The 102,465-nt window shown below is 39.6% G+C and overlaps 1 protein-coding gene across 1 annotated transcript; it reads right to left on the bottom strand.

The window, feature by feature from the left end:
* Positions 1–10,190: 10,190 nt before the first annotated feature.
* LOC103593814 (lethal(3)malignant brain tumor-like protein 4) lies at positions 10,191–89,705 on the bottom strand. The gene is made up of 12 exons (XM_008576893.1): positions 89,618–89,705; positions 88,931–89,226; positions 71,183–71,255; positions 65,430–65,521; positions 47,464–47,568; positions 46,117–46,252; positions 44,280–44,371; positions 42,607–42,761; positions 41,420–41,496; positions 19,033–19,118; positions 16,673–16,783; positions 10,191–10,460 (listed from the first exon to the last, which is right to left on the bottom strand). Exons 1-12 carry the CDS (start codon positions 89,703–89,705, stop codon positions 10,191–10,193), a joined length of 1,581 nt encoding a protein of 526 aa, XP_008575115.1.
* Positions 89,706–102,465: the final 12,760 nt, after the last annotated feature.

Genomic DNA, 102,465 nt, shown 5'->3' with positions numbered 1-102,465 from the left:
AAGAGGACTTGGGTGATCAAGAAAGAAAAAATGCTCCTTCCAGTGGCAGTTCTAGTGGCAAAACAGACTCTAGAGAAATAAAACGAAAATTTACTCTAATGTCACATAACCTTAAGTCCTATTATGAAAATTAAACTCTTGTAAACAGCTTTAGATAAGAGCAGGAATAATTCTCCCCACTGCAACAGGTGGAACATTTGAGTGCATGTGTTCAGACGTGGAGAGAAGCGTAGACTTGGCTGTGCGGGTATCAGCAATTTTACTGTGAGTTTCTTCTCCTTTCCCGGTGAATGCGAAGCGAGGTCATGAGAGGAGGAAGAGGAGATGCTGTGAGGAGAGAGGATGTGTACAACGGTCTCCCTGCAGAATGAGAACGTGGATTGACTAGGGAAATGGGGTAGATTCACAAGAATGGACGTAGGCTTCCCTGGACATTTGTGGAGATAAATTCAGTTAGCCCTCTCACAGTGGCTCCTTTCTTTTCTCCAGCCACAGAATTAAATTTGGGATCACTAGGAAATTTGTAAACAGGCAATTACATGAGAATGGGCAAGATTACATTCACAGGGACGTGACAGACTGAAGAGCTCAAAGCAGAATGAAAGACCAGCCACTTGGAAAGAGGACGCAAATGCCAATCTCTCTGCACTGTGCTGAACACAACACCATCTGCTTTACTGGAGATTCTTTGTGCGATATCTCTGAAGTGCGCCTCCAAACCTAGTGATTTTGAATGCCCTAAAAGTTCTACATGTATCTCATATGTACAAATACTGTACATATTTGCTTTAGACTTCACTGTCCATTTACAAATCTACATTCAAGCCCACTTCCACATACTGTATTAGTAAAAACATACATGTGACGTCACAAAGCAAGGTTTTGTTGAAAGAACATGAAAAGCAAATTCTTCTAGTTCTCTATTCCATCAGTCACATCCCTTATCCCACCCCTATACCATAGTCCAGCAACACTGAAATCAAGATTTACCTTACAGTCAAAGTTTCGAAGAACATTGCCAGCTGCCAATTACAGAAGTCAGTCGTGAAACAGTTGTCATTGCCCACATGGGTGTTGAATGTAGCCAATTCTCCAAGAAGAGATCCTGACATTTTCCAAAGCGGAAGAGAGAGTGTGACCCATTCACGTAAAGTTGAGAGTGAAGTATCACCGTCAACTTAGAAGATCATGTGCCATTTACACTCCTCATTCCAAGTGGGTTAATTCTACTTTTCCATAAATTTTTCTTCTCTTAGAAGATAAATTGTTAAAATCAAGTCAAAAATCACTGGCTAAACCCTGGCATTTTTTAAATTTTTCTTCAAATTTTACACCAGTCTCCAAGTATGATAAAGTGTGGAATAAAACAGGTTGGAGGAGTAAATCAGGACTAGAGTATGCAGGATCTAGTAGGGCACACTAAAGAGTTGATTCCTTTTTACTAAATGCAATGCAAAGACATTGGAAGGTATAGGTACAGGAGTCATGTGATCCAATCTCTATGTTTAAAATCACTTTGGCACTTTTGTGTAGCACGGATTGAGTGGGTGCAGAGAGACCAGATAAGAGGTAACTGTGGTGGTCCAGGTGAGAGACACTGTTGGCTTTCATTAGGGTGGCAGTCACGGAGTTGGAGAGAGGTAAGGGGACAGGGATATGTCATTTGGACTTAGAATTAGTAGAATATGGTGGTTGACTGTATGTGATAGCTCTGAGATAGGCAGGCTTTACGAATGACTCCCAGGTTTCTGGTTTGAGCAACTTGGTAGATACAGCTGCCATTTATTATGCTGAGGATGTCTAGGAAAAAAAACAGGTTTGGATAGGTGTATTGAGGAGTTCAGTCCAGGACACATTAACATGAAACATACAAAAAGTGTCAAACAACAGTTAAATACATGACTCTAGAGCTCCATAGAGAGGTCATGGTAATAAACAGAAATTTTAAAGTTATTTGCAAATATAAAGTGTATATATACTGAAAACCAAGGGAATGGATGAGCTCACTTAGGGAAAGAGAGCTGAGCAGAGATTCTCGGCCAGGGCATATATTAAAATCACCTGGGAGAGCTTTACAAACTACAAGGGTCTTCAAAAACTTCACAGAAAAAATGGAATTATCTTTTAATTCACAAACTTTTGAAAGTACTCCTGTACTGGTGCCTGTTGGGCAACTTAAATACGCAGTCAGACTTGAGATTTACCAGTACACAGCGGAAAAGGCAAAGGTCCAACACTGAGGCCATGGGCAATGCCAGTATTTAGAGGCTAAGAAGGAGAAAAGCAACAAGAAGACTCAAAGGAGCAAAGAGGTAGAAGAAAACAGGTGAAACAGAATTGCATAGAACCTAGGATAATAATTACCACCCCTCCCAAAAGACAGAGAAACGTTGACTGCGGCAGGACAGCCGACTCCTCCCACATATACAGTTACTTGAAGACGCCAGGGACCACATGCTGGCCTCCCAGCCCTCTGACATAAAGCCTCATGTATTAGTCCGTTTTGTGTTGCTATAACAGAGTTACCTGAGACAGGGTAATTTATAAAGAAGAGAGGTTTATTTGGCTTACGATCCTGGGACAGCTGCATCTGGCCCAGGCCTCAGGCTGCTTCTACTCATGTCGGAAAGTGGCAGACAGCCGGCAGGTACAAGCAGATCACATGGCGACAGGAAGCAAGAGAGAGAGAGGAAGTGCCAGGGTCTTTTAAGCAACAAGATCTCACAGGAACTAACAGAGCAAGAACTCACTCATTTAGCCTCCCTCCCCCAGGGAGAGCATTAATCCATTCATGAGGGATCCGCCCCCATGACTCAATCAGTTTCCAACACTGCCACATTGGGGATCAAAATTCCACATGAGTTTTGGAGGAAACAACACATCCAAACTCCATCATCTCACTTCAGAAACCAAACTAGGGAGTGTACATTTCAAGTTCATTAGTAAACTTTATTTTCTTACCCCAGAGAACCACCCAGATCTTGATGTCTGCTGAATTCAGAGCCAAAAGCAGCCAGTCATAGCTGACTCACTGTGGAGGGCAGTGAACACCTGCCACCCTCCTTAGCCCGTGTACAGAGAGATGTTAAAAACCAGGACAGAGAACAGTCAGACCTCCCTGCCCTAGTAGCAAACATTGCCTCCTTATTCAGATTCAGGAGGTCTGGGGTGAGGCCCCAGATTCTACATATCCAACAAGCTCCTGGGGATGCAGACACTGCACTGTATTGATCTTGGCTAGAAAGACTGGAAAATCCTCACCTGTACTGAGCCATTGAAAGGCCACATCCAGCTCTGGAATGAACACATAGCTGCCATGCACTTACCCCGAAGCCCAGATGTGGAAACCTGCCTCAACACTCTCAGCTGCACCTATGTCAGGCTTGTGCTTGCTTGGCCAGCCTTTCAGGTCACCATCTGTTCACTGGGACTGTCCTCCCACCCAGCCTGCACCTCTGGACCCTGTCATTGGTTCAACTTTGATTTGTATCTTCGGTTTGGTTCAACACCCTTGAAACACAAATCCATCTATTGACAGGCCCCTCAGGGCTGGAGAAAGATAGTCCCCATGAATGTGACTTGTTCCTGTTGTTTCCACATCCCAGTGGTGGTTCTGCCAAGGAAGCAAGGTGCACAGACTCCCGATGGAGTGCTAGGTTGGAGGTCCTGGGCTTTAGCCACGAAAAAGAAAAAGTTCTGTAGCAACTGCTTAGCTGGGGACCCTGTTCCCTCTCTCCCATAGCTGAGCCCTGCTGGTTCCTACAGCCACACAGCTCTCCATGATCTGTCTGCTCACAGGTCCAAATAAACATTATGTGTGGACACCTGCCCAAGGCACTTTCAATTTTAAAAAAAGAAGAAAAAAAATATATGTATGCACAGATGTATGTACCAATACATACATGAATGCATACACACACACATTAAAACAAATTAAATCTGAAGGCTCCTTTGTCTCTACATGATAGTAAATAAAGGCATTTGGTGTTTAGAAATGCAAATAAAACAAGGCATGTTATATACTTTTTCTCAGAGGAGAAAACTGTTCTTCTTGAGAAGCCATCTGCCCCTTAGCATCTTTGCTCACAATGCTCCTGCGGTTGCAATGACTTTTACAGCACTTGAGGGTCTGTGCCACTCATGACTATGTGTGATTCTATCCTATCTCCCCAGCTAGACTTAATCTTGTTCCAAGTCTTAATCTTGTCCATGGGGCCCACAGCACGTGCAATGGTCTCTTCTACTTTAGCACCACTCAGTAAATAAAAGCTGTTGATTGCACAGTAGACCTCATCTTTTCCCCCTCTTCTTACTGAACATATTTTTTTTTTTTTTGTCTTTTGTCTTTTTCCGTGTCTGGCAACGGATCGCAACCCTCAGTGTTGCCCCTGTACCGGACCGGGGACTGGCAACGGGATTGCAACCCTCGGTGCTGCTCCCGCGCCTCGCTCAGCCAGTGAGCGGGAACCGGTCTGTACGTGGGATCCGAACCCTCGGGTGGGAGCGCCGCCGCGCTTCCCAAGCGGCGCACTTATCCAGTGCGCCACCGGGCCGGCCCCTTACTGAACATATTAATTTTATCCAAAACTACTGCGGAAGGCACAACAATGGGCTCCGAAAGATGTCCACATCCTAATCCATGAAATCTGTGAAAATGTCATTTTACGTGGGAAGAAGGATTTTGCAGGTGTGATTAAGTTAAGGATCTTGAGATAAGGGAGATTATCCTGGATTATCCAGTGGGCCCAAGAAAATTATAACAGTCCTTATAAGATGGAGGCAGGCATGTCAGAGAGAGGGTGAAGGTGCTGCATTACTGGCTTTCAATATGGACAAACGGGCCATGAGCCAAGGAAAAAAGGTGGCCTCCAGAAGGTAGAAAAGGCAAGGAAATGATTCTTTTCCAGATTTTCCAGAAGGATCCAGCCTTGATGACACCTTGATTTTAGCCTAGTGAGACTTCTGACCTAGAAAAATGTAACATAATAAATTTGTGGTATAAGCCACTAACTGTGTGTTAATCTGTTAAAGTTGCAATAGGAAAAGAATAAAACTGTATTTTGGAAATAAATTAGTCTGATATAAGAACCTACTAGTTCCCTTTTCAAAGAAGAATCTCCTTTCCCTGAGTCTATCACCCTTTCTAATATCATAAGAAATGATACAGATTTTGGAACAATGGGAGAAATATGTGTTCACCATCTTGCCTAATCAGTCTGTCCCAGGATGTCTTTGTTCACTTATTTATTTTTGAAAGATATTCTTCCAGTGGTAAAAACAGACTGCCTATAAAACAGGATGTGAGAAAAAGAGATGATGTTCAGCATAATTAGCTAAGTAACAGTATTAGTAAGGGCATTTGGAACGTCAAAACTGCAGCTGGTCACAAATAGCACACTTCTGTTCAGGAAAACAGCAGAGAATGTGTCAGCCTCCTCCAAAGCTAAGACAAATCCAGTAGACTCTCGTCTTCTCTGAAGGAACGCATGACTGAAGGTCTGGGAAATAAGAGGCTTCATTATCACAGCAGGCCAGGGGTCTCATACTTTTTGAGCAAATATAAAGCTTCAAATAAAGTGACAAGAGTATGGTGAATGGGGAACCGGTTTTATTAATTTAAGAATGGGTAGTCTAAAATGAGGGCCGTACCCAAACGTCCACTAACTCTTGAAACACAAATATAATCCAGTATTTGTGTTCAAATGCATGTCCATTTTGCAGCAGAGCAATCTATAGCATTCCTCAGACACTCAGAAAAAAAAGCATAACCCTAAAAGAAGGGTTAAGAACAAGTAGTGCTACGTTATCATCATCTTTTATTTAACAAGTTTCTACACAGTATTCTGCATAGAAAACTATGAAATGTTCTATTTCTATTCTATGGAGCTCATGACTAAGCTGACGCCTCTAGCTAGACAATCACATGTCAACATCTCATTAGATCTCACAGGCCAGGCTGTAAGATGGGGGGTGAGGACTACCTAAGGAGCTTCATAGTGGGCTTCCTGCTTCATCACCACGGCAACCTTGCACTGCTGTGCTGCATACACTGATTTAATACAAATGTGAAGGGAAGTCCCTACTCATAGTTCCTGGAGAACACGACTCCAGTGAGAGATGATACGTGATTTGGGGGGCTTGGCTACATTCACACTGAAACCAAATGAATGGGTGGTAATCAATCGATCATAGGAACAATATGTTTCTTTTAAATCTAGAAGCTTTTTTTTATTTTTATTTTTTTAATTTTATTTTGCTGACTACATGGTAGCTCTCATCTCTCTACTTCTTTTTACTGAATATCTAAAATTTACCTAAAACTAGATTGAAAATTAAATATAGACGTAGTTTGGCTCAAAGATCAAATATTGAAAACAATAAGGTGAGAATACAGAACTACTTATATTAAAGGTAACAACTTAATAAATTCATCTCATAGTCTGATCAGTATAGTATCTAATGAGGCAAGGGTTGGCAAGTTACAGTCGACATGCCTTACAGGGCTTACCACTTGTTTTTGTGTGTACCGCAAGCTAAAATTCGTTTTTACTTTTTTTAAATGGCTGGGAAAAATCAAAAGAATATGTCATGACACATGAAAATTATGTGAAATTCAAATTTCAGTGCCATTCATTCATTTACATATTGTCTCTGGCTGCTTTTGCGATAAACGGCAGAGTTGAGCAGCTGCAGCTGAGACCCCATGGCCCACACAACCTGAAATACTGACTCTGGCTCTTTATGGAAAAGTTACCTGAGCTCTGTGCCTGGTTCCTCTCCTATATCTACTTTATAAGGGTCTCTGTGAGGACTAGAGAGTGTAAAAAGTTAAAACGTGAACAGAAGCACAGAAGTTCAAGGAAGCCATTGTGACGACTGTTGCTGCTGCTGTCTGCAGTAAACGTGACCACACTGATGTGTCTTTACTAGACTGAGCACTGCACCTGCTTGAACCTCTCTGGAAACCAAGGCTGACACTAATTTACAGTTTCACCAACTCTAAATGTTATCTTTTCATTAGTTGGTCATAATACTTTAAAAAATTGTCCCAGTCTCCTTCCCAAATGAAGACAGTCTTCAATCACTGTGACACTGTAACGGCCATTAATTAGAAGTTTAGCTCAAAGGATAGTCATTTTTAAAGTTAGTATCTTGTTCTACGCTCATTTTTCAAAATCATTTTCAAAAATGCATCCCAGTTAGAAACTCTGGCAAGTGAGATGATATATTCCAGATTTTGCTCCCTTTTTGACAGATAATTAAGCTAGGACTCATAGGGTCAAGCTACTTTTTCGAAGCACAGGCAACGCTTAATTAAAGTGAACATTTGCTGACTTGTATTTGGACTTTGGCTTTGCAGTAATCCACCTGCAGATTTTTCAAACAAAAGCTTTTGAACTTATTGGTCTGACCTAAAATCCAAAAGTTTCTAGTCATGTAAGTAGACAACTTACCATGACAATTTTTCTTGGTCACAATGCTCTTACTTCATTTAGAAATGCCACAAAGACATCCACTTAATGCATTAAATAAGAAAAGACTTGCTGAAGAGACTCAGTTTATTAAAGATTCAGTAGAACTTCCTAAAGCATCTATTTGGAATTCATTTATTATTCATTCTACAGCTTAGCTGCAGTTCCCACAGGGTAAATATTTATCAAAAATTACTCTGTTTTACAGCCTCTCTTTACATTTATTTGTAGAATACTTTTTTCCCGCCAAATAAAGGCTAAACTTCCTAAAAGCATCCATCCATCTATTGTAATTTAAGATAAGGTGGCAATAATGGGCTTTCAGATATAACAGAGCATACTGTGTAACCAAACAAAAGAATAATTATTAAACATAATAGCTAGCTTTAAATTGAACAAGATACACTGAATACATCATAAATATTTATTTGAGAGCAACCATGGTAATTAATAAACCTAGTAATCAACACAGAGAGAAAAGAGCATCTTAAAACCCTGCCACGGCAAGAAAAACTTCACAACTCACCTACCTACCAATGAACCACATGACTAAAAATTAATATTTTCAGTGTGAAAATCTGACAACCTAGCTTGACTAGTACAAGTGAATTTATGAAAGAGAGAGAGTATCGTGAGTCAGGCTGCCCACTGTCCCATTCCCCCACAGTGAACAATTTATGGTCTCCAACTCCAATGGCTTATAACAGCTACAGTGCAGTTTCTAAAATGTATAAAACATGGGCTTTGGAGTTAGAAACATCTAACTCCTTGAAAGCTTGGTCAAATTACTTAAGTTCTCCATGCCAACTGCACAGTAGAAATAACACCTCTCGAAAAGAGTTGTGAAGAAAAAGACGTGATATATGACATACTTAGCTGAGTGCCTGGAACAAAGTACACATTCATACCAGAGTCTTCCTTCTGTACACCATGACTACTCTGATACCCCGTCACATCCACCACTGCTATTACTTCCACTGCTGCAACCCTGAGCAACATTACTTCCCCCCACTTCTCTTGGCCAGGATATTATTAGAAGGCACATATAAACAATAATAATTCAGATTCTTTGGATCTAAAGTATATTAGGTCCACTAGAATAGCTAATAAAACAAAAACAAAACAAAACAAAAAAACAGTCAGTAACAAGTGTTGGTGAAGATATACAGAAATGGGGACCCTCATACACTGCTCCAAGAAAGTAAAATTATACAGTGACTTTGGAAAACATTTTTGGTGGTTCCTCAAAATGTTAAACAGAGTTACCATATGACCCAGCAATTCCACTCCTAGGTACATACCCAAGAGAAATGAAAACATTTGTCCATACAAAAACATATGAGAGTATTTCCAAAAGTTCACGAAAAATGGAATTAAAAGATAATACGAATCTTTCCATGAACTCTCTGAAGAGCCCTCCTACATGAATGTTCATAGCAGCATTTTTCAAAATAGTCAAACGTAAAGTGGCACACAATGTCCATCGCTACTAAGTGGATAAACAAAATGTGGTGGGGCCACATGCTGGAATATCGTAAGCTTAACCAAGTGGTGACTCCAATTGCAGCTGCTGTACCAGTTGTGGTTTCATTGCTTGAACAAATGAACACATCTCCAGGTCCTGGTATGCACTATTGATTTGGCGAGTGCCTTTTTCTCCATCCCTGTCCATAAGGCCCACCAGAAGCAGTTTGCTTTCAGCTGGCAAGGCCAGCAATACACCTTTACTGTATTACTTCAGGTGTATATCAACTCTCCAGCCCTATGTCACAATATAGTTCACAGGGATCTTGATCACCTTTTCCTTCCACAAGACATTATGCTGGTCCATTATATTGATGACATTATGCTGATTGGACCTAGTGAGTGTGAAGTAGCAACTGCTCTGGACTTATTGGTAAGACATTTGCATGTCGGAGGATGGGAAATAAATCCAACTAAAATTCAGGGGCCTTCTACCTCAATTAAATTTCTAGGGGTCCAATGGTGTGGGGCATGTCGAGATATCCCTTCTAAGGTGAAGGATAAGTTATTGCATCTGGCCCCTCCTACAACCAAGAAAGAGGCACAGCACCTAGTGGGCCTATTTGGATTTTGGAGGCAACACATTCCTCACTTAGGTGTGTTACTCCAGCCCATCTACCAAGTGACAAGAAAGGCTGCTAGTTTTGAGGGGGGCACAGAGCAGGAGAAGGCTCTACAACAGGTCCAGGCTGCTGTGCAAGCTGCTCTGCCCCTTGGGACATATGATCCAGCAGACCCAATGGTCCTTGAAGTGTCAGTGGCAGATAGGGATGCAGTACAGAGCCTTTGGCAGGCCCCTATAAGCGAATCACAGCAGAGACCCTTAGGATTTTGGAGCAAGGCCCTGCCATCATCCGCAGATAACTACTCCGCTTTTGAGAAACAGCTCTTGGCCTGCTATTGGGCCTTAGTAGAAACTGAATGCTTGACTGTGGGCCACCAAGTTACCATGCAACCTGAGCTGCCCATCATGAACTGGGTGTTATCTGACCCAGCAAGTCATAAGGTTGGGCGTGCACAGCAGCACTCGATCATCAAATGGAAACGGTATATACATGATCGGGCCCAGGCAGGTCCTGAAGGCACAAGTCAGTTACATGAAGAAGTGGCCCAAATGCCCATGGTTCCTACTCCTGCTACACTGCCTTCTCTCCCCCAGCCTGCACCTGTGGCCTCATGGGGAGTTCCCTGTGATCAGCTGACAGAGGAAGACAAGGCTAGAGCCTGGTTTACAGCTGGTTCTGCACGATATGCAGGCACCACCCGAAAGTGGACAGCCGCGGCACTGCGCCCCTTTTCTGGGACATCCCTGAAGGACGGTGGTGATGGGCAAATCTTCTCAGTGGGCAGAACTTCGGGCAGTGCACTTGGTTGTGCACTTTGCCTGGAAGGAGAAGTGAGCAGATGTCCGATTATAGACTGATTCATGGGCCGTAGCCAGTGGTTTGGGCGGATGGTCAAGGACTTAGAACATGATCAGAAAATTGGTGAGAAAGAAATTTGGGGAAGAGGTATGAGAATGGTCCTCTCAGAGTGGGCAAAGGATGTGAAGATATTTGTTTCCCATGTGAATGCCCATCAAAAGGCGACCTCAGCAGAGGAGGACTTTAATAATCAGGTGGACAGGATGACCCGTTCTGTGGGTACTAGTCAGCCTTTCTCCAGCCACCCCCGTCATTGCTCAGTGGGCTCATGAGCAAAGTGGCCATGGTGGCAGGGATGGAGATTACGCATGGGCTCAGCAACATGGACTTCCACTCACCAAGGCCGATCTGGCTACAGCGACTGCTGAGTGCCAAATCTGCCAGCATCAGAGACCAACACTGAGCCCACGATATGGCACCATTCCCCAGGGTGATCAGCCAGCCACCTGGTAGCAGGTTGATTACACTGGACCGCTTCCATCATGGAAGGGGCAGCGTTTTGTCCTTACTGGAATAGACACTTACTCTGGATATGGATTTGCCTTCCCAGCACAAAATGCTTTTGTCAAAACTACCATCCGTGGACTCACAGAATGCCTTACTCACCGTCATGGCATTCCACACAGCAGTGCTTCTGACCAAGGAACTCACTTCACAGCTAAAGAAGTACAGCAGTGGGCTCATGCTCATGGAATTCACTGGTCTTACTGTGTTCCCCATCGTCCTGAAGCAGCCGGTCTGATAGAACGGTGGGATGGCCTTTTGAAGTCACAGTTACAGCACCAGTTTGGTGTGAATACCCTGCAGGGCTGGGGCAAAGTCCTCCAGCAAGCTGTATAAGCTCTAAATCAGCGCCCAATATATGGTACAGTCTCTCCCATAGCCAGGATTCACAGGTCCAGGAATCAAGGGGTGGAAACGGAAGTGGCACCACTAACCATTACCCCCAGGGACCCATTAGCAAAACTTTATGCTCTACTGGTCTAGAGGTCTTAGGTCCAGAGGGAGGAATGCTTCCATCAGGAGACACAAAACTGATCCCATTGAACTAGAAGTTGAGGCTGCCACCTGGACACTGTGGGCGCCTCATGCCTCTGAATCAACAGGCTAAGAAAGGAGTGACCGTGTTGGCTGGGGTGACTGACCCAGACCACCAAGGGGAAGCTGGACTACTGCTTCACAATGGAGGTGAGGAAGATTTTATCTGGAACACAGGAGATCCCTTAGGATGTCTCTTAGTACTACCACGCCCTGTGACTAAGGTCAATGGAAAATTACAACAACCAAATCCAGACAAGACTACGAACGGCCCAGACTCTTCAGGGATGAAGGTTTAAGTCACTCCACCTGGTAAAGAACCACGACCCGCTGAGGTGCACGCTGAAGGCAAAGGGAACACAGAATGGGCAGGAGAAGAAGGAAGTTATAAATACCAGCTCTGACCATGTGACCGGTTACAGAAACGAGGGTTGTAATTGGTCTCCCTGCTGTGTTAAGAATATGTCTCTATGTGTATATACTGTACACATATTAAGTAATTATCTTTCTTTTTGTTCCTCTTGTTCTCTATCATGTACCATGAGACTTACTGACTTTACACCAGCATTTAAATGTTGTTAACCTTACTTCATAGTATTTGAAATTTTAAGTCATGGGATATTGGGAGAAGGGTAAATATATCATTTAAGGACTTTACCTTTTTCTTCTTGGAAAGGGATTAATGCATTTCCAGTTGTACACCGGATAGTGTATCATGTTAGGCGAAACTATTCTGTTATTGTACCATTTGAAAATTAAGTGTGATTTAAGGAGATAGTATGGACACCAAGTTGACAAGGGGTGGACTTGTGAAGGTTAATTCTAGGTGTCCACTTGGTTAGATGAAGGAATGCTGAGAAGCCTGGTAAAGCTATCTTTTTAGGTGTGTCCGTGAGGGTGTTTCCAGCAGAGAGTCTGATTGGATTGGGTGGGAAAGACTCACCCTCAGTGTGGGTGGGAACCATCCGATCTGCTGGGGGTTCAGAGAGAACAAAAGACAGAGGGAAAAGGTGGAGCTCTCTCTCTCTATCTGCTGGAGCTGGGATACACTCTTCTCTCCTGTCTGTGGACATCAGAGCTCGAGACTCTTCAGCTTTTGGGTTCCAGGACTTACACCAAGGACACCATCAGCTTCCCTGGTTTTGAGGCCTCTGGATTTGGACTGAGCCATGCTACTGGGCATCCAGTTTATCGGCAGCCTATCGTGGAACTTTTCTTCACAGTCACGTGGGCTAATTTCCCTAATAAATCCCTCTCATATAATTATAATGTATCCTATTGATTCTGTCTCTCTAGAGAATCCTGACTAATACACTGAGAAACAGAAAGGAGCTGACACATGCTGTGACAAGGGTGAACCTGAAAATACCAGGCCAGATGAAAGAAGCCAGGCACAGACAATCATGTGTTATAGGACTGTTTATATGAAATGTCCAGAACAGGCAAGTCCACAGACGCAGAAAGTAGATTAGTGATTGCCAAGGCTGGGGGCTGGGGGGACAGAATGAGTAGTGACTGCTAATGGGTACAAGGTTTCTTTTGGGGGGCGTTCTAACTGATTGGTGATCATTGCACAACTTGGTGAATATACTCAAAACCATTGAATTTGATGATATGTAAAAAAGCTGTTACAAAAGTAGGACTAATAAAGCACGTACAGGTGTATCTGGAGAGGGGCAGAGAAGAATCACCTCAGTCTTTTGTGGGTATTCTGAGCTCTGCCTGGGAATGCCAGTGCCACCATGTACTTCCAGGCAGGACAGGCAATGCAGGCTCAGGCACAAATGGCAAAGTGGAGTGGGGTCACGGGTGGTCTCAACTCCCCCACAGGTCTTGCACATCTGTTCTCCCACTATGAAGTGGGTTATTTAAGATAAAAATTAGAATATGAGTAGAAGGGGGTAGGAAGATTATAAAATCTAGAGTTGAAAGTCGGTGTCTGAAAACCGTTGTTAAAACCCTGTTCCGCTATATACTAGCTAGTAACACTGGACCAATATTTAACCTCTCTGACCTTTGGTTTCCTCATCTATAAAATGGATATAATAACAGTACCTTATCTCACATGGCTGCAGTGAGGACACACAGACGCATTAATACATTAAGCCCTTCAAACAGTGTCTGACAAAGACTAAGTGCCATCGTCATCGTTATTGCCTTTATTGATGGAGTTCTTGTTGTCAGACCAGGCTGACTCTCCCCTGACAGTCAAGCACAGCCATGTGGCACCATCACATAAGCTCCTGTTAACATTCCGCAGGGGAATTCCAATCAAACTCCCTGATTTCTTCACCAAGGAGGGTGGGCTTGTTCCTTGCCCAACCACTGATGACAATTTCTTCCATGAGGCCCTTTCATTAACACAGAAAATAAATACACCCAGGGGGAGAAGCACAGGGAATGTGCACCAACTAATGATAGCAGCAACTACCACTGGAGTATGTATAAAAAAGAGCCAGGCACAGTTTTAGGAATTTTACATACATGACCTCACTGAATTTTTGCAACAAGCCTATGAGGTAGGTATTATCAACCCCATCACTTCCCAGATAAGAAAAGTTCAAATAAGTTGAGTAACTTCGCTAAGTAACAGTCAGAGCTGGAATTCAAACTGAGATCAGTTTTATCCTACGGCACTTTCTGATACATGATGTTGAATTAGGTTTCCAATGAAAGAGAAACGAGGAAAGGAATTAAGAATGAGGAAAGAGTGCTTTTTGACCAACGCGATCAGTTTTTACATATTCTAGTAACAGTCAGAATGCGAAAGTACACGCACATTCAGTGTCATTCACTCCTCCACTCTCTCCTTCATTCATTCACACATATATTAAGCATCTATTATATTCCAGTGACAAAAATAGGCTATCGACTTTAAAAGAGAAAGTTACAGAACAATATGATTGACACATTTATAGAGGAACAGAGGAATATGCTGGGTAAAGATTAGAAAAGCTTCAATGCTTTCTCAACTGGCAAAGACCATCCTCTACCTTCAATCTCCTTAAACCAGAATTCAGAGAAAAAGCCAGATGCTCTCATTCAATGTCTTTTTTTTTCCTTAGGAACAATGATGAATGGAATTTTAAGCCATTACTTCTATCTCTTCTCTATATTCAGAAAATTTCTGGCCCACAGACAACCTCCTCCCTCCTACCTCCTGGGGCAAGACAAGTATCTACTCAACTGTGGGAAGAACTGAAGGAGGGTGCAGAGTGGAGAAGGGTCCACGGCAGGACCCCCCGAGATAAGCTGCAAGAGGTCGGAGGCTGTGCGTGAGACCTCAAGCACCCCATGAGCACAAGACGCTACGTCGGTTGCAAGACTGATATATTCTGACAGACTGACTGGTATGTAGAAAAAATTCATTTCACATTTTATGAAGCACCATTTCACAGGGGAGAGAGCACGACTTGCATCTTAATTTAGCCCTAAAATACTAAAGGGATTTCCATTATGCCCACGACCACAGAGGTAACTATTACAGCGCTAATCCTTTCAGAGGTACCAGATACTTTTCCTCCAATAAAGGACAAACCAATTACCATGAAAAAAGAATAACGAGAAGATACGTGAAATATTTCTTTGGAAGGATCAGCTAAATGCTTGGAGATTTAAAAAGATCAATGTTGAGATGGTAAATAAGAAATACAATAAGTTCATTTTAGGAGCCGAAGTTTTTCAAACGATACTTTAAGGCAATAGGCTAATCCAATAACGTTCACACAATAAGGTGGCAACAAATGATCAATTAGCTACTATGGTAGGTATTTTCTGAATAACAAAGAAGTGTCTGTCAATTAAAATTCTAAGTAAGATTTGATGTGCTAGTAAGATTGAGCTTTTCCTAGAACTGCAATAATTTTAAAATAAAATTTAATGACAGTATATGACTGGATTTACAAAGCCATTATGATATCCAAGTAATTTTCATAGTAAATGCTGTCAGAGTAAAAATAAACAGCCACAAATAAATAGGAACTTAAGCAATATGCTTAAAATTAAGTTTAAAACATGACATTAATAACAAGGTATTATGAAAGAAGATACCTATAATATATTACGGCTAAATAGAGTTTAACACAGTTATAGTGTTTATTTGTCAGAAGAATGAAGGACATCGACGATACGTGCTCTTGAAAATCTACGGCCAGGCCAGACACTCCTCTCTCAATTTCAGTAAGATGTATGTACTTATTATTCTCTATAAAATTAGTTAGATACTGTTTTCAAATTAGGGATATAGCAGATATGATTCCTTTTCATTATATTAAACTATAGATAAATAGCTTAATATAATAAAGTTAAATACAAACAGTGCCTATTAAAATTCATTGACTTCAATCCTTTTATTATTATTAAACTGTGCTTGGGTAGAAAATAATTTTTAAACTGTTATATGTTGTAAAAGATTTAATGAATTCCACAGATGCTTTCAGCTGTCTGTATTTAAAAAAAAAAAAAGCAGCTTTCATTTCAGGAAAATTTCATTTTGAAGATGCGTGTATTTTTTTAAAAACATGTTATGAAAAAGAACAGTATAGAAATCTAACTATTAATCAAATCTTTAATTCAAAATAGAACCTTCTGTATTAGCTTTTTGGTTTTTTTAATTCTTTATTTGTTTTTAATTTTTTTATTTGATATTTTTAATGTTTTTACTTGATAAAGTAGAAAACAAAGATTTAATTGTTCTTGGTAGGATGTTTAATAACAAAAATTTCAAGAAGAATCTGATAATGCCAACAAAAAAAAGGCTAAAAAAAAAAAAAGAAATGAAATGAACTGACAGTGAAAGTCTAAACAGCAAATCCAAACAGAAATGCATTAGGATCCCTCTCGAAGTCAGTCGCATCTAATCTGCAGATTTCCCACTTCACATATGCATCAGCTGGAAATCTCTCTGCCCAAAAACATAACTAGAAATTAAGCCAGTAGTTTTATTCTTCTACTGCTCCAAGAAATTGGAGCCTCTGATGCCAGCCTCTTGTGTGTTATGCTGCCACCCTGTCTTAAGGATCCTATTATTTCTAGTCCCAACTTGGCTAAGGTCAGTCTTCAAGGTCAGATCCAGAATGTTCCCTCCTCCTCCCAGAAAACTATGGAGCAGGTGAACAAAAATTGAGGAAGGTAAAGGGAATGGGAGGGTAGGAGAAACAGAAGAAACATCAGATAAAATACCAGTGTGCTAGCATAATTATTTAAAACCTGTACCTTTACTCTTTGGTCATCAACATCTATAATCGTAGCAACACGAATTAACCTGGGATTTCGTTTATCCACAACTTCAAGTTTCATATTTGGCAGAAAACCATGAGGCAACCTCTGTAACATTATAAATGCAACAAATTATGCAATACTCAATAATTCAGATATTCTACTATTTTTTTCTAAAATATTATTACTTTAGTTTTAACATGCAGATCTTTAATATAATTGGAATTTAATTTTAAAAGCACAAAGGACTTTATGCATATTATTTTATCCAGTTTCACAAAAACCTGTGTGAACAGAAAGCACTTTTTCATCATTTTAAAGATAGGTTAAAAGACAAAGACTGATTAAATCCTAAATTAGTTAATGATCACAGGTTCAAAAAAGATCTTATTACAGTTTATATATTAGTTTAGATTTTTTCTTTTTTTCTCAAATTAACCTTATAAATTAAGAAATTATTGACTATTCTCACTGCCCAGTTTAGAAGTATAAGGTCTAGAAGACAAAACTACTTAACAAATAATTAGAGAGGGTAAACATGATCCTTTCAAATCTAAACTTTAAAATATGCTTAGTAAAAGCTGCATAATTTCAACTGATGAACTGTTTTAAAATCATACCATGATGTAATTTAAAGTCATAATCTGTGCTTTTTCACTTCATCTATAACATTAGAGGGTTGAACTGTGTTGTTTTCTTTCAAGTCTTAAAATGCTAGGAATCAAGAGTCTATAATGATAGATACATAGGCAATAATTTTTTAAAAAATGAAATAGGAAAGTAGACACTGGGACTTACCAAATCATTGAAACTAAGGAAATTTCACTATCAAAAATCAAAGTCAAAAGACAACTTTGACAATTTTTATAGGTTGGCAAAAAGTTTCACTTTGAAAGCTATTACACATAAAAGTATTCAACTGACTTTATTGGAAATGAAAGTGTATTGGGCCGGCCTGGTGGTGCACTCGGTAGAGTGCGGCGCTTGGGAGTGCGGCGGCGCTCCCGCCGAGGGTTCAGATCCCATATAGAGACCAGTCCGCTCACTGGTTGAGCACAGTGCGGGTGCAACACTGAGGGTTGCGATCCCGTTACCGGTCACAAAAAAAAGACAAAAAGGAAATGAAAGTGTATTGAATTCTTCAAGTCCAGAAATAGCAATAGGAAAACAAAACCCTGCAAGTACATAAGTAATAAACAGATCTTTCCCTAATATCTAGGATGTTTCTCTCCAGCCTTTGTGGAAGCATATTTTCTTTCTAAAATGCATAATTACATGTACTAAATGGAGTATACTGACTACAAGTAGGTCTCTGGTCCCTGAACATATTTCTGTTCTCCCCAAGTTCACTTTCCTGAACAACAAGATAATTGCTTAATATTAAAATAGCATTTTGTTTCAAACCCCTTTTGATCCCTTGGAAACTTCCAGTAAATACAATCATATGCAGTAGCCTAACATATAAAATTGTGATTAAAGACAAGTCAGGGAGCCTGGAGCACACAATTAGAATCGAAAGGGAACAGAGTTTGAAAACCCCTGGCTTAGAACATAAAAATCTCTAACTGTACTACCTATGTACTTTCTTTTACAAATTAATTTATACTTAGTTCAACCCTGGAAAAAGTACAGAAGTACAAATGTGAACTTTATTTATTTATTTATTTATTTTGTCTTTTTTCGTGACCGGCAACGGATCGCAACCCCCAGTGTCGCGCCCGTACCGGACAGGGACCGGCAACGGGATCGCAACCCTCGGTGTTGCCCCTGCTCCTCGCTCAGCCAGTGAGCGGCCGGTCTGTATGTGGGATCCGAACCCTCGGTGGGAGCGCCGCTGCGCTTCCCAAGCGGCGCACTGTAGCAGTGCGTCACCGGGCCAGCCCCAAATGTGAACTTTAAAAATCAGTATGCTAACAAATGCTAAAAGAAATGTTTGCCCCAAAATGAATAAAACTATACACACAAAGACTACATTCATTTCATCTATTTTATTATGTCAAAGTTGACACTGAAATAGTCCCTAAAACAGTAATACTGTAAAAACTGAATTTCCCATTCAGGGGACTAAAAGAACGGGAAACGCAAGGACTCAATCATCAGCAGTTGATGAGGTGCTTTCAACGGTACTTCTGGTGTGCAGCCACCGTGGTTTTCAAGGAAAGAAACCATCACCACAGGAACAACAGCAAATGAGTCACCTACTTTGTATTTTTAAATAAAAGCAAAGCAAACTGGTTTTGGAAATACCATTTGAATTTAAAAAGAAAAATCTAGAATAATTTAAAACTGTCAAATGAAGGCATGACTCAACATGGACATTGTTTAAAGGTGAGAGTATATACCTACATAGAACTTACCATTTTAAAAACTTTGGCAGGAACTGCATTAGTTTGAGTAGCTTCCAGATATTCTGTCCAGGAAAAATTTTCTGGATCAGGATAACCTGAAAATGTATATGTGTGAATATCAAAAGATTACTCACAGATATTCGGGTTCCCGTATACTACAAAATATTTGATAATGTAACACCTACTGTTACTGAATGTTCATTATTTAGCAGACCCAATGCTAAGAACTTCACATATGTTATCTCATTTAGGACTTATGACAGCCTCAGAAGTCTAAGGCATTCCTGCATGCAAGCACTCATTCACTACTTCATTCAATCACCCCTCAAGGTTAAACAGGTTGGCCAAGGTCAAACAGCAATCAATGTGAGTACTCTGGCAGAGTGAGGTGACACCCGGGTCTCTGACTCCCCAGCTCCATCAGAAGACTCCTTAGAAATGTGAATAAATTCACTATCAACTATCCGATCTCAAACCAGGAGTGGGGAAAAAAAAGACAGTCTTTCCAGTTCTGTGTTTTTACTCTATGGTTTTATTTTCACTATCAAATCTTCGTAATTATAATTTCTCAAAATTGCTATTTATCACTGTAATTTAAAAATACATATTGGTATAAGATGGTGTAACACACTCTATTTATTTAAAATTTTCTTCTAGCTGGGTTTCTTGTTTTTATGTTTGTGTTCTTTACTCCTAATTACATTTGCTAGAGATCTGTCTATATAGTGTTGTTTTCTTTACCCTTTTAGGGAATAACTACTTAGATTATTCATCAGCTCTGTTGTTTTCTTTTCTTTTTCTTTTCTAATTATTTTGTTTGCTGCTTTTACTCTTATTACTTCCCTCCTCCTACTTCCCTTACATTTATTTTATATTTGTCTTGTCAAATTGAATTTTAACCATAATTTATTTCCACTTTTTAAAATTAACAGAAGGACTTAAGACTGTGAACTTGCCACTGCTGCCACTGAATGCAGCTTTAGACAGCCGGACAAACTTCTATAAAGTACATATTTTTCTCACCTTTACTTTCTAAAAAACAATTGTAATTATAGTATGTGCTTGCTGCCTTAATTTCATCATTGTCCAAATACAGTATTTATTTGAGATATTCCAAGTGGTTACTTTTTGTAGTTGTTTAAAATGTTAATAATATCTAGTTTACCACACTGAAGTTTCAGAATGTATACAGTTCCCGCTTTGGGGACTTGAAGATTTCTTCTTGGTGTAATACAAGATCAACAAAAAATTTTTTAAAGTGTATATTATATAGGTTTTAAGGTATAGTATCCATATGCATTACTATAATCTAGCTATATTATTCAAAAATCTACTTTTTAAGCAGTAGGCCTGACGCAGTATGCTAAAGTCTCTAAAATAACTATTTTTTTGTACAATTCTCCACTATGAGTATTTCTGATCATTTTTCATTTTTAAACTTTTTACTAAAATAAAATATATTTAAAGAAAAGTCCAGAAATCAATTGGACAGCCTGACTATTTTTCACAAAACTATCATCCCAGCACAACCAGACCCAGATCAAACCCAGAGCATCCCCAGACGCCTGGCCCCTCCACATCGCACTCCCTTCCAGTCACAGCATCCCTCTCCTCAAAGAGAAATCTGGCCCTGGCTTCTAATTGTGGAGACTAGTTTTGCTGCTTCTGTTCTTTTCCTTCGGATAATGAAATCACGCAGCATGTGCTCACTTGTGGCGGACGCCTTATGCAGCATTCTGACTGTGAAGGTCAGGTAGCTCGTTGCATGCAGAACATTCGTTTTCGTTGTTGTATAATATTCCATTACATGAGAACTTCACAATTCATTTATCTATTCTACTGATGATGGTCATTTGAGTAGCTCCCATTTGGGAGCTATTATGGAAAGTGCTGCTAAGAAATTCTTTTTGGTGACCAGAAGTACACATTTCTGCTGGAGCGCATCCAGGAGTAAAGCTGCTGGTCATAAGGTACTCTGCCTCATATTTTGATGTTACAATATTCAGCATATATCATATGTGTATTCACTATAAATCGCGCCTTTTATTTAATATAAAGGATATTTCCCTTTCGGATACATTTTTTACATTTTGCCTCAAATTCTTCCTTTTACTAAAATTATATCGTCACTCTGTTATTGTCTGTTTGTGTCTGCCTGATAAAATTTTGCCATCATTTTTACTTTCATATTATTTTGTTTCAGGTATATCTATTTTAATCACCTTCTAAATGCAGTTTTAAAATCATTTACATTTGCTTTCATCACTAGTTTGCTTTATCTAATTTCTGTACACATACTTTAAGCTGGATCCTTTTTCAAAGGTCTCTTGCTTTCTGTCCTTTTCTACACGAGCTATATCTCTTATGTTTCAATAAGTATTTCTGAAGTTGCATTTACTTTTATAGCTCATAGTTTTAAAAATTATCCAAACCCATTCCTTGTATATTTTATCTCCACATTTCTGCATGGTTTCTGAACTATGCCCACACCTGGCCCTTTCAGCATTGGGGTTCCCCACCCAGGCACCTGACCAGAAGAGTCAGTGGGATGGAGGCAAAAGAAACCGCACGGGGAGGGCTGAAGAATGGACACAAGGTGAGTGAGAGGCAGCAATCAGTCCTGCCCCAGCCTGGTAAAGAAACCTGGATACTGTTGTAAGAGGCACTCTCCCTTTCCCCCTTTTTGTGACCAGCAAGTGGAAATAAAAGGCTGTGACTGTTTTAAGGGTTCTTAAGCAACAGTTGCCTCTGTGCCACTCTCCATAAATAAGCTAAGCATGTGCAAAAATGGAAAAACATGTATTACCTGTATGTCCCCTGTTCAATGAACCCAAGGAAGAGAAGAATGTCTATGGCCTAGGGAGACTTGCAAAAGCCACTGACTCCCACTTTTCTCCTCCTGACCCCAGCCCTGAGACATGGTAGGCCTTGGAAGACCAGAAGCAGGATTGCAGAGGAAGAGGCAGGGACCAGATCCATTCCCAGACCAGTGTGGAAATACCACAACAGGAGCTTTTCAAAAGCTTAACTTCCTACTTGAAACAAGAAAGAAACATATGAGACACCCATGGAACAACAATAATAGCCTTGAACCTCTTCACTCCTCTCAAAGAAAACCAACCTCTAACTGGCTTCCATTTATGGGTAAGCACTGTACTAAGTACTTCATTCACATTAAGTCATTTGTTCCTCACACAAACCTATAAAGTACACCTTCTTTTATAGGTGGAGCTAGAGGGCTTGAACATCTGCCCAGTGTTCCACAGTTAGGAAGTGGAAGAAATGGGATTAGAACAATTATGTCTGACTCCACTACCCTTACACGTAATCACGGCTTCCCCCCAGCATTGAAAACCCAGAGCACCTGCCCTCCTGTGATGGGGCGCGGGGCGGGGCATCCTCTAGGCCTCAGGACTGAGAGTTTGTGCTCCCCCTATAGGCCAAAGAGTGGTATTGCAAGGGTGGGGGCGGGAGTACGCACAGCTGCACTGGAGACTGGGGTATATATACATCCTGTTTAAATGCATTTATTCCCACCTCATTCCACACTATTTAGACTTTAGAGATTCAGAGATAGGCAATCCCTGAAGAAAAATGAAGTCTCACCTGCAGCTGTGGGTATGAGTGGCAAGGGACCAGCGTCACAGAAGTGGGGATGGAGCTACAGAAATAGGGAATGGCCATGCAGCCTGTGGATTTCTCCATGGTGCCAGAAAATCTGTGGGTGAATACGAAGATCCAGGGGACAAATGTCTTCGATTAATGTTGGGGAATGGTGAAAAGGCGACTAGATAGCGGCAAAAGAAGGGCGAGGTACGGTGGCATAGAATAGAACAGCCCGAGCCCTCAGGGAGGGGACTTTTCTACACAGCTGAGCGTTGCTTTAGAAGAAGCAGGAGGGCTACTTGGGACGTGGCAGGATAAGCCGCCTCCTTCACACGCTGCAGGGAGGTGGTGGCCTCAGGAGGGGCAATGGAGAAGGCTCTGTGTGAAGAACCTGGGATCTATGCTGGTCATTTCCAGAGGCTGGAGTGCAAAGGACTTAGGGTCAAGAAAAAGTCCTTCTGGATGATAACAATAAGGGATAGGAGCAAAAAAGGAAAAACTCAAGGGTCAAACTAAGTTAAAGCATCCCTACATCATGCCATTCCAGTGGCTTCCTACATCACTCAGGAAAAAGTAAGTCCTCACAGCAACCTACAGGCTATTACACAACTTGGCCCATTACTGCTCTGACCTGTCCTCCTTTCACGCCTCTCCTGCTGTAACCAGAACACAGCAGCAGTCCTCCTTCCTCAAGCTCTCGCACTTGCTGGTCCGTTACCTGGAAAGCTCTTCCAGATTTCCTCCAGACTTGCCCCTCCTCCTCTATTAAGTCCTTCCTCAAGTGTCCCATTCTCAATATGTCCTTCCCTGAGCACCCCACATACTGTGGAGCCCCCTTTTCCAGGTATATACACCCTTCCTGACCCCACTACCTGCCTAATTTTTCTCCATTGCATTCATCACCTCCTAACATACTGTATGTTTTATTTACACTTTATTGCCTGTCTTGCTCCATTAGAGCATAAGCTGCCTTATGATAAGACTTCGTTACTTCACTACTATTTCCTCACAGCATGAGGCTGGCACTCAATAGGTACATGGTGAATATTTGGTGAATGAAAGAAATGTACTTGCTGAGAAGTTTGCATTTAATATTTTGGTGACATGATATCTCAGTGTGGTTTTGATTTGCATTTCCCTGATGCTGAGTGATGTTGAGCATTTTTTCATGTGTCTGTTGGCCATTTGCATGTCTTCCTTTGAGAAATGTCTATTCAACTCTTTTACTGAGATATTATCTCACCCCAGTTAGACTGGCTAATATCAAAAAGACAGAGAATAACAAATTCTGGCGAGGATGTGGAAAAAGGGGAACCCTCCTACACTGTTGGTGGAACTGTAAATTAGTGCAGCCATTTGGAAAACAGTATGGTGGTTCCTCAAACAACTACAGATAGAACTGCCATATGATCCAGCAATCCCACTGTTGGGTATATACCCAAAGGAATGGAAATCATCATGTCAAAGGGATACCTGTACTCCCATATTATTGCAGCTCTATTTACAATAGCCAAGAGTTGAAATCAGCCTAAATGTCTATTGACAGATGATTGGATAAGGAAAATGTGGTATATATACTCAATGGAGTACTACTCTGCCATAAAAAAGAATGAAATTCTGCTATTTACAGCAACATGGATGAACTTAGAGAAAATTATGTTTTGTGAAATAAGCAGGCACAGGAAGAGAAATACTGCATGTCCTTGCTCATAAGTGGGAGCTAAAATAAAGAAAGAAAAGAAAGTAAGGGAAAAAAAATGAATCACATTAATACATTAAACTTTCAAAAAAAAAGAGAGAGAACAGAACTGTGGTTATTATAGGTGGGAAAGGGGGAAGGAGAGGGGGTTGGTGCGAAACTAGATAAGGGTCACAAAAACTGATTACATTTTGTAAACATGAGTATACTAATTATCCTGATTTGATCACCACATATTATATACATGTATTGATATTTGATTCTGTACCACACAAATGTATATAAACAATAAACACACACACGCACGCATGCACACACACACACACACAGAAAAAAAAATAATATTGTGGTAGCCAAGAATGACAAAGATGAGCCAAAATAATACCAATCTATCATCAAAATTCTGAGTGGAACTCTGATATAAAGCTGTCTGCCTGCTGGTGCTGGTGATAACAGAGGTACCATTTGAACAAGATGATGTCAGTGTCTCAACACTGGCTAATGCTCCAAACAGCACTGTAGACTGAATGATGCCACGTAAAGGCCATTAGATTTGTGGCATGTGTACAAGGCAAATGTAATACTCCTCAATTTATTGTTCCATATAAGAAAGGCCATCTTAGGTGTGAGATTAGTTAGGCTCCTTTTATAAGGGCATCTTCAGTTGTTTCCTCTTCATGAACAATAACCTAAGCAGAAACATAATTTTGCCACTGGAACATTCTTTCTAAAGTACTGGGATCATGAATAAATAGGACAAGTCCTTATGTCCCTGACAACCTTGTTGGGTGACCTGACCCATGGGACCTACAGAGGCATGACAACAATTATACTGATGGCCAATTCAGGAACCAAAAATCTTAGGCTTATTAGGGAAAACAATTTTTAAGTAACGATCTGATTTAACGACCAGCAATAAAAAAGGATCTGCTAAGAGTCTTATTGAGAAGAAGGATAAACACACATGCTGGATGGACTTAAGAGGACATTTCATGTAACTCTGCATTTTATTGATGAGGAAAGTGAGATGTGGCATTTTAAGTAACTTATCCAAGGCAAGACAACTAATAATGAACTCAAAGCTAGAGCCCATGTCTCCTGAATTGCAATTTTAAATATCAAAACTTCAAAAGAGCTGCTTTGTGGTTGCAGTGATTGCTTATAATTTTATCTTGCCTCAGCAACTATTTCTGAATACGTTTGACTTTTTCACACCAAAATATCGGCTCAGTCACCCTTGACACAATTTCCAGTATTATACCCCGCCCAAGCAGCTCCAGTCTGTGGCCAGAGATAAAGACTGAGAGGCATCTCACCCACCAGGCAGGCTGGGCTCCCCACTTTCAAGCCACTTCCTTTAAAGGGACTAGACATTTGCCAGCAAACTTCATGTGACCAGTCACAGCATGACCTCCTGGAACTAGCGCCTGATTCCTTTAAATCCATCAATTAAAGCTCCCCACAGGAAAGCCGTTTGGATAACACCCTGGACCCCCACCTCCCTGCAATTTGAGCCCCGATGGTGCGTCCGCTCGTTAAAAGACTCACGCAGGTGGATCCCCTACTCATGCTCTTCTGCCAAGGCCACTGGTGGCTGCTGGGGACAGTGGCTACCAACTAAGTTAATAATGAAACTTAAGAAGTTTCATTCAAAACAGAGGTTTACTAGTGCTCTGGATCGGGGCCCTAAGTCCAAGAGAAATTATCAACAGAGGAATGAAGGTTATGTGACTAGTACCACTTAAGCCCTGACTGGCTTTGTCCTTATTTTAAGAGTCTGGATTATCTACGAAAGCCCCTCAGACACCACTTACTTATTTCTGTTTCGGGTGGCCCTCACCCGGCAGAGCTGTAACTCATCCAAGCGTCCAGGCCTCCCAGTGGTAGAGACTGAGAAAAGACGCCACAGACTGAAAGCTGCCACTTCCCCAGTAGGTTCTGCACATACAGAGAGGGGCTCTTTATGGAAGTGATCATAGCATCAAGTGATCACTCATTTTCCTATGTGAGGTAGTGGCAGACTATTTAGTACAAGACTAAAGAAAAACAAGGCATGAAAATAATAAGATATCTCAATCATTTTAAGCCTAACTCAGATTCACCCTATTTCATTTTCAAAAACCATGTTGAATCTGACCTTACATGTATGGTACTTTAGATGCCAGAAGTCTCGACACATATTCAGTTCATCCAATTAAGGTTAAAGTATACTTTCTGGTAGAAGAATACAAGTTAGACTCCCTAATATTTATAACAGGTTATCAGATTTGTTACTTGATCATCAGTCAGATCCTAAAGCATATGGAGAACTCCTTCAGCAACAATATGGAACATCAGTGCCTCAGGCACTTGTCAAAGAACTTATTTTGTAATTGATTGTTTTGCTCAAGGTAGGGCTGAGTTGTAGTATATCCAGAATAGACTATGTAAGGAAATAAACTCTCTCCTGTGTAGTGAATCACCAGAGCACAACTTATCTGTGCTGCACTGGCTGAGCTCCCAGCAGAATTGCCATCAAAGGCCATGGCTCCCGCAGTACCTAATCTAACCCAATGCTTTGTAAGTGGCAGTCATCCAAGATAGGGTCGTTAGCTCACTCTCGATCTTGCTCTTTCTCTCTCACGCTCTCAATAAAAACCACAATTATTTTGCTTCTGTTTTTCTCTGTTTCACTAGCTACATAATATTCTACTGAGTGATGCTGCAAGACTGACTGAACTGTCTCCGTTTGTTATGCCTTTATTGTTCCTTGTTATTTCCACAGCTCCTAGCTGTGCCTCACACTCGGCACTCAATAATATCTGTTTGATTAATTAATTAATTAATTAATTAATTATAGTTTTCTCTGAAATCTTACCTTCTTTATGCCAACAGAATTTATCTACAGTAACTAGCGCAATAACATTTGAAATATAGTAATTCTTTGTGTAGCTAAAAAAAGTTAATGGTTAATGTTGCAACTAAATAAAAGATTTATTTATACTATAAATTTTGCTATTGTAATGTTAGCTTTGTAAGGAAGTTATGAAGTAAAGTAGTTATTGGGTATAAAAACAGATATCTCTATGCACTCATCAAACATGTGGAATATCTACTAAGTAGGTCCAGCCAACTGGTAATTCCAGAGAACCTAGAGAAACCTACTGCTGTTATTTACACAAAGTACATTTCATTACCTCCCAATATATCAGTTATTATAGCTTTATTCTCTGAACATAAGCTTTCATTCGGCATTCATTCACAAGTCTGAATGCTAGACTTCCAGTTTAAAAATGCAGAAATAAACATATATTTTAGCTGTGCTCCCTTCTAAATGCCACTGAATTATCAGTAAAGACACTTTTTAAATGAGTCTTTCAACAGAGAAAATGTTGAATTAATTTTGATATAACACATCATAGAATATTATGCAGTCATTATAAAGAAAGAATTAGAACTATACCAAATGAGTCAGAAGGGATTTGCCATAAAACACAGTTGACCAAGATAAAAAAAAAGATGTTAAAGTATGTACCTAATATAATCCAGTTTTTATAGTCCAAACAATGATGAAAAAGAGAATGGGTTCATGAACATAGAGTGTGTGAGTGGACATGCAACTGGATGGGAGCTAGCAACAGCACGGGACGGCTAATGGTTCAAGCTGTTTTCCTTTTCCTCTTGGGAAGATAGCTGAACTGCATTTCCTGGGCTCCTACACAGTTAGATGTAGTCACATGACCGAGCTCTGGCCAAAACATGTGGGTTAAAATGATATAATTAGCTACTTCCAAGTTTGGCCCCTGAAGCCCTCCCATGTGTAACCATCAGTTCTTTTCCCATACCCAGGCTAATGAAAAGATTACCAAGGACCCAGAGAAGCCTCAGAATAACTGCACGGAGCAGAACTAACCCGTATCAACCATGACTGTACTGTGACAGGGGCAAGAAATAAATTCTTAATGTGTTAAAGGCACTAAAATGTTGGAAAGGCTTGATAAACTAGTTAGCTCATGGTGTCTCATATGAAGGGATTAGCTTCAGCTGCTATTTCCTTGACAGAAGTAACTAACTTGGATAGAAAGAGAAACAGAAAATAACTAAATGGGAAAACGGTGCAGTTAAAAACAGTACAAATATAATGTTACTTATGCAAAAAAATAAAAACAAAATTAATACGAGGACATAAAGCCATAATGAGAATAGGTAGAAAGTGAAAAGCAGATGAAAAAAATCAACAAAAATTCCTGGTAGTGTGAAAAGGAAACAAATGAATGAATACTGACTTAACAATATTGAGAAAGCTAAAACATAAATCAAAAGGAAAATGCCAGTACAAAACAGCTAATTTATGTTACAGGATCCAGGAAAGCTTCGGGAATTGCAGGCATGGATACTTCTGAAGGCAGCTTTGTGGGGCTAAAATCAGATAATAGTCTTAAAGTCCTGATGGAAACTGTCAGATCCACCGAGTCACCATACAACTAGGCAACTACCCCGCTTCCCCCCACATTAAAGCAAAAGTCTGGAGGTTTTCATCTCTGGGTACGTCGAGACAGAGAAGTTATAGCCTTGGGGATCTTAAGAAATCACAAAACAATGACCTTTCTACCCACTCTGTCACCTTCATCTCAGAAAGCTAGAAGCCCCTCCCCACCCATCTGCACCTACCCTCCAACACACACATACCAGTCAGAAGAACAGAACACCCCTTCCTGTGGAAACTGACTCCAGAGTCCTAGTTATACTGGCATTTGGAGGTGCCAAAATAAAACCTCCTGGTTTCCACCTGAACACCCTACAGGGAGGCTCACAAGCTGACAAACTCCATCAGACCACCCAGAGATTTTACCCAGTGCTTCAGGACCTTATTCTTAAAAATGAAAGGATAATTAAGAAGCATTGCAGATTTGAAGACCCCAATAAATAGACACAAAAATAAACAAATAGCAACAAAAAGGAATTTCGAAAAAACAGGGACAATATAGGGAGAAGAAGATTTAAGCCAAAAAGTTGGAAAAAAAAAAAAAAAAAAACATTTAATTGAGAGATAGAGAAGATTTGTAAAATAAAAATGCTATTGGAAAATAAAGGGGTGAGTTCTGTTTCTGTGTAGAATGTAGAAAGTCACAGAAGGCTGCTACCCATTCCCTGCAATAAGAAAAAGCCAAATAATCTGAAAAATCATAAATTTTCTCAAGCCTATCAGAGATCTGAAGTTCAAAGGCAATAAAGTAAACAAAAATCCAAAGAGAGACAAAGTCCTCTAGGAACAGACAAGAAACTCAAAATATTTCACCTGGGTGCAGGTGATGGGAGGGGTTGAGAGGTCACTGCTCCGTGTGTAGGATTCCCAAAGCTGTAACTTCCGTTTCAACCCACCCAGAGTACAGGAGGAAGAGGTGTCCATCCAAGTGGGTAAAAAGAAATTAGCTAACATTTTAACAAATTCTTAAAGGCCAAATGCGGATAGTGTGTCAGTCTGGAAGAGCTGAGGCCCCAGACTTATGGGGAGCTCACACTCACTCACAAGCTACTTTCAATGAGCATCCCCCAAGTGCTCAAGGAAAAGATGAAGAGCAAGATGGGAAATCAGAGGAAGCTCCCCTGCTGTGCACTAAAGATAAAGAGAAAAATTTTAAGGCAGCCAGAGGGAAAATAAAAATTACATTAAGAGGAACATAGGAATCACAGTAGACTTCTACCCAGAAACTATGAAAGTCAGAAGACAATATGGTGACACCTGGAAATGAAGGGGGGGAAAAACTGTCAACCCAGAATTCTATATCCTGAAAAAATATTTTTAAAATGTTAAGGCAAAATAAAAGCTTTTCCAGGCAAACAAAAGCTGAGATAATGTATTTCCACCAAACCTGTGCTATAAGAACTTTCTAAAGAAATTTCTTCAGGGAGAAGGATCATGATACCAGATGGAATTTTAATTCACACAAAGAAATTAAGAGTGGGGAAATGGTGAGCATAAAGGCAAAAATAAGACATCTTTCCTTATTATTAATCACTCCAGAAGATCATTTATTTCATAGACTAAAACAAACACAATAAGAGTATTTAGGGGTGTGAAGCAAAATTGCTTTTACTTCTTATTTTACTTGTTTGTTGTTTTTATAAGAACAAAAGTCATCTGGAAGGGAGACAACAAGGGCAGAAAGGGTAAGAGAAAATGGAAGTAAACTGTTGCAAGGTTCTTGCACCGTAGGAAAAATGATATAATAAATTGTAATAATAGGCATATTGTAAGCACTAGATAAAGTGATAAGTATTTTTAAGAGATATAATTAAAAAGTCAATAGTGCAGATGAAATGGAAGCATTAAGTAATACCCAATGAAATGATTAAAATGTCAGGAAAAGATGCAAAAAGGAACCAAAACACATAGAATATATAGGAAACCACTAATAAGGTGAGGTATTTAGATCCAATCATTAATAAATTTACTAAATATTTTTAAAAGCTCAGTTAAAAGAGAGATGGTCAAAGTGGATTTAAAAACAAGCTAAAACGAACAATACGTTGTTCATAAGAAGCCCACTTTAAATATAAATACATAAATAAATAAAATGTTAAAGTATGGAAAAAGATATGCAATGTAAGCATTAACTGAAAGAAAGCTGAAGTGGCTAAAGAATCATTACCAGGGATAAAAAGGATCATGAGATAATGACAAACAGGTCAATTCTTTAAGAGGACAAAATAATTCTAAAGGTGTGTACATATAATGTCAGAGCTTCAAAATATTCAAAGCAAAAACCTATAGAACCAAAAGGAGAAATACGCAATTATTGCTGGACTGAATCTTCTCTCAGTAATCAACAGAACAAGTAACCAGCAAATCAGTAAGACTGTAGAAGACACGAACAACACTCAGCCAACTCGGACTAATTGATATTTATCGAACACTCCATGTGAAAACAGCAAAATGCACATTCTTTTCAATGACTGTGGAACATTCACGAGAAATAATGTTCTAAGCCACCAAGGGGAAAAACACAACTCAATATTATTTTAAAGAATGGAAATAGGGCCAGCCCGTGGCTCACTCGGTAGAGTGCGGTGCTGATAACACCAAGGCCACGGGTTCGGATCCCATATAGGGATGGCCGGTTCGCTCACTGGCTGAGTGTGGTGCTGACAACACCAAGTCAAGGGTTAAGATCCCCTTACTGGTCATCTTTAAAAAAAAAAAAAAAAAAGAATAGAAATAATATAAAGTACATACTCTGACAACAAAATGAAATTAGCAAAATTGAATTTGTATTTAAAACATTTAAACAAAACTTCAGGCCCAGATGGCTTCATTGGTGAATTCTACTAAATATTTCAAGAATAAATAACACTAATTCTAAGCCTATTCTTCCAGAAAATATATGAGAAACACGTTTCCAATTCAATTATGAGGTCATCAGTACACTCATATGAAAACCATACAAAGAAACTGAAAGAAAGAAAACTATGGACGAATATCCTTCACTAACATGGGTGTTAAAATCAGCAAACTACAGGGAAATCAAATCTAGCAATATGTGAAAAGGAGATTAAGTTAATTCCTAAGTATTCTATTCTTTTTTATTTTATTGTAAATGGAGGTGTTTTCTTCATTTCCTTTACAGATTGTTCACTGTATAGAAATGCAACTGATTTTTGTGTATTGATTCTGTATCCTGCTACTTTGCTGAATCGGTTTATTAGTTCTAACAGGTTTTGGGGGGGAATCTTTAGGATTTTCTACATATACGATCACATCATCTGCTAAAAGAGATCATTTTACTTCTCCCTGTCCAGTTAGAATGCCTTTTACTTCTTTTTCTTGTCTAATTATTCTAGCTAGAACTTTTAGTACTATGTTGAAAAGAATTGGTGTTAAGTGGGCATCTTTGCCTTGTTCTTGATCTTAAAGGAAAAGTTTTCAGTCTTTCTCATTGAGTATGATGTTCCCTGTGGATTTTCACATACAGTAGCCTCCCCTTATCCACAGGAGACACATTCCAAGACCCCCAGTGGATGCCTAAAAACGTGTATAGTACCAAATCCTATATATACCATGCTTTTTCCTATGTGTACATACCTGTGATAAAGTTTAATTTATAAATCGGGCACAGTAAGGGATTAAAAACAATAATAACAACGTAGAACTATAACAATATACTATGATAAAAATTATGTGAATGCGGTCTCTCTCTAAGTATCTGATTGTACTATATTCATCCTTCTTATGAAGATGTGAAATGATAAAATGTCTATGTGATGAGATGAAGTGACATAGCTAGACAGTGCAAGATTTCATCATGCTGCTCAGAATAATGCACAACTTAAAACTCATAAGTTGGTTATTTCTGGAATAACTTAAAACTCATAAGTTGGTTATTTCCATTTAATATTTTAGCACTGTGGTTGACTGCATAACCAAAACTGTGCAGAGCAAAACACAGATAAGGGGGGATTACTGTATGCCTTTTATCATGTTGAGGTAATTTCTTTCTGTTCCTTACTTACTGATTGTTTTTATTGTGAAAGGGTGTTAAATCTTATCAAATGCCTTTCTGCATCAGTTGGGATGACCATGTATTTTTTCCTTCATTTTGTTAATGTGGTATATTACATTAATCAATTTTCCTATGTTGAACTGTCCTTACCTTCCAGGAATAAATCCCATTTGAGAATGATGTATAATCCTTTTAATTTGCTGTTAGATTTAGTTTTCTATTTTGCTGAGGATATTTGCACCAATGTTCATAAGGCATGTTGGTCTGTAGTCTTCTTTTCTTGTTGTGTGTCTGGCATTGGTATCAGAGTAATGCTGGCCTCACAGAATAAGTTAAAAAGTGTTCCTTCCTCTTCAGTTTTTTGGAAAAGTTCAAGAAGTTCTTGAAATGTTTGGTAGAATTCACCTGTGAAGCTGTTAGGCCCAGGGGTTTCCTTTGTCAGGAGATTTTTGATTACTAATTCAATCTGTCTTGAATTATCTTATTTAAAATATTTTAATGAGAAAAATATGATTTACTGAATATTTTTATGTATCAGAAGTTGTAAATAAAATGTGAGTAAAACAAACAATCCTTGCTAACAAAATGCTCACAGAAAATTGTGCCTATATTTTGAAAGATTTGGTTTTGTTCCTTTTTTTTTCCTTTTTCATGTATGAATTTTGTAATATTGTTGTTGGAAGGAAAAAAATCATGGAGAATAATCTGGAAATATTTATTAAATGCTTACAAATTGTTTCCATATTCTGTAATCTAATAATTCTACTTACAAAAACCACAAAGAAATAACAGACATATATAATTTCTTTAAAAAATGTCCCCCATCATTATTTATAAGAACTAGAAAAAGTTAATGTCCAATAAAAGGGAAAAGTCAAATAAACTGTAGTGTACTCATAATATAGGTAATTATGCAGTTATTAATACCCAGGCTCTCAAAGACCTGAGGAAAGAAAATATGTACAAGTTATGTTTTTGAGTAAAAAAAAAAGTTATGAAGTCAGTATAAACAATAATATAAACAATAACATTATAATTTTATTTTAAATAACCAATATATATAGTCAAATAAACAGACAAAATGATTGGAAAAAAATTACAATGATAATGGCAAGTTCTGTCCAATGGTGGGATTAATATTTTTAATTTACTCATTATAATGTTTCATATTTTACAAATTTCCAATAGTTTCATATAATCAAAAATATATTTAACTTTTATTTTAAAGAAGTTCTACTTACAGTGCGTCTACAGCTTCACTTCATTGGTGATTATGTATAAGGATCCAATGGTAAAATAAAGTTTGATTCACGAGTAGAATTTGGCTGTCTGAGCACTCTTTACAGAGAAAGACAACAATATCTTTTCACAATATTTCTATAAGATGTGAAAGGAATTCACTCTCTGTGAAACGCACTGGGGAAATGGTGATATGATTTGCAGTCAATTTAAGGAACAGAGAAAGGATAATGACATCTTGCTACTGCACAGGAATCACCTTCTGGTGGAATCACAGTGAGGTCGCCGTGTGGAACCTCTGGAAGTTGAATGTCTACCCAAGGCACAGACACAATAACATAAAACAATATTGCATGTTGTATCAAATGGTCACAGAAAATTGTCCCACGGTTAGCAAAATACTTTCTTTCCCCTTTTGTGTGGCTTTTTGCTATCATGTTAAAATACACTTACTGTGGAACAAGATGACATTTATAAGAAGAGAGACTTGCAAGATCAGGAAACAAAGTTCCCTGGCCCGTCAATTCACAAAGCCCTCCAGACTACAAGAAACTCTGAATAAAGAGCTCGTATGTGTCTTGCTCAGCTGCTTGCCACTTACGTAAGAAGCAATCCTGAAGTGTCTCACATGGCCCTGGCCCATCCCACAGCTCTACGTAAGGCCCCTCCCTCTCATTTTCACAAATCTGAATCTCCCTCATGGTCTCCCCACTCTTCCTTTCTCATCTGTCTACTAGTGCCCCCCAAATCCCCCTAAACATCGGTAAATCACAGCTTTGACTATAAAACCCACATTATTGCTTTTAAAGATCTATAATAAAATGGGCTTAATTTAACTTCCCTACTAACTACTTATTAATATTCCAAAACTGAAGTAAAACCTATTTTGGACTCCTGACTTCCAGAACTGTAAGGTAATAAATTTGTGATGTTTTAAGCCACTAAGTTTGTGGTAATTTGAGAAAAATACCATCACATAATTTTCTCCATGAAGAATTTCTTACTCTTCCTGGCCAGGTGTTACCTCTTTGATCAATTACCTTGCTATCTCTACAACAGTTACTTACTAGCTTACCAAACAATCCCCAGTTGACTGCCAACTCCCTGAGACCAAGGAACGTGGCTTGCCAACCTTTCTATGCACCCCAACTCCCTGGTCCTACATAATGATAGTAACAGATTAGTACACTGAATAAAATAGGGATCCATGACTCCATAATAATGTAAGTATAAAAATAAGAAAAAAAGAATAAATAAGTAAATTTCAGAAGAGGACAAGCCAATTAATAAACACAGAAGAAATAATGGAATTAGAACATCACCATCTGGCAAACATCATACTAAAAACTAACTCATCTAATAAATACTAATGGATACTAAGACCTAGTAGGTGGAAGTTTGATGAGGAATAGAATATTTACATAATCTCAAAGTAATTCCACAGCAAATATGTATTAATTACAAAAGGAAAAAGAGCAATTTTACAGTGGAGAAACTTGGCACACACACTTTAATCAAATGATCAAATTACCTTTAATAGGAAAGAGACTGAAACTGCACACCACCTGACACGATGCAGTAAGAATACCGCATCGCTTCTGGGATGTCCCTCCACACATGCGTAACCCACAACTAATCGTGAGGAAATATCAGACAAACCTGAAGTGAGGGGCATGTTACAAAACAGCCTGCCCGTTATCTTCAAAAATGTCAAGGGCATAAAAGTCAAGAAAAGACTGAAGAATTGTTGCAGATTAAAAGATTCAAAGAGACATGACTAATAAATACAACATGTGCTCCTGGATTAAATCTGTATGTTTTTCTGCTTTATTGTTTTTTTATAAAGGATAGTACTGGACGACTGGCAAATATTAATTTTGACAACTTAGTCTCATACGGTTTGTAGGGATGAGTTCTGTTTGCTATTCTTGCAACTCTTTTGGATCATTAAAATTATTTGAAATTTTAAATAAAGTAAAAACATTTAAAAGGTCAATCATAAATCAGTCTGAGCCTAATTTGTCACTTCTCATCTCTTATTCCCCTCTCCCCCCACCCATACCCTGCAGCCTAGTTCATTATTCATAATATTTTTTAAAATACTTAAAATATTTAAAAAATACCTTAAGTATGGCAGTAACTTTCTGTCATCTTGTTTCTGTGTATATTGTTCCTTCTACCTGATATTCTCCTCCACCCCATTCCTCAATTTAAAATTTTACAAATTCTTCAAAGACTAATTCAGACACTACTTAACAATGTGAACTTGTTGACATAAGAAGTTGGAATTAACATCCCCCTGCCCTGTGTTCCCAGCACTGCCCAGGAAGCATTCCTTCTGTTACACTCAGAAGCCCATGTGCAGGACTCCACGCAACATGGGAAAAAGGAAAGGGCAAAAGAGTTCCTGAAGTCAGCTACCAGGGCCTGGGACCAGACCTCCTACACATCACGGGAGAAGCCTGGGGCAAGTTATCCACTCTCTCTTTTAAGGACATAAGTTCTTCAGCTATGTAACTGAAATAATTGACAAAACCTTCACAAAGATGCCATGAAAACAGACAAGTGTGTAAAGTCACCTGACTTACTGGGCATTAAAAAAAAAATCCAAAAATGAGATTCCACTTCTCGCCCACTACAATGGCTGCATAAAACAGTGTTGGTAAGGACATGGAGAGACTGATGACCTCATATGCTGCTGATGAGAACGTAAAATGGTGCAGTTGCTGTGGAAGACAGTTCAGCAGTTCCTTAATAAATTAAATGTAGAATTACTATATGTCCCAGCAATTCCACTCCTAGGTGCACACCCAAGAGAACTGAAAACATATGCTCACGTAAAAACTCATGCACAAATGTTCATAGCAGCATTATTCAAAATAGCCCCAAAGTAGAAACAACCTGAATGCCCATCAGCTGATGAACAGAAAACCAAAATGTGGTTTACACATTCGATAAAATACTATTTGGAAATAAAAAAATGATGTACTGATACATGCTACATTGTGGATGAACCTTAAAATAATAACGCTTAATGAAAGAAGCCAGACACAAAGGCCACCTGTTATACTATTCTTACTTACATAAAATGTCTAAAATAGGCAACTCTATAAAAACAGAAAGTAGACTAATAGTTGCCAAAGGCTTGGGAGCATGGAGAATTGAGGAATAACAGCTAAATGGTTCTGGATTTCCTTCTGGGGTGATGGCTATGCAATTCTGTAAATATGATAAAAACCATTGAACTGTACACTTAAATGGATGAACTGTACAGTATGTGAATTACACCTCAATAAAGCTGTTACAAACATAAATGAATAGAACCCTTCTTTCAGGGTAGGCATCATGTTTTATTTTTATTTAGTTCTTCCCATTCAGTCAAAATAGAAGCCACTAAAGAGATGTTTGCTGAACTGAATTTGAGTTTAGCTGCAGTCTGCACTCCAATGTGAACAGCAATCTGCATTTGGAGAGGCACTCTATGCAGTGTAGTCCTTCCTGGGGACACGGTCCCGTTGTCAGCCCACATGCCCCAACAGCCTTCATGGCTCTGCAGGGCTTCCTGTCCACCTGTCTACCTGCCCAGAATGTGTGGGAGGCTGGCTGGGGTGGAGGGCCCTGTCGTCAACTGTAGGACAGATTTTCACACATAGAAGATTGTCTAAAGTCTTCTCAGCACTATTTTAACCGATAAGCAATCCATTCTAAGCAATATAAAGTACTGGAAATCACATTTGTACAAAAAAAATCGAAATTATTTTAAAAATAGCAGTACCTTTCAAAGTAACTGAAAAAAGCAAGAAATGTAACTTTCAGCTGGCAATCTATTTGATATTGTTTAATAAACAAATCTAACTTTTAACCGTGCAGAGTTAGCTACGTGCAGTACCACCTAAAACTATGCTACTAGGTGATTTTACTTCAGCAAAAGGACTAGGTTTACCCCTATTTGCAAGGAGGTGATTCTTAACTGAACATGGCCCAGCCCTCACAGAAGGGAGATCAAAATGTCACTGTGGGGCCCAGCAACACTTGTGGAGAAGAGCTTTTCTTCTTCAAACGTTAAGACTTGTGTTATTAGCGTTCATCTAACATCTTTTTGTCATTTTGTGACTTCAACTAAAATTCCAGCAGATTGTTTCTCCTGAAAAAAATAGATTTTTGCCAAATTTTTTTTTTTCCTTTTCTGTCTTTTTTTTTACTGACCGGCAACGGGATCGCAACCCTCGGTGTCGCGCCCGTACCGCGCTCAGCCAGTGAGCGGGAACCAGTCTCCACATGGGATCCGAACCCTCGGCGGGAGTGCCGCCACGCTTCCAAGCGGCGCATTCTCCAGTGCGCCACCGGGCCGGCCCGATTTTTGCCAAATTTTAAAATATTCTCTAGAAAGATATTGAATAGAATATCTAACAACTTGAATCAAATTTATATGAGGGTACTTTAAAAAGTTCATGAAAAAATAGAATTAAAAGAAAATACAAATATTTCCAAGTTCACAGAAATATTTGTATTATCTCTTAATTCCATTTTTCCATGAACTTTCTGAAGTACGCTTGTAGTAGTGAGAAGCATCTGTACATTTTATAATTTACATGTTTTGAAAACTGCCCCCCACCCCGACCCCAAGAGGCTCTTTTATCTGAGTATACACCAGGGGCAACTATGCAGATCAGCACATGCTGTTCTACTTTCAGGCACTTTAATTGCTCTCAGAAGTGCAATTACACACACACACACACACACACGAGCTATGACAAATATAGCAAACACATTTTTTTCTAGCAATGCAATTGAAACCATAAAATAAAATGTACTACTAAAGTCCATAGGCATAAATAATGTTTAAAATACAAATTCACTTAAGTAAAATAACTACAGCTAACAAATTTTAAAGCCAAATTACTAACAGAAACAAATCATTGAAACAGACAATGTTTAATATCTTTTTATATCTTACTATACTTAAACCCCTTTTTTCTCTTTCTCTCTCTCTCTAATAAACACATATATGTTTACATATAATCAAGCAGTCTAGCTCCAGCCTTGTCTTAGGGGAGAGAATATCTAAAGATCATGTGAGTTGGTTTTCCTTTTAAAGTCTAATGTCTAAACACTTACTTGCAAACCAACTGAGCTCACAGCATTCCATTACCCTGCCTCAGGGACCCTTCTACTATCTGTGGCTTCCAACTTTTCCTCTCTTACACAGCTAGCAAGGGCTTAACATCTTTGGTGCTTTCATGTTTACACACTAACCTATAGGCCACCACATCATTACTGATCACCAGCTTTAAGCAATTTTGTTTACTGCAAAGCTTTAACTGTCTTCACCAAATTTTTGCTCATAGTTTCTTTTTGAATATAAACGGTATTTCAAAAAGTTCCTGGAAAAAGGGAATTAGAAGACAATATGAATCCTTCCATGAACTTTTTGAAATATCCCCATATTTTCATTACACTTCAGTATCTTGTTCATACTTTGATTAAATGGCTGATCTACTTGAATTTTCATTGTAAATATAATCATAGCAAATAGGTAGTTGTCTGGGGCTCAATGAAGTCCACCATGAAAGGTCAACTCCCTGCAATATCACAAGAAGAAACCCTTTCATGACACAGTTGAGTCTGTCTTAAAGACAAGCAATCATAATGTGAATAAACATGTTAAATAACTAAGCTTTTCTATTTATTCTTCCTCCTGTTTTTCCTTAGCCCTCAGAGCAGACTTAGATACTCTGTTAGGAATAAACACCTTTTAAAAGAGTGTATGAGATTATATATATAGACACAAAAACCCCAACAAAATACTAGCAAAACAAATGCAACAACATGTTTACATATATATATATATATATATATATATAGAGAGAGAGAGAGAGAGAGAGAGAGAGAGAGAGAGAGAGAGAGAGAAAGACTAGTGGGATTTATCACAGGGATACAAGATTGATTCAGCATATGAAAAGCAATCAATACTATAACAACATATTAATGAAATAAAGGACCACTTTTTCATGATAAAAATACTTAAAAATTAGGAATAGGAGGAAAATTTCTTCAATCTGATAAAGGCATCTATAAAAATCCCACAGCAAATAAGCACCTAATAGTGAAAGACTGAAAGCTTTTCCTTAAGATTAGAAACAAGAAAAGAACGTCTGATCTTGCCACTTCTACTCAGAAAAATAGGACAAATGACTCTAAATCAGAGTCAAAATCAGAATTTGAGATGTTATATATTTCATATAACCTTTCTAGACCAAATAGATATTTTTGAAGAGTTGCAATTTCTGTTGGTTTTGTTTGATTTGTTTATTGTTTTTAATTCTTGAATTAAAATTTTAATTCTTGAATTCCTTATTCAAGGAATTAATAGGAAATTGTAACTTTTTAAGGGGAAAAAAAGATTAAATAAACAGCAAAACTCCAGAATCATTCAAATTAAAAACTAAATATCTGTTTCATTCTAGAATGACACATGTCTTACTCTTCATTTCTCCTATACATTATTTACTGAAATAAAACAAATTTCTCCTTGAATACTTGTTTTAAAAATGCTAAGATTACACAGCAACTACGTCTAATTCATTTTAAAATTAAAAAACAGAGAGTTGATGTGTCAAATCTCTAAATATTTCCTAATACTTCTGTAATGAGAAAAAAGAAAACTTGGAAGAATCCTTATTTAAATGTTTAGCTAAGCCTTTAAGTTGGTCTGGCAAGTCTGGAGACTCGTTAATTCTCAGTATTTAGATTTCTAAATTTCTACATTTAATTACAAAGTTAAGTATATTTATTTAATATTCTGGTTCAGTTAATGAATTAACTTGTTATAAGATAAATTACATAACTGGAAATAACTAGTTTTAAATGTGGATCCTCAGCAATGGTACTCATTTAGTTGGATAAAAATTTTCGGAAACTTCTTTTTAACGGCTGCCTTATACCTCTTTATAAACACAGTCCATTTTCATTATGGGAAAGGACATGCAGATCTCAGACACTTGGTGATCAACAGAATCTTGCACAGTATTTTTATCATACTCCTTATATTAAAACGTGGTTTGCACAAACAAAATTAAAAATGGGGATTGCCGGGCCGGCCCGGTGGCGCACTGGATAGTGCGCCGTTTGGGAAGCGCAGCGGCGCTCCCGCCCGAGGGTTCGGATCCCACATACAGACCGGTTCCCGCTCACTGGCTGAGCGAGGCGCGGGAGCAACACCGAGGGTTGCGATCCCGTTGCCGGTCCCTGGTCCGGTACGGGGGCAACACTGAGGTTTGCGATCCGTTGCCGGACACGGAAAAAGACAAAAGACAAAAAAAAAAAAAAATGGGGATTGCCACTCACATGCAAACCCAGACATTCCACTCACCTTGCGGTGCTATCAGAGTTCTTCCATTCTCCTGACACCAACCAACTGGCTGGACATAAGGACTATTAACATCACACCTGCAAAAACAGGATTCTATTTTAGATCCCATATTACTAAATGCCAGAGAAAGAATCCAAGTGTCATGACCACTCTGGATATTGAGAGATACCACAAAAAACAGTGCTTCATAGCTAAAGAGAATTAGAAGTAATTTTTACTACTGTATTTGTCAGTTGAGTGACCAAACTTCTCTTTTACATAACCTTCTCGAAATTTAAAAGTACAAAACAAAGGGGTGGCAGTGGGGGGATGATTGACAAGGACCCGAACTGCCAGCGACATACCTGAAGAGTGAAGATTTTAACAAACTTCTACCACTTCTTGCTATCAGCAAGTGAAAATATTAATAGGACAGTCCAAATTTTAAAAGAACAGCCCATTCGGACTCCAGATGACATTTTTCCTCCTTCTCCTTTTCAAAGAACTCAGAATATTCTACTTATGACACATACAACAAGTCCTCTCTGCTCCGCTGCTCAGTTCGAAGGGGAAAACAGGCCCCGCCACACACATGAAGAACCACAGCCTCAGGCAGGGACTTGTAGATTACTCAGGACATACTAGAAAGAAATGCTATAAAAATTCTTTTTGGGGCCGGCCCAGTGGCGCACTGCTACAGTGCGCCGCTTGGGAGCGTGGTGGCGCTCCCACTGAGGGTTCGGATCCCACATACAGACCGGCCACTCACTAGCTGAGCGAGGTGTGGGAGCAACACCGAGGGTTGCGATCCCGTTGCCGGTCCTGGTCCGGTACGGGCGCGACACTGAGGGTTGCAATCCGTTGCCGGGCACGGAAAAAAGACAAAAAAAAAAAAAAAAAAAAAAATTGCAAGTTCCTATCTTCCTCCTCATAGAAACGCTTCGTTACAAACCAAACAAGATATAGTGAAGCACCCTGAACTGGTCCTACCATTTCTGTGAGGCCTCATTACCTAACCTCTCACAGAATGGAGAAAAAGTTTCTTGGGCTCCTTAACGTGGAAGGGAAGGTAGTGCAAGGTCAACCACTAAATTCCTGATGTTCCTTACTGTGAGAACAGCAAGAACAGCGACAGTACTGAAATTAAAATAAATTCTTAACACCAAACATAGGAACACACAAAAATAAAATGCACATAGGTGTCTCACCAGTAATCATAACAATCATCCCAATTGTCAAAATGCACTAGCAAGCGATCTTCGACAATATCTGCTATGGTCGCCACACACACCAAGGAAGGGTTCTTCCTATCGACGGCCTCCAGCTTCATTCCAACCTGAAATTCTTTAGGCATCGGCCCATTCTAACACAGCACCAGAGAGGGAAGAGGCACAAAAAGAAAGAGGACACCAGACAGGACTGAGCCACTATGAAAACTTCTATGATGTTTACATCAGCAACGTGCATAAGGTGTCAACACTTACCCTCTGGAACAAAGTCAGCAAATGCCAGTAAAAATACCCAGCAACTGTCACGTAGTTTACATTCATAACACAGACCCAGGAAACTAGCGTGCCTTCAGGCTTTCCTTCCTTGCTGTGCAGGTAGATTTTCTTTACCTTATCTTCATTTTTCCCTGTTCAGTTCTTATAATAATTTGTATTAATTTTGAAACAGGATGTTTACTGAATACAGTAGCATTAAATAATTTTCTCTGCTCCCCATAGACTTTTGAATAGTTTCTGAATACCAATATTTAAAAAGTTGTAAAGATATACTTTTTTAGCACCAAAATATCAGTTAATTTGATTACTCAATCTGCAAATAATGCCTTTTTTCCTCAGCATTTAAGGAACACATGCATTAATCCATAAACAAAATTTAGTTAAAAAATACAAATGCTTTTTTTGGTATCTATACATTTTTCAGTATAAAAAATGCCATGGACTATGGTTTACAATAACACATCATTTGCAAAAGCCCTCTCTTCATATAGCTATAATCAGCCAGTCCTGGGATTTAAGGAGTACACACACAATAAATGGGGACTAAACCACGCCTTTTTCTCTACTTCTTTACTATCTGTACTGAACCCTAATTTTTATTTTTCCTTTAGCACTTTCTATTTTTAAATGAATTTCACATTTCAATAACTCTCTTTCCTTGATACAATTCTGTGAAACACATGTGACAAGTGTATAACACTGACTTCAACATCACGAAAGTAAAGTCTTGAGACATTCGGTGCGTGGCCTGCACAATGACTCCAAGGGCAGGTGACAGCTCTGAATTCTGTCCCCGGGCTTCTGTAAGTCCACCTGCCCTCTGCCTCACCGCCGAGAGCAGACGATGGCAAGAGGAGTCAGGGCCACTACTTACTCTCAGTCCCTACTGGAGGTTAGTCAGGTTGCTGGGGACACAGATGGCACAAGCAGTGTGCTCTGCCCAAATGATTACCATACCCCTCGAATCTATTTAAAATGTTACTTTCATCTTTTTACACTTAAATATATCTAGACTGAGTAGATTCAAAGTTTACCTGGAGTATTTACTGGTTTTAAAATGCCAAAACTAAGTTTAAAAGATTAACACTGTAAGCTAAAAGGAAAAACATTTTAAAAACACATTTTAACTTTTAGCAGGCTTTAAATATAAAGTTTTTAACTTTCCCCCGTCTAATTGAAGTATTTAATTATGCTTTTAGAAAAAAATAAAATAAAAAGACATGCCCATAGGTTACTGTGACAATTTAAGTAAGAAAAGTCATAAGAAGTTAAGAGTTTCCATGACGTCTTAAGGGATTAAAATAGAATATATAGTGAATTTGAAGAAATTTAAGCTCAGGGGAAAAGCTGATTTACACTGAGTAAAAAATACTTACAGAACTTCTATTTATGAATAATTTCTTGGGAGCATTTTGCAATTTGCAGGCCTTCAAGTAATCCATCCAAACAAATTTATCTTTTCTATAACCTAAAAAAAAAGTATGGGTTACTAAAAATACCTACAAGATGCAACCACATGCATATTAAATGAATTATTATTAAGTCTTCGGCCATAAATTCAATGTCCTTAGCAGACCATAAAAGATTTAAATAAAAATCTCCAAATTGTTTCAATGTTTTTTTAATATATTAAGCGCAAAACTGTCGATAGTGACTTCCCATTATGCACATCATTACCTATACATTTTTAATATTCACTGGTACAGAGTTGGTTCCCTGGTGGCTTGAGGGAGTGTCATCTCCCATTTAGGCTTTCCAGAATGGGCAAAGGCATGAATCTTCCCCCTCTGATGAGGAAGCTGGCTCACGGAGACCACTGGAGGTCCTACTGATGCAGCCATCCAGGACACCTGACACTCAAGGGAAGTTACAGGAACCTCTTTACAATCCAAAGATCAGCTGGCAGCTCCAGCTTTCTGCTCCATGTCTTTGCCAGTTTCCCATTAAAAATGCCTTATCTTCCCATGCATGTGCCCTGAAGTGGCTCACACAGTGCTGGCCCAAATAAAACAGGCTCAACACATATTTTCTGAATATCACACTTAGAACAAAAGTCACACTCCTTGCACAGCCTTCAAGGCCACGGCTACACCTCTGACTTCATCTCTCACCTTTGTTCTCACCTTGCTTCTCTGCTGTCTCTGTGAGAGACTCCTCCCCTCACCAAGCACACTCTGCCCCAGGGCACCTTCTCTTGCTTTCCCTCTAACTGATGCTCTTACCCAGACAGCCACATTGCTAAATTTTCCCTCATTTCATCCAAATCTCTGTGGGATGTCACATCCTTGGAGAGGCCTTTCTTCAGCATGCTACCTGAAAGAGTGTCGCTGTGGCCACTCAGTCCTCCACGACCCTTCTCCCCTCCCCGTCCAGAATGAAAGCCCCATGGAGACAGAGGCTTTGTTTGCTTTATTCGCTGTTCTATCCCCAGTGCCAGCATGTAGTAAGGCCACATGAATACATGGGCCTGTTGCCTGCCTCCAGCTTCCATGAAATCCAGCAATCTTCTGAGTCTCTGCTGTTAGCCTCAGGGGCAGATCTCAGGGGACACCCTGAATTGATTACTAAGAACAAAAGAACTATACACTGACTCCAGAAGTCGCCACAGTCATCGAACTGTCTAAACCCCAGCAGGAGACTGTATACAGAAGTTTGCCTTGCAAAGAAACGGGACCACCAGCAAGTAAAAAAGGTTTCAGTCACATCTGTCTGGCCCAGCTTTCTCTAGCATGTAACAGAAGATGAGATTTTAAATTCCCATCAAAAGAAAACAAATAGTGGGATTTGATTCACATTTCCATGTTTTCCATGATTCCTACATTTGAAACAAATTATTTACAGTGAATCAAGTTTTCTCACCGTGTAGTATCACTAAGAGAGATATTTCATCTCAGCCATGATTTAAATGTGAGCTTTCATTCCTCATGAAGTTTATTACTCTATGTAAAATAAATTGCTCTCATAATATTTTATTTCTGCCCTAGGTACTTTTTCAGAATATTTGACCTAAACTGTCATTGATGCTTTTCTCCTAAAGACATTTATTTCTAAGAATGGTGTTATTGTAGTCTCACTGCTCTTTGTAGATCAAACTTTCATTCTGGAAATCAATTCACACCAGGCTCTCTTGTTAGTATTTCATAATATGTTGTTAAAATAAAACTGAAATAACAATCGCCTCTCTTTCCAGCTGGTAAATGCATCCTGGCTTACCCTTAGGGATGTGCAACTCATGTTTGGTCTTTTCACACCATCCTACTGGATGGATGTCAGGGGAACCAGCATTGGTCCAAAAATCATAGCAGCTTAAATAACCATCAAAATGAAGTCTTAGACGGTAACCACACACCTGCAAAATGAAAAGTTTGCAACCGTTCATTAAGTGTCATATATTTGAAATGGACACAAAATTCACAAAATATTTTTGTCAGTGCCATCAACATATAAGAGCCAATCCTTCCATCCAAATATTTTCATTAGAGAAAAAAATTATAGATGACATCTGATTAAGACAAAATGGTGACAAAATAGATACTGTCTTTCAGATATCTAAAGCCTTCTGCCAAAAAAAAAAAAAAAAGACTTTGAGAAGCTCTGAAGGGGAGATCAAAAATGTGGAATAGAGAAGAAACTGCAAAATTAGACGAGTATTTTAATTGCCAATTCAGGAGTATAAATAAGTGGGAATCTCTTAACCCACAATTTTCATTGCCAAACTAGACAAAATAACCAAATTCATTCAATGTATACAGCCATTTTGTGCTTGTGGTAGAACATTAATTGTCTAGTTTATTTAATAATTCAATACCTATTAAATATTCCTTTCAGAAACCCTATCTCCTGCTGTCTGGCTTGGATTCTTATTCCAAGACAGGGTAAGCCAAAGTACAGAGCAAACCAAAATGGGTATGGCTTTGTTTCAACTCTAACATATGGGTCCAGCATACTCAATAAAGGAAATAATAAAACAGTCTGAGAAGTATATCCTCTAGACATGCTACACAAGTTTAATAGCTATAGTCAATCCATAAAGTAATGAATGTGACTTCTATATTCAATACTATTAGAAATATAGAGTTTTTTTCATCGATTTAATAATATGTTTACTAAATATTACATTTTATAAGCCGTTCACTTTCATAAAGGGCTTTTTACTCTATATAATTTTCATAAAATGCATGTGTTTACATAAACATATAATTCATATGTGTGAATATTTATTCATACACATTTCTCATTAGTTCAGCTAAAATGTGAATAATTATGTCTCTGTTAAGGTAAAAACAACATTGTCAGATTCTTACACTATTATCAACCCCAGGTGAAATCTACCAATTAAATCAAGAGTAAATGCTAGTTGAGGAAGGACTTACTGAAAATTCATCTTCAGAGGAGGAGAAAAATTATTAAGAAACATATTTTTACCCATCTATGACTAATATAAATCCATATAATGCACTGAAATTGTTTATGATAGATAGTACTCAAATTAGTTATTCTCTAGAAAAATCTCTTACTGTCACTATGCAATTAGCACAAGACAACAACACCTTCTCTTACCTCAGCTACAGAAAGCACACAGAATACAGATGGATGTCGGGGATCAATGCCTTCTAATCTCATTCCAATCTGAAAACCATTTTCATGCTCTGGAAAGGACTGATCCTATGAAATTTCATGATGTAACATTAGCCACTGAGATTTCTTCGCAATTTTATACTAAAACATTTGGGGTCAGTTATATGAAGAATCTAAAACAACCTAACTCATAGAAGCAGAGAGCTGAGTGGTGGTTACCAGAGGCCAGGTGGTGCGGGGATGGGGGAGATGTTGGTCACAGGGTTACAAGGCTGCAGTTAGACAGGAGAAATAAATGATAAGTACTTAAGGTGATGGATATGTTAATTAGCTTGATTCAATCCTTCCACATTGTATACATATATCATAACATCACTGTGTGCCCCATAATTATATATGATTATAGTTTGTTTAACTTTGGAATAGTTCATCTGTGAAGCTGTATGTCCTGATAACCTCCCATTTATTCCTTTTGCCCATTTTTCCTTTCTGCCTCTGAACAACAGTGCTTTGTTGATTACATGGACTACTTATTCTCAGGCTTTGACTTAGCTCTTCACTTTGTTTATGGTGATGCTGTTGCAGAGAAACTTTAATTTTAATATAGCAAAAAAATCAATTATTTCCTGTACAGTCAGCACATCCAGCCCGCAAAATCTTTCCTAACCCTAATGCTATACAGATATTCTCCTAGTATTTTAAACTGTTCAAGTTTTATTCTTCACATTTAAATCTATAGTACAACTGGAATTGATTTTTCTATGGTGTGAGTCAGGGGCCTGGTTTTTATCACATGGAAAACAAACTATTCAAGAAATTCTTTTTATAGTCCATTCTTGCATTGATCTGCAAAGTCATTCTGTCATATATGATTTCTACATATTTGTAGGCCTATCCCCGGCCCTTTTATTCTGTTTCATTGACTTATTTGCCTGTATCACAGTCTTATTTGCTTATAATGAGTCTATCTGGAGAGAAATCTTTACCAGACTGAGCTTTCTAATTCAGAAACTTGCTCTCTCTCCATTTAATCTAATCACTTTTGTTTGTCAAAGGTGTTTTTGTTTTCAATTTTCACATAGACTTCCAAAATACTTTGCTATATTTATGTCTAGGTACCTTTTAACATTTATTGCTGTTGTAAATGAAACTTTTCACAACAGACTTTTTCATTTGTTCCTATTCATTATTATTTTCTTTAATATGGTATTATTTCCCACCACCTTGCTGAATTATCATTAGTCTTGAGCAGACAGTTTTGAGCAGATTCGGCATTACTAGTCAATTCAAATAAACATGTACTAATGGAAAGTTATGGCTAGAATCTAGTTCTATTAGATCCAGAGCTGCTTTTTAATCACTAATTGTATTACTATTTAATACTGCTTAACATGTGAATGCCTATTTTTAGGTTGAAATCTATTATTTTAAAAATTTTCATTTAGAGATAACGTCAAGCTCAAAGAAAAGTTGAAAGAACAAAACAGCACAGAAAACACTTGCACAACCTCCTTTGCTTTATCATTTCTACTCACTCCCTCCGTCTCACATATCTTTGTACACATAGGGAAATATAGATATAGACATTATATAAATATAGGTATTGATATAATTTTTGCGAAGCATTTGAGGACCCATTATCCCTAAATACTAATATTTTTCCCTAACAGCAGTGTATTTTCCCTTAGAACATTCTTTCACATAACCACAGCTCAGTTATCAACTCCTTTAAATTTATCATTTATACAATTCTTTTAACTAATCTTCCAATCATATTCCAGTTTTGTCCATTCATCCAACAACATGCTTTATAACACTCCCCGCCCCTACGGGTCAGATATTACATTTAGTTGACAAGTCTCTTTAGTCTCCCTTAATATGGAAAATTTTCCATAGCACGTCTTTGTTTTTTACAGCATTGACTTTTTTTTTTTTAAGAATATGGTCTTTCCCTTCCTCTGATTTTTCAACTAGCACATTCCTCATTTTGGCTTTGTCTGATGCTTCCTCATGATTAGATTCAGGATATATACTTTTTTGCCAGAATCCTACATAGGTGATGTTGCGCCCTACTCAGGATGTCACGGCATGAGGCATATGATGTCCACCTGTCCCTCACTGGTCATGTTAACTGTGACCACTTGATCACAGTGTTGTCCGATCTCTTCACTGTATAGTTCCACACAAAACACACATATATGAGGATCTTCAGAAAGTTCATGGAAAGACTCACATTATCTTCTATTTTTCTATGAACTTTTTGAAGTACTTTTTGAAGTATATACATACAAATATACGTACACACATACATGCATTTGCACATAACTATATTTTATTAATCGTAAGTTCAAATAGATACATCCAATTCTAATCCACTTCTTCCATGCATTTTGTACTTCTCTAACAAAGCCAACACATTTACTCATTTACTGAATCCAATAGTTTATGTCTTATAGTTTCAGAATTGTTTTACTCCCCTACCATAATAAACAAACCTACTAAAAGAGTTCAGAATTTGTTTGCAATTTTCCCTAACCCCTCTGTCACCCATGAATGGAGTATATCTTTTAAAACTGCATTCAGAAACTACTTGAATTCATTATTTTTATTTTTTTCCTTCTCTTCAGTGCAGTTATAGTATTCATTTGAAATACAATTGAGCTCCTTTGTTTCAATTTGCTTTCAGTTCTTAATGATTTATTTTTGTGCTTTTCAATATGTAGAATATTAACATACTTTCAAAAGTTAAAACTATACCAAAAGGTACCCAGAGATGTGTCTCTTCCTCCTGTATCTTATCCACCTCCTTCCCCCAAACCATTTCTTTCAGGTAGCCAACTTCACTTTCCTGGTTCATCCTTCCCAAGTTTCTTTTTGTGAATATGAGTAGTTGTGTTTTCCTTATTTTCTCTTCTTTCTTACACAAAAGTCAGCATACTATACATGCTTTTTTGCACGTAGCTTTCTGCACTAGTTACTAATGTCTCCTGAAAACCACCGTGTGTCAGGTCACACTGATTGTCCACATTCTTTTGTACAGCTGCATTGTACTCTACTGTGGGTAGGTTCCACAGTTTTTTCAACCTGCTTCTATACTTGGACGCATACCTTTTTTATGTGAACATGAAATCGTTTAAAAATCTTTATGAGTTGGCTTGGAAAACGTCGTTAAAAACTTTCTTACATTCACAGATCATTTTAGAAGCCTCCAAGGAAAAACTTAAAACAAAACCCAAAAATGAAATGGCAAGAAAGAATGTTTTCTCGGGAATGTTTTTTCCACAAAAAATAAATGGTCGTGTGTGTGTGTCTAACTCTCCCAGCCTTCTTCTCACATGTACTCTGTTTCCCAGCAAATTGTATTTAACAAGTTTTGTGCGACTACCTCCTATTCACTGCTTTGAAATTTCTTGGTTAACTTCAAAGGCACCACACATACATATACACATACACACAACACTGATTTAAAAAAAAAAAAGCAAAAGAGAACGACAGACCACAGAGGGGAGTATATTAATAATGCTGAAAGAAAATTTAAGAGGCTGTTAAAGCTGAGAACTTTTTTCATGCTTTAACAAAATGAAAGATGCAAAATTGGCAGTGGGGAGAAACAGTAATGATACTGAGCAGACTGCATTTTCCTATCACACATGAAGACACAGGGAATATTCAGACAGTAATTAAGGTGATCAATGTTACTCTTGCCAGCATTTCAGGATGGTTTCTCAATTGAGCATTTGGGAGCTTTCTACAGGTTGCAAGTAAAACTATATGGCTAAAACAGACACAATATTCCTTGGAGGGTTTCAAATAAAAAATAAAACGTTCATTTTAACAATCTGAAAGGCAAAATTGAGTGAGAAATATCACTGCCTTTCATCAGTCTCTTCTGTTCAGTGGTTTATTCATGACATGACAGATTTTTAAAAATTTTCTTTTCTAAAAAATCTCATATTTTGTGAACATAATGGATAGCTGTGCTTATAAAATTATATTTTACGCTGAGAAAAGGGAACTAGGCTCACACACTTAAAGCAAATAATAAGCCCATTCAATTCAGTCATTAAAAAATCATAAAGTCTGTAGGCCTGAAAAAACTTTTACGAATTAAATAAACTCAAGCACAGAGACGTGACAAAACTTTCTCAAGGTCACATAACTAGTCTAGCAGCAGAGTGTAACTCGGGACTCAAGCCTTCTGAAAGCCTGCCAACTATCTGTTCCACCTAAGAGCACAGAGGCGGCACCAAAACAGGCAACACGAAAGCTGGCACTCGGCCACAGCAGGACTCAAGGACATTGCCAAAGAAGTGCCACATACTCCTCGGTGCAGAAGTTGAGTTGTTTTGTTTTTTCAATTTCTTTTCCCAGAACAGCTACAACGTAATCCTTTGTAGTACAAAATTGATTAAATTTGTCACTAATGATGGAGAAGAAGCATTATTCAAAGTCGCATACCCCATAGCAAAAACAGGTACAAATTATATATTCTTACTTATAAAGCTTGAAAAATGAGTCATAGCATTAGGGGAAAAAAACAAAAACAAAAAAACACCACGCCTAGAGAAAAGGCAGACAGGCTATAGGCAGAATTCCTTTATGAAGTACAACGTGTAAGAGCAACTATTATTCCATATGTTGCCAGCAGATCTTTGCTCCATGGATAAACAAAGTCACAAATGTGCAGTGTGAACAGTTCTCGTGGTAGATGCATCTGAGAAAATCTGGACATTTTATTCAATCACTAGAATCCCCCTTACTAGAGCAGAGAGACGATGCTTTGTAATGATTATTCTGTGAGCCACTATACAGCCTGGGGAAGGTGAGTGGCCAGCAGTACTAGCAGAGCATTGCTGGTGGCACAGAGGAGTGCTGAGGGCAACACTCCATCTGAATGTCCACGGGCATTCTATTTCATTAACAGGCGAGAGCTGACGGTCAGCAATATGTTCCTGATCTTAACTCAACATTGAAAGAAACGGGAGAAATTGAGCATTTCATCAAATTTCAATCACAGAGGCAGACATTCTTAGCTCCTATGCAAAGGGCTGGGCAAGGACCACAGGCCTCTAATTTCCAAACCTTCACTCGATGCTGTCAAAGGGAAAGATGTTCGTGGGAGTTTTATATGCAAACGATAAAAACAAAATTTCTTACAACACAGAGACCGTTGCCGTGAGTTCAACAGCCTCATAAATGGTTTATGTCAGCAACATCTTCCACGTCTTAAATTGTCCCAGTGCAATGGTTTATGTCAGCAACATCTTCCACGTCTTAAATTGTCCCAGTGCAATGGTTTATGTCAGCAACATCTTCCACGTCTTAAATTGTCCCAGTGCAATGGTTTATGTCAGCAACATCTTCCACGTCTTAAATTGTCCCAGTGCGTACCTCCAGGGCTGAAATGTCACAATTTTAAATGTGAAGGGTGAAATATAGGCAAACTGTGATATAAACAGCTTGACCACAGAGAATTTAACTCTGTCAACAATTCACTCAATGGGGAAAAAAAAGGCAGCTATTGGTATATGTAAAAAATAATTCAAGTGCTGCAGAAGGGAACATGAAGAAATATTCCGTACCTCCAGGGCTGAAATGTCACAATTTTAAATGTGAAGGGTGAAATATAGGCAAACTGTGATATAAACAGCTTGACCACAGAGGATTTAACTCTGTCAACAATTCACTCAATGGGGAAAAAAAAAGCAGCTATTGGTATATGTAAAAAATAATTCAAGTGCTGCAGAAGGGAACATGAAGAAATATTTTCCTGAGACGAATACAACCAAAGAGAAGGTTACAAATGTGCAGCCCTCTCTAAAGCAGAGAGAATCAACTGCCAGGTTCTGAGCGCGATGTGCTTGTGGAGGGAGCATTTGATGAAGCAGGTAGAATCTGGGTCTATATCTGATGTGAATAACCGGGATGATCTAGAACTACGTGAAGAACCACCAAATGCTGCAATAGCCAAAACCTATAATGGTTAAATACAATGGTCTCATTAACAGAAATGAAGAATAAAGAATGATAAGGAACAGTTACAGAGTCTAAGCTACCCCTTATCAAGCCATATATAGATGCCTTTTATCCCACAAACACTTATGTAGCACTCAACTCTGGGCCAGATATTGTTCTAAGCACTCTATAAATATTAACACATTAAGTCATCATAAAAACTCTATGTCATAGGTGTAATTATGCACATTCTACAGATGTTATGCCTGAGGGCACATTGTAAGTGTGTCTGGCTTTAGCATTTGGGCTGAATCACTATGGTAGAGCACTGTGAGAAGTTATAAGCAACACCATCCCCCTCACTCGTTAAAGACCTCATAATTTTTAATTCTTAATTTTATAATTAACATTATAATGAGCTCTAAAAATATCTAAAATTGGTGGCCGAGTATGTGCTATATTTACATGGCCATTAAATAATCCCCAGATGCCAAAAGTTTGAAAACAGTGCCATGGAGACTATAAAAAGACACTTCTATGAGGGGGGTTAATATACAATAAAGGTGGCATTGCAAATTGTACAGCAAAGATAAATGGCATTAAGACACATAACTATCTTTTTGGGGAGAACGATTAAATTAGATTGCTTACAAAACACTACATACAAAAATAATTTCAGATTGAGATGACAGACACAACATAATGGAATATAATGCAGCTGTTAAAAAGCAAGACATAGATCTGGATCTGCTGAGGTGGCAAGATAGTCATGGTAAATACAAAGCTAATATTAGATGAGCATACAGTGTGTTTTCTTCTTTTTCTTTTGTAAAAGAAGAAAACCAAACAGTTACTTATATGAACATTATTTACATATCCACCTAGCTAAATAGATACAGATCTGGAAGGATTCACATCAAAATATTTTGAGTGGTTCACTGAGAGAGGGGCACCAACTGAGAGAAAGCACTTTCTTTTTATACTTTTCTGTCTTGTTATAATTTTTAAGTGGCATTGGAAGTTTTAAAAGGTCAACACGCACACGGTGCAGTGATGCTGATGCGAGGTGAGGAGGCAGGGCGCAGGCCAGGTGAAGCCCTGCATGTCTTGCTAAGGAACTTTTACTTTATTTCTAGTTGATGAAGCACCAGCAAAAGATTTTAAGCAGTGGGGAGAAAGAACTATTCTTGCATTTTAGAAAGACCTTATTAGTGGCAGTGGAGGGAATTAATTGGAGAGATGGTTAGGCAGGCTTTTAATATCTACCAAATTAAGAAGCTGCCATGTTCTGTGTACAGCGTCTAACTCAGCTTTTTCCTTAAAACCCCCTGTACTGGAACTGTTAACAATCCTCATTTCACTTATGAGGAAACTGAGGCTCAGAGCTCTTCACTAATTTTCCATTTACACAGTAGTCAGTAGAAAACCTGTAATTTAAATTCAAACCCTCTTCTGTGCACTCAGCTACAAAGTTATATTACATTCCAGAATGTTGTAATAGCCTTGACAAGTGATAATGTGGACCTCACCAGTACACAGCAGTAGCTGGGGATGGAGGAAAGGGGCCAGATTCAATACCTACTTAGAAGGTAAAATGGGCAGTGCCCCATGACTGGCTGGAGGCCAAGGATGAGGAAGGCAGGATATTTTAACTGACACCCAGGTTTCAGGCTTGGAGGAAACTCCCAAACGTCCCATAATGTGATCATTTTTTACTTTTATAATGTTAACAACATCTACTGATAACCTGCAAAGACTTTATGGACAGCTCACGAACAACAACACTATTATACCTACTTTTCAGTTCCTACTTTCTGGTGTATTACTACAGATTCAATGTTCTTACAGGTTTCTTGCAATGAATCTTTTCACCATGAAAGTCTACTCACTGCAAGTTACTGAAAGACTGTGAGAGGTTACGAAATGCCTTCCTTGCTTTTTCCTAGGAAGCTTTATAGTCTTCACCTGAGCTAACTGCAGTACTTATCAAGAACGTTAGATTCTCTTCAGGCTTTCCCTTGTTTTAATAACAGAGAAAATAGAGAACTTGAAAATGCATTACACAGTACATGCATACATATATATATGCAAACATATATATGTACCTATGCGCACACACACACATACACTTAGACACACATAAACAATTTTTTTCCCTATTCTTGTTCAAACTATACCTCAATGTAGCTATTTTTAATGGTGGAATGGGGATGGGGTTTATGCTGTCTTCAAGGATGCTAGAAACCTTCTGAATTTTACATAAAATTTTGTATGCAAATAGATATAAGCATTTCTCTAAGGATATTAGCAATAGCTTTCATTAGATACTCAAAGGGGTCTAAGACCCAATAAAAACTTTGAGAGCTCCATGGTTATCCTTCAGAGAAATCTGTCATTAATCAATCCTCTGACTAAATAATGTATTTAGGAGACTTCAATAAGCAAGAACACAGCAATCCACTACAGCTTCCATCACAGATATACAGGCCAGGCAGCAAGGCATGCTTCAAATTCTGCTTTTTCAAAGTGACACCTATTTTTGCCATCTGTTTGTTAGGCTATGGGGGAAAATCATCACCTACATAATTAAACACAACTTGCTGCAAAGCTTCAGTAAAGATGGCAGTGAAGGATGGCTGATTGTGTATTTTTAAACTCTCATTTTGGAGACTACTTCCTTGTTATTCCAAACATTTTTCATAGATTAATTCTGAACTCAGAATCCCAAACTGCTGCCAAGATTATCCAAGAGGCATTCTACAAATAGAGAACACAGAATTTAGGGCTCAACAAAAGTATATTTTAATAAGTTAAGTGAATGCAATTCTTATTGGCTTTTTGGGAATCCATTCTGCCATAATCTCAGATGCAAATATTCTCATTTCCCCAGAACCTACTGATAGTAACAAATTTGGCCACACGATAGACATTTAAATATACATCCTCACCACTGACTGAATTGTCTCAGAAACAAAAAGTGAGCACGTAACCAGAGCAAGGAAAATGCTGCTGGATCTGGGCAACCTTAGACCAACAAAGATCTTGATGAACAAAGAAAAAGAATCACACAGTACATAATAAAGGACTGCACGGAGAGAACTTTTTAAAATAACTTCTAAAGTTGTCTGATAATTCACTAGCTATTACTGAGTGGATTCCACGAATCCTGAGTCTAGTGTCTACAACAATAAACTCACACCTTTTTTTCCAAATGACTAAACTCTCCCAGGGAAAAAAGATGAGGATACTTCTAATATAAATTTCCTTTAACTAATGGAGAAGAGTCGTGGAAACTATCCTTAATTCCAGTGCCTTCACTTCCTTTTTTTAATTTCTGTTCCTTTTGAAGAGCTCTGAAATTGACATCCAGCTTCCAGCTGGGACTACAGATAAGCAGCCCTTACAGGGGCTTCAAGCCCCTACCAGGAACAAAAAAGCAGTCCTGATCTGGCTGTCTGGCTCCAGCTTCAGATCTGCTCAACTAATTCATAGCACCCCTGCTACTTTGAATTGTACTATTTCAGAGAAGCAGAACTTAGTATAGGAAAAGTATCTGAGCCACAAGATCAGAATGTATCTTAAATTTTATCCCAGACCTCAGAGCTTTAGAGAATATGAGAAATGAATACAAATGGGAATTCTTTCTGCTATTCAGAGCCCCAGCAATTAATCAGCTTAAATGACTTCACATCATAAGGCTCTACTCTATTTTTAAAACACACTTCCTTCTTTGGCCTCCATATGTCTAGTGATTTAAACCCCAACCAAACATCTGAGTACAATGGACACAGTATTTTTCCAAAAAATGTTTCTTTTTCCTGAGAGAACTGTCAAACACCAATGAGGTTACCTGAAAACTAGCAGCAGCAAAATACATACAGAAGACAAACAGGTAAACAAACAAGTGAACACTTTAGGCCAATATAAAGAGACTATGCATGGAGGCTATGATTTGCCTCTAAACACATCAGAATGCGGAGGTACTTCATCACAGTTTGTAGAACTACCAGAAAAGCCATGCAGGTTGTAATTTGGCTCATAATCAATATTTAAAGGAGTGTCTAAGAAGGATCTAAAACTATGAGAGTGTTCTCAGTGATTTTCAAGTAATTTGGAAGCATGTTCACAGCACAACAACTTGACATCTGACTGAACTGTTTTGGCTGGACAGGTTCTAGGTGTCTCAAATAGCTTCACAGGGGGTAACAACAAACAGGAATTTTCACAGAAGCATTTTTTCTGCAGCTGCAAAGCTAAATATAAATCCAGACTTTATAAAAAAGAAAACACATACATACACAGGTTTTTTTTCAAATTATATTTAATGTACAGCATATTTAGACAAATCAGATTTTTAAATATGTAATTCAGGCCTGAGTGAAGAAGTTAAATTGAGAGACAGAGAGAGAGTGCGTGATTCATTCTGCTTGTACTTCAAGTAAGGAAGACTGACTGAGAACAGGAACCAGACAAGGCTTCTGTCCGGGACCATCAGGAAGACGTCTTTGTTCCCCAATGACTCTCAGTCCCTCCCCAAATAAATACAGCCCCATCATCCTGGAAGTGGCTGAAATTTTCTTATCAGGAAGACACAAAGTTCTTCTTTCCAAAATCGTAGTAGATAATAATAGATTTTAACAAGGGAAGAGGGACACAGCATGATATAAGAAAATGGAGTGAGGAATGTCCAAGACGACAACGTCACTGAAGGAAGCAGGGAGAGAAGTGGAGACTCTGCAGTCCATGAGACAGCTGTGCTTCGTTTAGGGGAGAGAGGGGTTCACGTGAGGCCCTGTTTCTGCCTTCACCGTGAAGGAGTCGGTAAGCATCTCGTGGAAGGGCAGGAGGAGGGGCGGGTGGGAAGAACAGCACGTGCCGAGCTCGGACGCCAGGTGAGGGCTGGGTGATGGTGGCTTCCCGACCAGGTGCTCCCCCTGAGCACAGATCAGGAGACTGAGGCGATGACACCCTCAGTGGGCAGCCAGGACAGCTAGTGAGGTCAAACCGAGGCAAATCCTGACAAGGACTGTCTGGAAAGACCAGGCCGGGCTAGCGTTCCCAATGAATGGGGAGGTCAAGTGCACAGGGCTATCAAGAAGGGGGGAGGAAAGGTTTTGGGTAGAGCAAGGGACAGTGACCTGAGAGAAAGAGTGATTTAAGAACTTCTCACACTCACTAAAATGAAACTGTCTGTCAGGCACTGTAGTATGCTAGACGCTTTATATACACTAGGTGGAATTCTTCCGAAACTCCCTGGAAGTAGAGGACGTTATCTGTTGTTCTCAGTCATACAAACTAAGAGCCCCTTGTCCATAAAGTGAGGGAAAGGAGCTGGGGGCACTTCACGAGGCAGCCCATGTCGACACACCAAGCACAGAACAGTTGCCTCTCCCAGAGAGCCACAAAGCAGAGAGGACTGAAACAAAGAAGGAAAGAAACCCAGCCAGTCTGCAAGGAAGGGCAAGGCCACTAAGAGACAAAATGCACCTCAATGTAACCACACGAAAGGGCATAAAAAGCAGCCAAAGACATTAAGAACACAAATGACAAGCAGAACTGTATGTCACAGAGGTCACTCAGGCAATGGTGTGCAGGAAACGTTAAAGGAGGGGCCAGCCATTCAAGAAACTTGTCCTAAAATTTATGTGAAAAACAAAATCCAGGGCTTACTCCTAAATGAAGGCAGTACTGGTAGAGACTGAGAGGAACAAGTGAATAGTGAGGAGGCAAGACTTGGGCACACTAGGTGGTCAAACCTACACAGGGCACAGAGGAGAGGAGGACAGCCAGCTGGCTGCCAGGGAGCAGTGCACGGGGGCCATCCACAGGGACACGGGCCAGGAGCCGACTCTGAGGAAGGAGGCTGAGAGGGGAGGTGTGTGGATGCACTGAGGGTGAGGAGCTTGTGTCTTCCAGCTGAGGAGGCAGGAAGACCCAGAGAACGGCCTGGGAGGGAGCTGAGGAACTCCGCGGTGCCTCGGTGGAATGGAAGTGGTGGAGGTAGGTGAGCTGGCCCGGGGAGTCATGCAGAGACGAAGTCACAGGAGAAAGGGGTGTGAGAAGAGCCTGATGAGGAGCGGTCAGGAATCAGCCAGCCGAGAGCAGACGGAGTTCAGGGCTGGAGGGAGCATGAGGTGAGGGTCTGGAATCCTGGAGGAATGTCTGCAGGGGCAGCTGCAGGCGGCGGTGGGAGCAAAGGCCAGGTTGCAGAGGCTGCAGGTGGAAAAGGAGGATGACAAACTCAAGAAAAGAGAAAACACGGTCTAAAATTTCAAGAAGGCCGACTGGAGCAACAAGATGAGTTAGAGAAAAAAATGCAGAATCAAGGGGCAGGATGGAAAAGATTTAAGCATATTTGTACTCTAAAGGGAAACGTTCAGAAGAAAAGTCAACGTACAGGCAGGACATGAGATAACTGATTAAGATCTGTAGAGAGGCAGGAATGGAAAGATCCAGAGCACAGGTCGAGGGTGATAGACAGGAGAAGGGACTCTTCCAGTACAACAGGAAAAAGAGGTAAGAATGGTGTGGTGAGGGGAGGTTTGCAGGAGGAGGGTGAAGGCCTCACCAAATCCATAAGGGGGATGTTCTGGTGGGAGGGGAGGAGAAGACCTATGAACTGAAAACTACCTTCCTAGGGAACAGGGAGGATTCGGACTAACAACACAGAACGGCTGGGCAATGCCTGCTCAGCAGAGGCTGTAGATTTGCGGTGCCGCCAACTTGCAAGGCCTCGTGGTTCATCTGCAGCAGTGCTTAGCCCCAGAGGTACAGAAGTTAAAAGATGAATGAAGACCCATTCAGCACTGGGACTGTAGCAGGAGTGCCTGGGGAGAGATGACTGGGGACAAGGGAGTTGAAGATCCCAGCAAGAGAATGGCTGGAACCAGGGAATGAAGGAACTAGGGGCCCAAGGCTGGCCAGGGGAGAACGTGAAGCCCACGGGAGAAAATGGAGGAACCACAGGTCTCAGAAGAAAAACTGGTGCTGCAAGAATAAGGGATAGAAACATCTGGAAAGACAGTGGATATGATCAGCTGGTGAGATGAAAGATCATCTCGGCAGAGGAGGCTCAACTGTGACTTGTGCAAATGTGGTCATGGCAGCAGGTGGCTGAACTGTGCATGTGGCAGAGGGCCCTGGGATGGGGCACTCATGCACCCGGGAGTGGGATGGACTGGCATGTGGACAAAGGAGCATCCCAGGACGAGAACATGACTGTGCAGGAGAGGGTGAGGCAGGAGAGGGAGCGCAAGGGGTGAGTGGCATGAGCAGACACATGCACATGCTAAGTAGGCAGTAAGAGTGGAAACAGTGGCTGCGAGATGGCACGAGCCGCAAAGGAGGGAGGGCGGGATGTGCAAGGGGACAGGCAAAATGGGAGCGGGGGTTGGGGGTGCCCGAGGAGGCAGGGCCTTCCTGCACCCCTGAAGGACAGGGAGTGGGCTTGATGGAGGCGATGGCGAACACCAAGGAAGCAGGTGTGCACGCTGGCCACACACAGGAGGGAACAACGCGTCGAGCTGTTAAGGAAGTTGCATCATTGGTTTTGCCACAGGCAGGAGTTGCAGAGGTAACAACAGAAGAATTTGGGAGGGAGCTAACCCATGGGAAGTCACTCCAGCCAGGGGCAGAGAGAGGCCAGGAACAGCAGTCAGCACCTGCAGTCAGCAGAACAGTGACCCTCAAAGTTATGTCTACGTCATAATCCTGGCAGCTGTGACTCTGTTATCTCACACAGCAAAGAGGACTTTGCAGATGTGGGTAAGTGGAGGATCCTGAGATGGGGGGAGTATCCTGGATTATTTGGGTGAGCCCAATGTCATCACAAGGGTCCTTATAAGAGGGAGGCAGAGGACCAGAGCCGGAGAGGCGACAATGGCACCAGGTTGGCTTGGCATAAGATTCCAAGCCGAGCAGTGCAGGTGGCACCAAGGGCCAGACAAGGAAAGGAGACAATTCTCCCCAGAGCCTGCAGAAGGGTCCTGCCCCATCGACCCATTCCAGACTTGTGATCTTCTGAACATTAAGACAGCAAATTTGTATTGGTGTAAGCCACTAAATTTGTGGTAATTTGTTACAGCAGCAATAGAAAATTTATACAGCACCTCAGCTATATGAAATTCATATTAAAACTAAATTACTAAACTATAAAAGATATCTTAAGAAGTCCAAGAGTTCTGAGTTTTCTCACTGTGGAAGTGTCCCTGCTTCGCTGGGGCCTAAGCCCGTGTTTAGTCTAGATCTAGGAGGTTCGGAGAGCAAGAAGAGATGGAGAGGCCTTTAAACTTGGCTAGAGACTGAAGAGTCACGCAGGAGCCAGCGATGCAGCAACCTGCCAGGCCCGTCAACTCCAAGCAGACACATCTGGACTTGCTGTGCTGAGCAACGGAGGGACAAGATCACCTTAGGAAGGCCCATGTGATGTTAGATGACTGGCAGGGGGGATGAGAGAGAAAAGCTTCTAATACCCATCTCAAAATGAAAGAAAAAAAGAATATTTTAAATTTTAAATCAAATCAAAACAGGTACATTTCACCGGTAATGAAGAGAAAATATTTTTAAATTTGCTATGTTAACAGGAGGTGTTTTTATCTTTACATATTCATTACCCCAATGGTAAAATAAATTATAAAATTATAAATACATTGCCTCGCACAAAAAGAAATTTAAAACAGACCTGTAGATATGCAAAGAACTTGTGCACAAATAAAATAGGCATACTCTCCTCAGAACAATACACACATATTTTCTTGGTAGAATATGTATCTGACTTGTGTGATGGAATTGATTGTGTGAGGGGGTGTGTGTGGCCTTGGCACATCTTCTAAAACTTTAATATTAAGATGGAAACTATATATTAAAAGTGAAGCAATACTTTAAAGTCTTCGGAATAGTTTTCCATTCAAGATACGCCAACTACTTCCAGTTTTATGTTCAGCACTGCAGCGTCAAAGCCGAGGAGCTGCACCTCAGCTGGCTGCCCTGAACAGCACTGCTCTAATATTTACAAATGGAAACGATCATAAATAATAAGAGCACAAAGTCAACATGAGACTGAGTTCAGTCTGATGCTCCTTCTTAGAAGGCTGACATGAACCATCTGCCTTTTTTATTATACTGAAACCTATCTTCAATTATCAACCATGTTTATTTTATCTTAAAATATACATGTCAAGTTAGAGTAACACTGTATCTTGAACAGAAGCATCTTCGGTCATCAGGACAAATCAGACTTAATAACTGGTGAGCTTCACTCTTCTCGTCTGGGGTCACACGTGGAATGCCCAGTAAATTCCTTACATGTCCATTCCACTGGCAGTTAACATTCTGCCTCATATGGTTATGATGGACATATCTTATTTCTCAACTAGATGGCAAGTCTCAGAAACCATGTGGCAAACGCCTAGTGCTTCAGTCCCATCTTCCAGGTCCCTGTGCACACACAACCTTAGAAACACGAGGAGTCCGACTGTGAGGTGTCGACTGCAGGAAAGGCGTGCCACCCTGTCAGGCCTCCCTGTTTTCTCATACACTGACACTTTGCTGTCATCTTCTGAGTGGACAAATGTCAAAGTTCAAAAGCTCGCATGACTCAGATCTTAAAGTGTTATTAGCCAAGTGATCCACCTCCACTGTACAGACAGTTTCTCTCAACCCTCCAAAGGGAACCTGCTCTTGTCCCCACATGCCACAAGATTGTCCTTCTCTCATTCAGTGCTTTCCAGCACCTCGTTTGCCATATCTCTGTAAAGTCGAGGGGAAAAGCTATATGACCCACAGCCAGTGATTACACAGTTCCCAATGTTGCCATGAGGATTTATTTCAGAAAGAGAAATCCCACATTTGTCCCTTGGTGGTTTTTTCAGTTAACATCAGGTCATGAGGGAAAATCTGGGGGAGGAATTTCCATTTTGCAGGTGTTCTTGCGCTGGATGACGGACCTTAAAGAATCTTAAAGGAGAGACTCCGAGAACAATGTTAACACACTGACTGACTGGGAAAAGGGGGTATCTACCACTTGGCTGCCATCAGCCAAAATTTGCCTTACTGCAAATTAGCCCTCACTTCACCCCTAAGACCCAAATATCTGGTTTCATCCTGGGTGGAGGTAAGAGAGGATCTTTGCTCTAGGACCCTGCGCTGAGACACAGCCCAGGTCTGATTCCTAAGACACAGTGTCACTCATGACCAATTTTGTTACATGTGAGTTCTAACTTCAGTCGTTGACTCTTCCTTCATCTTTGTGGCTCCTGTCCCTGGGTGGTGATCCCATCTAAGCCCAGGCATGGCATCACCAGCCACACCTGTGTCCTGTGGTTGAACCTTGCACCATGGACCCTGACTGGACTGCATCTGCATCAAGTGTCGTGGCAGCTGATGGGCCTTGGCCAACCCGTTCTACGGTCTACCCTCCAGACAGCAGTAACCCTGCAGCAAGGGCACAGGACGGGCACGGGGAGAGGGAAAGCGGCTGTGAGTTACACTGGATTTCCCTGGTCCAAGCCAACCCCCTTTAAAGACTTTCCACAATCACAAGTAAGAATAGGTTTCTCAGAAGTTATTCAACACCAACTAAATCACATGAGCATGCTCAATACAGCAGACACCAAGAGGAGACATGAAAGGAAAGGAGGAGGACAGCCCTTGCTTTAATAGACACTGTTTATGGAACAAACGCCTTCTGTCTCATCAGGAGACAGCTACATGGGGCAGGAGCGACTTGACTCCTAAGCTGGAATTGCTTAGCTCTTAACCCTTCTAGGGTACTGAACCTTGCACCTGGGCAGAGAATGCCCTCAGGAGGTTCTCAAGCCACACGTGTCCAGGCCCCACACACTGTGGATCTGGGTTAGTGGGTCTCAGGAATGCCCATGCATCTGTGCTTTCCAAAGCACCACAAAACATCGGATATGAAGACAGGGTAAGAGCCACTGATCCAGACATCTCCATTTTCAACCAGCCAACCTTCACACTGCTCTGTTAGGGAGACAGGCACCTAGACAACAGAAGGACACTTAATACTTCTTGGGCCTGAGGGGTTCCCTTTCTTTTCCTCTTTGCCACACCTCTTCTCCCCTGTTCTGTTATAAATACTGGCTCTTTCAGGTAATAACAAATACTCAGCAGATCTCATGAAAAGTAAACCAAATAAGAAGTTTTAGCTACTCCCTACAGGTTAAAATGCAAATCAGCTGCAATTTTTCATATAAATTTCCCTTGAAACACTAAAAAATTTCCCCTGAAATACAGAAGATTTGATCCCCAGTAGCCACAAGCTCCTGGTGCTGGTAGTCACTTGGTCATGCAAGTCTACACCAGCTGCTTTATTCATCTTTCTAGTCAAGCACAGCATGATTCAGAGGTTTCACTGTCTCCACTAATATCTTATTTGAGCCACCACCTCCATGTAACACACCAAAGCAGATCCCTCTAACCTGGTTGTTGGGTGGATTTATGCAAGTAACATCAGTTAATAAAAATAAAGACTAACACTCATTGAGTGTTTATTATGTGCATTTTGCCTCCTGTGTCCTTTACATGCATAATTGATTTAGTCCTCCAACAACCCAAGGAGATAGGTAGAGAATTTTCCCTGCTTTACAGATGAGGAAACTGAGGCACTGAGAGGTCAAATGACTTGCCCAAGGTCACAGAGCTGGCAGGGGTCAGCACTGTCCTCCAAACCCACGCAGTCCCACTCCAGTGCACACTTGGTTTCATTGTTGTTGTTGTTTGGCAGCTGGCCAGTATGAGGATCTGAATCCTTGACTTTGGCGTTACAAGGCTGTACTCTAACCAGCTGAGCTAATTGCCAGCCCTTCAGTGCACACTTGGAGACACTAAGGCTCCTGTGAGCATTATTAGCTCATTTCCCAGCAGAGCCTACAAATTCAAATAAGTTGATAGGCTATCTAGGCAAATAATTCCATTTTAATAAAATCTCTTAAATGATGATTCCTTGCAAAAATATAAGATGTTTAGTGTCTAACCTTGGAAAACAGTTCAACAGGTGCTGCTATAGCCTTCTGTTCCTTCAAGTACTGCTCCCAAGACCACGCTTCCTGTGCAGCCACTGAAGAGACTGGAAGAGAAAACACAGTGATGCATCTCAAAACACTCAATGACAGAAAAGTAATAAAATATAATCGAAGACATACGATACAGCAATTCCACTGCTGGGTGTACACCAAAAGGAATGGAAAATCATCATGTCAAAGGAATATCTGCACCCCCATGTTTATTGCAGCTCTATTCATAATAGCCAAGAGTTGGAACAAAGCTAATATCCATCGTCAGATAGCTGGATAAGGAAAAGGTGGTTTATTTATACAATGGACTACTACTCTGCCATAAAAAAGAATGAAATATTGTCATGTGCAACAGCATGGATGGACTTAGAGGAAACTATGTTAAGTGAAATAAGCCAGGCACAGAAAGAGAAATACCTCATGTCCTCACTCATAAGTGGGAACTTAAAAAATAAACAAACAAACAACAACAACAACAACAACAAAAAAAAAAAAAAAAAAAGAAAGAAAGATAAAACAATCACAATAATACATGGAACTTTCAAAAGCAGTAAACAGAACTAAGATTACCAGAGGTGGGAAAGAAGGAGAAGGAGGGAGGTTTAGCAAGAAATTGGTAAAAGGCCACAAAAAATGATTACTTTGTGTAGTGTTGAATATACTAATTATCCTGATTTGAGCATGATATACTACACACAGGTATTGGTATGCTACTCTGTACCCCACAGATATGTACAATCATTTAAGAAATAAATAAATAAATAAATAAAAATGGGGGGTGAAGAAAAAAAATAAACTCAAGGAGCTAACTAATTAAGTTGGTAATCAGAAGACCCAGCAACTAACAAGAACTTTCTCCCTCGCTTTCTATGAACATTTAGTCAAATCACCTAACCATTCCACATTCAGCTTTTCCTGTTTTAGAAAAGGCTTTTAATACATCCCAATCTCAAGAATATGCCTGATGAACACCTAAAACAGGTACCTTCTTGCTCCTCTCAAAGAGGGGGAACAGGTACAGGTTTTCTGGAAGGTGATTTAGTTAATTTTAAGGTGAATAACCTGAAAAGTTTTTATGATTTCCTTTCATTTTTATAACTCTTTGTGGTGTAAATGTCAGTTGGTACAATCTGTTGAAAGGAAATGTGGCAATATTTGTCAAAAGCCTTAAAAATTATTCCTACTATTTGAACCAGAAATTCTCTTTATGGGAATCTGTCTTAATGCAATCACAGTAAATGTGTCCAAGGAGCAAAACATAATGGTTTTTATCCTAGAACTCTGCATAATAATAAAATATTGGAAACAAACTACAGGTCTACTAAAGGGGAATTAATTAAAATACATTGTACAGACATGTCATTTTAACAACAGGCAGTAAAATCACATTGTAGAAGACTGTCTAGTGGCAGAGGACTGACTTTGTTAATGACATAACACTAAGTGGGGAATAAAAGCAGTTTAGGAAACAAAGTGATCCTTTTTGGTAAACCGTAATGGATTAAAAAAAACTTAAAATTATGTAAATCAAAATCTTACATGAAGTCATCTCAGGTGCCAGGATTATAAATAATTTCCTCCCAATTTTCTTTGTGCTTTGTTTTTCTGCTTTCCAAATTTTCTAGGTGAACAGCTACCCTTTGTAATTCAATAAAAATATTATTGTTAAATAATAAAAATCTGGCAGAAAGAATTAATAATTGTTTTAAGTTTACATTCTATGCCCCAGTAATTCCTCCTCTAGGATTACATACTAAGGAAGTAATAAGCACTAATAAAAGTTAATGGTAAAAAAGCACATCACAACACAGCAAAAATACACAATAGCATTAATATGGGAGGAAGATTAAATAAACTATGGTACATGCGTACATATGAGTCAGGTTATCAAAAACCACATTTTTAATTTTTTAATATTTAATAAAATATCTTGAGAATTATCCAGGTTAAGTTAGAAAATTAACTAAGGACATAAAACACTATAAATGATATTTTAGGATCATTTACACTGTTTTGTCTCCTTACTTAAGTTGAGGGAAATAATCCAGGCACAGAAAGACAAACACTTCATGATCATACTTATATGTGGAAAAATGTTGGAACTCATAGAAGCAGAATAGAAAGGTGGTTACCAGAGGCTGGGGGAGCAGGGGATGACGGGAAATGGGGAGATGTTGGTCAAAGGGCACAAAGTTTCAGTTAAACAGGAGGAATAAGTTTTAGAGATCTATTGCACAGCACGGTGACTATAGTTAACAACAATGTACTGCATATTTCAAATTGCTTTTAAAAAAAATAGATTTGAAAAGCTCTCACCACAAAAAGTTGTGAGATGATGAATATGTTAATTAGCTGGATTTAATCATTCTACAATGTAGACATACATCAAAACAACACACGGAACCCCATAAATATATACAATTATTTGTCAATTAAAAATAAAATAAAAACATAAATATATATTTATAAATTATTGCCTATACTAAAACATTCACTTATTCACATATTTATAAAGCCAGGTACTATGCATATGTGTGTCCAAACATACAAACATGCTCATGTAGAAAAGCAATTGGAAAGAAAAAACAAAATACTAAAAGTGGCTATACATGGGTGGTAGGATCAATGTAAATAATCTTTCCTTATTTGTTACTTTCTATATTTTTTAATTCTTTACAAGTATTATTACTTAACCATACACACATACACATATCCTTGGAGAATATTGGTCAAAAAGTGCTACATAAGTATTAATTTTTAACATTTATCTTGCTGTAAGCTGCAAAATGCTCCAGAAGACGGTACAGATGGTAAAAGGTCAGAACTGCATTAGCATTGGTGATGACAGGTGGTAAGATACACCTCTAAATCAAACATTTGAAACCTCTCAAGACAATAAAGCAACCCAAAGGAATAACAAACACAAAAAGTCCATCAAGTTGTACAGGACGAATTCATGTAGACTTTCCAAGCCCCTGTTAATGTGCCAATAAGGGTGTTATCCACTGGAATAAAAATACAATTCTGTTCCTGGTCTAGCAGATGAAAAATAAGTAATATACATTGTTTTTCCTTTGATATCTATATATATCATTGACAACAGAAGGAAGTAATTTAAACTAAGGTAATGAAGGTATCAATTTATAGCTAAAAAGCAGACAACGTTCACTATCAATCACAACACTATACTTTAATTTTAAAAGACATTTTAATCATCAAATAAGACTAACAGTATTGTCATTGATGGATTTTCTTATTTCGTTTGAAAATATTCAGATATCATAATGTGATTTCCATTCTGGAGCTTAGTCTGTCAACCCATTACAGAGCTTAAAGGTTTTCTGCCATTTCTACAACATGAGACGTTTTATTTTGCTAAACAGAAAGCAATTGCACAAACCCTGAAGATGCTCTAGTAAGATTACTCAACTTCCCTATTTTCACACAAGCATTTTACTGCATTGCAATTATGTGCTTTACAAAAATATTACAGTAGTGCCGGCTCTAAAGCAAATATAGGTGTCTAATCTTCTATAACAGCTGTGTTCTGAAAAAAATTCTGTGTATTTTCTCAATTTAATCATATTTCCAATTGTCATATATTATCATTTCACCACAATTAAATCATATCTGAGACCTCTGTTTATGATCATATAAGTATTCAAAGAACATTTTAAAATTTATCAGAAAAAGAATATATAATAGCAAACAATGAAAACTTTCAATGAATTAAATAGCATGTAAAACACGAGCACTACCAGCAATATGGTGCCTGCAAGAGAGGTGAGGAAACACCCGGCTCGGGCTCGCCTGCACCTCAGAGCGCACAGACACCCTCCCCAATCACCGATTCTAAGGCGATTCTATCAGCCCTTCTGTCTCTTGCCATGCTGTTTCACTATTTTTCACAGGAATTACATTAGCTGAAATGAACCAGTTTGCTTATTTTGAATGAGAATGTGAGCTTCTAGAAAGAAGGAAGCTCCTTGGTCTCACTCATCACTGTATCTCAGGCGCTATAATCCCACCTGGCCATACATATTTGTTTAATCAATTAAAGGAAAGTTAGGAAGGCAGAATAGCACTTTGAGCCTTAAAAACGAATTCAAAAATATCTGTGAGGGTACTTCAAAAAGTTCATGAAGATTCATGTTATCTTCTAACTCTACTTTTCCACGAACTTTTTGAAGTACGCTCATATTTTGACCCACTCATTTCTCAGTTTCCTGGAGAGAAGGAACCAATTATGAGACAGCACTGCTTCAGACACCCTACAGTCGTGACACTCATTTTATAGAATACCAGGTACACATCCAGCTTTATAAACCCTAAATTCCATTACTCTTCTCTATACTCAATGGCTACAGCAAAATGTTCCAATTATTACTCTTATGACAAACATTATTATGCAAAATATATTGCATTGTATATTATCTGTCACATAATATACACTTATTATATGTCAGGTACTGACTTAGGTCATTGGGGTGTGTGTATGTGTACATATGTGTATATGTGAGCATATATGTGTGAATGTATACGTTTCTGTTCATTCTTTACAACACTGAATACTAGGCTATATTAGAACCCTATTTTATAGTTCTAAAAACCTGATGCTCACTGAGGTCACACAACTGGAAAAACTCTGGATTTAAACAAAATTTCTAGCCCAGGCACTCCCACTACACAATAGTGCCTCACTTCAGCACACACAGTCAATATTTAGCAGAAATGCCTATTAAATCAGTAATTTTTAGGTTTAAAGGCACCATAAAATTAAGTGTGCAGGGAAATTTATTAGCTTACTCATTGACGGTAGCTTTGTAAATTTGGTTAAAACTTTTAAAAGTCATGCTGACAATACATATTTATAGCCAAAAAATAAGGTGTAATATTCATAGATTTATTCAACCCAACTTATAGTATTTTATTCTAAAAAAAAAAAAAATGCAGCCTTTTACAACTGCAAAAGTTGGGGGAAAAAATCAAAATATCCAACAACAGAAGTCAAATAAATTGCGACTAGGAAGATTGCATATTATTACTTTGTAAATATTAATTAAACAGAGTGCAATTTAAATGTACAATAGCATTAGAACTGTACATGTTTGCATGTAAACAAAAATCATAAGAAAGCAAAAAAACGAAGATCTAAGGTGTTAAGGTGATGAGGTTTACAAGCAAAAGGAAAGGACATTCTTGGGTGGGAGGGGGGAGAGGGAGGAGGGAGGGAGGTTTCGGTGATGGGCCATAATAATGAACTATATTGTATATTGACAAAATAAAAATTTAAAGGAAAAAAAATAATAAAAAAATAAATTACAAAATGTATATTTGGAGGGGAAAAAAAAAGAATAATAGAATTAACCTAGATTGCATGAAAGGAGAAAATGTAATACAGTTTATAAAGCTATTGGATTTTTTTAAAAATTGTTCTTTTCTACTTATAAACTGAACAGATAAACAAATTATAGATACCTTTACTGGCAAAAAAAAAAAAAGGTGATGAGGTTTGTCGAGCGACACAAGACAAAGGCTGACAGATGTGGCCTGTGAAGAACCTAGCCTCTCTCATATTCAGACTGTTTATTAGTCTTATAGACAGTGTCCTTTGCTCAGGGGACCACTGACGCCAAGGGGGCCAGATACTGCAGTGGATGCTCAGAGTCCTGCTGCTGCGGAGCCAATTTCATGCTGTAGCACGGCAGTTTTACCTGCAGCTGTGCCCTGAGAAAGGGTGAAGCGGAAAGCCTCCAACCTCATCAGAACCCGGGAGGTGGTGAGACCCTGGGGAGGCAGGGGGCAATGGAAAATGGCCTTGCAGCAGTTCCTCCCAAGCCTCCCACGTTCCCATGTTCCAGGAGGATCACAGGATTTCCGTCAAGACACAGCCGACTGTGGGTAAGCCTCGTCTACCTGGCCTATCTGGATATGTGCACATTTACTGGAAAACCATGGTGGAGCCCTTCCCCTACAAAAGGATAGATGGATTTGCCTTTTTAAAAATAGAACTACAACACCTTCTCCTGTGTGGAGATAAGCAGGACCATCTCTTTCTCTAGCAGGATTAGGTGGCGTATGTATGTATTTCCTTTCTTCTAGAAGCAAAGATAACTCCCTCAGCTTCAGCTTCAAGCCAGAGGTGTTTGGTCTGTTTGGCCTCAGCCAAATTGGCAGATCAACAAATACTACAGCAAGTTCTTCCACAAAAAGTGGCAACTGTGCCTACAGAGATGACACGCTCATATGTTACCAGCCACTAAATTCTCCTTTGTTGTTCTACATACACCTTGAGGTTTGCTGGTTTATTCATCGGATTGGCAAGAGCTAAGGCAAGAAACTGAAAGCAAAGAACATGGAAAAAAATGTAAGACAGTCTAAGAAAAATGTCAAGAAAGCAAGATGGCAGAAGCTACGCTCATTGACGAAAGCAATATTATGAGATGATGATAAACTGCTCTAAGTGCTTAGCTTTTTGTCATGCTGTTACTACTACCAGGAGTCGCAGTGGCAGTGTGCATGTCACATTTCTGAAGCATGCCTTCATTATTAAAAAAAAAAAAAAACACAAACAAGTGTTGTATCAGTCCGTTTCTGTTGTTGCTTATAACATAATATCTGAAACTGGGTAATTTATATTGCTTACGGTTTCAGAGGCTGGGAAGTCTAAAGTCCATGGAACACATCTGGTGAGGGACTTCTGGGTGGTGACTCTCCACAGCAAAGCAGGATGTCACATGGCGAGAATGGCATGAGCAAGCAAGCTGACCTTCTCACTCGCACTCCTTATAAAACCCTCAGAACAAGGCCCATTACTCTGTGAATGGATTAATCCATTCACAAAGGCAAAGTCCTTACAATCCAATTTCCTCTCAAAAGCCCCACCTTTCAAATACTGTAATTGGATTTCCCACCCTCTTAACACTCTTCCAATGGGGGGCAAGTTGAACGTACATGAACTTTTGAGGGACGCATTTAACCCGCAGCAAGTATCACAGATCATAAGTATCCACAGATCATAATTATCTTTGTTGCCTGCAACCCCAGGTACAGGAGCATAGAAACCATGCAAAGGGGATGGGTGGGAGGAACCACACTGGACCCAACCAGAGCTGCCACCAGACCATTCACAGTGACGGCAACTACAGAAATAATGGTCCAAGGGAGGAGGGAAATACCAGTAGAGAGAATTCAGTCTGGACTGGATAGTGAGGCCGGAGGGTCAACTGCTGAGAAAAGCAAATCTGATAGAGGGGCAAGATAAAGAAGCTAAGCAGAAAGAACACCAGCAAGGAGAGGCAGATGCAATGCTCGCATGAGCCGAAGGCTGGTGCAGAGACTAATTTTCATAATGGTGCATGTGTGTGGTCCTACCTCACAAACAAACAGGCACACCTCCCTGAGCCAGGCCATGTCCTCACAGACAGCAGACGCTGAGACAACCCAGACTTTTAGGTCTCAGAAGTATTCCTTTCACAAAGCACTCACATGTCTCATTGGCTTGGGCAGTGATACCACATGGGTAAAAGGGGTTCACACAGAGTATGATATTTCCCAGACCGCATACACCTTAACTCGGAGGCATATTTTTTTAAATTACATAAACCAAACTTCTGTCTTACTTTATCATTTTAGATCTAGAGTTCTGAAAAACCAAATTAACTTCTTATATTAATAAAAACCTTTACTGTGTATTCTACTTCTTTACATGAATACACTTCCCACATGTGAGCATGAACATCTCTGTTCTCAACTTCTCTTACAAAAATCATAACATAAAAAGTCTGGCACGCTATTTAAATACGGAAGAAGCTCTAGATGTCCCCTAGCCCTGTGACTTTTTTCAGACCTTAAATTTCTCTCTAGCATGACTCCATTTTTACCTACAAAGTTATCCTATCAGAAACCCTACAAGTGAAACTGCTATGGTCGGTCGTTGCACGCTCAGCCTCCTGCTCATCAGCCTCGGAGAGCACAGCAGAAGTTGAAAAATCAGTGAGATGAACCTCTCTTTTTGGCAGTAAGAACTTCTAGTTCTAGGAAATGGCACAATATTTATCAATAATTTCCTGAACTTTTTAATTGTAAATTGACAATTTATAATTATATAAATTTATGGGGTACAAAGTGATGTTATGATTTGTGAATACAATGTATGCTAATTAAATCAAGCAAATCAAAATATCCATCATCTCAAATGCTTAACATTTTTGGTGGGGGAAGAGAACACTTGAAATTTACTCTCTCAGCAATTTTGAAATGTACAATACTCTATCAAAAAAAAAAGTATTCCTCCTGCCTGAGGCTTTGCACTCTTTGACCATCATCTCCCCATCTCTTCCACCCCTCAGCCTCTGTAACCACCGTTCCACTCGCTGCTTCTGTGAATTCAATGTTGTAGATTCCACACGTACATGGAAACATGCAGTATTTGTCTTTCTTCCCCTGACTTAGTTCACTTAGAATAATGTTCTCCAATTCCATCCATGTTGTTGCAAATGACAAAACCATTTTTCTTTATCCATTCATCTGTTGATGGACACTGAGGTTGATTCCATAACTTGGCTATTGTGAATAATGCTGCAGTAAACGTGGGGTGCAGATACCTCTTCATCAAACTTATTTCAAATCTTTTGGGTAAATACCTAGCAGTGAGATTGCTGGATCATATGGTAATTCTATGGCAGGGGGAAGAGGTGTCAAGAAGGATAGAACCATGTAAATTTTAAGACTCATGTCTCAGAACAGTCCCTTTCCAATTCTATTGGCCATAAACACAACCTTTTACACTAATATTTTGACTTCATTTTGAAAGTTACACTGCATACAGCTCCATCAAGTAATGACTTAGAATATATGACAAACAATTGTCAGTAGCAACCAATTTTATAAAACACTTTTATAAATAATGCCTTCTTTTGTGGTACCAACTGGAAATGATACAATTTTGCTAATGTTAATAAAACTTATCACTGCTGGATAATAATCCCCTAAAGCAGCAGTTCCCTGGGTATAACTGCACTTTTCAAACACATTTTAATAACTCTGTCATGTCACTGTAGCAGGACTTTTCCATGCTATGCCTACAACATGCTTCCTTTGCATATTCAAGCAGCTTTCCATTTCAGTACAATGAATTTAAAAATCATTTACTGCTCGGCTCCCTAGGCAAAGCAGGTACTGAGTGCTGTGAGATGCACAGAGAACTTGACTGTGGTGCTCACACAGCATTTACTGGTTAGAGAGACACGCGTGCAGACAGATAAATATCACCTATGACCTGACATACAGCAGGGCTCAATGACTGGACAGGTAAACAAGCAGACACGAGTACTAATATGCACTAGTTAAGAAGCCCACACATTGTGTCTGGGAACAAAATGAAGGAAGATTAATTCTGAACAGAGAAAGCTTCCAGGAGGCTGCTACTTTTTGAGACAAATAGAGATTTAGCAGGCCGTCCATGGAGGGCAGCTTGCAGCACGACCCAAACTAGAGAGGCCACGGTGCGAAGAGCTGCTTTGGCAGTGCCAGAGTCTGGGGAGCGCTATGCACAAAGCTGGTGGGGACCCACAGAACGGCAGGCTGGACTGCTGCATTGGAGGAGGCAAAAGTTAGACCATGAAAGTTCTCAAAAGTCAGCCTAAGGACTGGATCTTCATGCTTGTGGTTTTGTGCCTGATTATCTCATCTAGTGTAATTTCTTAGTTGGTACAGAAGCTGGGGGCTCAGGGGGGAATGAGGAGAGGATGGTCAAAGAGCACAAGCTCTGAATTAGACAGGAGAAGTATGTTTTTTTTATTTTTTATGAGTTTTATTGCACAGCATGGTGAGTATAGTTAATAAAGTATTGTACATTCCAAATTGCTAAGAGAGTAAATTTCAAACGTTCTCTCCACAAAAATATTAAGTATTTGAGCTCGTGGATATGTTAACTAGCTTGATTTAATTATTCCACATTGTATTCAGAAATTATATTCATCACTTTGTACCTGCAAATTCATACAATTATAAATCATCAATTTACAATTTGAGAAAAGAAAGTTGAGAAGGAAGTTGAGGGAAAATGCAGAAACAGAATCGACAGGCTATGGCCAGCAATTGCCAATAGGGGTGGGCTGGTAGAGAGAAAGCAAAGACGACCCCGAGGCTCAGTCCTGCGTGCCCAGGAGGAGACCTGCGAACACAGAATGTTGGAGGAAAAGGAGGATTATTTCCAGAGTTGTTGAATTTTAGGTATCTGGAATAATCTATAATGAAGTTATAAATAATCTATAATAAATATGTACTCAACAAAAAGCAATTCAGCATTTTTCAGAAAGAGGCAATGATGGAGAAAATACTGGGAAGGAAGAACCGAGGTCAGAAGACGGGTCCTCGCTAGAAGTGAGTGAGAAGCAGGGGAGAAACGTGAGCAGCAGCCGTGGGAAGGAGGCTCCCAAGGGCCCACAGAGATCAGCAGCTGGGGGTCAGCACCTTCAGACGTTCCAGAGGGGCAAGCAAGACTAAGATTGGAGAGGCAGCTGCTGGGTTTGGCAGCCAGATGTCACTGTGGCTGCACGGGCAGAGGCTTCGTGGAGGGACTGGGTCAGAGGCTGGCTGCAGGAGGTCAAATGGTGAACAGGAAATGTGGGGAAGGCGGTAGTGTGGGCCACGCCTGCGATGGAGAGGAAGAGGCAGTGACACGCCAGCTTGAGGGGCAGAACAGAGTCAAGAGAAAGGAGTCCTCTTTTCTGTTAAGAACATAGAGAGAAGAGGGCACTTCAGTTCACCAGCTGAGGGACAGGAACCAAGGTGGGGGGGGGGGTGTCCCTGGGGAAGGAGGCAGAACAGAGGATGTTTCACCAGCACAGGGGGACCCTGAGAGAAGAAGGCAGGTGGTGACTGAGATTAAAACCAGGAGCTGGAGGGTGCTGGAGAGGGAGCTGGAAGGCCACCAGGTGCCCTCGAGCTCCTTCCTGACACAGGAGGGAACTGCTCAGGTGCCCTCGGGAGCACGAGCCAAGGGAGCACTAGGGAAACTCAACCAGGACCGAATGTGAGGAACACAAAGCGCCCGAGAGCTCTGCAGAGGAGGAACCGCCCCACGGGGCTCCCCAGCAGCTCCTGGCAGTCTGCAGTGGGAGCAGATGGTTAAGGCTGCGGGCAGCTGGGGCTGATGAGGAGATGGCCGAGTGGACGAGACACTGAGCCAGGAGAACATGAGATAAAATGTTAGAGAGGCCCAGAGCGGCCCAGGAGGCAAATGAAGTCAGAAAACAACTGACAGAACAAGAAAGAATGGAAAAGTAGCTGTGGAAAACACAGATGTGATATCTTTTTTTTTTTTTTTTTAGGATTCCACAGAATTGAAGGAGAAGCAAGAACCATGGTATGAAGGTGTGATCAATAAACGATTTCAGAATTCAAGATCAGGTGAATCACCAGTTTAATTCAACACGTGTAGTTAATCATCAGGGAAATGCAAATCAGATCACACTGAGATATTGTCTCACCCCAGTCAGACGAGCTATTATCAAAAAGACAGAACATAAAAAATGCTGGTGAGGATGTGGAGAAAGGGCAACCCTCATATGCCATTGGTCGGACTGTAAATTAGTACAATCACTATGGAAAACAGCATGGAGATTTCTCAAACAACTACAGATAGAACTGCCATATGATCCAGCAATCCCACTTCTGGGTATATACCCAAAGGAATGGAAATCATCATGTCGAAGGGATACTTGCTCACCCATGTTCATCACAGCAATAGCCAGGATATGGTATCAACCTTAATGTCCATCGATGGATGACTGGACAAGGAAAATGTGCTATATATACACCATGGAATACTACTGAGCCTAAAAAAAAAAAAGAAAGAAAGAAAGAAATTCTACCATTTACAGCAACATGGATGAGCCTGGAGAAAATTATGTTAAGTGAACAAACCCAGGTGCAGAAAGAGAAATACCGCATGTCCTCACTCATAAGTGGGAGCTGAACTAATAAATAAACAAAGAAAGAAACAGAGAGAGAAAAAAAGAAAGAAACAACAATCACAATAATATACTGAACTTTCAGAAAGAGAGAACAGAATTATGGTTACTAGAAGCGAGAAGCACAAGGGAGTGGAGGAGAAGTAGGGGGTTAATGAGAAATTGGATAGCAGACACCAAGAATGATTATGTATTATAATGATGAATAAGCTAACTATCCTGATTTGACCATCACATATTGTACACAACTACTGATAGTCAACTTTGTACCCCACAAATATGTATAATCAATTATGCTTCAATAAAAAATAAATTAGAAATAAAAAGCACATGTGGCGTTCAGAGTGTTGACACAAGCTGACAGAAGAACAACGCAAGGGTTTAATGTTGGAGATCTGTTAGCAGAGAAGAGAGGTGTGTAAGCAAGTTTTCAGAGTGTGGTCACCCTTGGGGGCAGCCTTGATGAATCAGAAACTGTGGGTAGACTAACAATCCCTCTAAGTGATTCTGATGCTACTGAAATTTAGAACCATTGTTCTAATATAACAGTGAAGAAACCTACAAAGCAGAGAATGAACTAATACCGACTGAGATCATCGAAGGTCTCCCAAACGATGTGACATGTGCCTTAAAGGTAAGGTTCTCAAAGTGTGGCACCCAGACCAGCACATCCTCATCACCTGGAAGACTGTTAGAAACACGAATTTGGGAGCATCAATGAAAATTTAGGAATTTATTGAATCAGAAACTCTGGCGGTGGGGCCCAGCAATCTGTTTTTTACAAGTTCTGCAGGTGACTCTGATGCAGCTAACATTTGAAAACCACTGTCCTAGAGGGAGGGCCAGACTCCTGCTGCAGATGGCCCTACAGATAGGGACAGCATTCTCTGATCACAGTCCCTGTTCTTGAATTCCCATGAGCAAACTTGATGGTCTCTCTTCCTTGCAAAGGAAATAGTTTAATTAAAACACTACACTAAGAATTTCAGTCTTTAGCCTATATTTACTGTGAAGCCAGTGAACGTTTTTTAAACAAAGAAATGCCATGATAAGTTTTGGACTTGCTTCTCCTCTGCCCTGATCATTGTTATTTATATGGCTGTTTAGATTTTTTAAGATACCGCTGGTGGCAGTTTTAGAGATGATAGGATATAAGAAGGAAAGAAGACTGGTAATATAAATATCAGGAATAAAATTGTTACAAAATGCAAGTATGAGATGATATCTTGATTTGAGATGGCTGTGGTGAGGAGTGAGAGGAAAGGAAATAATTCAGAGAGTTATCTGAATGAGACTTGACAAAATCAGACAATAAATGAGATGGGAAAGAGAGGACTTTGACATTTCTAGCTCAGGAGCCTGAGTTTTTGATAGTGCCTGCCATGAAGCAGCACAAAACTAAAGAAGCAGGCTAGGAGAGCAAGAAAAATATTTTTTCAGAGATGCTGAATCTTTGAAATCTAAAGGGATAAAAAGGATATCTGGGATAAACCTTTCTAGGAGACATTAAAAACCCAGATCCTTCAGGAGAAAATTCAGGACTGGAAACTTGAATTTAGTGGCCATCAGTGCACAGGGCATTAAAGCAGAGGAGATTCTCAGGGAGTGTATGCAGAAGACACGAGGACCGAACAAAGACCACTGAATTTAGTAACAAGAAAGACATAAATGTCTTTATCTGAGGCTGATTACAGAGCCTGACTGAAGATGTAGGAAGAAGCAGGATCTGAAGCTGCAGAAAGATGAGATCAAGGACAAGTGAGGGATTTAGCCTCAGGATAGTTTCTACCGAGAAAACAAGGAATGGGAGTTGTACAAGCAGGTCTGGAGGTAAATAGGAGAAAGGGTGGAAACACAGTCTGTGATCAAGATGAGGTTCACAGGTATGCATGTGGAAATGTACACTGGAAATGGTATCTTCACAAGTGACAAGCTCAAAGAGCCATGAGATTGTGTTAACGAGGAAGTCACCAATGCTTTAGTCATGTATGACAGAACAAAAGGAAAATCGATCCAGGCCAGGTTAATTGTCATACAACAAGGAAAATCCAATTGCTAAGAGCTGTCAAAAGTCGCAGCTGTGCCCTTCAGATGAAGTTGCATGGAGGTGGCAGGGGAGAAGAGGGACTTGGTGGTCCTCAGGACAACAAGACCACTAACAGGGTTCCTGTGGACCCACATACGAGCGAGGAGGTACAATAACTGAAAAAAAGAAGCCACTCAGAAGCCAGTGAGTCATTGCCAGGAACTGGTGCATGGCCTGTCCTATGAGAAGTGTTTGGAGTACAGGCAGTAGGGGAGACGAGCCCACTGGGGGAACACTGGAGCACAGCAAAGACAGCTGATCTGTCCTCCAGTCAGCACAGGCCCACTCAGTGGAGACTGGTCAGGAATATAGAACTGCACAGGGTGCAGTTTGCTGAAAAGATTCAGGTGCAGACCAGAGTTTCCACACAACCCAGGAGTACCAGACCTCAAAAGACTTGGAAGTACATACAAGGTCAGCAGTGAAACCCTGAGCTGCACAAAAAGCCTTCACCAGGGAATCAGCAGCAAAGCAGCAATTTTGCTCAACCACAGGCTCAAGTGCTGGTCCTCACAGGACGTTCCCTCACTTCAGAAGTAAGCAAAGGACAACAAATTAGTTCTGCTGCAGAGTTAAGTGATGGGAACGGTGAATAATCCAACACAGAACAGAAAGAAAAAGCAAAATGCCCACAGACTAGAGACAAAGTTTGATATTAACTAGTAAAAGTCTCACATCACCAAAGAACACCTATAAAACCTAGAAGGACTGGAACCCCCTGGGTTCCCAAGCCACAGAGAGCGGGAAGGCTTGGGCCTCAGTCATGACCCCCTAACACCCACAACCAGCCCAGCGACGACCACCGAGCTGCTGCAAGAAGCACCCTCGGCTTTTGGGCCAGGGCAGTGGGGGTCTGAGGGCTTCAGCCATGCACCCCCCCAACACCTGCAACCAGCCCAGTGATGACCAAGCCACTGCTGGAAGCCCCCTGGTGTTCCCTGCAGGAATGAGGTGGGTGCCATGGGCCTCAACCACACCCCCCCTCGTTCTTCCTTCTCCCACTGTATTTCCTTCCCCCTTCCCCTCTCCCCCCCCAACTACTCCACAACAACATCTTAGAATGTGCAAAATAATAATATAAACAGACTTAAAAATAAATAAATAAATAAATAAATAAAATACACCCCAAAAGACTGACCAAATAAATAAATAAAGCACCTAAAGCCATAAAACTGTCAAAGAAGAACTATATATCCAATGAAAACATCCTTCAAAAGTGACAGTAAACATTTTCGAATTAAAAAAAAAAATCTGCTTTTTATATGTCTACCATTTCATTTATAGAGTACAGGTTTCAACACTTGAGTCTTCCTCACCCCTAGAGTGCTCATTTAGTCTCCTCAAAATACACTTGCAAAACTTTTTTTTTTCTTTTAAACACGTAAGTCTTAAATCTATCTGGAATTCATTTTTATATAGATAAAGGCCAGTTGGGCAAGTGTAACCTATTAAATAAATACCCTATGTTTTGTCCTCCTCAACTGATTTACCATCTTTCTTATATATTACATTCTCTCACATCTCTTTTTAGTTCATTCTGTTCCACAGATTCTTGGTCTAATTCTATACCACCAGAATGTTGGGGATTTAAGTATAAAATAATTTTATCTGATCTAAATTAAAAACGGTTGTGATTCTAATTTAGAACCGACTGAATTAAACATTAATTTGGTTGAACTTTTAAAGAAAATATAACAGAACTGAGGATGCCGGGGCTGGGAAAAGGGGAGAGGAAGGGGAGAAAGAGAGGAAATGGTAAAGGGCCATGAAAATCAATTACACTGTATAATGATAAATACCCTAATTACCTGATTTGAAAAAAAAAGGAAATTCTCATGCTTAAATAAATAAATCAAAAGAAGTTTAATTTCAAAAAAAAATCTCAAACCATGTAATAAAACAGCAACAAATTTATTATTAAAAAAACTTTAATCTGGGGAGAATTGACATTTTTGCAGTATATCTTTCCATTTGTTTAGATATTAATTTATATCCTTCAATAGGATTTTCTAATTTTCTTCATATGAGGTCCTTCACATTTCTTATTCAATTTATTTTACATATTATATACTTTATTGTTATTGTGAATGGAATATTTTTCCCTTTTCAATTTCTAAGTGCAGATGGTTGAAATATAGAAAGCTAATAAGTTTTTCAATTTATCCTATATCCAACCACCTTAACATTCTTGTATTAATTCTAATAGTTTATAATTAGGTTCTCCTAGACCTTAAACTCACATCATCTGCAAATATGTGTTATACGTATATATATAGTTCTATCTTTTCTTTCCAAAGTTTGTACCAGTCATCGGTCACTTCATTCACCAAAAACTCTAAGACAATATTGAATATTAAGAATGATACTGGACACCACTCTCTATTTCCTGATTTGAATTGAAATGGTTTTAATTTTTTTTCTTTAGTATATTTGTTATTCCATTTTGGCATATAATTTTTATTATATTCAATCCCACTTTACACAGGATTTTTTGCTAGAAATGGCATTTAAATTTTATCAAAAACCTCAGTGTCTACAGATCATTACATGGCTAGTCCCTTTTATTCTGTTGATGTGTAAATTATGTTGGCAGATTTTATATATCGAACCTGTTTCATCACTGAATTTTACATTAATAAACTTTACACCCTCCTTGGTAACAGGATAGCATTCTTCTAATATAATGTTGGATTGTATTTGCCAAAATTCATTTAGGATTTCATGTCTATATTCATATGTGATATGCATCTATCGTCTAGAGTTTTGTGTTTTGTAGTCTCTTCCTCAGGCTTCATTTATTGGCTTCATGAAAGAACTTTCACCTTTTTCTATGATCTGGAAGAGTTTGATCTACCATTGCAAGCATCTGTTCTTTTAAAGATAAAGAGCAGTTCAACTGTGACCCCAGCTAGACCTTGCCTTCCAGTCTCTCCTGCTGGTCTATACAAATGTTCAACCTTTTCTTGCGCATTTTGATAATTTTAGTTTGCTAGGAAATCTCCAGTTCCTCCAGGTTTTCCAATGTGTTTCTATAAAGATGCATGTATTATTCTCTTTCACTTTTACTCTTATTTTAATAACTTCTTCTACATCTTGGTTGTTTTTCCTTTCTCATTTAGTAATTGAGCTTAAGATAATATGGAACATGGTGATTTCCGATATTAGGATAATGGGTAAATGGTCACAGCATTGAAAATGATCAGGAATACAAAGAAAGAGAAGAATTGGTGGAGGGAGAGGTGTGAATTGATATGAGTAAAGGATAATCAGGTGGACTCCACTTCCAGCACGGAGTTGAGACATGACTGCAGCTAGGCAGAAATAACTGGAGTAGCATCAAGATGATAATAGAAGTCACCCTGAGAAAAGGTACAAAATGAAAAGAGAATCATAGCAGGAACACAGGGTAATCCCAACACTTAAATGGAAGATAGAGAGTGAAGAACTGATAAACAGAAAGCATTGAGACATAAAATCCAGGAAGGACTGATGTATCAGAATACAATGAAAGAGCAGGTGAAGAATGAGAAGAAAAGGGAGAGAAGGAGTGGGAAGAGGAGGGGGAGGAGGTGGAGAAGGAGAAGAAACAGCCAACACCTTAACCGAAAGGTCAAGGCGGGCGACTACGGAATGCAGGGATGAAGACAAAAAGAGACTGCCAAGTAGACGAAGGGTGACTTTAACAACGAGGCTGAATGCTGACCAGGATTCCTGAGCGGGCCCACTTCTGTCACTAAAGGACAATAAAGAACTGAGGAATCTCAATGTTCTCACTGGAATAGTCAGGTGATGGTGGCATCTGCAGTAAAGAGCACACTAATGTGCAGATTTCCCACTGTTAACTGATTTTCCCCATGACATGTAGTAGGTGTGGGGCGGGAGGGTCTACGGAAATGATTCTCATCACTGAGACTCCATAAAAAGACTCCCGATAATTAGGAGGTTGCTCTCCCATGAATACCACCTGTAAGTCATCAAATTAATAACCATCTATATGAGATGACAATATTCTCTTCATGAAATGATTAACTACATATTCCACATATCTCCCTTGACCTTTTTCTTCTATGTATCCTAGAGACATCTAATGTAATCCATTAAATATACTACAGCTCTGGTTATTATTGCCACTTTCATTAATTTAATTAATTCTGTCAATCAAAATTTAGACTTTCCTCTACTCAAGATATCACCTGGTGGGCTTCACTTAATGGACATACTTAAAATATTATTCAAGATTACTTTTTCTCTTTACACTAAAAATGTTTTAAAAACTTCTTTTCAAAATCATATCTCAACTTCACAGCTTGCTAACCTTTCAAAACATTAGTCATTCTCAGTGAATGTAAATTTAAAATACATTAGGGAACATTGAATTTCAGTTCCCTAGCAAACCGTCTGGGGCAAAGGAGAGTACTTTTATTAGTTGAGAGACAAATTAGCCCTGTTTAAAGGAAAATTTAATATAAAAACATCTAAAGCAGTTTCATAAAATTAAATTCCTGGAAAATGCATTCAAAGCAGCCAGTGAAGAGTTGTATTAGTCCACACTGGCATTTTCTCCATTGAGTTTTTTATGACCCTCTGGCAGTGAGAGCCCCTTATTCCTGACTTGAATTATAATGCTGTATAAATGTAACAATAAAATTCAATAGCTGTTAGACCTAATGACTGAAAACCTAAACTATGTGTTAAAGGAGCTCATAATGGCACTGTTCCCTTAGCAACAGGTACAAAATAATTCCCATTTCCTGCAAGGAAGCCTAAAGTGATTTTGTAACTTAGAACTTGTAGGCAGAATAATGGCCTCCCAAAGATATCCACAACATTATCCCTAAAATCTATGAATATGTTACCTTATATGGTGGAAGGAATTTAGCAAATGTGGTTAAATCAACGTCCTTGAAATGGGGAGACTATCTTGCATTATCCAAGTGGGTCCAATATAATTACAAGGGTCCTTAAGTGGCGAAGTTTTCCTGGCTGTAGTCAGAGGAAGACGTGACTATGACAGAAGAGTCAGAGAGGTGCAACCTTGCTGGCACTGAGAGGGACCATGAGCCAAAGCATGCAGGTGGCTTCCAGATGCTGGAAAAGGCAAGGAAACAGATCCTCCCTGAGAGCCTTCAAAAGGAATGCAGCCCTGCCCAAACCTTGACTTTAGCCCAGTGAGAAACATGTCAGACTTCTAACCTACCAAGCTACAAAATAATAAATTCCTGCTATTTGAGCCACCAAGTCTGTGGTTATGGCAGCAATAGGAAACTAACACAGAACTGTACATCGGGAATAACTAAATACTGATATTTAGTAAACTGTTCAAACCCAGAACAAAATAAGTTTCTAAATGCTCAATAACTGGGAAAATTGACCAAATATTTATATTTAATTTGTGTTAAAAATAAGAAGGAATCCATAAATAATAAATTAGTTTAGGACAATAACCATCGCATAGTAAGTATCGCATTCTCTGATTTAAAATGAGGTTCACTATAGAAAACACAGAACAACTAAGAGAATGCATCCACAGATGATATTTCCTAGTCTCTCTGAGGTGATGTTCAGGGAAATAATTTATAATAGCACAAGCGGACAGTACCAAAGAACACTTCACTATCCTATCTTTCTGGGGCATAAAGCTTATAACGTTAACTCTCCAAAATAGTTTTAAATATAGTCATATAGTTTCAGAGTTGAAATGTGTCTGACAGTTTTAAAGATGAGAAACATGATTTCCCCCAAAGTTTAGCTGTGGCACAAATGCCTTATTTCATGGGCCAATTACCATGATAAGCCATAAATATGCATTCATTTGAATAACTAGTTTCAATTCCCAAGGATCCTTTCTATGTTTTAAAAATCATCAATAAAATACAGCTTCCTTATAAAATTAAATCCTAAAGTATTGAACTCAGATTTGCTATTATAAAAAGATTATGACAACTAGCTGAGAAAAATAATTTCTCCTGAAATCCTAAGCACTGAAATCCTAAGACAACTATAGATAATTAAAAGTAAAAGAAAATGGTAAACAGTAGGTAGAATACTTATCAACGTACAGCAAAATTAAAATAATAGTGTCAACTTCTAAAACCTGGCTTTATATAACTCAATGCATATTTGGGGAAAAAATGGTTTTACTTCAAAATTCATATCACACAGATTCGTTCTGGGTTCCAACTAAAGGGACAGGGTGCCAGGCTGGGTCCTGGAGCACGTAAAGGACAGCATGGGGTGCCCTGTGCCCCACGCCGGCCCACCCACCTGTGCCTCTTCCACACTCTGAGGCCCCGCCCGGGGACACTGCTGCCCTCACTTCCTCTCCCACCCAGGAGGTCTTTCCTCAGCCTCCTTTTCTTCTGCTCAACGTGCTCCCCCCACAGGTCACCCTGTGTTCATAAGTTCACCTGCCACCTAAACATTTGCTGACCTCCAAATCCAGACCCCTTTAGCTGACTTCTGACCCAGAGCCCTCGAGTGTTCCATAGGCCCTCAGTCTCTACATGAATAGAACCCATGTGGCCCATAAATCTGATCCCATGTTCTCTAAGTCAGTGAACGGCATCTACACTAGGTCCAATGACCCCTCCTTCTCCAGCCCCTGTGGTCAGTCATTTACCAAATCCTGTGGACTCCACCTCCTAAATCTCTTTGCAATCTAACTCCTCCTCTTCTTTGCCACAGACTCTGTAAAGGCTGAGAAAGCCCGTCTTGTCAACTCTTGGCAATACACAGACCTCTCAGTTCCTCTTCTACCCACACCCTTTCCCCCACCCCAATACAGAATTATTTCTCCACAAGAAAGGCTATCACTCTCCTGCCCGAAAGTTTCAAGTCCCTTCATTAACTGTGGGACAATGTCCAACCAGTTGAGTACAGCGAACAAGGAGCTTTTTCATAGTGCCCAAACCACCTTTCAGCCTCATGAACTGCTCTCTCTAGTCACTAATCCAACAAATACTTATGGAGGACCTACTATGTGCTAGGCTCTATGGGTACAACAGTGGACAAAACGGACATGATGCCTCCCTCACGAGCTTTAAATCCAGTAGGGAGAAATCAAATAATACAGAATATAATGACAAACTATACTAATATAGGTCCATAAAGGCTCAGGACAGAGGGCCCCGCCTAGTGTGGAAGGTCAGGGAAAGCCTCCCTAACAAATGGCACAAAAGAAAAAAATCTGAGGATCCGTAGGCAGTAGAAACACATATGCACTTATAATTAAGTAAAAAAGGACCTGGAAAGAGAGAAAGGAGGGACATTCCAGGCAGAAAGAATGGCAGGACCTCAAATGAGGCCAGCACTGTCAGAGCACCAGGGAAGAGTGGGCACACCACGGGGGGCGAGGCTGAGGAGACAGGAGGGGGCCAGATTCAAGAAATCTGCCCACACCGTAGCCTATAGGCAATGGGAAGCATCTGAAAGGTTGTAAGCAAAGAAGAGGTAGAGATGTGGACAGGATCAGGCTCCTGTTCTGAAAAGAGCCACCTAAGAGCAAGTCTGGGGAGAGCAGCTGGGAAGCCCAGGCAAGGATGGCAGCTTGGACTCAAGTGGTGCAGGAAAGACGAGGAGAAGTGGACAGACTCCAGAAATATTCCCGAAGCAGAAGCAATGGCCCTTGATGACAGACTGTCCAAGGGAAGTAAAAAAATAAGGCGTTCAGACATCCACAAGGCCCCACACGCGCGACTAATGGGGAGTGCGTTGGCTGGGCTCCGAAGCGCCTCTGCCTCTCTACTATCGGCGGGTGTAGGCTTTCCGAAGATGAGAGTGACTTTAAATCCAGCACACACGATCCCTTTATCATAAAATAACTAACACATTTCTTGGGATTTCTGAAAGTTTGTACATTTTTGTAATCCTGTATACCATTTAACTCTGTTCAACTTACTAAAGACTAAATCCATGCCTCTGTCACCTTCCCATGCTCTTCATTTTCACCAGAACAGTTAAAAACTACTGGCAATAATCTTCTATTTTCACTTCAAGTGCTTTTCTAAAAAGTTGTTTTCTATACACAGCACTGTCCCCTTCCCATGCTCTTCATTTTCACCAGAACAGTTAAAAACTATTGGCAATAATCTTCTATTTTCACTTCAAGTGCTTTTCTAAAAAGTTGTTTTCTATACACAGCTACATCCCAAAGAGGCTTTTCAGGAAAGGCTTGTGAGAAACGCACTGTGCTCCTTTGCATCACATAAAGAAAGAAAAACCAGATGAGTCTTTAAAGGTTTAACTTCATATCTGTCTATTCCCCAAAGTAAAATAAGTTCTTTCTTAAGTAGTATAAAAATACTAATGAAAATGCTTTGCATAATGTTAAATTCTCTACTATAAATAGTTTTTTTAAAAGTCCTCTAGGAATCTTCTAAGCAAAATGAGTGCCTATACAAAAAAGAGCCTAAAAGTCACTAAAAACTAATACATACATTCCCTATTTAAGTAGTTCAAGAAAATACCACTTATTGAGCATCTACCAATAGTCTAATGTGTTATAAACATTTTCTCATTTAATCTTAACAATTTTATGGGTTAAGAAATATTATCTATTACTCCCATTTCAAAAGCAGGAAACTTGAGGTTTAGAGAAGCTAAATATCTTGGAAGTAATAAAGCCAATTAAGTGGCAAACAAAATTCAAATGAGGTTTGTTTATTTCCAAGCATACACTCTACACTTTCTTTCAAATATCAAAAGTAGTCATCCTCTAGAAAGAATAACTAAATATTTGGACTTTTAAAAGATAACATTTACTGCGGGCTAAAGACAGAAGCCTGGCTAAATACTTAAGACCCGGGCTGTCTATCCATCTATATATATATCTGCCTGTCTGCCATGCATTGGCCTGAACATTAGGGAAGTTTCTATTTATTGCACTATAACATTTTAATTACAAATTAGATGCTATCTTAGAGGAAAGCTTTTTTTGTTTTTTTTAGCAGCATTCAATTACTCATGGAAATCAGGACAAAAGTAATATTCTAGTTGCGAACATTCATTTCCAAGTGAATTTCTAAGGAATTCATCAATTCTATAAAGTGAGCTGCCATACAAACGCAGCTTTGTGCCTAAGCACGGAAATACAGTAACTTCAGCAAAGCAGCAAGGACACATGGCCAATTCCTGTCTCCTGACTTTTGAGGGAAATCCACGGGAGCTCTGGAGGCCTGCCCCCTAGGCATCTGGACGCAAAACACGACGGCCACACTAGGCTTCCCCGTGGGAAAATCAAGACTAAGGCTTTATTTGGACAGTGAAGCAGGAAGGTGAGCACGAGGGTCAGGGAGCAGAAAAGGGTTCTCGGCCGATCCAGACCTGAAGCAGACAGTGAAGGGAGGACTAAGGGGACCATGCACAGCAGCTGCCCCGGCACCCGCTGCCCACGACCCCACCCTGGGAGGAGGAGCTGACCGGCCGGGACGTGCCCACACGCGGGCTCGTCGCCAGGCAGCCTCTGTGCCTTCGGCCAGCTCAGCTCTCCTGGGCTGCTTCTGCTTTCCCTCTTCAGGACCATATCGTGCTCCCTCCTCCTCTCGGTCTTCTCCTTTCCCTCGTCTTTCCTTCCTGAACGATCCGGCTCTGAAGCCATTATGCGGGGCAGAAATGGCGTGGGAAGGGGAGATGGAGGAGAGCAGAGCCACCCCGGGCCAAAGCCTTCCGGGGGCACCTGCGTAGGTGGCTGTCCAGCCTGGGGAATGGGGAATCGGAGCGTGAGAGGGGGAAGGAAAACGCCCACAGGAGGGGAGTCCAGCACAGGGTCCCTCAGTCAGCAGGGTGAGGGCAGTGTCACCACAGAGGGGCGAGAGGGCAGCGCTGACGGCATCAGCCTCGGACAGTGACCCAGAGGGAGGAGCTGGGGCCCAAACTGGGTAAGGAGGCTGGTGCAGCACGTCACACCCAATTGGATGGGGAAGGCACCCACAGAGGGTGGCCCGATGCAGGTGTCAGAGCGAAGGAGCTTGAGGGTTTCAATATAATGAGGTAGATGTAAAAATGCTGCTATTGTTTCCCAAGATGGCCAACTAGAGAGGCCTGGCGCTAGTCGCCTTCCCATAAGAGACCAAAACAGACAAACATACTTTGACTGGACGACTGAGGAAACACACTGCAGAGCAGCAGGAGAGTGACCGGATCCTCCTGCAGCGCGGAAGAAGGCAAGGGCACCATGGAGAGCAAAGCAAGGCGCCCAGCCCTGGCCCACCACGGGAGATGGGAAAGACCCCAGCTGTTCCCCCCGCCACCACAAACGCCAGCGATCCCCGCCTCGAGAGTCTCCCAGTCTTCCCAGGACCCAGGCCGTGCAGTCTTACAGTGACACAAAGCCCTCCTGCCTGAGCGGCTGAGGCACAGCACCACCCTGGAGCTGAAACCCCGGTGGGCGGCCGTCCTGTCCCGGACCCAGCCAGTCCTAACCCTAACCCTAACCCTTTATCTGGAGGTCCTGCCTGCATGCCACCGTGCTCACGGGTGCCCAGAGCCTAGGACAGCCAGAAGGACTGAGACACCAGAGACTGAACCCACACAACACCCCCTCCCTCAGACGAGCAGGCAGTCTTGCTGAGCAGAAAAGTCGCCACAGTACGGCGGTTCTCCACATAGGCGGCCTGCCCCACACGGCTGGCGGGGGCGCACCCACAAGTGCCCTCGGAGCCCAGCAGTAGCCGCACCTTCCCCCACAACCCTCCACACATTTGCACAGGCATCAGCAGGATCACAACCCCAGCTGCCTGCAGCCAAGCCCACATAGAAGGACCGAGATCCTGGCCTCTGAGCCCACATAACCCCCCGCCCCCACACCTGTGGTCAGACCAACCAGCCGGGAAGCCACCAGTAGACAGTTATTCCCACAGTTGCATGTACCAGACCTGCACAACTCTTGGTCCTGCCGAGTGCACTGTTGCTGGCACCAACATCCAGGCCAGCAGTGGCCTTCTTCCCCCAACAGCCCTCCACAGCTCTAGGGAGCTTCTGGGTACTGCAGCACCTGTGCAGGCTTGCTCCAGAATCAACAGCTGATACAGCAGCCCTCTACAGAGCTGCCAGGACCTGCCGCAACAGTATACACATGCCCACTGACCAAGAGAAGACCAGGCAGAGGCTCTGACTCCCCAAGGCAGGCCTCTGCAGAACTGCTGACTTCAGCCACACCCTTGCAGGCTTGCACCCGACTCAACAGCTGATCAGGTGTCCATCTGTACAGCTGCCAGGACTTGCAAAAGCTGTGCACACCTACTCCCATACCAACAGCTGATTGGGAAGCAGCTTTTTCTCACCACAGCACCTCTAGAAAGCTGCTGGGTCCTGTAGCACCCACACAGGCTTGCTCCAAGCTCAATAGTTGAGTATGTGGCACTCTACAGCCCTATCAGGAAATGCTACAACAGTATATACCTATCCAATGACTGACATCAGATCACCCACCCCAACAAGAAACTCACCCCAACAAGAAACTGCCAATGCCCCCACCATCTAGGCCACAAAGGCACCCACAGACAACTCTAAGATTGAATCCACTTGAAGTTGCAAGAAGCCTGTGCTACCGCAATCACCCAGATCCAAACTTAAAATGTCCAACCCAACTGTCAATATAGAACACTTCTATATTGCCCTGCACGGCTCACAGGGGCCGAACCCACAAATGCTCTCTCCCTTCAAAAGCCACTACTAGAATTGAAAGAAGTGATTACACCACCAGATGCCCAGACATCAACACAGAGATATGAGAAGCATGAAAAAAACAAGGAAACAGGATTCCCACAAAAGAAGACTATAATTCTCCAATACCAGACCCAAAACAACAGGAAATTGATGAATTGCCTGAAGAGAAATCCCAAATGGCAATACTAAGGAAACTCAAAATGATGGATGAAAAAACAGATAGAAATCACAATGAGTAAAGAAGAAATTCGAGGTCATGACTGAGAAATACAACAAAGAGATAGGAACAATAAAAAAAAATCATGCAGAAAACTCTGGAACTGAAGAACTCATTCAATGAAATAAAAAATACAACTGACAGCATAAGCAGCAGGCTAGAATAAGCAAAATAAAGAATCTCTGAACTAGAAGACAAGTTTTCTGAATTAATACAGTTGGACCAAAAAGTAGAAAAAAGAATTTTTAAAAATGGTGAAAACCTAGGGCCGGCCCGGTGGCGCACTAGAGAGTGCACCGCTTAGGAGCACGGTGGCGCTCCCGCCGAGGGTTCGGATCCCATGTGGAGACCGGTTCCCGCTCACTGGCTGAGCGCGGTGCGGGCGCAACACTGAGGGTTGCGATCCCGTTACCGGTCAGTAAAAAAAAAAATGGTGAAAACCTATAAAATCTTTGTATCTCAGGTGTACAAACATTAGTACTATGGGTGTATTGGAAGGGCAAGAGAAAGGAAAAGGCATTGAAATAATAGCTGAAAGCTTCTCAAATATTGGGAGAGACACTGTCTTATAGATCCAAGAAGCTCAAAGATCCCCAAACAGATTCACCCCAAAAAGGACCTTCCCGAGACATTATTTTCAAATTATCAAAAGTCAGAGACAAAGAAATAATCCTAAAAATAGCAAGAGCAAAGTGTCAAATCACCTATAAGGGAATCCCCATCAGACTAACAGCAGAATTCTCAACAGAAACCCTACAGGCCAGGAGAGAGTGGGATAATATATTCAAAGTGTTAAAAGAAAAAAACAGCCAATAAGAATACTATCAACAGCAAAGCTTCCCTTCAGAAATGAAGGAGAAATAGTATCTACCCCAGACAAACAAAAACTAGAATTCACCACCACAAGACCAGCTCTTCAACAAATCTTCCAGAGACTCCTACATCTGGAATCAAAAGAGAGATATATGTCACCACAAATACACAAGAAAGAATAAAAACCACTGAGAGACAGATAGACAAATGAGAAGGATAAAGAAAATGTATTTTATCACTACAAAAAAAAAAAAAAAACACCCAACAGCAAAGATAAACAATAAAGGGGAAAGAAAAAAACAAAAGAAATATAAAACAATCATAAAGAAGTTAACAAAATGGTAGAAATAAAGCAATACCTGAATGTAAATGGATTAAATTCCCCACTTAAAAGACATATACTGCTTGAATAGATTAAAAAACCAGACTCAACCATATTCTGCCTGCAAGAAACACTTCACCAAGAAAGACACACATAGACTAATAGTGAAGGGATGGAAAAAGACATTCCATACACTGAAAATCAAAAAAGACCAGGAGTTGCCATACTTTGACATCAGATAAAATAGACTTCAAACTAAGAACTGTAAAAAGAGACAAGAAGGATACTATATAATGATAAAAGGATCAATGTAGCAAGAAGATATATCATAAATATATATACACTCAACATTGCAGCACCCAGATATATAAAGAAATTGTTACTGGATCTAAGTGGAGAGATAGACCCCAACACAGGAGTCGCTGGGGACTTTAGCATGCCATTCTAAGCACTGGACAGATCATCTAGACAAAGAATTAGCTGAGAAATATTGGACCTAAACAGCACTTTAGCCAAATGGACTTGGCAGACATATAACAGAACACTTCATCCAACAACAACAGAATATACATTCTTCTCATCAGCACACAGAAAATTTTCCAGCATAGATCATGTATAAGGCTACAAATGGAGTCTGAACAAATTTAAAAGACTGAAATCATATCAAGCATATTTACAGACCACAATGGAATAAAATTAGAAATTAACAACAAACAAAACTTTGGAAACTATACAAATTCATGGAAATTAAACAACATGCTCCTGATTGACCAAGGAGTCAGAAATAAAGCAGCAAATAAAAACATTCCTTGAAACAAATAAAAATGCAAGCAAAACTTACCAATACCTATGGGACACTGCAAAACAGTACTAAGAGGGAAGTTTACTGCAATAAGAGCTTACATCAAAGAACACAGACACTTCAAATAAGCAACCTGATATTAAATCTCAAAGAACTAGAAAAACAAGAAAAATCTAATCCAAAAAGTAGTAGACAGAAAGAAATAATTAAGATCAGAGCAGAACTAAATGAAATAGAGAGCAAAAGACTGATACAAATAATCAACAAAACAAAAAGATGGTTTTTTGAGAAGATAGACAAAATAGACAAACCATTAGCTAAACTCACTAAAAAAAGGAGAAGATCCAAATAAAAATCAGAAATGAAAAAGGAGAAATTACCACCAATACCACAGAAATACAAAGAATCACTAGAGACTATTATGAACAAATATATGCCAACAAACTTGAAAATCTCCAGGAAATGGATAAATTTCTGGGCATATACAAACTATCAGGACTGAACCAAGAAGAAATGGAAAACCTGAACAGACCACTAACAAGCAACAAGACTAAAGCAGTAATCAGCAGTTTCCCAGCAAAGGGAGCCCAGGACTAGAGACTTCACTGCTGAATTCTACCAAACCTTTAAAGAAGAATTAACACAAATCCTTTCCAAAGTATTCTGAAAAACTAAAACAGGCCATTCTCCTAAACTCATTCTACAAGGCCAGCATCACCCTGATACCAAACCCAAAGACACAACAAAAAAAAGAAAACTATAGGCCTATACCTTTGATGAACATAGATGTAAAAATCATCAACAAGATAATTAGCAGACAGAATACAACAGCACATCAAAAAAATTATACACCATGATTAGGAGGGATTCAACCCAGGGATGCAAGGATGGCCCAACATATGCAAATCAATAAATGTAATACACCAAATCAACAAAAGCAAGGAGAAAATCCATATGATTATATCAATAGATGCAGAAAAAGCATTTGACAAAATTCAGCATCCCTTCATGATAAAGACCCCCACCAAATCAGGTATAGAAGGAAAGTATCTCAATGCAATAAAAGCTATATATGACAAACTCACTGCCAACATCATCCTGAATGGGGAAAAGTGGAAAACTGTTTCTTTTTTTTTTTTTTTTTTTTTTTTTTTTTTTTTTTTTTTTTGTCTTTTTTCCGTGTCCGGAAACGGATCGCAAACCTCAGTGTTGCCCCCGTACCGGACCAGGGACCGGCAACGGGATTGCAAACCTCGGTATTGCTCCCGCGCCTCGCTCAGCCAGTGAGCGGGAGCCGGTCTGTATGTGGGATCCGAACCCTCGGGTGGCGCGCGCCGCCGCGCTTCCCAAGCGGCGCACTATCCAGTGCGCCACCGGGCCGGCCCGAAACTGTTTCTTTAAGAACAGAAAAAAAACATGGATGCCTACTCTCACCACTCAAATTCAACAGTTTTGGAAGTATTAGCCAGAGCAATCAGGCAAGAGAAAGAAATCAAGAGCACCCAAATTGGAAAACATGAAGTAAAATTGTCCCTGTTTGTAGATAACATGATTGTATGTACAGAAAAACAAATGACCTCTACCAAAAAACTCCTAGAGCTGATAAACAAATTCAGTAAATCTGCAGAAAACAACATCAATTCAAAAAAAAAATCAGTAGTGTTCTGATACACCAACAATGAACAAGCAGAAAAAGAAATCAAGAAAGCCAGCCCATTCACAATAGCTACCAAAAGAATAAAATGCCTAGGAATAAATTTAACCAGAGATGAAAGATCGCTACAATGAGATCTACAGAACACTGCTGAAAAATTAAAGAGGACACAAAAACATGGAAAGGCATTCCATATTCATGGACTGGAAAAATTAACATTGTGAAAATATCCATACTACCCAAAGCGATTTACAGATTCAATGCAATCTCCCTCAAAATACCAATGATATTCTTCTTGGAAATAGGCAAAGCAATCCTAACATACATATGGAACAACAAAAGACCCTGACTACGCAAAGCAAACCTGGGCCAAAAGAAAAATAAATAAATAAAACCAGAGGCATTATACTACCAGACTTAAAACCACACTACAAAGCTATAGTAACCAAAACAGCATAATACTGTCATAAAAACAGACACGTGGACCAATGGAACAGAAAAGAGAACCCGGAAATCAACCTATGTACTTACAGCCAACTGATGGTTGACAAAGGCACTAAGAACATACACTGGAGAAAAGACTGCTTCCTCAATAAATGGTGCTGGGAAACCTGGACATCCATATGCAGAAGAATGAAACTAGGCCCATACATCTTGCCATATACAAAAATCAATTCAAATGGATTAAAGACTTAAATATAAGACATGAAACTATAAAACTCCTAAAAGAAAACATATGGAAAACACTTCAGGAAGTGGGGCTGTGAAAAGACTTTATTAGTAAGAAAGACCCCCAAAACACAGGCAATAACAACAACAAATAAAACAAGTGGGGATATATCAACTTAAAAAGATTCTGCACAGCAAAAGAGATAGTTACCAGAGCAAAAAGACAACCTACAGAGTGGGAGAAAATATTTGCAAAATATGCATCTGACAAGGGATTAATATGCAGAATATATAAGGAATTCAAAAAACTTAGGAAAAAACCAAATAACCCAATTAAAACATAGGTAAAGGAGCTAAATAGACATTTCTAAAAGGAATACATACGAATAGCCAATGGGTGCATGAAAAAATGCTCAATATCACAGATCACTGGAGAAACAAAAATGAAAACCACACCGAAATATCATCTCACCCCATTCAAAAGACTGAGAATAACAAATGCTGGAAAGGATATGGGAAAAGGGGAACCCTCTTACACTGTAAATTGTTGCAGCCACTATAGAAAACAGTATGAAGTTTTCTCAAACAACTACAGATAGAACTACCATATGATCCAGCAATCTCACTGTATGGTACATAAATAAAGGAAAAGAAATCATCATGTCAAAGGGATACCTGCACTCATGTGTTCATCACAGCTCTGTTTACAATAACCAAGATATGGAACCAACCTAAATGTCCATCATGGGACAACTGGATAAGGAAAATGTGTTATATTTACACAATGGAATTCCAAGAAAAAGAATGAAATAATGCCATTTGCAGCAACATGGATGAACTTGGAGAAAATTAATGTTAAGTGAAATAAGCCAGGCACAGAAAGAGAAATACTGCATGTCCTCACTTATAGTGGGAGCTAGGAAGGAAGGAAGGAAGGAAGGGAGGGAGGGAGGGAGGGAGGGAGGGAGGGAGGAAGGAAGGAAGAGAACAGATGGATGACCACAAAAATATGTTGAACTTTCAGAGGGAGAGAACAGAACTATGATTACTAGATGTGGAAAAGAGGGAGGGGGAGGAGGTTAGGGAGAAATTAGGTAATGAACACAAAGAATAATGATGACTTGTAATGAGGAATTTGCTAATAATACTGGTACAATCATCACATGCTGTACACAAATACTGATAGTCAACTGTATTCCCTGTAAATATGTATTATTGATTATGTTACAATTAAAAATAAAAAGATAAAAAATAATGATAAAATAGTGCTATAAAGTGTTTGTGTGTGTGTGTGTGTGTAAATTTGTGTGTATGTATGTCTGTGTGCATAAACAAACAAACATTCCTTAGCTCTATCCACTGAGGGGGAATGGGAAAAATGACACTCTAATAGCAATGAACACACTCAGCCCCAACCATGGAAAATAACCAGAGTTCTTTGGAGATATGCCTGGGACATAGAAAGTCCAAGATGAAGTTAGAGTCAGTATGACATCATCAAGATGCTGGAATAGACTATCCCTGGCACTGCTTACCCACACAAATGGTCAACTTACAACTATTAAAACACAAAAACTACCATCCTGAGATCTCTGGAGCTTGGGGGATGAGGAATAGAGACCCATGAAGTTTGTGAAGGCATGAAATGACATGATGAGAGGTAGGAAGGACCACTCAGACCAATCCAAGCCCAGGCCACTTTCAAAACCAGTGTGGAACAAGGCAAGGAGCAGCTGCCAGCACATTGGAACAGCAAGACATCAAAGCCACAGCAGGACTACTTGCACGAAACTACTTCAAGTCTGCAGAGGAGAGGGATGCTTTGAAGTACACCATCCCATCTACAGGACTGCAAAGCTGCTCAAAAGCTTCCCTGATGCCCATAGAGGAGTGAGGGGCCACATCCAATGGGGCAAAGGGACCACTGAGGGGTAGATGAGTCTTCCCAAGGGAATCCTACACAGCCTGTCCTCTGGAAAATGTTTGGAATGCCGAGGGGAGGCTGACCCACCAGGGGAGCACTGGGGCACAGCACAGGCAGCTGATCTGTCTTCCATTTGTTATGTGTGCCATACAGTGGAGATTAGTCAGGGTGAAAGAACTGCAGGGGACACGGTTTGTGGGAAAGACTCAGTCCCGAGCTGGAATCTCCACACAACCCAGTTCTGTCTGTGGTGACCTCAGAAGACCCATAAGTGGCTAAAAGGCCAATAATTAAAATCAGATCAATACAAAAAGCTTTCCCCAGTTTGAGAAATAGCAGCAAAGCAACAATTTACCTCAAGCTTAGAGCTCAAGTCCCAGCCCCCATAAGAAGTTCCCCCAATTCAGGAATTAAACACAGGATGGCAAATTAGTTGCAGTGCAGAGTTTAAGTGGTGGTAGTAGTAGCTATCAATCCACCACAGAATAATAAAAAAAAAAGACACAGACCAGAGACAAAGCTTGGACATTAACCAGTAAAGATCTAATACCAACAAAGAAGACCTACAAAACCTGGAAGAGGTAGCCATGTCCTCAAGTGCTCAGGCATCAATGTTTTGTTTTGTTTTGTTTTTTAAGATGACCAGTAAGGGGATCTTAACACTTGACTTGGTATTGTCATCACCACACTCAGCCAGTGAGCTAATCAGCCATCCCTTTATGGGATCTGAACCTGGAGCCTTGGTGTTATCAGTACCACACTCTCCTGAGTGAGCCACGGGCCAGCCCTCAGACATCAACATTAAGACACAAAGATTGAGAAACAACAGGGAAATATGACACTACCAAAGGAAACAAACAAGGCACCAGCAATGGACCCATAAGAAAAGCAGATCTATGAAATGTCTAAGAGAGAACTCAGAATAACCCTCTTAAGGATTTGAGGGAGTCACAAGAAAATACAGATTGAAAATTGCATAATATCTTGAAAACAATCCAGAATCAGAGGAATTGAATCAATTAGAAAAAAAAGAGTAATTCCAGACTCCTTCAAGCAAGAAGGATAATTATGCAATGCATAATTGCATTAATAATAATAATAATAATGCATAATTGGCATACCCAAAGAAGAATTGAATCAATTAGAAAAAAAAAGAGTAATTCCAGACTCCTTCAAGCAAGAAGGATAGTTATGCAATGCATAATTGCATTAATAATAATAATAATAATGCATAATTGGCATACCCAAAGAAAACAAAAAAGAGACCTAGAAAGCATATTCAAGGAAATAATGACTAAAAATTTCCCAAGTATGGAGAAAGATGACAACATCCAGATACAGGAAGCTCAGAGGTCACCAAATTTAATCCAAAGAGGAACACCCCAAGGCACATCATAATCAAATTATCAAAAACTAAAGACAAAGAGAAAATACTGAGAGCAGCAAGAGGAAAGAAACATATAACATTCAATGGAGCCCCAATACATCTCTCATCAGATTTCTCAGTACAAACCCTACAGGCCAGAAGAGAATGGGATGAACAGGTATAATTCTATGCTATTTACCCAAAGTGAAGCATTGTGCAGTATATGAGTGTACTGAAACAACATATTGTACAAATATGTACAAATAAATGTTAAAACTAAAAAAAGAGAGAGAGAATGGGATGATGTTTTGTTTTTTAAGATGACCAGTAAGGGGATCTTAACACTTGACTTGGTATTGTCATCACCACACTCAGCCAGTGAGCTAATCAGCCATCCCTTTATGGGATCTGAACCTGGAGCCTTGGTGTTATCAGTACCACACTCTCCTGAGTGAGCCACGGGCCAGCCCTCAGACATCAACATTAAGACACAAAGATTGAGAAACAACAGGGAAATATGACACTACCAAAGGAAACAAACAAGGCACCAGCAATGGACCCATAAGAAAAGCAGATCTATGAAATGTCTAACAGAGAACTCAGAATAACCCTCTTAAGGATTTGAGGGAGTCACAAGAAAATACAGATTGAAAATTGCATAATATCTTGAAAACAATCCAGAATCAGAAGAATTGAATCAATTAGAAAAAAAAAGAGTAATTCCAGACTCCTTCAAGCAAGAAGGATAGTTATGCAATGCATAATTGCATTAATAATAATAATAATAATGCATAATTGGCATACCCAAAGAAAACAAAAAAGAGACCTAGAAAGCATATTCAAGGAAATAATGACTAAAAATTTCCCAAGTATGGAGAAAGATGACAACATCCAGATACAGGAAGCTCAGAGGTCACCAAATTTAATCCAAAGAGGAACACCCCAAGGCACATCATAATCAAATTATCAAAAACTAAAGACAAAGAGAAAATACTGAGAGCAGCAAGAGGAAAGAAACATATAACATTCAATGGAGCCCCAATACATCTCTCATCAGATTTCTCAGTACAAACCCTACAGGCCAGAAGAGAATGGGACGATATATTCACAGTGCTGAAGTAAAAAGCTGTCAGCCAAGAATTCTCTATTCAGCAAAACTAACTTTGAAATATGATGGAGAAATAAAGTCTTTCCCAGACAAACAAAAGCTAAGGGAATTCATCAATACTAGACCTGCATTACAAGAAACACTAAAAGAAGTTCTTTACTCTCAAAGATGATGACACTAAAGAGCAGCAAGAAAACATGCGAAAGTACATAACTCACTAGTAAAGTACACAGAGAACCTCAGAATACTCCAGTGGTGTGAGAGTGGTAAATAAACCACTTATATCATTAGTATGAAGACTAAAAGACAAACTTAACAAGACAATAACAAAGATGTAACTTGAAACAACAAAATGTCAAAAAGTAATGGGAATAATGTCAAAGAATCCAGTTGGCTTTTTTTTTTTTATTTTGTCTTAGATGTCAAAGTTAGGATGGCATTAATTTAAAGTAATCTGTTATAATTATAAAATTTTTTACATCTCATGGTAACCATAACATAAAAACTTATGAGTCACACTAGAAACTAAATAGTGAGAAAGCAAAATGTAAAGCTAGAGAAAACTACTCAACCAAAAAAGAAGGCAGTAAGACCAATATAAAGGAAAAAAAAAGACTTACAAAACAACCAAAAAAAGTAACGACATGACAGTAACATGTCCTTATACATCAATAATAACTCTAAATGTAAAGAATTAAATTCCCCAATTGAAAGATATAGATAGGCTGAATAGATCATAAAATAAGAACCACCAATATGCTGCCTAATAGAAACTCACTTCACCTATGAGAATACACATTGACTGAAAGTGAAGGAATGAAAAAAGGTATTTCATGCAAATGGAAGCCAAAAAAGAACAGGAGTAGCTATACTTATATCAGATAAAACAGACTTCAAACCAAGGAAAGAATAAAAAAGATAAGGAAGGTCATTATATAATGATAAAGGGATCAGTTCAACAAGAGGATATAACAGTTCTAAATATACATGCATCTAACACCAGAGCATCCAGATATATAAAGCAATTACACCTAATGGGAAAGATAGACTTTAACACAATAATAGTTGAGAACTTCAATATCCCCCCATTTTCAGCAAAGGAAAGATCATCCAGACAGAAATTAACCAAGAAAAATTAGAATTAATCTCTACTCTAGGCTGATTGGATCTAACAGACGTTTATAGAATATTTCATCCAAGAGCTGTAGAATATACATTCTTCTCAGCAGTACATAAAATATTCTCTAGAACAGACCATATGTTAGGTCACAAAACAAGTCTCAACAAATTTTTAAAAGCTGAAATCATATCAGCTGTCTTTTCTGACCACAACAGAATAAAACTGGAAGTCAACAACAAAAGTGACACTGGAAACTATACAAATACATGGGAATTAAACAACATGTGCCTAAACAACAAATGGCTCAGAGAAGAAATTAAAAAGGAAATTTAAAAATTCCTGGATACAAACCAAAATGAAAATACAACATACTAGAATCTATAAGATACAGCAAAAACAGTTCTAAGAGAGAAATTTATGGCAATAAATGCCTACATCAAAAAGACAAAAGACTTCAAATAAACAACCTAACATCAATTAACTAGAAAAAATAAGAACAAACCAAACGTAAAATCACTAGAAAGAGAGGAATAATAAATATCAGCACAGAAATAAGAGAATTAGAGATTTTAAAAAAAACATACAAAAGGTTGGTGAAACACAGTATTGGTTTTTCAAAAAGATAAACAAAATTGATAAACCTTTAGCTAGACTAATGAAGAAAAAAAGAGCAAAGATTCAAATAAATAAAATCAGAAATGAAAAAGGAGCCGTTACAACTGATACCACAGAAATACAAAGGATCATAAGAGATTACTATGAACAACTATATTCCAACAAACTGGAAAACCTAGAAGAAATGGATAAATTCTTGGACAGTTACAACTGATACCACAGAAATACAAAGGATCATAAGAGACTTCTATGAACAACTATATTCCAACAAACTGGAAAACCTAGAAGAAATGGATAAATTCTTGGACACATACAACTTACCAAGGTTGATCATGAAGAACTAGAAAACCTGAACAGACCAGTAATGAATAATGAGATTGAATCAATAATAAAAAGCCCCCTAACAAAGAAATCCAAGGAAGGACCAGATGCCTTCACTGTCAAATTCTACCAAGCGTTCAAAAGGAACTAATATCAATTCTTCTCAAACTCTTCAAAAAAATAGAGGAGGAGGGAATACTTCCAAACTCATTCTACAAGGCTATTATTACCATTATACCAAAACCAAAAAAAAAAAACAAAAAAAAAACAAATCAATTCACTCACATACACACACACACACACAACCACAAAAAAAAAAAAAAAAAAAAAAAAAAAAA

This window comes from Galeopterus variegatus, unplaced genomic scaffold (assembly GCF_000696425.1).
Source record: "Galeopterus variegatus unplaced genomic scaffold, G_variegatus-3.0.2 Scaffold1422, whole genome shotgun sequence".
NCBI lineage: Eukaryota > Metazoa > Chordata > Mammalia > Dermoptera > Cynocephalidae > Galeopterus > Galeopterus variegatus.
Note: the sequence above shows the minus strand (reverse complement) of the source record. Positions and strands in the feature narration are given on the sequence as shown.

Excerpts from the sequence above, each read along its gene's own strand:
- LOC103593814 (XM_008576893.1), bottom strand. The coding sequence starts at position 89,705 with ATGGTGCCCTTGCCTTCTTCCGCGCTGCAGGAGGATCCGGTCACTCTC. Across the intron at positions 65,522-71,182 it reads TTCTCAGGGCACAGCTGCAG|TCTCTTCAGTGGCTGCACAG; the intron begins GTAAAACTGCCG and ends TTTCTCTTCCAG. Across the intron at positions 42,762-44,279 it reads TATTCATAAATAGAAGTTCT|AATGGGCCGATGCCTAAAGA; the intron begins GTAAGTATTTTT and ends GTGCTGTGTTAG.